This window comes from Marmota monax, unplaced genomic scaffold, assembly GCF_021218885.2.
Source record: "Marmota monax isolate L192 unplaced genomic scaffold, Marmota_monax_Labrador192_F-V1.1 WCK01_AAM20220418_F8-fsc00014, whole genome shotgun sequence".
Taxonomy (NCBI): Eukaryota; Metazoa; Chordata; class Mammalia; order Rodentia; family Sciuridae; genus Marmota; species Marmota monax.
In genome coordinates this window covers 28777585-28921763 of record NW_026695222.1, presented here as the reverse complement: position 1 = coordinate 28921763, position 144179 = coordinate 28777585, and the positions used below count along the sequence as shown (strand labels likewise).

The following is a 144179-nucleotide window of genomic DNA, read 5'->3' as shown; positions in this document are numbered from 1 at the left end:
TGAGGGCAGGTGTGTAGCCTTCGGCCAGCTCAGGATTTTTGGTTTGGATCAAAATCTTAACACTTAAATGGATATTCTGACTATTGGAGACTTCAGGGGAAAAAAAAAAGAAAAACAGACCCAGTAAGATCTTGTGAAGTGTGTAACTCTGTTTTTGAAATAATTTCATTTATTATCTAAAGAGAATTTAAGGCTGGGAGGAAAAGAGGTTGGGAATAAAATTGGAAAGCTAAAAGTAAACTTTTTGTGTGTGTTTTAGTAAGCTCCAAGAAATTCTGTTAATGCTGTTTATATTAACCCAGGTGTGCTTCTCATCTCTCTGTCGTTATAACAAAATGCCTGAGATAATGAACTTGAAGAGAGAAGAGGTTCATTTTGGTGCATAGATTGGGAGATTCCCCATGATCAATTGGACTCATTGATTTGGGCCTGTGGGGAGGCAGAACATCATGGTGGGGGTGTGTAGCAGAGCAAAACGGTCCATCTCATGGTTAGGGAGAAAAGATGGTGAGAGAGGAGAAAGAGCCCATCATCCTCGTAAAGGGCTCAGCTCCAATGACCTAAAGACCTTTCCTCAGGCCCCACCTCTTAAAGGCTCCACCACCTTCCCATAGTCCCACCCTGGGGCCCAAGCCTTTAACACATGGACATTTGGGTCACATTTAATCTATTGTGATTTATTAAGATGCAGCATTCATGCCAGGAAACCTCCTTCTACAGGAAGAAGAGGTGGAGTATAAAGGTCATTTTGACTTCTTTCCTGGCCCAGAGCTCTGTCTACTGGCACACCCACGTGACAGGCCTCCTCCTGGAGAAAGTCTCCCTTGCCCACCAACCTTACAGGTTCAGGGGTGAAGTGCTAGGTGGGAATATACTCCATCCACCAGGTGAAGCTGGCTGATTCCGGCATTAGTGGAGTGACAGGTGGGACTTGGAGCTCACTCCAGCCTCCCCTTGCTTCTCCCTCTCACAACCTGCCCACCAATGCTGAGGAGATGGCCCCTGAGTGTGTCACTCCAGCTCCGTGATCTCACCCTTGGCCAGACGTGGTGGTAGCAGAGAGAAATAACAACATTGGTGACGTTGGCGATGGGACCTGCCGATTCACTCCTATATGCATGTCCCAGGGAGCCCAGGTATAATCAGGCACCACTTCCCAGGGCTGCCCACTAAGGTCTTCCAATTGCATTCGAATGGCTATTTGTAGCTTAACCTGAGCAGGCATTACTGTTCCTCCCTCAGGATCCCTCTTGCTCCTGAGCGTGTAAGCACTGTTTACAAATTCAGAGTCACCTCTGTGCTCCACAACAACCTCACGGGAAGGCCCAAGGAGGCCTGAAAGGAAAGGCCATGGTGGGTGGTGCATAATGGTGAAAAATGGCCTACCTGGGGAATGGCCAGAGAAGGGGCCAGGGGTTCTGGGCTGGGGCTGTGCTCCACAGCAGGGCAGGTGCTTGCCTGGGAGTGTGGTTAGAGTGACGGGGACAAGCAGGTGATTGCTTGGCATTCCCAAGGGAGAGCCTACTTAGAAATCACGCTAACGTGGAGAAGAGGGGCGCGCAGAAGTGGAGAGGGACATGGTCCTGATCACCCTGTGCACTACCCATACCTAGCTGCGCCGAAGTGAGCGGTCAAGTGGACACTTCTGCTGGACGAAGAGATAAATTCCTTGTTATTTTTTTCCGGTGCTGGGATGGAACCCATGACCTGTGCGGCTGAGCCAGTGCCCCACTGAGCCGCTCCCCGCCCTCCTTTTTATTCTCAATCCAGATCAAGAGATGCTGCTGTCACTCACGATTTAAGTGTTCTCACTGTCACATTCCCCTCCTTCTGATCTGGACTCCAAGGTATAGGTAAGGACTTCTTTTGGTGAATGACTGGACTCTTTTTTTTGAGAGAAAAAATCCACTAATCCAAGGATCTAATGCTGAGGCTCACCCATCTCAAGGTTGGATCCACATGAAGGAACCCGCCTTCCCTCTCAATTTGCCCAAGGTCTTCCAGTTGCATTCGAATAGCTATTTGTAGCTTAACCCGGATTAGTCAACACTTCATATGTCGGTATCTGTGACGAGCCTGAGGATTTCTTTAACCATCTTTTCTTCATAACAGAAGTGCACACTCACGCCTGAGTCACTGCTTGGCTAATAGTTCTCTTCCCCTCTCTCGGCTCTTCACCCACATTTGGAGTTCATGACAACACACTCCTAAATATCCGTCCTTAAGTAGTCTCTGTGTCATGCTCTGGCACGTGGGATGTCGCCCTGTCATTCGGGGGCCCAGGTATAACCAGGCACCACTTCCCAGGGCCGCCCGCTGAGTGAGTGGCGATTTCGCCATCAGAGGCATAGGCCTTTGACTTGTTTTTCCTGCAGAGATGTTTCATGCCAAGTCATCCATAGAACAGCACGCAACCGGGCCAAGCTGTCTAGAGATGCAAAATAAAATTTTGTAAGCCCGTTGCATAACCATCATGTCCTGTTAGAGCGCGCCTCAGAAGTTCTCTTCCAGCTCTCCAGAGAGCTGGAGCCCCGGGAAGCAAGGACCATGGGGATCCATCTCCAGGAAGGCAGACACCAAACAGGTGTGGGGACTGGAGAGGTCCAGGCCACACCCACTCCTGAGGCTCCTGGTGGCTCCACAGGAAAAAATAAAGAGATGCCAAAACAAGGGTTACCCCAAATTAGGGAGTGTTTAAACTGAACAGAATAAGAGCTGACTACACATGGGCACCTGAGTCACTGTCTGTTGGAGCACCGTTGTGCTGAATGCAGGAGCGTGGGATTTATAAAATAGTGCCTTAGGATGGGCCTGAGGCAGCTGGGGCTGTGCAGCAGCCATAGGGTAAAGCTGTCCCGTTCTGCATCTCTGTGAATGTGCGCCATCCTCTTGGAGATGACATCAGAAGACCAACTGAAGGCTTAGGCCAGATGCCCCCCTAACTCCTCACTACCACCAATTACATGTCAATAAATTTTTAAAAAATTAAACATTAAGACATGATTCGACTGAGCCTTATGCCTCTTGTCTCTTTAGGCCTGAAAGGGAAGGGCAATGTGTCGGAAGGACCCATCACTTACTTGGTGGGGACTCAAGGGAATTCAATATTTGCTTTGTGGCTTTGCCCCAGCTTGCTGTGTGAATTTGGGGAAGTAACTGGCCCTCTGTGAATTTCCTCTTTCATGAAATGTCATGTTGGATGAAGGCCTCGTAAGTTCCTTCTAAAACTTTGTGATTACACCAGTTGCATGTGAATGGTGTAGGTGCTAGGGGCACAGAGATGAACCCACCCCAGCCCAATCCAGACCTTGGTGCAGGGAACTTACATCCTATGCACAGGTGAGACCCAGGACAGGAAGTGGGGGTGTCCATGCGTACATTGATAAAAGCATCAGCTGTGCACTGTCAGAGAGGGTAAGTGCTACAAAGACAGCACAGCAATGAAAGGAGACAGCGTGGTCAGCAGAGGCCTCTGGCCTGGTTCCTGCACTCTTCAAGACACTAATAAGGCGTGTTCCATAGAGAGGCTGGAGGACCCCGTGAGCAGAAGGGCCACTGAAGGACTAATGGATACAGGAAGTGACCCCTGGTGAGTCAAGACTGGGAGAAGAGATCCCCGGAGCACCTGTGAGCAGGCAGGTCTGGATGGAACCTCCACCTGCTGTGTGGCCTCGGGTCCCACCTCCTCTCTGACCCTCAAGCTCTTCATCTGTAGAAAGGGCCTAAGAAGCAGCTCTGTTGTATAAGGGAGGAATGGAACAATGTCACCTGAGAGCCTGGAACAGACTGGCACAGGAATAAAGCCCCTTCCAGGATCAGGCTAGAGCTTGTGTTCGTCGCCCTTTCTATACACGGCCGCCTTCCCCTTCCCCTGACGCACCTCTGGGGCAGACTCTGTTATGATACCATTTGGTGAGTCAGGAAAGTGGTTTCGTCACGGCTTTGGTGTTATTCACCATGATTACCTCCTCTGGCAGCGCCAGGGGAGGGTCAGGTGACCCCAATGCTTAGCAAGGCCGTCCCCTGAGACCCAGCTGCTGAGTGGCGGGTTGCTCTGGAGGAGGAAATGGAGAGGCATCGTGTTGGACAGAAGTGACCCGACCCACTCCAGGCCTGCACTCCGTGGAGGGGCACGGACGCTGCCCACGCTGTGCCAACGCACATCTTGTTGGAGTTCCAATGCACGTGTGGGCAGTTAACTGTCACCACACCAAGGCGGCCGCTGGATTGCAGTCTGTCCTTATCATTTGTCTTTTCTAGGTTTCCCGCGGTGGCATCAACCCTCCTCCCACAGAACAGGAGGCTCCTGAGACTCCCGCGGGTTCTGGTCCTAGTGGGCCTTCCTGTCCTCAGGCTGCCCACAACACTCCGTCCTGGAGCTGGGCCACCACTGAGCTAGTCACTCACTGGCTGAGGGACATTTGGGCTCTTTTTAGTCATTGGCTATAAATAAAACTGCTGTGAATGTTGGAGAGAAAAGTTTTGTGAGGGCGTATTTTTTCCCCCGGAAAATACCTGGGAGTGGGCTTGCTGGGTCATATGCTAAATGTGGATTTCTCTTTAGGGAACCCCAAACTGTTTGACAAAAGCCACCTTGCATTCCCATCAGCACTGAAGGAAAGTTTCCAATCGTTCCCCTCTTCATCAATGCCTGGTATTATCAATCTTTTAAAAATTAGCTATTCTAGTGTGTGCATGCAAATAGCTCATTATGGATTTTAATCTGCACTTCCCCAATGACTAGCGATTTTGAGTTCCTGTGCATATACTTATTTGATATCCTAATAACTGCTTTCATAGAACTGTATGTTCAAGCATTTTGCTCATTAAAAAATTGTATTCTTGGTAGATGTGGTGGTGCATACCTGTAATCCCAGTGACTTGGGAGGCTGAGGCAGGAGGATTGCAAGTTTGAGGCCAGCCTCAGTAACTCAGTGAGGCACTAAGTAACTTACCAGGATCTGGTCTCAAAGTGAAAAATAAAAAGGGCTGGAAGTGTGGGTCAATGTCAAACACCCCTGAATTCAATCCCTAGTATCCCAGAAAATTGTCTTTTTATTGCATTGTAAAGAGTTCTTTATAGGTATCTTATGCAAAGTCTTTTGCTTGGCAAGTATTTTTCTCTAGTCCATGGTTTGCCTTTTCATTTTCTTAATAATGCCTTCTTAAAATATTAGAGCTTTCTAGGGGGCTGGGGATGTGGCTCAAGCGGTAGCGCGCTTGCCTGGCATGCATGCGGCCCGGGTTCGATTCTCAGCACCACATATAAACAAAGATGTTGTGTCTGCTGAGAACTAAAAAATAAATATTAAAATTATCTCTCTCTCTCTTTAAAAAAATATTAGAGCTTTCTAGGTATACATAGTAGCTGGGCTCATCCCGACACACTCATGCATGCGTGGAATTTGATTTCAGTTCATGACCCCCTTATTCTTTCCCCTCTCCCATTCTCCTCCCTCCCCTCCTCCCTCCTCTCCCTCCTCTCTTCCTCCTCCTCCTTCCCCTCTCCCCCCTCCCCTCTCCCTCCTCCCCCTCCCCTCTCCCTCCTCCCCCTCCCCTCTCCCCCCTCCTCCCTCCCCTCTCCCTCCTCCTCCCTCCTCTCTCCCTCCTCCTCCCTCCCCTCTCCCATTCTCCTTCCTCTGCTCCACTAGGCTTCCTTTAGCTCATCTATTCATTTGCATTTGATGGTTCTTTCTACCTCTGTGTAAAGGTGAAGCTCCCTGTGGCCTATTTGCAGATGCACAGAACATGATCTTTTAAGAATTCACCCTGCACGGCCGCCCCTTCCCTTCCCTTCACTCTGCCCCTTGATCTCCTCCTTCTACATTGCCCATCACGTTATCCAATCCTTCTCTCCACCTTTCCTTTATTTTACTCTAGCCTCTGCATATGAAAGAAAACATTTGACCTTTGAGTTTCTGAGTTTTGCTTATTTCACTTAGCGCAATAGTCTCCATTTCCATTCATTAACGGGGAAATGCCATAATTTCGTTCTTTTTTATGCCTGAGTGGAACCCCATTGTACATATATACCATAATTTCTTAATCTATTCATCTATTAATGGGCACCTGGGTTGATTGCATAATTTAGCTATTAGAAATTATGCTGCTGTGAACATTGAGGTGACTGTATCGCTGTAGTATTCCAATTTTAAATCTTTGAGGAAAGACCAAGGAGTAGTTTAGCTGGGTCATAAGGTGTCTCCATCTTCATACTGATTTCCAGAGTAGTTGTGCTGGTCTGCAGTCCCACCAACAATGTACAAGTGTTCTTTTCTCTCTGTAACCAGTATTTATTATTATTTGCATTCTTGATCATTGCCACTCTGACTGGAGTGAGATAAAGTCTTAGTGTAGTTTTAATTAACATTTCCCCAATTATGATACAAGTTTGGTTCAAAATACGGAAATCAATAAACATAATAACATCAACAGACTTAAAGACAAGAATCACATGATTAGCTCAATAGATGCAGAAAAAGCATTTGACAAAATACAGCATCTATTTATGTTCAAAACACCAGAAAAACTAGGAATAGTAGGAACATATCTCAACATTGTAAAAGCTATATATGCTAAACCCAAGGTCAACATCATTCTAAATGGAGAAAATTGAAAGCATTCCCTCTAAAAACTGGAACAAGATAGGATGCCCTCTTTCACCACTTCTATTCAATATAGTCCTGGACACTCTAGCCACAGCAATTAGACAGATGAAAAAAATTAAAGTGATATAAATAGGAAAAGAAGCTATCCATTTTTGCCGATGACATGATTCTATTTTAGAAGACCCAAGAAAATTACACCAGAAAACTTCTAGAACTCATAAATGAATTCAGCAAAGTAACAGGATATAAAATTAACACCCATAATTTAATTGTGTTCCTATACATAGTGGTGAATAAACTGAAGAGAAATTAGGAAAACTGTCCAATTCACAATAGCCTCAAAAATAAATAAATAAAATATTTGGAAGTCAATCTATCAAAAGAGGTGAAAAACCTCTACAATGAAAACCACAGAACACTAAAGAAAGAAATTGAAAAAGACTTTAGAAATTGAAAAGATCTCCTGTGTTCTTGGACAGGCAGAATTAATATTGTCAAAATGGCCATACTCCCAAAAGCACTCTACAGATTTAATGCAATTCCTATTAAAAGTCCAGTGATGTTCTTTGTGGAAATAAAAAAAGCAGTCATAGGGGCTGGCACATGTGAGGCACTGGGTTCAATCCTCAGCACCACATAAAAATAAATAAGCAAAATAAAGGTGTTGTGTCCATTTACAACTTAAAAAAAAAAAGCAGTCATGAAATTCATTTGGAAGAATAAGAGACCCAGAATAGCCAAAGCAATCCTCAGCAAGAAGAGTGAAGCAGGAGGCATCACAATACCCCACCTTAAATTATAATACATAGCTATAGTAACAAAATGACATGGTATTGGCACCAAAACAGACATGAAGACCAATGGTACAGAATAGAGGACACAAAGACAAACCCACATAAATACAGTTGTCTCAAACAAGACAAAGGCACCAAAAACATACATTAGAGAAAAGATAGACTCTTCAACAAAGGTGCTGGGAAAACTGGAAATCCATATCTAGCAAAATGAGATTAAACCCTACCTCTCATCCTGCACAAAACTACACTCAAAGTGGATAAAGGACCTAGGCATAGATCAGAGACCCTGTGCCTACAAGAAGAAAAAGTAGGACCAACTCTCTGTCGTGTCGGTTTAGGATCTGACTTCCTCAACAGAGTCTTAAAGGGCAAGAAGTAAAATCCAGAATCAATAAATGGGGTGGTGTCAAACTAAAACGCTTCTTCACAACAAAGAAAACAATCAAGAACGAGAACAGAGAGCCTACAGAATGGGAGACAGTCTTTGCCACCAGCACCTCAGAGAGAGCATGAATCTCCAGGCTATACAACCTACTAAAAAAACTGACCACCAACAAAACAAAACAATACAAAACAATTAACAAATGGGCAAAAGAACTGAGCAGATACTTCACACAAGAAGAAATATGGCTGGTCAACATATATACTAAAACATGTTTAACATCTCTAGCCATTAGAGACATGTAAATTAAAACTCCATGAGATCTCATCTCACTCCAGTTAGAATGGCAACTATCAAGTATATAAGTAACAATAAATGTTGGTGAGGATGTGGGGGAAAGGTATACTCATACCTGGTGGGAATGCAAACTGGTGCAACTCCTCTGGAAAGCAGTATGGAGATTCCTCAGAAAAATTGGAATGGAACTACCATTTGATTCGTTATCCCACTCTACAGTATATACTCAGAGGACTTAAAATCAGCATACTACAGTGATGCAGCCACATCAATGTTTATAGCAGCTTAATTCACAATAGCTAAGCTATGAAACCAACCTAGGTACTCTTCAATGGATGAACAAATCAAGAAAATGTGATACACACACACACATACACAATGGAATATTACGCAACCATAAAGAAGAATGAAATTACGACATTTGCTGGTAAATGGATGGAATTGAAGACTATGGTGCTAAGTGAAATAAGCTAATCCCCCCCAAACCAAAGGCTGAATGTTCTCTCTGAGGTGTGGATGCTAACACACAATAAGGGAAGGTGGTAGTTCATTGGGTTAAACAAAGGGGAATGAAGGGAAGGGAGAGGTGATGGGAACTGGAAAGACAATAGAGTGAATGGGACATCACTTCCTATGTTTATATATGAATACACTACCTGTGTAACTCCACATCATGTACGACCACAGGAATGGGTAGTTGTACTCCATGTATGTATAATATGTCAAATTACATTCTACTGTCATGTATAACTAAAAAGAACAAATTAAAAACAAAACATTTCCACAGTTGCTAGAGATGTTGAACACTTTTTCATACATTTGTTGGCCATTGGTGTTTCTTCTTTTGAGAAGTTTCTGTTTAGTTCTTTTCCCCATTTATTGACTGGTTTATTTGTCTTTTTGGTATTAAGTTTTTTTGAGTTCTGGATATTATATTTGTATATTCTGGATATTAATTCCCTAGTGGAGGGGTAGGTGGCCAAGATTTTCTCCCATTCTGCAGGCTCTCTTCATGCTCTGAATTATTTCCTTTGCAGTGCAGGAGATTTTTAGTTTGATGACATCCCATTATTGATTCTTGGTTTATTTCTTGCGCTTTGGGGGGTCTTGTTAAAGAAGTGAGTGTAGCACCCTTAATAGTGACATTTGAAGATGAAGGGTTCTAATTTTTATGGGGACCAACCTTCCAGTGTTTTATGATTAACAAGAATCTTGTTGTCCTAAGAAATATTTGCCTGATCTAATTTCACAGAGATTTTTCTCCTATGGTTTCTTCTAAGAGTTTTATAAATTTATCTTCCACATTTAAGCCTGTTAGTGCTATAATACATTTCAGGCTAATGTTGTACTTTAGGGGTTGAGTTTCGTTATTTTTGCAGACAGATTTCCAACTTTTACAGCATCATTTGTTGAAAAGACTCCATTGACCATTTTTTTTATTATTAAATTAACTTGGTGCCTTTTTATAAAATCAATGGACTGTATTTGTGTGAGTGTATTTCTGGATGTTCCATTGATCTGTGCATCTCTCCTTGTGCCAATGACAGACATTCTTGTCTACTGCAGAATCACACCAAATCTTGAACTTGTTAGTTAAAAATCTTCTGATTTGGTTCTCCATTCCATGACATTTATGGAATGTACGTATCCAGCTCTGCTCATTTATTCAGTGATTCATTAAGGAAGTATGGAGCATGTCGATGTGCCAGGCTTGGCTCCGGGGGCTGGAAGACACTCTTGGCCCTCCTGAGAGTTTTCCAGAGCTGAAGGGGGAGGGGGGTTGGCTGAAGGGGGAGGGGGGTTGGCTGAAGGGGGAGGGGGTTGGATAATCAGAAATATATATGTATATGTCTGTTTGTCAGATAAGCACTCTGCGTGTGTGGTCAGGTAGTCATCAGTGCCATGAAGACAGACCAACAGACAGAAGGGAGGTCAGGCAGGGACACGCCGAGGAGGTGACTGGAGCCTAAGCCCAGGGAAGAGGGCGTGAGCCACGCAGCCCCACGGGGAACGTGTTCCTGCAGCCCAGGAACTGTTCACTCTGGTTCCTGCCCTGAGGGAGCCCATATTTGTGTGGAAGGAATAAAAAAAACCCGCTTAGTTCTCATTTCTGTGGACAAAATAGAGTGGGGAGACAGCCCAGGAGCCCCAAGGGAGGAGACAGGCAGTTACCAAAGCCCAGGCAGCCCTGCCAGGGAGACCACAGGTGGACCGGCTCCAGGGCAGACAGGGCTTGGCCGGCTCAGGGATGAAAGGCCAGCGAGGACAGGAGTCCTCCAGGTGGAGTCCCACAGACGCACTGAGCCCCAGGCCACAGGGCTGGGCGCTGGGGTAAGGGCTGGATTTTATTCAGGGGCAGCGTGCAGCACCGAGGGGCTCAGGAGTGGTCTGTGCTTCTGAGCCGCTGCGTGTTACAGAATCAATTCTCTTATTTAGCTGCTTCCATGTAACTTAGAGGCCTGGATTTCAGAAACACCTAGAGCCTGGTTGCACCATTTGGAAACTTCCAGTGAGCTCCCAACCTGGGGTGATTCATGACAATGTCGGGAATAGACACACCTCACATTCCGGCTATTGCACTCACCTGGAGGCAGAGAGGACTCTTCACTTTACACCAGAAACAGCGAGCTGCTGAGTCAGGAAGTGCTCGCTGTCTTTCCACATTTCAACCAAGTGGACTTCTGTTTATTGTTTATGCTCTCTGTCCATCCCCAGCTACCAAAAATTTTTTATTTGAAAATAAGACCAAAGTTACCAAAGGAGTCACCAATATGGAAATACTATAGGGAATATCTGCACAGCCTTCCTTACCTGATCTAGTGGCCGTTGGTCGGATCATGTCTTCTGGAAGCTTTCTGTGTCTTTTATGATGGCGGCAGTTTGGGACAATATAGCTGCTCCGCTTCCCTCCCTCCACCCCGCCGCCCTCGTCACATGGGAGATTTCTTCATTTGGTGTGTGTGTGACCTTTCTTCGTGATTAGGTGCAGGCTGTGCATTCTTGGCTGGAAGGCGAGGCATAGACGGTGTTGGATGATTCCCTGTGCAGCACATCTGGAGGCTCCTGATGTCCACCTATCTGTCACTGGTGACAGTACACACCCCCAGGCCTTCACCCAGCGTGGAGATGGAGTACAGGATGGGAGGAAGGGCGTTGCACGGATAGGAAGACGGAACTGGCAGCAGTGCAAACCCAGAGTGAGGACCAAGCACACGCCACACACACACACACACACACACACACACACACACACACACACAAAACATGCCTCCACAGCGACACACACAAACACCCCCTGCAACACACATACCTGCCCCCCACATGCACACAACACACACAGCACACAGGCTCAGTTCCTCTTTGTAGTTTTCAGTTCTCAACGAGGTCCTGTTTTAGCACAGAGGCAGGTCATTGCAAGAAATATTTTGGAGAGATTTTTCAAATTCTGCATTTGAACTTTGCATGTGCTTCCTCCCCGCTTCTTGACTTGTTGGATTTTCCAGGCTTTGCTGCTATGGTTAGGAGGTCTGATTGCCAACGTGCGCCTTGGCATAAAGCAGTGGCATTTGGCCCTAGCAGGCTTTAAATTCTCCTGGGTGTTTGAAACACCCAGTGCTGCGCAGACCCCACCTGGGACCCACTGAACTGGGACTCTGAGGCAGGAGGAGCTGTAAGACCCCAGGGGTCCCGCTGCGTGAACAGCCGCCCACCAGCGTACTGTGTGACGCCCGTGGACTCCATCTTCGCTCTCTGGCCAAGTCCCGTGGCTGGCTGACATGCACTGAGCACTTGCTGGGGCAGGCCGGTGTCACAGGCATCTGAGGGTTTTGTCTTTGCAGCCTCCATTTTCCCTTTGGGTAAAAGCTTCCTGATTCCTCTTGGGCTGCCACCACCCCCACTTTCAGCTCATGTGGTTTTGGGGGCACGGACCTGCGACCTTGACTTTAGGAGTAGACATGGATCCCAGGCTTGGCAAATTGATCAACTTGTACCCAGGACTTTCACCGAGATGATTGGCAAAATGATGCTCTCTCTTATTTGGAGCTTCAAACTGAGAGGATGTAAATGTAAAATTGCCAGGGGCTACTACAGAGAAGACACCATCCCAAGGGTGAAACCAAAAAAGAAGACAGCAGGAAAAGAGATGAACCCTGGGGGATATGGATTGAGTCCCTAGATCCATCCATGCCTGAAGCTATCACTCCTGTATCTCTAAATTATAAGCCAATAAATTCCTATTTACTCAAGTCAGTTTGAGTGGAGGTTTTTGTCCATTACAACCAAAAGATTCGCTTCTAAAATATACTTAAAATTTAAAAAAAATTACAGTAAGTCTAGGAAGCAGCTCTTACTAGTATATTCATTTTACAGATGTTTTACAGATCTGAGGCTCAGGATGTTAAACTCTCCAGGTGATTCTTACGTATCCTTCCATTTGAGATCACTGATATAGGATGATATCACTTCACTAGAGAGATTTTTTTCCCCCTCTTTGATATACTTTTAATTTATTTTCTTCTCCTTTAAAAAGTGAGCCAAGAACTAACACAGGCTAGTTAAAGGGGCACTTAGAATTCGGGGTGGGGAGGTCTGCTAGCCCTGCACCTCAGCACATAGAGCTGTCCGTTCTCAGGTGGTTGTGGTCCTTGTAGGAAGAAGTGCCCAACACACTCCTCTGCCCTGGGCCATTCCTCGCCTCTGTTTGGCCAAGGCCCATGTCACCAACGGAAAGAGTTTTAAGCAGGACGAGGCAGCACGCTGTACGCTTTTAAACAACGCTGATTCTGCTCCGTGGAGAGCAGACCATGGGCATGAGGGCAGGCAGGGGTGCAGAGGGACCCATCACCCCTATGTGGGCCTTTCAGTAATTAAACCAGCATAGTCCCAGACACCAGGATGAGTCAATCACCCTAAAGCAGAAAGCTGACAGAGAAGCTCTCCAGCAGGCTTTGACCAGAGAGGTGTGACCAGCACCGACTCAGAACACTGGAGCAGTGATAAGGTGTGACACTCCGTGAAGGTAGCGATAACAGCAGCTACTGCTTTAAGAAGCAGGTAAGACTGCAGCCTGGTGTGACCTTCACGGCAGGTGGGGCTGATGTCATTTTTAGGAGCCTGCATAAAATTTGGTAAGGCCTTTGGGAAGCTGGTGGAGCAGGAGGTAGGAATATTTATAAAGGGAAGCCGTGCCTCCTTTGACCATGGCAGCACCCTCTCTGTTTGGGGCACATGTGAGCAGGACACAGTTGGAGGTCGGGGTTTCACTTGCAAAGTTGCTTTCTACACTCACTGCACCATCTTCCAAGTCCAGCGTAGGCAGGAGACGCGGCCCCTTTGCCTGGTGTTCTCTGCCCGAGCCCTCACCTGCCGCCCTGCTGCCACGTTGGTCTGTCATTGGCAGGTGGGGTCCTTTCAATTTGCAGGGCCATCTGAGAGGTCTGCATGTATTGTGAACATGACGGGGTCCTCTCCCCAGTCCCAAATTAGATTTAAAAGAAGAAAAAAAAACCCAATTCATAACATTTAATTAGACTTTTTGAAATGACTACAACTTGCCACGCTTGCTTATCTTTTCTCCAGGTGTTCTCGTTCTTTCTCGTGAGGAAGGCCAGCCCCTTCTGTGCTTAGCCTTAACTGTAACTCGTGGTGGGGTGAGAAATCCTGTGCCGACCGAGCACCCAGTCCAGTGCTCAAACTCCTGGTCCGTCAGCCCAGCACCCCCAGCAGGATGGGATTCCAGGTCACCCTCTCTCAATCTCCAGGGTGTCTTATCTAGATACCCATGTTTCTATCTATTTCTCCTCTTTTTAAACTATGTATCTATTTACCATCTTTCTCTCTCTTTTCTTTCTTTCTACCAAGGTATCTGTTATCTGTCTATATCTAGGTATCTAATCTACCCATACATGTGTGTATGTTTGTGTCTACCTATTATCTGTCTGGTCAATCTGCCCATCCATGCACCTATCCATCCATGTGTCTATCTATCCACCCACATATGTAGTATGTATGTAGTATGTATCTATCTATACATTGCCTGTCCATCCACTCGTGTCTATCTAGCCATCCACACATCTTTTTTCCCATGCATGCATTTACCTACTATCACCTACCACCCATGTATCTGTCCATCTCTGTCTATCTGTCTGGTCTCCCACGCCTGGCCCTACTACTTTGTCTTTCACCTTTGCCTAAGCTTCCCCAGGCCCCATGTTAGGTTTTCTGTAGGATGACCTTATGACTTTAGTCCCATGGAGGACACAGGACACTGGGTCAAGTACATGAGGTGTGGTTAACTCAGGCATAGACCAGGGCTGTCTAGATGCTGGGGTATGTGGTGGGGGTGGTTAGGTATGTAGTGGGCCCTGGCAAGAGCACCAAAGAGGTGCCTTGAGTGTGTTTTGCACACGGTCTGGGGAGTGGTGCGGAGAGGCCCTGTAGAGCAAAGTCTTACAACCTCACAGAGAGGAGGTCAAAGGTGAGGGCCAACCCTGTCCTAAGGAGTCTGGGGTTCAGTAGTGCAGAACTGCCTCGCGGGGCATCTGAACCAGCATGATGTTATTCCTTCCTTAAGGAAGGCCCGGTTATTACAGAAAAAGGAAAGCCGGTGCTGTGGTCAGACCCGCTGCCCACTGCCGCACACTACTGCGGGGATTAGCCACAGGCTGGGTTTCTTCTCCAGGGCGCCAGGAGCAGCTCTGGGCACTTTCCACCCAGCAGTCCCTTGGGAAGGTGTCCGGGCATCTTAAGTAGTTAACCTCTATTTAGAAAGGAACTTTTCAATCCGATAAATATGTCCAGTGCACCAAAACACACCCTCAGAACAACCCAGACTCTTAACTTCCCCCGCTACTTAGGAACTACTACTAGCTGCTTGGTACTGAGTTAGCAGCACCCGGGGCGGGAGGGTGCTGCAGGGAGCCGCGCAGGGGAACGGGGCGAGAGACAGGGCGCCACCAGTGCTGTGCATCTGGGGAGGGGACAACCCAAGCAAGGTGCCCAACGTCTCGGGCGCCTCCCCCTTGCCAGTCACCACCATTTTGTCGCCAGGCAGAAGTGGAGATGCGAGCCCGTTCGCAGCCCGCGCCAAGAGCCCTTGGTCCCGAGCGCGCTCGGTCCAGCCCGCGAGCGCAGCGGGCTGTCGCGGTGCCCCGGCGCGGAGCGCAGCCCGACCCCTTCCTAAGAGTTCTGCAAAATGGTGTCGTCCTTGTCACCGGTGCCGCCCCGCTGTTGCGCCCCCAGCGCGGCCCTAGGAGCTTCCTGGGGCCTGAGGTTAACTGCACTTCATGGCTCTGGTCCCCAGGTGACCAATATTTTCTGCCACCTACGGTAGCAGCTCACACAAAAAGTGTCCCTGGAAGGAAGAAAGAAAGAAAAAAAAAAAAAAAAAAAAAAAAAAACCCAAACCCGAGCGGTCGGGTGCACTCCTTGCTGGGAATCTTTGAACGCAGCTGCCCTCTGCTGGGGACACGCGAGGGCCGCGGCTCGCCAGGTCCCAGCCGATCCCGGCATCCTTCCTGGCAGGGGCCCGAGCTGTTTTAGGCCAGGGCTGGGGAGCTTGAAGAACGAAACCGAAAGTGCTGACAAGTCAGTCTCTTTTGGAGAACAGATAATGGGCTCACCTGGATCTTTTTTTTTTTCCCACCTATTATTGAATTGTTGGATTTTATAGGTGGGAATTAGGAAAAAGAGAGGAGGCTGCAGAACACCACCAACTTTTTCATGAAGACAAAGGGCCCTGGGTCTCAGGTTGCTCAATGGTTAGAGACAGTAGGACATACCATGACATTGTGAGAGTGGAAGAGAGCACATGAATGACGACCGCAGGAGTTTCCCCGCCAAATCAGACCATTCAATCCAGGGCTGTACAAAGAGGACTTTCCAGGATAAGAATGTTCTGTGTTGCTCCTGTCTAAGAGGGTAACCACCACCCACAAATAGCTGCTCAGTACTTGAAAAGAGGCTTATGAAATTGAAGAAACAAAATGTTTGCTTCATTTAATTTTTGTTTATCTGAATTTGTATTTAAATAGTTGCACATGTCTAGTGGCTTCATGTTCAGGTGTGGATCAGCAGCACTCAGGCCATAGTGTCTGTAGGAACTCACCAGAAGCCTCAGCCCAATGGTGGAGGCCCCAGACAGAGGCTTGCTGGGAGAGGCCCCAACATCAGCTTGTTGAGCAAATAAAAACTCAACAATCCAAAGTCACTGTGCCCGATTCCACAGTGGTGAGAATTCAGACCCATTCTCAGAGATGAGCAGGAACTTTGAGGAACACAGTTTTACTTGGGGAGTGCCAAGAGCCCGATAACATTTCTTGTGCTCTGTCCAAGGCTGGCCCTGATCTTGAGCAACGGCCCTCACCCGTGGCTCTGCATTGGCAGTAGGAAAGTTCATGTTAACTTACTTCCAGGGCTTTCCTGGTAGCATCCTGAATGGGGGCTGGTTTCACTAGCCACTTCAAAAATTTCTTTAATTGTCTCCTGGTGTTATAGATTTGGCATTTTTGTTTCTAATTATACATTCCTGGGTGATGTCATGAAATCCCCAAACACCCAGAGGGGCTGTACTGAATAGGGAAAGACAATATGCTAACAAGTTATCTGGAGGTGTCAGAAAGAAATGATGAGAAACAGTACACTGGGGGGAAATGTTTTCCAGCCTGCTCTCTGGTTTTAGCAACTGCTCTGGAAGAGATAAGACACACATGGCTCTTATAAGGAGGCACTAGGGTCTCCAGGGGACATGAGGCAGAAGAAAAGAACTGGGCTGAAAATGTGCAGTCGTCGCATATTCACGGAGAAAGAGATTGCAGTGTGGCCAGGGAGCTGCGGCAGGGACCTTTGGGGCAGAGATTCAGTGGGCTCTGGGACAACTTGACTTCAACTAGATGGTATTTGAATAATCTGCTAGAGAGAAAACAGATATGGCACACATTGTCACATTTAGCATTGAAACTCTCGGTTTGACTATGAGTAATGTGCAGCCATGCCCAGAGGTCAGGCTACACTCACTCAAAAACAAGTGGGGAATTGAAGCAATTATTCAGATAATCCATAGACATAGTGCTATGGCTGGTGCTGCATCCTTGATTTAGCCCAGAAACAGTAATGCTATTATAAACTGTTAGTGATTTGTGGAGCTATCTTGAATGTATTAAGGAAAGAAGATTACAGAAAAATCCAGAATGTCAATGGAGATGCATTTAGGTTGAGTCATACAAAGTGGGAAACTGAGGGCCTCCCACTCCCGAAAGGAACATCTTGCTTTCAGCCAAAATGGAAAAATTTAGGTTTGAATGTTGCAGATGGTCACAGACTTGGGGTCTCCAAGCCACTATTTTTGCACCTACAGTTGATAATTTTCACATTGGATTGTATTTGGCCCAACAGACAGAAAATGGTAAAATAGGTCATTAAGAATTGTGAGACACTATGGATAAAAATAATATTATTTACAACTGTCCCTTCATTACTACCTTCCTGCTGTTTTTAATGGGCTAATTAATGGGGAAAAGGTGTTTCTTTTTCCTTCTTCAGTTGTTCAAAGCCATTTACCTGCCTAAAATGGAAAACCCAAATTCAAGCAGCTAAGATTTATTTTTTCTATCCAATGTGAAATTCAGAGGTAGGTGACTGACAGCATTGTTGTCAGTACTAAGGCCAGACTTGTGGCCTTTTCCTGAGTCACACAGCATTTAGATAGCAGGAAGGGAGAGGTACAAATGGGATCACAGGCTGCACTCCTGCATGCCTCTACCTTTAAGGAACTGTTGGAAAGCCCCGCCTAGCGGCTGCTGACATCCCATTAGCCAGAAGTCTGTTAAGGCCATTCCTAGCTGCAAAGGAGGCTGGGAACTGTAGTTTTAAAAACCTCTCACGAAAGTCTGATACTCTTGTTAGTAAGAAAGAAGGAAGATTGGATAACAAACATCAAGTAGACCACCATGTCCAAGAACTTTGATACAAAAGGAACAAACAGAAAAACTGTACTTTTTACTAAGTTTTATAAAAATAAGCTTAACTCAATAACTCATTTCAGCAACTTTTATTTGTAACTAATTATCAGGGAATGAAACAATTATTGTGTATAATAATTAAATATGTATATCAAGGACAAGAGTCAAAGGGAGTGTGTGTGTGTATGTGCTAAGGGTATGAGTGGCTTTTTTGGGGGAGGTTTGGTTTAATTTTCTTTATAGAAATTATAGGTATTTAATAGGTTTGTGGTATTAATATCACTGATGATAACATCACTGAAAATTTCAGAGTTATAAATTATAGCTTTACAAAAATAAGTCAAATATATTAAAAGAATTTGATTTCTGGGGCTGGGGATGTGGCTCAAGCGGTAGCGCGCTCGCCTGGCATGCGTGCGGCCCGGGTTCGATCCTCAGCACCACATACAAACAAAGATGTTGTGTCCGCCGAGAACTAAAAAAAAAAAAAATATTAAAAAAAAAGAATTTGATTTCTGTTAAGATAAACATCTCTGGGCTAATATCATAAGCATCCAGAAATACTTCCTACCCAAACTCAGCCCGTATCCGCAGCATCACAGCATTGCCATTGTGGACATAACCGTGGAGTACCACCACCACAGCACCTGCCAGGGACAGCCATACCCTTTGTTATTTAACCAGGTTCCTCAAAACTGTCTTTTCCTTAAATGACACAAAATTTTGTCAGTTGGAACCAAAAGAGTTCTTTCTATCCTTCATATTTTAATAAGTTCTGAAAAATACCCTTATTTAAAATGTTGTCGGTAGAGCAAAATTTTTCATAATTCCTAGTAATATTCTCCAAGGTACGGAACTTGGCAATCATGGTTTCTTGCCTCAGAAGATCAAGATGGTCACGAATGTGGCCCTGTAGTAGCCTCCAGCCCACTTCCAGCCTCAGGTGAGGACGGGATGAGCCTCACCGCATTTCTCTGGGTGGGGGATGGACGAGGTGTGTCTTTACCACAGCAGCTCCTTGGAGTCTGAGCTGAGTGGGATATTCCTGAGCACTAAATAAAGAGCCTCAGCAGTAGATTCTTAAACCTGAAATGCACTGTCTACAGCAAGTTCAACTTCATTAGCAATTTGAGGAGTGATTTATTGAGTCAAAGGAAGACCTCTCTGAATGGAGCATGTCCACCTTGATTAAAGTGGCTCCAGCAGCCGTGGCGTTTGAGTGGTGGTTAGGTTCAGGTCTGAAACAATTTCTTTGTGAGTCAGCTCTTATTAGCGGGGGAAGAAAGGATGGAACAGAAGGAAGGCTGGGAGCAGAGGCTATGCTGGGGCAGAGGGGCCCGATCTCACGGGTCTGAGCTGTGGCCTGGAGCTGGAAGTTGCAACCTCCCTAGGTGCCAGGCACGGGTGAGGGAGCAGGGAAGGGGGAGCCACTGCTTGGCTCCTGCCAGATTTTTCAGGTAAAGTCCATTATCTGAACATCCAGAGGGAATCTGATTTGATAAAGTTGGATCCGATTTTATAATGCTGGATCGAATGTGGATTAAACGTGGCTACATTTGGCAATACTGCTTTTGGGCAACAAGGTGTTCATGAGGTTCTGTGCTGAAGAGGGACATGTACCTCCTCCTCCTGTCCGCCTCCTCTCACGTGAGGCTCCATCTGGCTGCCATGGTGAGGAGGCTTCTAGAAGAAGAGGGCAGCACAGGCAGCTGAGGGCAGCACAGGCAGACTATCAGCTGATGACAGGAAGGCCAGGTAGGATGTCGTGGTGAGTGGATGGGGTTTGGCAAGAACATTGAAGATGGACGGGTAGGCTGATTCTAGGACAGTGTCTCAGGTGGAATCACAGGAGGAGGGTCTGATTGGAAGGACACAAGTGAAGAAAGGAGGATTTGAGGAAAGGGAGTGAGTTGAGTTACAGTCTGGTGTCCTGGCAGCTCAATCTACCCTGCAGGTGTGTTCTGTTGACCACATGGAATTAACACTGCTAATTTTCATCTCTTATGAAACTGTGAGCTGTTACATTCAAATCTAGATTTGCAGTTTCTTTTGAAAAAAAGAAAAAGAAAACCTGAGAGCATTGGGCTTGGATCTCAATAAAGCCATAGCCGCAGGAGCTATGGATGGGGTTGAGCTTGGGCAACCGGGGACAGGTGCGTGGACTCCTGAGTATTTCTTTCACTGTTCTGGCTCCTACAGGTATTTGAGTCTATGACCCCTAAGGGGTCAGGTTGTGCAAGGTGTAGGAATAAATGCAATCACTCAGGCAGAGCAAGAAGTTAGGAATTCCAGGCAACAAGTGCATTTCAGGACAGAGGGAGCAGGGGAAGATGGCAAAGGGGATTTAGAGAAGATAATCTGAGAGAGAAGAAAACCAGGGGGAAGAAGTGGAATTAAAAAAAGAAAAGCTCAGTGCTGCTCAGCAGGTCAGTTGCACAAAGATGGAAATAAGTTGGCTGTGTCATTGTGTGCTGCCACTGAGGAGTGGGTGTCAAAGCGTAGTCACATAAAAGGAAAAGGTACACACTTGGATGGCCTGCAGGTGTAATTGTCTCTCTGCCCCAGAGAGAAATGAAATCCCACAGGAGTGCCCAGAAAGAGGGTGGTAAAGGATGCGCTTTGGTGCATTACTGTTTGTTACAGTGAAGAACTGGAAACAACCTTTTTACCAGCAGACTTATAGGTAAATAAGCCGTGGGTTAATTGTGCTGTGGAGGCCTGAAGAACAGTTAAAAAGATCAGACACACTGGAAAACTTCCAAAGAAAATAAACACTGCATGTACGCCCTGCTCCACTCATCCCAACAGAATGTCCGTCTCTCAAACTCTCCGTGTCCTTCTTAAAAGGGGAAAGTTTCCAAGATTGGGAGTAAGAGGCCAGAAGGGACTGTATTCGTCTTTATGTTTAAATTGTTAGTAATTATTTTAACGAGGAGAATGCATTTCTGTATCACTTGTGAAAGTGAACATTAGTCAGAGCATCGAACAATGAATTTGGCATTTTTGCAAGTGCTGTTTCTGCAGAACAGAGGGAGTGCAGAATAGATGACCACACGTTGAGGCGGAACTAGGAGACGAAGAAGCAGAAATCTAAGTTAAGGGGACAAGGAACGTAAGACTACAGAAAGGATGGGGTGGGGACCAAGAGAGTCTAGGGGATATCTTTGTTGGTCTGCTTGTAACAGGGATGACCCAAAAGCTCAACTCAAGGCGTTGGCCTCTCCTTGGAGGCTGTTGCTTCTTCAGAAGAGAAATGGACTTTGCTTCAGAGTTGGATCACACTTTACTGTGATTTGCATCCGAACTCTTCTGATGATCTTTGTGCAAGGGTTAAACATTTATATGGATAAAACATTGCCTGATGCAGAATGCATACGATGTCTGCCAGTAGAGGGATGATTAAATGCTACCCGTGGTGGTGTAGACCATTGCTCAGTTATTAAAATCCTGTTTTCCAAGTTTTCTTGTAAACATGGGGAATTTTAACCATTTAGAAAAGAAACCCATGCTACAAAAAAATCGTATGCAGTTGAGTCTAATTGTGCCAAGAAAGAAGTTGATGTGGGAAAAAAGAGGAGAAGCACTGAATGCTCACTGTGGTTCTCCCTGGACGACGGTGATTTTATTTTTTATGCATTTCTGTTGATGCAGCAATTTTCTACCAAAAACATTATTGCTTTTATAATTCCCCAAAGGAACTGTTTTTCAAACTGCAGTTTGAACATCGTTTATGAGGAAAGACAGCCAGGGAAGGGTTCCCGTTTGGCAGGGACTCAGGAGGCAGGCCCTCGGCGCCTGGCTTCCCTTTTGCCCAAATATCAAATGTCAGGCTCCCACATGGTTACAGAGGATCTAGAACGATCCACTTCCCCAAGGCTGGGAGACAAAAGTCAGCTCCTCCCTGTGCCCAATGCCAGTGGCTGTTGTGTGTGTTAAGTTTACAAGAGAAAATGGCCCTCAAGCCAGAAGCAGAACTGTGGCCTGGCTCCTCAGCTGATCCTAAAGGACAGAGAGAAAACGGCTCCTCTCTCTCACACCAAATCCCCCTGTGGCCCCCAAGATGGCGGCAGGCAATGACACCTCATGATTAACTCTGGAATCAGATGTGCCTGTGTGGAATCTTTGCTCTTTTTACCTACCATCTCTGTGGCTTCTGGAAAATTCTGTAACTTCTTTGAACCTCAGTTTCTCATGTGTAGAAAGGGAATGAAGATACCCCCCTCTTCCCAACCAACACTGGGTTTCTCTGAAGATTGAAGAGAATAAAATGTATGGAGTGGAACATGTAATGATCACTAAACCAGTGTTTCATGCTCAGGATCTCTAATTATATGTCTTCACACTCTATGTTATGTTCAGATCTGCAGATTTTCTGTGAAAGGCCAAGACTTCCAAATGCTAGGTCGTTCTCCATCTGGAGTCAGTGAACGCATCTGTTGACCATGGTTGCCTTCCATGTAGGGGGCTTCCGCCTCCTTCCAGGTAGACGACCAGAGTTCACAAGGATGATAGGATCCTTTCATGATGCACTGAAATAAATCCTGGTAGCAGCCAGTCCCACCACTCCTTGAGCAGTCACACAAACCCAGGTCACTACCTTTTCTTGCTCAGTGATAATGACCTTCCTATATTTACTCTTCCCACTTGTAGAGAACTTTGGGACCATATCAAGTAGGAGAAAAATAAATTTTTAGAGCTGGGCATTAGGCCCAAGGGTTTGGAGGTAAAGACTAATGATGTCCTGCTCACTAGGTGGCCAGTGACAGAGCTGTTTTTCCCACCCAGGGCTGCCTGGCTCTGGGGATCACTGCTCTGGGAAGTGAGCATAGACATGCAGCTGGCTGACCTGGCCTCTCACAGAGGGAAATACATGGTTCCTCTCTGCTTTCCCAGCTTCACGAGGGAGAAGCATATCCATCCAACATGTCCTAAGAGTTTGGAGGTTTGCTGCTTTAGAAAAGAACACATAGCTGGAAATATTCAGCTTGTTAAAGCCAATCTTAGAATGAGTTAAGTCTGCTGTGGGTTTTCTTCACTTATCTACTAAGAGTGAATTATTGATGCTTTTGCTATTGCGTACCTCAAAATGCTCAATCTTTAACTGAGCTGTGGTGTAAGAGAACAACTTACACCATGATTGCATGTAACAGTAAAAAGCAAGGTTTCAAAATGAAAATCTGATCACGACGTGATTTCATCATTTTGTGGATTTTGTTTTATTACTTCTTTTGGAAGGAATCCCAGTTTGGTTTAAGCTTTTTTAAGGTTCTCTTAGCAGATAACTTAAAAGGTTTAGCCTAAAATATTTATTTCCATAGTCTACAATTATCTTGGGGAAATTTGTAAAAATTGAAAAACAACAATAACAACTACAACAAAAACAACCCACAAGAGGATGCAGAAGTATTCATAGTGGTGTTATCTAATATGGGGTGGTCTACAGTAATTCCTTTTATAACCAAGCAGCCAAAGGGAACGCCTTCTTCAAGGCTTGACATTGACACAAGATACCTGTGGCCATACACCATAAACATGTAGCTTATGAAAAACACACAAGGGAAAGGTACACAATATAATTGTAGATACACAAAGCATAAAACCAACAAACAAAATGGCTTGCCTTCAACTGGGAGTCAGACGGACAGTGAGTACTTTGTTGAGTAAATAAGAGTTGAGAGTCTCCTACACGCTGAGGATGTTTATGACCACCCTGGGAGTCTGGGTGTCAGCTAGCTGGTCCCCTCGCTTTGAGCCCCCATAGGCTGAATCAGTGCATTAGTCAGGGTTGCCGGGCAGAGAGGAGGGCTGAGGGGACTATGGAAAGATAAGATTGTGTCCAAGGGGAAGGATTATGGTGGACCGTGTGCCATTTCCCCCATAAAATTTTGAAACATCTGGTTTAATAATTTTTAAAGAAACTAAAGGAATATCTGAAACAGCAAGGTGATAAAAATTACAAATGTTCATTTGTGCTAACTGCACCTCAGGTGCTGCTCTGAGCAGTTTGTGCCCTCATCTGATTTTCTTCTAGGATGACAGTATGGTCAACATCACGGCTCTTTACAGCCAGGAGGTGCATGGAGACAGGACACCTCCTATCAGACAGTATCTTTGAGTCTTTTGGGAGTGGAACTCCGGAAACCACATCCTCAGTTACTCCAAACACATCACCCAAGGGCACCGACAGCATCATGTGCCCAGGTCCCCCTTGGGTGGCCCCTCCCGCAGACTGCAGTGTTCTTTATTTTTCACTTCCGTGAATCCGGACTCACAGTGTGCACTGAATCAGCTGATGAATAAACCCTGTCAATTTCCTTCTCACGAAAGAGACGGGGAGGAGGGTTGGCCACTCATTTGTTCAGAGCGATCTGTGAGCTCCCTGGGAGGTTCCTAGAGTTTTTCTTCCAAACTGATGATGCCAGCTCACAAGACAAGCAAACACTCACACTGGGAAGGCAGTGATGAAAACAGGAAATTAGTTCATCCTGGGAAAATTCCGGAAACCAAGTTTGAATAATCGCTGCATGTTCAGGTGGACATAGGTTCACTCCCAGGCTGACTCACACATGTAAATGCTCCTGGCTACACTCTGACTGCAGTGCACACACACACACACACACACACACCTTGCTGAGCAGTGGCATGAATGAGTCACTCTGGATGTGGGAGCCCTGAGCCCTCCCCCATCAACCCTTGGTTCCTCTTCTGCTCTCCTACTCACATCCAGTCCAACAGCACCTGCCGCCCCTCCCTCTCAGTGTATCCAGAATCTCACCCTCTGCTCACGTTCCAATCATCTTAGAGCTGGAAGACAACTGTCATCTCCAAACCCCTCTCCTGGGTTCCTCCATCAGAAGGTTTGTGCAGATTGTAACATGACACATTTTGGAAGAATCTCTATCCCCTCACTTTCTAGGTGACTTTATAAGCTACAGTGGGAATGTGAGATCAGCAGGAGCTCTACCTGTCCTCCTCTCTCTGCTATAGCTACAGTCCAGCTCTGGACCACTCCCAGCACACAAAGGGTGCACTCACTGCCTAGTTGTCGAGTGAACACCTGTGAGTTCATTTTCTACTGTTGTGATGACTGCGCAGTCCACACCTTCCACTTGGAACCCTTCTCTGGGCTTCCAGCCTCCCGCCCACGGGCCAGCACAGCAACCTGACATTGCTCATCTAAAGGTTTCTTGAGCTCAGAGAGCATGACCCCTCCCACGTATGTCACTTTTCCAGTCCCTCCTGGTGGGTGCTTCTCCTTCCTGGTGGGGCTAAAGGCACCCACCTCCACCTGGTCAACCAACCACAGATGGGAGCCATGATTTTGGCCCTCTTTCTCTCTCTTTCTTCCCTAACAGCCTATCAGGTGGGGTTAGAAAATTGCCCTCTGAAAATCCTCCTGGAGTCCAGGCAGGCAGAGGGCTCATTTTGGGGGGAGTTCGCTCCTTCTTTGGAAAATAATATTAATGGAAATTTAATTACAGAATGAAAAGCCTGTTGGAAGGGAAGTGACAAATTAATCTCCTCGAAGAAGCAGAAGAAAAACACATCACATAGAACGATGGGACCCTGCCATTTCCCTGTTGAAATGTTCCAGCGCCTTCCTGTCAAAGCCAGGCTCTGTCTAGGTCTTGTCGTGGCTAGGAGGGCTTTGCGGTGCCTGATAGCCCCTCTGGCTTCGTCTCTGGGGCACAAGTCTCTTTCAGATGGGTCCTTTAAGCAATCACAGAGGGCTTCTTTGGTACCCCGTCCTTCAGTCTGGTGTGCTTTCCTGCTCACAATTTGCATGATTTGACTCCTGACTTCATGAAATGCTGGTCACATGTCACCTTAAAGAAGCCTTCCCTGGTCCCTCTCGTGAGTGCACCTGCCACTCTCTGTGTTACCTCTGTCCTTCACCGTGCGGTCCTCGTCCTCCTGTCTATCCTTGCTCTAGTCTTTTCTGGTTGCCAGTTTTTCTGCACTGACACAAACTCTTTGAAGGCAGGAACTTTGCTTCGCTTACTTCCTGTTCTAAGAAATTAGTACAGCCGCTTCCAGGCAGCAGAGAGATTCTAAGTTAGTATTGCTTGATTGATTGAATGAATGAATGAGTGGGCGAGTGCATGCAAGGATGGACGGACAGGTGGACGGTGGGGCTTTGGACCAGCAATGAGAAGCGCTGCATCTCTGCAGGGATGATTTAGTGTGTGTTTGTTTTCTTTTTCACAACTTTCTTCTTCCACGTTTTTTTTTTTTTTTGGTGCATTTTAGTTGTACACATGGCAGGATTCACTGGTACACATTCATACATGCTCACAATATAACAATATAATTTGACCGATATCATTCCCCAGCATGTCCCCCTCCCACCCTTTGGTCCCTTTCCTCTACTGACTCGCTTTGATTTCTGTGAGCTCCCCTCCCGTCTTTCTTAGTTTGACTTTAATTCTTCCCAGTAGATGCTGAGGAATGGTATGGCTTGGTTCCATGTCTAGTCTTTTGAGGAGCTTCCATACTGATCTCCATAGTGGTTGCACTAATTTACAGTCCCACAAACAGTGTGACAGTGTTCCTTTCTCTCCACATCCTCTCCAGCATTTATGTCATTTTTTATTCTTGATGACTGCAATTTTGACTGGTGCGAGATAAAATATCAGTGTAGTTTCGATTTGCATTTCCTTAATAGTAAATAATGTTGGACATTTTTTTCACATATTTGATGACCATTTGTATTTCTTCTTTTGAGAAGTGTCTAATTCACTTGCCTATTTATTAATTGGGCTATTTGATTTTTTGATATAAAGTTTTTTGAGTTCTTTGAATATTCTAGATATTAATACTCTGTCAGAAGAATAGCTAGCAAAGATTTTCTCTCATTCTGTAGGTTCTCTCTTTGTTTCCTTTGATGTGCAGAAGCTTTTCAACTTGATGCCATCTCATTTATTAACTCCTGCCATTATTTTCTAGGCTTCTTCATATAGAGGGCCAATTGTGCCAGCACCATTTGTTAAAAAGGCTGTCTTTTCTCCAGTGGATGTTTGGCCCCTTTGTCAAAGATCAGGTGACTGCAGATGTGTGGGTTTGTCTCTGTGTCTTCTATTCTGTATCATTTGTGTATGTTTTTAAGCCAGTGCCATGCAGTTTTGTTGCTGTAGCTCTGTAGTATAATTTGAAGTCAGCTATTGTAATGCTTCCAGCATTGCTTTCTTCACTTATAATTTATTTGTATATTCTGGGTCTTTTATTCTTCCAAATGTTTTAGGACTTTTTTTTGTTCCCTAGTTCTATGAAGAATGTCTTTGGTATGTTGACGGGAATGGCATTGAATCTGTATATTGCTTTTGGTGTTATGGCCATTTTTTGGTGGGGGCGGGGTACCAGGGATTGAACTCAAGGGCACTCAACCAGTGAGCCACATCCCCAGCCTAGTTTTGTATTTTATTAGAGACAGGGTCTCACTGAGTTGCTTAGTGCTTCATCATTGCTGAGCCTGGCTTTGAACTTGCAATCCTCCTGTCTTAGCCTCCCAAGGTGCTGGGATTACAGGCATGCACCACCGTCCCTGGCTAGTACGGCCATTTTAACAATATTAACTCTGCCAATCCATGAACATGGGAAGACTTGATATTATCTTTTGTTACTGATTCCTACCTAATTCCACTGTGGTCTGAAAATATGTATGGTTTCATCCTTTGCAGTTTATTGAGACCTGATCCACTGCCAGCATATGACCATTTCTGATAAGTGTGACATGTGTACTTAAGAACATGCACCATGCAGCTGCTGGCTATTCTGCTTCATAAATGACAGGGGGGTCACGCATGTGTGTGGTACTGGTCAACGTTTCTTCACCCTTACTGGTTACTGTCTTTGTTTATCAGCTACTAATGGAGGTACAGCCTATCTCTGTATGTGATTTCTTTACTTCTCCTTTTAGATCTGGCCGTTTCTGCTCTTTGCCTGCCGAGGCTGTGTTAGTAGGTACTTGTAGCAGAATTGCTTAATCTTTCCGGTGGGTAACTTTTTGCTGTCATAAAATGTCCCTCTTTGTTTATATTGTTTCTTGCCTTAGAATCTATTTCTCTTGATACTGGAAGAGCTGCACTGGCTTTCCTTTGTTTCCTTTAGTCCGTGTGAGCTTCCGTCTCTTATTTCATCCTTTCTGTGTGTTCATATTTAGAGATACAGTTGTTTTTTTTTTTTTCTTTTCATTCAGTGTGAAATTTTTTATTGGGCTATTTAGTTCCTTTATATTTAATGTAATTACTAATACATCACTAATATAGGTTATTGTCTGTTTTCAATAGTATCATCTGTTGTGAGCCCCCTCTTTCTCCTTTCTGACTTTTTAATTAAGAGAGGTGTTTCTTAGATATTCTATTTATCCTATCAGCTTGCTATTGCTACATTTTCTTCTTTTATTACCGTATGGGTTATCTTCAACTTCTCAGAGACTAATAAAATAAATTCGACCACAATTCCTCAGACATTACGGGAACTTGGGACATGTTTGTTGGCTTTCTCTGCATGCCTGCCTTTTGTGCTGTTGCTGCCTTGTCCAATTACACAATCTTTTAAACCCCACAAGACATTGTTTTTATCTTAACAGTTGATATTTATTTAGACTGACAATTTATTCTTCTGCTGCTACATTCTTTCCTACATTTTTATTCTCCCACCTGAGATCATTTTACTTCTCCCCAGAGGACTCCTTTTGGAATTTGTGTCTGTGTGTCTGTGTGTGTGTCTGTCTACTGGTAAAGAATTAACTCAGTTATCATTTTCCTTCGAGTATTTATTTCATCTTCAGTTCTGCTGGGCATTTCCTTCTGGATCTAGGGTTATAAGTTGGCAGTTATTTTCTTTCAGCCCCTTAATTCCTTCTTTCTTCCTTCTTTTTGTTCCTTTCTTTCTTCCTTGTACCTGTTTTATTCTCTGGCTTTCACAAGTTCTGCTGAAAAAAAAAATCAACTGTTGGTCTCATAGTTGTTTTTCACTGGGGCGGAACATTGCTGCATTGTCCCAGGTACCTTAAAAAATTCGTTTTTTTTTTTTTTTTTGGCTACTTTTGGCCATTGTATTCAGTAGTTGAGGTGAATTGAGAGAGTCAATGGCTTTGACTTTCCCTGGCTGTCGTTGGAGAGAGCAGGTGGAGAGGGAGGGAGTGAGAGGAGATCGGAGGGTGAGAGATAAAGACGGAGGAGTAACTAGTAGCTGACCCCAGAAGATCAGCAGCAGGTTGGGACCCAAGGAGACGGCAGGAGACAGAGGGACACCCTCCCGACAGAGAAGGCCCAGCACTCCTGCGACAGTGTTATCCAATCTGACATCTGGTATTTCTCTGCTGTGTTCTGCTTCCCTGAAAGCCCTCAGCGAGGAGGCAGCAGTGTTCTCCTCTGGGTCAGCACAGGAGAAGAGTTACAATGGTCATTTCTTGGACAAGGCCCAGTTTTCCAGAGCTGCTATCTTGGGCTGCTTGGCTGCTGAGGGATTAAAGAAAAACTGCCTCCCCCGCCACTCCAGAATTTCCTGTCCCGCCTTGTGTCTTGTGGTCGGCTGAGAACGTTTTCAACTCCCGCCTCCCATTTTCTCACCAGCTCTTCTTCATGGTTAGGGTGGTTAGAAATTTGCAAAGGAAATGATTTAGCAAATCCAGAGATCTTGGCCACGGGGCCTGATTTTTCAAGGCCCTCATTTTTGAGGGCTGAAGGATTTTGCACATGAGTGTTTTAGCCTCAGCCGGGGTTGGGGCTCTTCCTGTTTTTGTCTTCTCAAAACTGCTAAAGCTACTTGTGAGCAACTGGCCAGCAAGATAGGGAGGGGTGGGGGGTGCAAGAGAGAGGGCTGCGAGCCCAGCAGGGGGGAGGGGGCGCTCCCCCCAGCGCTGGCAGGACCTCTGTGACAGCGGAAAGATGTTTCTAAGACATCTAGGGGCAGACTGTAGCCCTGAAGTGGGGAGAGAAGAAGAAACGAGTCCTAGCAGGAGTGAGAATGGGCTGACAGATGCTCAAAGGGCAGCTGAATCTCAAACTGTTCCTGCAGCGGGAAGGCTTATCAGGCCCTGGTTATGGGGCACAGTGCCACACACCTGATGTGAAAGTGAGGCTTGGAGAAGTCGAGATCTTGCTCAAGGCCACAAGGCTAGTGAGCGCAGAACTGGGATTCCAGCCAAGGCCATTTGGTCCAGAGCTTGTGTTCCTAACCACTCCTCTGTTCTGAAGATGCAGAAGGTGACAGGTCTGTCACCGGGACCGTTGTAACACAATCTTCATTGATTTAGACCCAGGGTAGGAGCTGGGACCCTAACCATGGCTGCTCCCTGATTTTTTTCCCCTCTGACTGGGCTGGGCATTTGCCTGCATGCTCTCGGGTCTTCTTCCCAACGGCCCTTCAAACTGCAGTTTCCCAGGTTGCATTGCCAAGTGGCTCTGGTTGGGAGAGGCCAGTGGGGTTCCCCGGCTCCCATAGCAGATCCCCGGCTGGCCCAGCTCCCCTGGGCTTCTCAGCATCCTCCCCCCCCCCCCGCCCCATGCACTTGGCCTTCCACATCCTGGGGTGCTCACGGTCCCTGGATCTAGTACCTTTGCCTCTCCCTTGCCCTCTGTGTCTAAGAGAAGCCCTGGCCTCCGTATTTCTGCCTCTGCTGCCTCCTTGCCTTAGGACTCCTTCGGGCCTCCTCTAGCATGTCTAAGACTCGTGTCGTATTCACTTCCCTCCATCCCCATCCTTGGTAGGGGCTCAGTTTTCCTGAGAGGACCCTAAGTGAGATGCAGACGCTGAGACCAGCACGTGATGCACTTGTTTATTGGGGAGGGGACCCCAGGAAGCACAGAGCAGGGAGGGTGGGGTCAGGAGCACAATGCGACTGTGGGCGGCTGTGTCAGTCCTGCTGAGGACCCTGTGGGAAGGCCCAGAAGAACCTCAAGTGTGTCCCGCTGAGAGATGGGAACCTGATAAATCCTTGGGTCATCTCCCTTTCCTCTTTGGTTAAGGGTTGCCCCACGGGCATAAAATCTCAGATGTTTCCAGAAAGCCCTGCAGGTGGACTAAACAAGTGCCCACTGCCGCTGCAAAAAGCCACCAAAAAGGAACGAGAAGGCTGGGGGCGTTGAGCTGGGAAGCTGCCGGGGCTGCTGGGCGCTCAGCGGTGGGCTGAAGAGCCCTCGGGTGGGGCATCCGCGCCTTCTGCTGCCATGGCAACCCGGCTCCTGTTATCAGTAGGTCCAACAAGGAAAGCCAACTACCCTCCGGAGGTTTCTCTCTGCTTCAGCATGGGTTGAACCCTGGGGAAACTGGCGTCTTTCTTGGTCTTCTCTCCTTCCTCCTTTCTCTCTCTGCCAGGCAGCTAAAGACTCGGTGGCTTTTGGGCCCATGAAAGAGAGAACCTGTGTTCTCCCTGGACAGATGTCACCTGCACCCTCAGCAGGAATGCTTCCTGCGCACTTGTCAGCTGCCCGCTCTGGACTCTCCCTAAGAGGCTCCCATTTCCTGCCCTCAGCGGCCCGCTCGCTCAGAGAAGTGTCTTTATTATTCCCATTCTAGAGAAGGACAAACTAAGGCTCAGAGAGGCAAAGTTACTTGCTCACGACCTCACTGCCTTGGACCTCGGCTGTGGATCATCTGGGAGGATGGGTGGGCCAAATTCCAAGTCCACACTTATGACGCTTGGGAATGAACATTTATGTGTCCTTTTAAGAGCTAAAGCCACTTAGATGTTGATCTGAGCATTTGTTACAAACTTAACAGAATCTTAAAAGGAAAATGATTCACTTTATAATCAACATCTGGCAGATAGTTAGGCCACTGGATGAATATTACTTGAATGTCGTTGGGATTGGATCCTACCCACAGTCAAAATACAAACCTGACTTTGCTACTCTCCAGCTCAAGTCTCTTCCTAGGCTCCCTATTACCCTCCGCAGATAGCTTTTCTTCCTTTCTTTTTTTCCTTCCTTGTGCTGCTGGGGAGGGAACCCAGGGCCTCCTGCATGCTCAGCATGCCCTGGGCCACTGAGCGACATCCCGAGCCCCTAGACAGTTTAAACTTCTTACCCTGAACTCCTTCCTACATGTCCAGACGGATCTGGCTGGGCCGCTTCCCGCCTCTCTCCTCCCGCCCTGCTCTGACTTGCTGAGCTACTTGCCCTGCTCTCTCTGGACTCTGCTCTAGCCCTTGCTGCTCTTCTGGGGACTCTATCCTTTGTCAGTCAGGCTGTCACCATCTCAGGTGTGCCCTCCAGGTGGTCTTCTGCTGTGCTTTCCTCTGGGTCCCACGATGTCCCGTGGCATCACACCATAATCCTTTTGCCTGCCTGTCTCTTCCACGGGCACGAAAGTGGGCCTTTAGGACCTTAGGATGGGTTTCCACCTTGGGCAAAGTTGCTTTTTCTCTCTCAGCCTTAGTTTTTTCCATCTGTAAAATGACCAGTAAACAAGATTTGTGGGATGCACGATGCCTGGGACATGGCAAAGTTCAATGCCAGCTTTTATTATCTGTGCATGGTCAGGGCCAATGCTCACTGAAGTGGCAGCTCCTCTGAGACCAGTGGTTTTCAGAGTCTCTCCTACGTTAGAACCACGGGGAGGGCTCCGTAGGACAGAGACCAGGTCCTGCTCCGAGAGCTTTTGATCCTGTGGATCTGGAGTAGGGCTTGTAATCTGTATTCCTAACACTGTCTCAGGTAAGGTGGATCCTGCTGACCTGGAAGCGTACTTAGAGAACCACTGGGCTGGCCACGTGTGGAGGTGGATCTCTGATGAGAATGAGCAACACTTGGAGCTAAAACATGCTCATACAACAATATAAGGCAACCTGATTGAAGCAGGAAGTCTCTGTGGAATATTTATTTATCAATTTATCCATGCAGCCAGCACTTATTGAGCATCTACTACTCCAGGCATTGTGCTAGACACAGACCAGAACAGAGCAATCCATGAGATGAGCCAGAAGGCCCCCCATCCCTATACTTTGGAGGGAGGAGCTTCCTAATTACCCAAGGCCTATCAATCTGAATTTAAAAGGTGATTGGTTGGGAAATGGCTCACCTTAAAAATACTGGTATTGAGGACAGCGCGAGTTCACCAAAATGGTTAGTTGACACTGACAATATTGACCCCCAACTCCCCTTGCCTGGAACAGCAGCCGTCTCTCGGCCACTAGTTTGAGGATGAAGTCAACCCATACAACAAGGCAGAGTCTCAGAGAACCAGGGTCAGACTGTGACCTGACACCTGTTGCAGGTAATGTTGTGTCTCCTCATTGTTGCTATCAGCCAGCACAGAGTCTCAGATGGTCAAAGCCAAGGCTGTTACCAACGCCTATATGTGAAATAATCCAGATCTTCATTGTTATTATCGTGATTAGCTAATTTGACTTGGGGCTTTCTGTTAGTTGGCCCTAAAGCACCCTCTAATAGAGGTGCTCTCACTAAATGCTCCTTGCGTGCCCCCCAGTGTGCCTGTCAGCGTGCCCACCTCTGCACCAAGTGGCTGGAACCATCTCCCAGCTCACGACAACGACTCCGCCTGCAGGCCCTGTGGCTGTTCCACTGTCACATCACTTGCCCAGTGGTCAGGTGTGGAGGGCGGGAGGCAAGGTGGCTATGTGGGGCCTGATGGACCAGTAAGGGTGACTGAAATGTTTCACAGTCACACAGCCTTGGTCTTGCAGGATGGAGCACATAAGGATGGAGACACACTTGCCTTTGGAGGGTTGGGAATCATAGAAAGCAAATGACTTGCCTGTTTGGCCTTCTCGCCTGGTCGTCCTCATCAAACTTGACTGCTTTCTAGAAGCTGATCTGCAACACACTCCGGATACTGCTTTGGCCCAACTTCCTTGTTAGGCGACCTTGGGAAAAGGCCTAGAGATGGTAGGACCCCAGGTCCTGGAGTGCCCCCGTGTGGCTAGATTTGGGGACAGTCGGCGGGTAAGGAAAGACTTTCCCTGGCAATCATTAGCAGAGGTGCAGCTGGGGGCCATTTTGTCAAGAAGTGCTCATTTGAAAAACAACAACAAAACTCACACAGGCGCCTGCCAGTCACCCCCATGATGAAATGCAACCAAGGAAGCAATTAAATTCAATTAGGGGCATTTGGCTTTAAATTAGATAATGCATTCAGAAAACAGTCTGTAAACTGTAATGTGTTCCCCTTACTCCTGTGAAATTGCCTGGGCTGCTGCTTCTGCCTCTGCCAATTAGAGGCCTGGGGATGGAGAGCAAAGAGGGCAGCAGAGGCTAAAGAGTCACACTCCCCAGAAAAACCAATTTTTGCTAAGGGTTGGACCCTGACTGACGGAGCAGGGCGTTGGGCCTGGGCTGCAGAGCTGCCTTACCCATGTGCAGAATCTGCTGTTCATAATTTCTTTTCTTCCTAACGCAGCCTGTAATTTCCAGGGGACCAGTGCCTCTTCGTTTTCACTGATAGAACAAACAAAATCTTGACCACGGAGAAGCCTAATTCTACTCACCGTGCAAAATTGCCTTCTTAAAAGGCTTAAAGGGGGCACTTAGAGCATGGTGAAAGCCAAGCCCCCCAGCCGCACGTGGCTGCAAAGCGCCCCTCACCCGCCCCCAGTGTGAGCAAGTTAGACTGGCACATTTCCCTCAGGGCAGTAGGAGAGGTGACCTTGTGTTTTAAGGCTTCAGATGAAGCTGGGACTATTTGACAGAAGAAATGACCCTGTCAAATCCTGGCTGCACAGATCTGCTCTTTTGCTAGGTCTTTGAGAAGGATCCAGAGGGACATGTTCTGGCCTCTTGGAATCTAATTTAATGGGACCCCAGCACATCTGGACTCCTTGCAAACAGTAAGGGCAGGAGAGAGAGAGAGAGAGAGAGAGAGAGAGAGAAGGAGAGGGGGAGAGGGAGGGAGCCTGTGTGGGAGAGACAGACAGACAGACTGTGCTTAAATCCCTGACAACATGCTTGAAGAAAAGGGGTACAAACAACCAACTTCCCTGCTCTCTTTTCTCCCCTCCGCTGCAGTTCCTGGCGGGTTGCTTGTTCCCCAAGGTGGTGGATTCAAAGGGGCCTCCTGGGCTGCTGGGAACAGCTGCTTTTTTGAATAATTCTTCTATGGATATCAGTCAAAAGTCACCGTTAGCTGGAACTGGAAAGCAGAGCGAGTGTGTGTGTGTGTGTGTGTGTGTGTGTGCGCGCACGTATGTGTTTGTGCATGTGAGAGTGTGCGCATTCCTGTGGGTGTGCGCGCATGGTGGCAGCCATTTCAGGTCACCAGCGCCGTTCCTGGAAAGGCCACATCTTCTTGGCATGGGAGAAGATACACTTCCCTGTGCACCTAAAAATAAACCAGTACAGAAGTCAATGAATCACCCTCATCGAGAGGCACCTTTGCCCTCCCGCGGGCTGTGGCCCTGTTTCCCGGAGGGCAGGCTGCAGTGACAAGCTGTGGCCACTTGGGCTCTGCCTCTGTCCCCTTTGGGGATACAGCTGGGCTGGGCATTGGTGGAATCAGTCCTTCCCTGAATCCTAATCCTTCTGTGTCCTCAGGGTTCCCCTGAGCTCCCCTGCAGAATTTCTGCCCTTTTGTACCCTAGGAGTGGAGATTAGTGTTGTTGTAAATGCGGCAGGAATGGGGAGGCAACTGAAGACAAGAAGCGAGTGCGGGGAGCCAGAGACCAGGACAGGACACACACAACAGAGTGGAGTGGAAACTCGCTCTTTCCACAACAGCTGGATTTAGGGTCCCCCAGTAAGGCATTTTTTGAGTTCTCCGTGGTTTACATGTTCTTGCCTTAAAAAAAAATTTTTTTTTTTTCATTAAAAGATTTTTCTTTTCTTTGGCCCTGGAGGAGAGCACACCAGTTATAAAAAACAAAAAACAAAAACATCTGCCATGCTTCATGGAGTCTCGTCAAAGAATGCTTTTTTTTTTTCCCCTGTTTTGTTTTGTTTCTGGGAGGTATAGAGGGAGGGTCAGTCTGCATCAGTGACCCAGCCTGGCCACTCACTCTTCCCGTCCCCACCTCCTGCTGGGGACATTTCTCATCTAGGCAAAAAGCCTCCTGTGCCCAGCGAGGTGAAACTTGCAAATGATACTGTCACCTTCCTCAATGGACAGCCGCCAGCAGCTCACCAAAGGTCACAGCAGGCGAACCCCCAGGGGCTTGGGGACAAAGGAGCCGTCAGCTGCCTGATTTCCGGGATGCATCCCCTGTTCTCAGATGGCCACAGCAGAGGGACGTCTCCCCACAGGCTTCCCCGAGGGGTCCTTCCTGCTTTGTGCAAGCAGCACTGAGACTGGGGTGGCCTGAGAGCTATCAACAGCGTGAAGCGAGGACATCAGTCATCTCCAGGTCTGGTCAGGACCGAAGAAACCAATCCAGCTTGAAGCAGGCGGCCTCTGGTCTCTCCTTGCACCTAGAGTCTCCATAGGCGCTGGCAGGTCCCACAGCAAACCCTCCACTCAAGTTTGGGTGCTGGGAGAGATGTGACTTGGGGACATGTCTCAAGAAGCCAGCTTGCCAAAGGCCGTGGCCCCATGCGGTGGTCCATGTAGGGAGACTGTGTTCAAGGCTCAGTTCTGATCAGTGTGGGGTGGATCTGGAGAGCCAGGGAGTGCGCGTGGGTCTGCGTGCACCGCATATGCTCCACCCCTACACATTTCTGTTTGTAAACATGAGTGTGCAAGTGTACAGACGTGGGCATAAATACACTTCTGGCCATACATGTGTAACTGCGGTGGACACTGCCCACGCACACAACCTCCGGTTGCTTAGGGTCCCAAGCTCTCAGATGGATGGGAGCAGCTCGCTGACCCTGCCACCTCCCAGGACAGCTGTGGCTCACTTCCAGGGGCCCAGGGCTGGCCTCTTGCCTCAGGCTGGAATGAACCATGTAGTGCAATTCTCAGGCCAACAGAGACCCTCTTTCCCTCTGCCCACTCTCAATATATCACAAGCATTTGAACCCCTGTCTTGAGCTCTGCTCTCAGCATCCTGGCCTAAGACAGCACTGTATTAGCACTGTGCATATGCTAATACCAGGCACACACACGTGTGTGTGCGTGCGTGTGTGCTCTCCATGCGCACCCACACATGAGGAAATCCAGGAGGATCGGAGGGGAGAGAATTATCTTCCAAAGATTCCAAAAGGATCTTCCAAAAAGGAAGAGCATTGATTTTTTCACTGGGGAAGGTCAAGCCACGTCAAACAGAGTAGGAGCACCTTGCTTTAAAAGTTGAACATCAAAGGATACTTTAGAAATAAAAGAATTTTTTATTAAATCAGAAAAAGAAAGATACAGTATACATGACTGTCAGTCAATCCTATGCTGCTGTGAATTACATTGTAACAGACTCATCACCCTATTTAGTCCTCTCTACAAGGATTAAAAAAAAAAAAAACTTCAGGTATTTGAGTAACATTCTGTAAATTTTTATTAACTGGGGTTATGGGGAGGGTTTTATGAGAGAACATCCTGAGAACATTAGGAAATTACAGACAGACTTGAGATAAGCGTCAGACGGAACAGATGAAGCAAGCCCCCCAGCCATCTGAGAGACATTAATAATGTAAGCTTCGCGAGACCAGATCCTTGTTAGGGATGCGGGATGCAGAATAAAAAGGGGGAGACCTTGGCGCCCCCTTGTGTTGCAAGACAAACGTGCAACCTCCTGTATTGTATTTTTGTTTTCTGAAGCTGTGATCCTTTTCCTTGTCCCTGAGCCTAAAGAACAATTGTCCCAAATCATTTCAAGCCCTCTCCAGTCAATCGTTTCCCTCCTGTCAATAACTCTCAAGGGCCCTATTTGAAAACCTACTCTTATTCATTCCTTTCTCATACCCCACACATTCCATTTCAGGAAATTGGCAACCGCCCAACACAGAGCCCGTGCTCTCCCTCCTTCAAGTGTGAACTTAAACAAACGGATCTTCCCCCCTCCCCTCTTCAAACTTAGAGGAGGAGCATGCATTTGCTACAATGCCCTTTCCCCCGTCGCAGGCAATTTTCTTCTGCAACTTCCTTGTTATCCATCTTTCATAGCTTAACACAAATGCATCCCCCCACCTCCTTCCTCCCTGGCTCAGCAGTCAACTCTCTTGACCTAAGGATTCAATCTGCGGACCCATGCTTACAGTTATTTGCTAGGAAAGACTGGACCAGAGAGATAAATAATACACCTCAATATACAACAGCTCAGGCTTAATTTGTAGGCAAAATTTCATTTGATGGCCATGAGAAGAAAAAAATATATATACAGAGTGTGTTTAGGGAGGAGATAGAGTGGGGAGAAAACATCCTGGTGGTGGGAGACCCTGGTGGGGACTGTGGTGATGTTTACTTGGATTTGCCAACTGGTCCGATGGATACTGGGTCTGTCTGCACTTGAGCATCTGACATCCGCTTTGGTCCCTGGAAAAAAACACAAAGAAGGGGTAGCCCATTGAAGATGGGTAACAGCAACAGCAAAAATCACCTTTTGGTGAGCACTTACTCCATGCTAGGTGCCATGCTAAGTCAATGTATCTTAGTCCTGAGTGTTGGATAGGAGAACAGTCTCCAATCAGATGTCCAGATTCACTGCCCAGCTATATTACCTTCTACCTTTGCCAGATCTTGGACAAATTACAAATTTATCATTACAAATGATAAAACTATTCCTAGAGGCTTGTTCCCAACACAAAGCGAGTTTATATTTATAATGCAGTTAGAACAGTCCCTGGGGTGTACAATTCAGCTGTCCCTTTCGCAATCCCTGTCTTATTCGCTCATAAGCCAACCCGGTTTTATTTTATTGGAAGTGAGCTTCTCATCTGTCTTGTTAGACTCACACCTGCCTTCTGACAGGGTGCAAGCTCCGTGGATTCTGTCTGCTGTGTCCTCGGTGCTTTGAAAGGACCTGGCACACCGTGGCTGCTCCTGAAGGGTGAAGGCTGAAGGCTGAGGGCACCTGCCATTGCCACTGTGGTTATTGCTGTTCTATCTGTTCTGTCCAGTAGAACTTATGAAACTAGCCCTTTCTGTCTGTAATTCTATAAGCGTGGACCAACACGTGACCAGGTCACATTAGCACCACCCAAAACAACATATCGCATGGGTTCATTGCCCCCACCCCACCTTGTCCCCTTTACAGTTAGGCCTCCCCAGTCGAGACCGACACCAGACCCTGGCAACCACTGATCTGTTTCCTATTCCAGAGTTGTGCCTCTTCCAGAATGTCATGTCAAGGAACGGTGAAGTATGCAGCCTTTGAACCTGGCTTCTTTCACATGTCGTGATGGGTCTGAGGTTCACACAGGCTGGGCATGGTCAGAGGCACCAGCATTGCTGGTCCAGAGTAGAGCAGTAGGGTTGGTGGAGTATACTGGAGTGCAAGAGTGGTCAAGTATGTGGATAATAAGTACAGAATAGTGCAATGTGGCAAAGCATGCATGGTATACAGAGGTGGGGGCAGGTAGTGTAATGCCGGGACAGAGCAACATTGGTGGTTGGTATAGGTTATATAGTATATATGGAAGATATTTAGTATGCATAGAATATATACATAGTATAGCCTACTGTACTAAACATAATACAGCATAGTATTAGAGCACATTATATGAACTGCAGTATTGCCTTGTATATATACCATAGGGTAACATACATAGTGCAGGATAATGTTGGTTAGGGTAATAAAATATACATCCTTGGTGCACATGATATAGCCCGTGTGCACAGTGCCATGTGGTATAATGTGGTCTACATGGTATAACAGAGGATCGTATAAGTCATAGCACAGCATATATAATTCTAAGGACACTGTATGCCATCTCATTTCATTTTCATGCTGACCCTATGACGTCAGTACTATTAGCCTCATTAAAGAGGTACCTGACACTCGAGGTGCTGACTTGACCCTGGCTTCACAGCCACTGAGATGGAGAGCTAGGCTCAAACCCAGGAGTCAGCTGCACCCGGTGCACCTCCCTGGTGTCCTGGTGTGCACAGGCTTCTCTGACAATGCTTCCTCCTTGGGAGTCCCCTGACCTCAGTCCCAATGGGCTAAACACAGCAAACTCAGGTGGCCCAGTGGACTTTGACAAGCAAATGCTCTCTTATTCTAACATTAAATCTGACATTAAAAATCCAGTGCTTTCATATACATGGCTGCTGGTGGCACTCTGTTTAAATAGCACTTGCTCTTCAGGTTACGAAGACCCCCTCCTTCCCTGGGGCCCACTCCTTCCTGCACGGTCTCTTTTGCCGATTGGGGTCGGACTCTGGAGGTCAGAGTCACGTATGTGTTGCTTTGTGTATCAGGAGTGCGCTTCACAGTTAATAGTGCCCAAACCACTCTCTCTTCTGTCCTTTTACCAGTGTGGTGAGGTGGGCAGCGACCACTAACCCATTTTACAGATGAGGTAAGTGAAGCTCCAAGAAGACCCAGGACTGCACTGTGCCAGATGGTCGGGCCGCCCTGACCTGAAACCTGGGCTCACCCCTCCCCGGCCCCTTCCTGCTCACTCTCCACTCCTTCCAGCCCCCACCCCAAGCTCCTTTCGGTGCAGAGCTGATGGGCGTAAGCCTTAGGCCATGCCCAGTGGGAGACCGTCTTCCCTGGGCAAGTCGCCCGCTGTCCATCTGCTACACCTGCAGATCACAGAGCACACAGTTCCAGAGTTCTGGGGACCTGTGAGTAGGAGAAAGGTGAAGAGGACAGGAAGTTGGTGGGGCTTGGGGGGAAGTGGGACCCAATCTCCACCGGCCAGAGTAGCTCACTTTTATCAGGTGTGTGTGTGTGTGAGTGTGCTTGCGCGTCCCTTTGCATAAAAAGAAAAGAAAACCCAAGCAGAGGTGCCGTGTGAGCCCCACGGCTTCCTTCCAGGTCCTTCCTGACCTGTCAGCATCAGCTAGGCTGCTCTGGGTGGGAACCCCAGCAGCTGGAGGGGGAAGGAGGAGATGAGGACTGAGAGAGGTGGGTGGCCGCGGAGGGCCTGGCGGACACGCGGTCAGAGGCAGGAGCTCATTTCCTGTGGGCGATGGGTGCTGCAAGGCACCCTCCTGGTGCCAGTGCTGGCTGCCACCACTACCTTCTCGGGAAGGGGCTGGGCAACCACAGGAATGTGCCAGCTGGAAGTTCCTGGGGGTCCGATCTCTGGAGAGTATCTGAAACCCCTCCCTCCTGCCTCCACCGTGGCTGCAGGTCTCCTGGCAGTGGCCGGAAGCAGGACCCGGGGTCTGGGAGGCAGGAGCTGAGTCCCGCCTCCTTTCTGCCTCTAGATGCCGTGGGATGCCCAGGAGAGGACACCACTTCTGGCTGACTCATCCAAGACGTGGGAATAAGTACTCCCACCGGGAGGGCTTGCTGCGGTAACTGAGGAGATGATGTCCGTAAAAAGCTGGTCCCAGAGCAGGGACCAGTGACTGCAACTGTAATTAGTGTCTTAAACGCATCCACACCGTCACCTCTATGGGCATCAGGCTAAACCGTCACCAGCCTCCAGGCTCACAAGGACACGTTCTACCAGGGCCTCTATCTCTGTGGTTGCCCTTGACAGCCTCTTCTGGGCCTCGGCTGCGCAGCCTTTACAACGAGGACGGGGTCCCACTCCTCCTGCTCAACACTGTGACTAGCTTCCCAGTTTACCCAGGGCCCTGGCCACGTTCTCTCCCTGCCCAGGGCTCCTGTCTCACCTCCTGTTATCCACTGTGTCCCCAGCCACTCAGGCCTCTGTCTCCTCTTTAAACACCCTGGACTCCCGGAGCTCGACCCCTCCCTGGGGCCTTATGCCATGGCTGCTTCTCCAGGAAGAGCCCTGCTGGTCTGCTGTCTGACGCCTTGGCCCCTCTGCTATCACCTCAGACATTCTCTCTGCAGGGACATTTCTGCATCCAATTCAAAGTAGCAACCCCCCTCCCCACAGCCAGGCAAGCACTCCCACGCACCCTGCTCATTTCCCTCAGTGACCTCACACACTGATTCCTCCTCTTCTTTTTTTGATTGGGGCTTGAACCCAGGGGTGCTCTACCACTGAGCTACATCCCCAACCTTTTTATTTCTTATTTTAGGACAGGGCCTTGCTGAGTTGCTGAGGCTGGCCTTGACCTTGCCATCCTCTTGCTTCAGCCTCCGGAGCCGCTGACATTACAGGTATGTGTCACCACCTGGCTCACACTTACGTTCTTGTCTGCTAATTTAGTTTACCAATTTTGTTTGTTAATTTGTAGAACAATGATGGAAGAAGAAAGGAAGGGAGAGAGGGAATATCATCCACATCTAGAGATCTGTGGGCAGGGAGAGAAGGGGGCCAGGGCCCTGGGTAAACCGGGAAGCTAGTCACAGGGAGAAAGAAAGGAAGGAATCTGAATTATCTCAAAGGGTAAATCAGACCATGAAGAATACCTGGCCTCAGTTCTCCATCCAGAAGTGGACACTTTAAAGCATGCAAGTAGAAACCCCTAAGTGCGGCTGAAGTTGAGTACAACATTCCATTAAAGGGTAACAAATTCAAGTAACTTATTTGATTCTTGGGCACAATATTTTAACATCTATTATATTTTCTTCTTTCTGCTCGTCCCTCTGTTTACTGAGTGTGCGTTGTGTGCGTGGTCCTATTCTGGGTGAGTGGGAACCAGTCATGACCCAAAAAGATGACGCCCTACTGTTGAGATCTGAGGTCCGGTGGTGGAGGGGAGACTTCTATGTTGTGGGGAGATTGAAATAAGCAAATCTAATCTTCTCCCCAGTCTGCCTAAAATTGCAACCAGTACAAGGGAATTCTGTATCTGGCAGCCATTGCTCCCACAGTTGGGGAGACTCAACTGTGCATTTATTTCCTGTTAAATTAAATAAACAGGAGGCTTTTAGTTTGAGGCTATCTCTTTACTTTAAGTTCTATGTGACAAGCCACAACCTAGCTTACTTCAAGAACAAACCAATAAACCAATACCTACTCAGGAGTGTAATTTATAAATAACAAATACTTGGGTTTCTGGCAATCACAGCTGAGCATGGCCAATTGCAGGCTGCCAGCTAGTCAGACCCCACCCAAGGAAGGCCAGTGCCTCCTCAGGCCATGCTGACCAGGACATGGCATCCCTGTGGCCAACAGGCCAAAGGCGATGTCCCACTCTGTCCCTGGGCCAGGTCTGTGAGGTCACTGCTCACGCTGCAGGGTGGACCTCTCTGAACCTCTTCTGGTTCTGAATCCTGCCTGATTTGTGGATTGTTCTTTGCTCAAATCAACTCTCTTAAATTTAATTATATAGCTTTTCTATTAACACCCCCACAATGGTACAACGTAAATGGGGTAAGCTGATAATGCATTCATGCCCCATACATTCCTTCAATAAATATGTGCCTAGAGCATCGGCCACCTGCACGACATTGGCCCCTCCAGAGGATGAGCTGGAGGAGGAGGAAGGCTCCAATCTGCAACTTTGCTCATTTGACCCGTTGGTAGTTGGACCATTGGGTTTTGCAGTTCAAAACCCAGCACCATGGACCAAGGAACCCAGAGCGCGGAATTACATTTAGAATGTGGGAAGGGACTGGGCAGATGGCCTGGGGGAGGGAGTGAGCCCACACTGGATGTGGGCTTCAGGGAGCAGGGAGAAGGGAAGGGAGAAGGGATCCCCCTGTGGTGTCAGCTACTACTGACCTCCTGCTTCGTGCTGGGCACTGGACCCAGTGGTTTAAATAGTCATTCAGTTCCCACAGGAGCATCAAGACTGTGGCTGTAATCATGAGCTCAGTTTTACAGGTGGAGACCTGAGCCTCAGAGGGGGCAGGCAGTTAAACTGAGGTCACACGCAGGACCTAGGAGGAAAGGGCTTCAGCTAAGCGGCCAGCACTGACGTCCAGCACAGACTCTCAGCTGGTCCTTCTTCTGTTCACTGTCCTGTGCTATTGGGTCAGAACAGGGCTCCTCCACCTTGGCCCTGTGGACGCTCTGGGCTGGTCACTTCTTTGTTGTGGGGACTGTCCTGTGCCCTGTAGTTCACTTAGCCATACCCCTGTCTCTACTGACATCTCAAGAGGACTTACTCCCAGCTGTGACTGTCAAAAACTTGTTTCTGTACACTGCCAAATGTCCCCCGGAGGACAATATCATTCCTGGTTAAGGACCCTTGGATTAGCTCCCCTCCCCAGAGCCAGGGTAAGGAGAGAGCGCAGATTACATTTTGAATCTTTGGCCAAAGACACCAGGACCCACGGAGAAAGAGAGGAAGCAGGCTGTGGACTCAGAAACACCAGGGCCACCACCCCAGCAGACCATGCATACTCCACCCAATGCCACAGCACTGTAGTGACCAGTTCCACCAGAACCCTGCACAGAAAAAGGAGACGGTTTGGAAATCACTGAGAAAAGTGGGACTAGGGTTTGCACTTCTCCCTGAGGAGTGGGAGCCCAGAATGGAGACAAACTCTCCAACAGGACCACCCAGGGGCCAGCAATCTGCATGCAGTCCCTTTTTTGACAGATACCCTCTTTTCTTCAAGGGAAGGGCTTTTCTCCTGAGGAGCTGGGGGAGAGCTGGGCTCGCGGCCAGGCCTTCACATTGCCAAGCAGCCTCAAGTGTGAGTTCTTAAAAGTGCCTTCAACTGGGGTTCCACATATATACTGGAGGACACAGACGCGGGATAGCAAGACGATGACATTTACCACAGAACCTTAAACTTAGGGCCTGAGATCTGTGTTTCTAACAAGCTCCCCCGAGATGCTGCTGGGAGTCACACGCAGGGCAAGGGAGACAGAGTGCCCACTGACCTCGTCCCCAGAGCTCACTGATGCCCCCTGGTATCTATGGCTGAGCACCTGTGGATCCCTCCACCTAGAATATGCTGTGCCTTGGGCTCCCCAGGCCTGCTTTCCAGGCTAAGGTGAGGTCCTGCCTGAGAGGGAATCTGCTCTGCAAGGCCTCCCTGTCCCTCCTCTCAAACCCAAGGCCAGACTCAGCCCCATTCAGCCTTCCTTCACGAGCCTCCTTCCCCTCTCCCACCTCCCCCTACACTCAGCACCTGGCGACCCCCTCCATCCAGCACCTGACCATGAACTCAGAAATACCTATGGCCTTGTCTCTTTCCTGCTCCTGAAGCCCAGCCCCCCCCCCCCCCCCCCCCCTTCAGAGGTATGGAAACCACATCCCTTGCCTGAGAGCTCAGAAAGAAGAGGCGAAAAATCCACCTACCAGGCCCTTAAGGAAGCCCCCCAGGGACTGTCGCGGTTTCTCCAGTTTCTTTGGGGACTTGCCCCCGTTCTGCAGCGAGTTCGCGTCCACTGGGACCTGCTCCGTGGACGGGGCGGGTTCTTTGGCCTCCTGCTTGCTGTTCTTCTGCTTGGTGGTCTCGGCTGCGGGCCTCTTGTCCTTGGAGGAGGCCTCTGTGCCCTTCTGGGCCGCCCCCGCGGGCGCGGGCTCGGGCTCTGGTGGCGTGGCCGGCTTCTCCGTGGAGCTGGACGTCTGCGGCAATTTCAAACAAAGCCCATTTTTAGTGACTGCAAGGCAATTGCCAAAGGCAGGTGGGTGAATGTGTGGAAGCAGGGATGTTCAAATGAGGGGTGGCGTCTGCAGGTTCGTAAGTCTTGGGTGAAATGAGAAAAAATTATATGAGGTTACGCATGGCGCGGGACCTTTCTTATCCGTGAATCCTTGAGTGAATTCTATGTTTTTCCAGCAAGCGTTCTTCCTCCTTTGTTGGTACCAGAACTTGGACTGCTCTTTGGAAACCAGCCTTTCCCCTTACTCCATGGGGTCTAAGAAAACTAATTCTACCCTTGGGCAAGCACACGTGATGCGGGCCTGGCCAATCAGAACACTGTGTGGTGATTGGGCAGCTGTGATTGGTTCAGGAGAGCCAAATGTGCAAAAGCTGAGCTACTCTCAGAACTTACGAGGCATGGTCCCTCTCTATAGGATTTGAAGCTGTGAAAAGGTGAGCCTGGGGCTTTCAGAACCAACACCATTTTCAGGGTACACGTGCCTGGAAAGGAAGCCAACACAAGAAAGCAGAGCCGAGACAGGGAGAAAAAGACAAGGTGTTGATGGAATCATGTGAGACCACTTGATCTGGCTGTTCTTGAAGCCCCCTTTGTGCTTAAACCAGCTTAAAATCTACTTATAACCAGATGGACTTTTCCCCTTGGGCATACTCATTCTTTTCTTTGTGATTGAATCTACCTTAATTTTTGATATGAAACTGTCCTTTCACTTCATGAAATGGTGGCAAAAGAAGATGATTGGCTTATTTTGAGTTTCGATGTACATTCTTCTATGCCATGACAAGAAGCTTACGATTGCCGTTGGTTCCTACCATCTAGAGAGCTGAAGCTATGGAGTCTAGAAAATGGTGGCTAAATTCCAGATTTACAGATCAAAAAAAGGGAAAAAATGTTAGGAAATAGAGATCCTTTTCTCATAATTTTCTTAAACGCAAATGCCTACAAGGGCAAGACAGATAATGTGAATGCAAAAAAAAAAAAAAAAAAAAAAGAAAAAAAAAAAAAAAAAAGAAAAAGGAAAAAAGAAAAAGAAAAAAAGAAGCCAGGGGTAAGAATAGCCAGTTGGAGATCTTCTTTCCCCAGCGGTGCAAGCAACACAGGTCAAAGAAGTATTTCTCGAGTGTGAGAAAAACACCAGTTCAAGGAATGCTGGTTTGGTACTGGGGAGATAAGCTGAATCGGGGTCGGAGGGACTGCTCTGAACTGAAAGTCACATGCCCTGGCCAAAGAGATCCCAGCTGGGAGGCACCAGGTGGGCGTGCAGACTGCTGCTGTCAGATCGGCTGTATTTTCATTGGAACCTCAAAGCTAAATCTTCTAAAAATGAAAAAAATATGTCAACTTTAAAATACTGACTTCAAAAGTTTTCAAGCCGTGGTCACAACAAACAAGAGGAGCCAGTGAATACATGGTCACAACCTGATCCATTAAGGTATGTGCTGTCCCCAGGAAAGAAGTTCTCTGACAGAGTTGTAACTATGATTGAGAAGGCCACAAGCAAAGAGCGATCATTTTGAACCCAGTGAACCCAACGCACCACTTAGATAAGCCTCTTCAGCCCTGAAGGTGGCCTCAGGTGGCCGCTCTCCAGGGGGCAGAAGGCCTTGGAGAAAAAGCATGAGGGCCAGCACCAGAGAAGCCGAGCTGCGGCTACACACCCTCCACGCCCTGCCCCAGCCCAGCAGCCAAGTTGTAGCAGGTGCTAAGACGTCGATGTCCAAGTACCATGGACAGCCCGGAGCAGGCCTGGCCTCAGAATGACACAGAAAAGCCCACCTTGGTGCTCCACAGAGAGGTCAGAAGCCTGTGACCCATTTCTGTTGGGTGGAAGAGGTCAAGATCTAGTAAGGGCTAAAGGCTCAGGGTCCAGAGTCACAGGGCTCTGGTTTGGATCTAGTTCCATCACATCCTTGCTATGACCTGGAACAAACGGTTCTGTCTCTTGGTGTCCTTGTCTGTATGAATATGAAAAGACACCTCATGGGGTGGCCAGGATCAGACTAGCCAGGATGGAAGGCCTGCATGGCACAGCGTCTGGCCCAGGTGAAATGCCAGACACAGGGTGGCCAGTCACCTTTGTCCTAGAACAAGGAGGTTCCAGGATAGGGAACTGACAGCTTTACGACCAGGAGAGTCCCAGGCCAATGGGGACAGGTAGGTTACCCTGACTTAGTATCACCAGTAGCGACTCCTTAAAAAGAATGTGTGGCTCTTGACTGCCTGGTACAGAGGGGACACCAGTAAATAACTGTTGAGCATGACAAGACAGTGGTCCCCGTGCCTCTGCCCACTTGTCGCCTGTCCCTTGCCCCTCTAGTCCCTCTGCTCAGTCATAAGACCTGCTTTCCTCTTGGAACAGGGCTTCACATTTCCTCTAACTTATGTCCAGTCTGCCGCCATGGTTTCCCGCTGAGGCTCAGCTCTGATGGCATCTCCTGGGAGACATAGCCCCTGATCCCCTCTGGAGCACAGCGTTGCTTTCTTTATGCTTACAGGGACTCAGGACTTCTCTGTTCACTCAATAACATTTATATCTGGGGATTGAACACCCGGGGATTTATTCAGGTGCTGGGACAGAGTTGGTCTCCAGTGAAATATGTTGAATGAATGACCAGCAACTTACCCTCCAAATGCTTCCCAAGTCTTTACCTGTCTGAGTCACTGTGGGGCAGGAGGCGGGAAGCGCAAGGAACCAAGAAAGAGCTTTGGAGAGTTGAGGTCCATCCTCCACATGACCACCCCTTCCTGGCCAGGCTTAGAGCTCCTTTGCAATGACCTAGGTACTAACTTCTGAAGACGGTCATTGACAGTCTCCTTATCTATGGAGTCAGTTGAGAATCAAAACCGTGCAAGGATTGCTCTGTCACTAAACTGAAACCTTTACTTGGGTTTGATTCCATCTCCAAATGTACAAGCATCTTCTCATCTGAGCTCTCGGGAGCAACCTCTCCTGGAACCCAGCAGCTCTGGCAGGAAGAACAAGGCTGTCTCATGCAATTCCAACTCCAGAGGCCCAACTAGCAGGAGGGCCTGGGCTTCCATCCCTAGAAGCATCCACTAAGGGTTTTACAACCTTAAAGAGGAGAATTGCAAAGGAGCAGGGAATATCTACTCTTGTCCCCCCAAATTAAATAAGTATTTGTGACCTCCCAGGGAGTAAGCATCTCTCTTGCCTGGATTCAAGGTCCTGGAAGACCAAGTTCTCTGAGGGACTCTCAGGACCCTCACAGGCAAGTCCGAGTAGATTTCCACAGACTGCATTCCATTTCTGCATTTTTGCTTTGCCTTGTTTGGGGATGGGGGTAGAGGCCACACCCTGGGGCACACCAAGCACAAGTTCACCACTGAGCTACACTCCCAACCCCCGTTACAGTTTTAGAACCACCAGAAAAATTGGCATAGCGGTTTCACGGAAGATTCCAGACCAAATACACAATCACATTTAAGTTTTTTTCCCCCCTGCTTTTTGAATTAGGTAAGTTTATCATGTTTGCAATGTGGTAAGCTTGGAAGTTTTGGTTCTAAGACTGTACTTTGGGGGTGGGCGTAGACGTACATGAATAAAGGAAAAAAAAAACCAGTTTGAAGTATATGAAGAAGAAAACCCCGATTATTATAGAAATACTAAAAGCGCAATCATGCTGTGAGCACTGCAGGGTGGTAACTCCCAACCAGCAGCCCAGCAGTGAGAGAAGGAAACAGCAACTGCTGAAGACTGAATGTGCGCCCAGGTTCCTGGGCCAAAGCCCCAACTCCAGTGTGACTGTATTTGGATGAAGGAAGTAATTCAGGTTAAAAGAGGTCACAGGGTGGGCTCTGATTCTCAAGGATGAGTTAGGGTCAGAGTAAGAGGGCTCTCCCTCCCGGCCCTGCCCTCTGTCTTTCTGCAGTGTGAGGGCCAGGCTCCAGGGCAGCCACCTGCAAGCCAGGAAGGGAGCACTCAACAGGGACTGATCCCTGCGGGCACTTTGCCTTGGCCTTTCCAGTTTCCAGTGCTGTCACCTGAGCCCCCAGCCTACAGCATTTTGTTAGGGCAGCTGGGGGTGCCTCATACAGCAGCTAACATTCATGGAAGCTGTTGTGCCAGGAAGGATCTCGGTGCTCCGGGTGCATTGACTCATCTGAGTGTGACACCCTAGGGGGTCTTCTTTTCCTAGCTCCCTCATCAATGAGGAAAACGAGACGCTGGGAGATTTGGTAATTGGCCAGAAGTCACACTGCTAAAAAGTTGGCTGTGCCAGGATTGGCACCTGGGCAGTCTGAGTCCAAAGACTCAGCCTCTCGAGCATTTCCCTATCTTGCCCAAATTGAAAAAAGAGTATTGATGACATTTTTTTTCCAGAGGTACATTTTTTAAGCTAAAAGAAGAGTGCAGATTACAAAGTAGGATGGGCATGATCCCATTTTTTTTTAAAGAACACCTGAGGCTGTAAAAATGTCATAGCTCTGTTTTCTTAGAACAGAGAAATTATGGAAGCAAACTCTGTGACCCCATGTCTTTCACTCACACGATGTGCCAAGCACCCTGTGACGTGATGGGAAATAGAAATGAATGCTTCACAGATGTTCCCAGAGGGGTGACAGGGGCAGGTGGGACAGGCAGCTAATAGACGAGTGACTGCAATTCGTGACTGGTGGATGAAGCAAAAACATAAAGCGGGGTGACTGGCGGGCTTGAAAGGCTCTTTGAAGAGGTGACACTTGTGCTGACTTGAAGGACAGGAAGTGAGGAGGGAAGAGTGCCGTGGAAGGCCCGGAGCTAACTCCAGCAGGTCTGCAGAGCCCAGCAGGCGCCTAATATGCAGCTGATAACTGCAAATGCAGCTAGGAATTGCACTGCAGACCAGGTGGGAAGAAGAGCACACACTGCCAAGCCCACCACCAAACCAAGCTCAAGGTCACTTACATGGCAGCTGGAGTCTTTCCCGTTTATTTCTTCTGAGGGTGGGATCCCTTCATCCCCTTTCACTGACTAAAATAACAAACAGACAAGGGCCTTTCAGCTCCCATGGTATGCAAACCTGGAGAATGCAAGCAAGTTCTGGAATGATGACCCCTGCCACTCATTATTGAGATTCAGATCAAGACAAATGCAAGGCCCATCGGAAACCTACGAGTCTTGGGATACCTGGATTTCCTTCCACATGTGCAACCAGAGTCTGACGGAATCCGAGCCTTGGCCTCCAAAAAACACAACAGAAGTTCTCAAACCCAGGTTAGGTCATTCTGAGACAAGTAAATGGTGACAGTACTATCAGTGCCGCAACCAAACGGTGGTTGAACATGTTGCAAGAATGAATCTCCAAATGGGAAATCCAGCCATGTAACCCTCCGCTGGTACCATTTAGGTGGTGGGTGTAACTAGAGATTTAAGTTAGACTGAGCATTCGCTTTCTACCCTGTAGCCCCCCTATAGCACCCATAACAGGCCTGGCTGAGGCTGAGTTGGTTCCTTAAACCCCACACTCTGAGCTATTTTTTCTAGAAGTGTGGTTCTAACACCTGCAGCGTCAGCCTCACCTGGAGCTGTGTTAGAAATGCAAACTCCTGACGAGCACTCCAGATCTCCTGAATCAGAAATCCTGGGTCTGGGGCTCAGCCATCTAAGCAGCCCCCCAGTGATGCTGACTAGTGCTGGAATTGGAGCACCATCACTTTAAGCTATTTAGCCACAAATGAATTCAGACCAATCCTGGGGGTTGTAGTTTTAACCGTGCATTTAATAATGCCCTATTATTGATGCTCGATAAATCTGATGATGAATCACTCAGTCCATATCAACAATACTGACTCAGGTCTAATCCCTGAATTGGTCAGTGCTTAACATCTCCTCCCAGTTGGCAAGGGAGGGCACAGTGGGGCAAAGAAGACCTCAGATTGCACTCATGTCACCATGGCTGTGCTCTTAGTGGACAGCAGGAATCCACAACATATGCAAAAACAGTTAACAATGTGGAAGACACTCAGATGCATCGGGGCTGAGGAGCATCATATGCCTCCACTGAGCTATGGCACTCATGTCTTCACAGGTAATGGCAGGATTACGTTTGGAACCTAACTTTTGGCTGGTGCTAAGCACCAAGACACTGTGCTAAATGAGAGGACAACTTGCTAATTCATTCATCATATTAGAACCTTAAGAAAGAGGAGGAGGCATGATTATTTCCTTCCCTCAATATATGGGCAAAAAAAAGGAGTCTCTGAGACTGGGTCATGAAACTGGCAGGGTAGAGAGACTGAGTGCGTGCTCCATACTGGAAACCTTCCCGATATCACTGTGCACAAGGAGGCACCGCTCAATCAACAATGGTTCCTGAACATCTACTATGAAGTTGGTAACACTAGCTTCAGTGATTAGGGTTTGGGTGAGAGGGAGGTTGGTAAACCTCACAGAAGGGCATGCATGGGACCAGCCCTTTCCAAAGGTCAACAGTGCTCTCCTTGGGGTTGCTCTCCAGTTCAGAAGACTTGAACAGGACCGCCAAGGGCATAACAGTGAGTGGGATCCTGAGCCTTGACCCAAAACCCACACTGACAGATCTTGCACAGGGCAAAAGCCTGACATGCACCTCTGATTGGCTGGGATGGATGAAGTGGTGTCTGATGGCTCCCCATGCTTTCCCTAGGGACAGCACTGTGGCACTCCCCCAAGGTTTTCATCCCAAAGGTAAATAAGAATCAGCCTGTCCTCTACATAAAATTTGGATCTGTTAACACACAAAGTGGTTTTTCCTTCCCCTGGGTCTCCTGCGTTGTTCTGCTGAGGTCCAACCTGGCTTGAGAAGGTTTAGAAGAAGAATCTGCCTCTGTTGCCTTTGTCCTCAGTCTTCCCATCACACGTGAGGGTTAGACCTTGGGGATTTCATTCAGGCTCCTGGATTCAGGCTGCATCCTTAGGGCGCTTCCCACGTGGACACCTTCCGGGTGTCCTTAGGATACGCCTGCATGTCCACATTAGGTGGTATCTGGGAAATTTTGAATGGCAAAAAACAAATGAACACATAGTCCTTCAAGCCAAAAACAGAATGGACACCAGGAGTCAGGCATGGCCCTTCCCCCTCCTCTGGAAAATAAAGCTCTCTCTTTTGCCCCCGAAGAGGGAGGGGTTTTGAATTTCCTGTCAGTTGCTTCAATTTGGTATTCGTTAGGTACTCTGCCGGTTTTAAGGTTTCAATTTGCTCTCTTCCCCTCCCTTTCTTTGATGGTTCTTGGATGAGAATTGGGGTTGAATCTAAATCATGCTAGGTTGGCAGCAATGCAAACAGACCTTCAGGCTGTCGAGAAGATCACTGCGAAGTTTAGCCTCTTTACGGAAAAAAATAGGAGTGGCTACCTTCAGCATTTCCGTGATTTTTCTCTGTTGCTCATTTTGAGGCACAGAAAGCTCAAAGCGCACAAACCCGACTGATGGCAGGGTTGTGACTCAGGGTGTTATTTAGTGCATCTGAGGTCATTAACAGCTCTCCCTCGCACCCCTCCCTCTCCATCCCTCCTTCTTCACTCTTGGTAGAGCCTCCTTCAAAGACAACTCAGGATAACAAGGTTGGGCTCAGCCATTCCAAGGGCCAGAACCACACAAGCTTATTTTTTCCAGCTGTCAAAAATAGCATAGTTACTGTTTAAAGAGACGAAAAGTCCTTCAGAGACCATTTAGCACTTTGAAGAACAATTTGAAAGCTATTAAATCAGTTTCCAAAATTTTCCAATTTGACACTGAGCAACTTTTTTCTCGGGTTATTTTGTCCCTGAGAAGCCAAGGGGAAGCATCTCAGGGCACTTGGCCTGCAGTGTTGAGAGGGAATCTTGTTGTGGCACCCAAGCCTTGCATATTAATGAAGTCACTTTTTATTTCTTTCACTGTGTCCTGAATTCGGCTAGCTTGATAACGCTGAGGAACATCTGAACCATTTCCAATACATGGAGTTAGATATTCAAAATTCTAGCAGAAGCATTCAAAAAGGAATGGAAATGTATTTTGATGTCAACTTAATTCAACAAAAGCTGATATTTAGAAGAAGAAAAATTGGGTTGAAATTTTAATGTGCTATGAGAATATCCGCAATGCTGTTTACTAGATCAACCTCCACTACCACAAATGCAAGGAACTGGAGCTACTGGAAATTTCCAGGTTCCACAAAGGTAATGAGTCCAGACTCCGTGCTTTATCAAGATGCTCGTATAAAACAGATTTGGAATATTTTAGCCCAGTGGGGTAAATTTCCTTTTCATGACAGGCACATGCAGGAAACCTATGTCCGAGCTTTCCTCTTATGCCTTCCTGTACTTGCAGGTAAGAGCAGTATCCCAACACATAAGAAAGATCTTTCCTTAGAAATCACCACTGAAGGACACACCAAAAAATGGAACTGACAGTTGTCCTGCGCCCAGATAGCCTCATCTGCTGCAAAAGACCCAGAAGCAGCAGTGGCACTTGAGAACAAGGGGAACGTTAGGAACAACGAAAATGAGAAGAAAGCGCTGACCTCTGTCAGTGCCTGGTGCCCACGGAGGTGCTAAGCCCTGGGCTCCTCGGGTTTCTACCCTAAAGAGAGAGATGTGGAGCTGGGGTTGTGGCTCAGTGGTAGCACTTTGAAGAACAATTTGAAAGCTATTAAGTCAATTTCCAAAATTTTCCAATGTGAAAGTAAACTTGCCTAGCATGTGTGAGACACTGGGTTTGATTCTCAGCACCACATATAAATAAATAAAGAAAGATCCATCATCAACTAATAAAAATTTAAAAAAAAGAGAGAGATTGTGCAAGCAGCTCTAGCACAGCGCCGCCACGTGGTGGGTGCATGAAGGACAGGACTGTCGCTAGTAATCAAGGAGTGCCCAGCAACCTGCAGTGACCTGCCAGGGTAGACAAACCCTAGTCACTGGTGGAGACTGGAATTGCCCAATTAGACGCTTCTTTCAGAAACCTGCTTTCAAAGAGCAAATCAGTACCAACATTTTAATACTCAGGGGAAAATCTGAGAGCAAGAACATTGGCTAGAAAACACCTGTTTTTTTGAATTATAGTTACCACTGCAAACCATCTACTTTTCCCCTCCAGATAGTAAATTTCAACAGCTATCAGCTTCTTAGATGAAATGTAATCAACAAAGAGCTCTGATTCCTCGACTATTTTCTCATTTGACCCTTTAATTGGCCTGGTATTAAAGCTCATGGTCTTTCTCTGAGCCTGAGAATGTTAGTTTTTTTTCTTATAAAATGAATGGTCCCAAATTAAGAGCCAAGAGGTGGATTAAATGAAATAATGTATGTGAAAATAGTTTGGAGGAGGAACGCACTTTTCAAGTGCAAGGTGTTATTATATTGACAAATTATAAATCCCAAATCTATACATTTCTATCTGCCACCTTTGTGGTTTCAAACCTGCCTACCTGGTTTGTGGATACATGAATGCAGCACTCTGCCCACTCATTTTATAAAAATATACTAGCACTTCAGATATTCAATTTCTTGACATACAGCTGAATTAATATGTATAAGAATCTTTTTCTATTTAGGGCATGACAGATGTCTTAGATGTTCCTTGCAATTATTTTGAAATCCTGTAGGAGCTGATAGGATTTTTGCAAAGTGGTACATCTACATGCATTGAATGCAACGTTAGACTTCTATTACTGACTTCTTTTTACTTGAAATACAGTTATTTGGAAAAATGATATTCCATTTTTTATTTTCATGAGAGGTTAATTTCTGGAAAGTAAATGAATTGGGTAATGCCTTATTTTGAAAAAAAAAATCAACTGAGAGTCAATTTGTTATGGGATACTAAAATATGCTCTCAGAAACTAAAGAGAAGCAGAGTCCAGGAAGTGGAAAATCAATGATCTGATGAATGAAGAAATCGAACACAAAACAGAGGTTTTTGCAATTGAATTTTCTCTTCTATTAAATCTTTTTTTTTAAACCGTATCTTGTGCTCACAATATGTAAAATTAGTTTGGAATTTTCAATTATTTGGCTCAAAAACATTCTCCTGGAATCCTTAATAGGACGCCAGATACTGTCTTCATTTTTAAGCCCCTAGAGCAGGATTATTTTTTTTTCTTCTCTCCCTTTGCATAAACCCAAAGACTTTAATTTGGAAGCCACGAACATGTTGCCAGAAAGCCAACTTCCAGGAATCTACCCAATGGGAATATTAATATGTGTATAAAAGTGAGTGTCTTCCATTCTCAGGGAAGCACTGAGACTCTGTGTGTGAGGTGCTCGGGGCAAGTTCATGGTTGAGAGGATGAGGACAGAGTTAAAAATGTCCATTGTCTTCACTAAGCTTTTCTCCCCCTGAAGACAGATGCTGCACCTATTTATGCTCTCCCTTATGTCCCTAGTGCCCAGAAGAGAGTGGACACCAAATAATTCTTTGTCAAACGTCTTTTGTGCATTTGAATCGGTCAAAATGGCAATAAATTTTTCTAATGAAAACAAAACAGGAAAAAAAATGACAATAATTAGGAAGTCTGGGATTCTAGGGGAAGTTCCAACAATCCAAAAATATGCTATTTTCCCCCGCTGTAACTCCCAGCTCTATCCAGAAACAGGAAAGCTGATCACCCTCAATATTATGATGCACTATTTGAGGATCTCATTTGTCATGCAGAGGCGCTGCCAGAGACAGACTCAATGTTCTTTTCTTTCTTGGCATAATGTGAAAATCGGTTTAAGAATCTCAAATCTTGATCTTCCTTTTTAGTGCCAAGTTACAGAGCAAATGATCAGCAACAGAGATGGGGTTTCAGCCACACTCATGGATTGTCTACTGTGCATGCTGAGTTTCTTTTTTATTTTCCTCCAGAAGAATCCAGCAGGAAAATAAAATGATTCCTGCCAACAATTTCCAACAGAATTATTTCTAATATGCATCAACTTCCACTGACAAGAGTTTTGTTTTGTTTTATTTTTTTGTGGACCCAAAAGAATTCTTTTAACAGGCTGATCTCATGAAATTAGAGAACTACTTTCTCAAAGGATTAAACTTCCCAATACTCCCCAAAATAAAGGCACACTGTAATGAAATTCTCATTTTTCATTAAAAGAGAATTAAACCAATGACCTTTTACGTGGGTTTTTGATTTTTTTTTCTCCAACTGATTTGGGTTTTGTTGCATTATGTTATTTAAGTTCCTGACTATTTAGAGATTGAAAGTACGTGATTCTTCATAGGCACCAAAGATATCTGTCTACATTCTTTCCATTCTGTACATAGAGGGAAAAAAATGACAAATTTACCAGCTAAACTATAAATATACACTATGACAATATCATGCTATCATTTCCCTATTTGAATTCTCTATGTTAGCTTTGTCTAAATTTGAGTCACACACATGTCACCTTCAGAATTCTTGACCCCTCAATGTATAACTTGGACTATTTCGTATTTTATCCACATAAATGCCTCATGTTCTTGATGTAAATAAATGCATTTTCAAAGGAAACTCCATATTATTACCATGTTGTAAGCATCATTTGCCACCAATAGAAGGAAACTTGAAAAATAAATTAAATCAAATGCAAGCCATAATGTTAACTTTTAGGACGATGCTCATGTTTGCTAGAACTCAGGATCCAAACACAGCTCTTCCTTAATAAAAAAGAGAATCAGCCAGCATTAAAGAAGGTCAGCCATTCACCGAGGCTTCTCCGCGACTGAACCGGAGGAGGAGGGCATTCTCTCACTTGCTGGGCGTTCATATCCCATGCACATCCCCTGCCACCGAGCACTGCCCCTTACTTGAGGCAGCGGAGCTCGGTAGTGCACTGCTGTGCCGGAAGGAATTGGCTTACCATGTGTCTGAGCAATGCCATCAGGGAGGTCCTCCGCGGCTTGCTTGCTTCTCTTTTGAGTTTTACTTCCATGGGTTCGGGCTTAGCATCTTCTTCTTCAGTGAGATCCACTGTTTGTGAGGCTGACTCTACTTTCTCAAACTTTGTAATTTCTATTGGTGATTCACACACCACCTGGATAGTTTGCCAGGTATTAAGAAAGTGAAACAAAACAAAACAAAACAACAAAACAAAACATACATTTGCCCAAAGCATGTTTTATAAAGGGGCCGGGGCTGTCCCTGTCCACATGGTAGCTATAGATTTGCATCGATGACCATTTGTACCCAGGCACAACTTCGTGTTGTCCAAAGTGCTTTCCAACAGACAGTTTTTGAATCACTAACACACTGATGTGGACATGGCAAGTTCCCTCCCATGCGTCCACAGGACACAGAGGGATCCCTCTGGGGACCCTTCTTCTATTCCAGTGAGCCCACCTCTTTGGTCTGCTACAATGGCAAATCACACCTGGCCTGTGCAGAAATCAAGAATCATCACTTCCTCGAGTCCCACCCTAGAGGCAGTGGCTGTGACACCTGCCATTCCACAGCCTTTGTCCCTAGCAACTGTGGGGAAACTGTCCTCCTTGCAGGAAGGCAGAGAAGCCACTTGGTTTACTGGACTCCACCTCCTCAAGAACTCATTTCCCACCTCTCCAGTCACTTGCATTGGTACTCGACTGGAGTTGGGGCTTCCAGGAGAAAAATGAACTTGACCACAGAGCTACGGCTGTGTTGGTGATGGCGCCTGCGGAGTGCTCGTGGGCTAACGTCCTCTGACCACCTACTGGGGAGAAGGGTGGCCAGCGGTGGGCTCGCACGAACTCTCCCATGTACTAGCACACGGGCCCCAACTTGTGCTTTTGCACGGTCACATGCCATTTCTGTGGCCCCAGTCACATCTGGGACAGTTTCTGCGACTATAATGGTCCCTGCAGCAGGACGGAGTCCACTGGCCGGGAGGCATTTTTCCTTCCCTCGGTTTTCCAGGCAAGAGCTGGCAAAGGACCACCCACCCAGCCCTGTGCCTGTTTTACTTGGCCCCTGAGCTAAGGATGGTTTGTACGTGTCTAAAGGGTTGTAAACAACTATTAAAAGATGAAAATATTGGATGCAGACAAAAAATGGCCCGCCAATCCTAAAATATTGACTCTCTGGGCCCTTTCATCCCAGGTGTTCCATCCCCTGTCTCCAACAGAAGCACTGCCGAGCCAGGGGCCTCTCTGCGTTTGTCCCTGCGGAGCCAGACACCAGACTGCTCAGAGCCTTGTTCTCAGTGTCGGGGTCGGGGAGGGAGATGGAGTTGTCTCCAAAATACTGAATGCTTGTGGACAAGCTACCTCCCCTTCCTTCACGTAGTACACGCCACTGGTTTGCAGTGAGCCAATTTTTCCAAATAGAGAATTTTAATCTTTGTATTATCTCAACCAAGGCAGAGAGCTGCCAATCAACGAATCAACATGCAGAGCTGTTGGAATTTGGCAAGGGAATCAGAGTAGTCTGCCCGTGACTCGCATTTCTTAAAATATCGACATGATTTGTGGTATTTTCCCTTTGGAAAGGAAGGACTAAGCTCAGGTGTTAGGACTCAAAAGGCCTCAGTAGGCAAGGCAGAGGTGTCCCTGTGCATGGACCAGATAGAGAGAAAAGGTGTGGTCAGGACTACAGCCAAGGAATGTCCCATCTGAAGACATTCAAAGATAAAAACACTGGATGTGCTTGGGGGAAGCTGCTGCCACCGGCTGCTGGTTTCTGATCCCAGTCTGGCTTTAGACCAAGGAGAGTCTGGGATTGGTGTCTGAAGGGGGACGTGGTTTCCGCGTCTAGGCATGTTCCATTCAACTGCATTTCTGGAAAATGAGCATCAGCCACAAAAGCCCATGAGCTGGGCCTGGAACGTATCTGTCCCACAACGTGGGCAGAGAGCAGAGGCGCTGGGCAACCTGCTGGGCAGAACTCTGTCTCTACCCCTAAGTGGGCCTAATCCAAGGTCAGCATTTCATCTTCTCTGTTCTGGGTGGGGACACTGTACTCATCACAAAGCTGTTCTGAGGATTAAATCAGGCAATTCATGTCAGGCCATAATTAATACAGGGGTTGTGATTTGTGTCCGAGTTACACCTATTTATTCCATGAGCACAAATTGCCTGGAATCGCCACCACCCGCAAGTCCATTATTGAGGGGTGATTATTTTAATAACTACCTCTCACTGTGCCTGGAGTTGAGAAAGCCATGTTTTATACATAACCTCAGGAAATAGTCACAGAGACAGCCCAGGAAAGATAATGTTATCACCACTTTATAGATGAAGGACATGAATGATTGAATGACTTGGCTAAAGTCACAGTACAGAGGAGAGGACATTTCAAGGAGAAGAGCACTTTCTGCCAGTAATTGAATATATAATAGTGGATTAATTGATAAGGACATGGAAGAAGAAGTTTGAGAGCAAGTCATTCTGGAGCTGGTCCAGCAGCTCTGGGACTTCACTAAGGACTAAGCATCGTCTTATCCTGTGTCTCCACCACTCTTGTCACGCTGCATTTTCATTCTGTTATTTGTTACCTCATGGTCATGAAGTAGCTGTTATTGCTCCAGCATCACAACCTTATCTCAGTGTCCTGAGATGGAAGGAAGGTCCCCATAACAGACTTGCTCCATAAGAGACAACTCCAGACTGAACTTTGGAATGAACTTTGGAATTCAGATCCTTTAGTTCAGGGCACACAAATCTCACTGGTCATAACTAGGTCACTTCCTTATCCCTAGACTAATCATAGGTGAAGAGAATGGGTAAGAAGAAGATTAGCATGGCCCTAAAGTGGGTAATGAGCAGTTTGACTGACTGACGCTCGATTCTGAATTCTATTTGGCCTTTGAAACAGCATGTTCTTTTTTGTGTTCAAGGGCCTGGAAGGAAAGTCACTTCTGTAATAAAATGATAGATTGTATGACAATAACTTTGTAAACCACCCTTATTTGAGTGCCAATGGTTCCCTTGTGGGGTCTTTTCAAATGCTGAGAGGTGTCAGCTCATGAATCCTAGGCTGCAAGTCCATTCTCCAAAACACAACAATTTTAGTAGGCAAAACAAATGGGGCTTCTAGAGACTTCCATCAGCTTTGAAGTCAGGCCAAGAAGTTGGCTTTCAGTAGCCAAGGAAAATCCACCAACATCCGGTGTGGGAACCCAGCACAATTTGGACTAAGTAAGGATCCAATTTGCATATACAGACATGAGAATTCAATTTTCACTTGGATACTTCTCTGACTTCCTTTCAGGCTACAGCTTTGGAAAAAGTCATTCCCCATTTAGAATATATTAGTGCATCTGTACATTTTAATTTTAGGTTTTATAGATATAATTAAAATCAGACTTGTGCCATATTTTATTTTTGTGTGAGCTATAGTTTAGAATTGGATCTCCCTTGCTTAACTTCAACAGGGAAGGTGTATACATTGTATAGGATTGGCCAGTATGTTTAACTTGCAAAATATACCTTTCTGTAAAGGGTGTTACATATTACCTCAAATTTTATACCGTACTTATATTTTTTATTTTTAATTTATTGGTACCAGGGATTGAACTCAGGGGCACTCGACCAATGAGTTACATTCCTATCCCTGTTTTGTATTTTATTTAGAGACAGGGTCTCACTGTGTTGCTTAGCACCTTGCCATTGCTGAGGCTGGCTTTGAACTCATGATCCTCCTGTCTCAGCCTCTTGAGCCACTGGGATTACAGGCGTGTGCCTTTTGAAATTTTGTTTATACAGGTTTTCTTTCTTTTTTTTTATTAGAGCTGTGAGTTTTGGGAACTAATTTATAGCAAAACAGATATCCTCCACTTAAAACTTCAGCCACCACATAATAATATTGGTATTTAAGGGTTTTATTTTAGATTCTTTTTTTTATTGGATTTATAATGTGATTATTTGGTTACGGAGAATTAGAGATTTTCTTTCCTACCCAGTAACTCTTTTTTTTTCTCATCAGTTTATAGCAGCCAGTTTTGTTTTGGGGCAACCATCCTCCCTGACTGATTGAAAAAGTCTCAGCCAACCAACCTGGTCTAGCTCCGTGGCATGTTGGCTTAGGGAAGGCAGCATCAGGTGGGCAGAGTGTGTTATTTTTACAATTATTCACTCCATCTTCTTGGGAAAGAATCACACATCTGTGCCCCTTGCTGGGTGACCTGCTTTAGTGAATGGATACGAGTGGATATGACATAAGCCACATCTGAGCTGAGGCTTTAAGAGCCATTGTGGCTTCTCCATGGCGTTCTTCTCTCCCCACAGGTCCTTGTGGAGGGACCGCTTATTTATGCTAGATCTCAGCAGAAAGAGACCACGTGAAATAGCCGTGGTAAATATACAGCTGACTTATGGCATAAGTGGAAAAAAAAAAAAAGAGAGAGAAAGCTGTTGAAAGCCACTAAAATTTGGGATTTGGTTGTTACTGCAACAAAACCTGGCAAAAGCTGACTAACAGAGCACGTGAACACATCTGAGCCAATGAAGGAGACAATTCCAGGACCTGTGGGCTTGGACCTGGAGAGATCTCTCCTTTACTCAGGACTGGGTAATGTGATGTTGGAAAGCTGAGAAGGCACCCAGACCAAGAAGGCTGAGCCAAGGGAGAGCCCTGAGGGAACTTGAAATCAATTCTACTTTCCAATGATGACGCTCAATACATTCCTTTTTCTTTCTCATCCAGGTCGTGCTTGGGTTTCACTGGTGACTAAAAGTTCTCTTATTAAGAGGGAAACAGCATAAGTGTACTTTGCCTTGGGAAGGAAGTTGTTTTCGTTAGTTAGAACATTAACTCAGTCCATTAACAGCCCAACATTTCCAAATCACCACTGAAAGATTCAATAATTTCTACGGTTTATATAGATATCATTTCTGATAGGATAAAAAGCATACCCCAGGAAAAACAGTAAACTTTTTTTTTCTGATTAAATATGAATGGACCTTTCTGGTTGACAGATTGTTTTGGAAAGTTGGGCATAGAGAAATTTAAAAAAATAAACTCAATTCTATTTGACCCAGAAAAAGCCAGGAGTGAGAGCCCTCTTGTGACCTGACCAATCGCATCTGACTGCTCTTCAGCCAGGGTTCCGGGGCCACATATTGTTTTGACCGATGCCATCTCTCCCATTAAGTTTTTCCTTTTTACATATCCCTTCTCTTCATGGGGACGCCCATGTCATTTTACTAGGAAATTTAATCCTCATGACTGGGAAGAACTCAAAGATGACCTTGCAGCCTGGTCACTAACGATTACATTGGGGGTCACCCAGCTTTCTTGCAAAAGGTCCTGCCGCTAGCATGTCTCCCCAGCTCTGCTGCCCTAACAGCAAAGCAGCCACAGGTGACGTGGTAGGAGTGAGTCTGGCCGTGACCTAATAAAACATTATCAGCACACACTGAGATTTGAATTATAGTTTCCACACGTCATGAAATGTTATTCTTTCCATTTTTTTCAAACCATTCAAAAATGTAAAAGCCATTCTTGGCTCACTGGCTGTTCAAAACAGGTACTGGCCTGGACTTGCCCAGGAGCTATAGTTTGCTGATGCCTAAATTTCTGAGTGCTTCCTGAGATTTGGGTAGTGAGGGGAGCACAATACATGCCTTATCTCTCCTGATTCTTCCCCAAATCATGAAGTGCTGGTAATGTTCTTATCACCACCTGGAGATGATGGGGCCCAGATATGACAACTATTTACTTCACTCCCTCTGGGAGAGGGGCAGTTGATGAAATATTGAGCTTTAAAAATAGAAAAGTAAGTTCTAGGGCTAAGCACATTAAACACTCTTTTTGATGCTTCTTTGTTTTCTTAGGAAACTAATTTGCTTTTTTTCATATCTTGACCAACTTTTGTGCTGTCTTTTGGTATTCCGAATTTATGTTTTAATTCACATTTATATTACCATTTCAAGCTTCCTACTAGAAAATGAAACCAGATCAACTCTGCATTTTAGCATCTGAGCTACTGCAGACATCCCGAGGTGGGCAGCTACACTAAACATCCCCCACAGAAGTTTCTCTTCAGAAACTCAGAACCTCAGTGCTAACCAAGGCTCCAAATTCAACCTGAAACTTTAACATTTAAACTTCATGGGGAGAAGACCTGTGGGCTTCCTCGTTGCAGGTTCCTGAAGGTCTAGAGACTTTGACTCTCTAGGAAATAGCCAATAAATTCATGAGAACTTTCTGGAATCATGAGAAGCCTGAGCTTTGCTAAGCTCCTCAGTTTGGTTCAAGAAATAAAAGAAGGAAAGGATTGAGAAAGGGAGCGATACACAACAAAAACAAGCAGATTGAAAAGATTTTCTCCTCAAGAGAGTCATAACGGCCATTCTAATTTCCCTTCCATATCATGGATAGCATTTCTGGAATGTATTTGGATTCTCATCATCTGTTCAGTTCCAGTAACTAGATAAAAATGAAAATGCACACTATTCATGGCAGTGAACAGGAGACACCAGAAGGATCCAAACATCTTTTGCTTTGGCAAAATGAAGATGTTTTGTTTCTACCTTAAGGAGCTGTGGATTCACTTATCCTCACTTATAAGATTATCCAAAGACCGTGCTTCCTTCAGGAATGAGAGCAGCTCTCTTGGGCCTGAAACTCATGAGGCCCATTTATTAATCTCCCTGGAAAATGTTTTTTTTTTTTTTTTTTTTTTTTTTTTTTTAATAATACACACACACACACATACCCCACCACCACCACCGTGGCACTGCATGTGACACCATTTCTTTGGACATGAATGTACTATCTTGAAAATTTTGAGTATCTTTTGAGGCCAGGAGTATCTGACCTTGGTTAAAGGTAGAGCGTCCCCTGTCTGTCAGATGCAGACCCACGGAGTCCCCTCTCCAACTGAGACCAGCTTCTACAGCTGCAAGAGGTTCTCCTGCTTGAGGCAACGCCCGTCCTGGGTACCAACCCAAATTAGTAAGAATCAGGATCACCATGAAGATGAAGGTGAAGGAGCAGTGAAGGCAGAAGCAGAAGATGCAGCGTCATTATCCCTTATGGAAGTGCCAAGCCATTCCTACGTGCTGTAGACTCTTTCACCCCTAAATGATAACAAATGATGAAGCAGCATGCTTTCCTCCTGCAATTATTTTCCATCAATTCAATGGGAGTTACAAAAATTCATCCAGTGTTGTTCCCCTTTGGCCCCTAGACACAAGACAGGGTGAAAGAGTCCAGAGCGGATGATTATACCTGGAGCATGCCAGAACACAGGATCCCAGGGTTGAAAAAGCCCAATGGTCCAACATGCCCAAGCCGAGAGGGGGATGATTCTGTCATTGAATGCCTCACTTACATTTTCTTCTGCACCTGGGGCGACTGAATCCTCTTTAACTGACTAAAGGAAGATAAAAACAAATGTGAGAATCAAGATGTTACCACCCCACCCCACTCCCAAAAAATAAATTACACAAAAGCAAAGGGCTCTTTGGGCTGGCAGTTCTCTGATGTTGAAATGCTCATCTAGACCTTGTTCCCAAAAGAACTTGGAAGACAATGGCGAGTGCAAACAGTATAACAAGATAATACAAGTTGTGCATTTTAAAATGCAAACAACTTGCAGACACAGCCAGGCCCAAATGGAACACAGAGAGGGGCTGCCACGGAAGACAAAGCCACAAAGCCTTGCCTGGGGGAAAGCCACGCCTTGGCCTTCACGTTTTCTAGTAGCTGATGACAAGAGGGAACCATTATTAAATCTCTCAATCTATAGCCAGTGTTAGGTAAAAACAAACAAGCTGCTTGGGGAATATTCTAGCAGTAGGCTGAGAAGTGCACCCACGATCCTCAGGTTCTCATGACTGTCCTGTCATGAGTAGGTCCTCAGCCTTTTCCTGACCATGGCATTGGAGGCCACTTCTTACATCAGCCCTTGATCTGGGCCAGTGTCATCGTGCTGAAGTTCAAACACTCCCGGGAGAGCCAGAGGGCGGGGGTCTGACCCATGCAACTCCACAGAGTTGCACTCCCTGGAGTAATTCTGCATCTCCTGTGCTGTCCTAATATCTCAGCTCTATTCTGAAGCTCCAATGTCGATGTCATCTTTGCCTGTTTCCTTGGGTTGTCCTCAAACTTTTTTGGGGGAGAGTGTTAGTGGCTTCAGACCAATTCGATACTCAAATGAGTAGATCTGGACTCTCTTCCCATAAACAAAGTACTTTTTATATAACTGCAGGGTGTTCATAGACCTTCTGCACCTCTCCTCTTTATTCCAGGGCAAGAACTCTTCCTTGCATCTCTGCTGGTACAAGACCCGCCCTCCCCTGTAACAGGTGCAGTGTGAGCCACGCAAGGGAAGCGGTATTTACCGATGTCTTTCACAGTGGCATCTTGCTTCCAGTACCCCTCAAAGTGCCTCCAAAATAGCAAGTACTGAGGGCCCCTTTGCACAGTACTGCAAGAACAGCACAGAGGGGCAAAGTCACTTGTTCAGGCTAAACAGCTAAAAAAGGGGAAGCAGTGTTTCCAGAAGCTAAGTTTCTCTCTTGTCAACATGACTTTAAGGATGAAAATATGTACTTTTTTGTGTGTGTTTGCCTGGGTAAAAAAGGTGTCCATGAAAGGACTGTAACATTTCTGGAAGCTTCCGACTGTCAGAAAATGAGAGCACATGCAGAAGGAATTTGGGAGGAGCTCTGCTTTCTTGGAACTGTACCCTGATTGCGCGCTGTCGAACACGATGCACAGGTAAAGAATCAAATGCTATTTCAAAAGGGGAACCTCCTCAAGCCTGACCCACAGAAGTTTCAGGAATAAACAGACCATCTACGTTAGACTGAGAAAAACCCTCTTACTATCTAAAAATAGACCAGGGAGGGTTTCAACCCTCCTTCCTGTCCTATCCAGTTGTACTGAGACTTCTTTGTGTCTGTGGTTTCCTTGTCTGGAAAGTCCCTGGATTTTGATTTCTCACTGTGTTCTTGAAGACACTGGGAACCTGGAGCAGGTGACAGATGGGAATAGAAGGAGCTCGATCTGAACACTCAAGTTTCCTTGATCTTTGTTATGTTTTCAGACTGCCAAATCTTTCTGCTGTTTTGAAAACTGGCCTTACAAATATTGCCTGTTCCAAACAAATATTTTTAAAAGTTATACTACCAGCAAAAGTTCCTTATTTTGTGAATTTGTCTGCGTGAGCATCTACCAAGTGCAATAATTTTCATAGCATGTTCTAATCTTTGACTTGTTCTTGTGTCACCAGTTTATTTGATATTTTCTATACATTAACCATAGATTTGAAAAGAAAGTTTCATATTATAAAAGAAAGTTTCACAAATATATTTGAAAAGAAAGTTTCTTATTATTACAGTAAATGGTATCACATTAATATTACTGTTGCTTCTTGTATAGCTTCTTATTATTACAGTCAATGTGTACCATTGTGATAATAAGAAGCTAAACGGTAACACAAAAGAAATCATAAGAATCATAAGAAACTTTACGTAATCATAAGAAACTTTCTTTTTCAAATGTAATACCATTTACTATAATAATAATATGTATATAATACATATTAAAATAAATACAATGAATGAAGCAAACACTAATAAGGTTTAAGTCTCTGTAAAAAGGGAGCCCAGCAAGTGCTAACACAGTGGTAAATGCTTGTTAATATCAAGAAGGGACATTCTTCTTGACATCACCAGAAGGACAGGAATAGAATGGAAAAAGGAGATAACTGTACTGTGTAGCCAGCGAAATGTTTTCTAGGGCTCTCTCCAAGAACTGCCCCAAATTGTTTTGAACTTTTTGTACATTTGCAAATAGGGCTCCAGGTGCAGGCTGCATGTGAGCAGTGATTGACATGCGCAGTTCATGTAGAGAGAGTCCAGGTTCTGGTCACCGGTTAGCATGTGGCTGGTCTGAGGAAGTATGCTACATGGCGACTGGTACATGGCGACTGTAGAGTCAGGTCCAAGTTCAGAGTTTCAACTGTGTGACCTGGTTTTAGTAATCACTCCTCTCTGAGCTGATTATTAGCCTGTTAGTGGTCATGTGTTGTTTCAGGAATAAATCCCCAGCTCATTCAGGGGAAAGCCATGCAGAAACAGAGTGAGATGCTGGCTGGGTCCAGCCCACACAGTCCTCCTGGGCCTTACAAGAATACCCCGTTTACATGGGGCTAGAGAGTCTGGATGTTGTGTTGTACGGGTGGGGACTCGAGTAGTGTCTATAATTAAATGCTTGTTAATATCAGGTTTCTATAGACTCTTCTAGAAACCAGAGTATATGAAGTAGAACAGAAAGAAAAATTTCAAGAAATCAGCCCCAGAAGCAGAATTCACCTGTGGAAATCAGAACTGTAGGTGAACCCATCACCTCCAGGGCCGGGGCAGCTGGTGGCTGGTGGCCACTCAGTCCAGCTCAGCTCTTGTTGAGTTGTCTGGGAAGAGAGGGCCAAGGATGGATCTTCTACATGGTGTCACTCTGGGGCCTGAGTGGCTGCAGGGGGCTTTCCCCAGAGCTGAGCGGGAGCTGGGGGTGTGCTTTCTTCCTGCTACCTTGCAAATGGCAGGTGAACTGCTGGCTGGCTGCTGAGGCCCCACAGGGGTGATGGGGGTGGGGGAGAGTTGTCATGCATCTTTTCCTTGGTGTCTCTGATGGCAGTGGTGTGGCTGGGGGCAGAGACATATGGCAGCCCAGACTGACTCACAGTCATCTGTCTTGGATTCCTGCACAGGATGTGGGGCATGGTTTATTTATGAATCCTGAAGACTGCTGGTGTTTGTACATATGAAGCACTTAGCATAGTGAGTGCTTGCACATAGTATGGATTCAACTTATGGTAGCAATTGTTATGAATGCTGGGAAGAAGTGACATCAGCTAGGTTTGTTACACTTCCTTAAGACTTTTCTTGATTAATTCTATGTTGTTTTGGAAAGTCCTAAAGTCTGCTCAGGCCAGAAGTATGTTTGCTCCTGGAATCCTCATGAACAGATATTTTTTAACACTGCTTCAGGTTCTAGTTGGCATGGGGTAGGGAAGGATGTGGGTCTCAGTTACAATCTTGGTGACTCACTCTTTATAGTACAATGGCACATTGACCCGTATAAATAAAAAATGCCAGGTCACACTAACCGGAGCCCAATGTGGCAGTGTTTGGAGATCTTTACTGTGTATATTTTGGGCTGCCTTAATGAGCCCACCCAGCTGTAAACTTGAGCAGTGTGTTTTATGACATTGTCCAAATCACTGAAAAAAAGAAAAAAAAGTCAACAGGATTAAGAGCAGATTCCAGAGAGCTCTGTGCTGCGTTGTTTTCCTCCTTAATGGACCCCCTTCAGGGGCTTGCACCCCTGCACTGGATTAGCATACTTTAGACGCCACTGGAGAGAACGGAGGAAGACAGTCTTCTATTAACAAAGGTAATGATGGCAACCCACGCTCTTGGGCTAGGTGTCAATTAACTGTGGGTTCCGTGCTTCCCGTGTGCTCCAGGTCAGCAGTCAAGGTGGATGCAGACTGCCCTTCACCTCCAGGCTCTGTTCCAGCATCTAGAAGCTTTTGCTCCCACCCTAGCGTCTTCCTTCCCTGTTGAGGTCTCAGCTGCTTCTCTGCTTCTCCCGAAAGCTGACTCAGGCACCACTGCACCCCCATGGAGCTGGGTCTCTGAGCCAAGCCTGGATCTCCTGTTCTGCCTCTATTTGTCCCAGAGTGGCTTCCACGTTCAGTCCACGGTAACAAATGAAGGTCTGGGCGACGTCCTCTCCCCTTTCTCTGACAGGTCAGAGGAAGCCTATGGGGTGGGGGAGTCAGGAGAGCAGATTTCTATTCGTTATTTCCACTGCCAGTGAGCGCATGGAGGTGGGTAACCTCCGAAGAGGAGGAGAGAGGAGAGACGCTGTGCTAAGGAGACTCACTGTGCTAAGTTCTTTATATGTACAAAATAAACTTCAGCAGTCTTCAGGATTCTGCACTATGACTGGGTTTGGAAGGGAACTGCTGAGACAGGAAGAAGAACTGGACGTCAAGGAAGCAGCTCTCTGCAGTGTAAGCGAGAGAACAGAATGATTCCAGGTGAGGTCCAGGCTTTTAGATTGAGGGCATTTTTCAGGTCCTGGACCTCTCGGGGTGGACAAGAAGCACAGTGTAAGACTGATATTCAGGTGTCACAACAGAATCACTGTCAGTCTCCTTCAATGAACTGGCATCTGGCTATTGCCTGGGGAATCTATAGACAGCCCAGCTTCATTAGCAATAATAAAAGTTGCACTGTGCAATCTACAGGATCCTGCTTAGACACGTATGCTGCTAAGAAAGAGAAGCTAAATGGCGCATAACCTATGACCATGAACTTGAATGACAAGGACTCCTCTTCTTTGAAAGTGCATTCAGTTCTTAAAAGGAAGTTTCTTTAAAATACATTCGCGTGGTGGCACTAAGGTCAGCAGATCCTGCGCTGGTGGGTCTCCTCTAAGCATCCTTTCCATCATGTGACAGCTGTTCTGGGTCTGCTAGTTTCAAAGTGGGCTTGAGACTCTTCCTATAAAACCCAAAGTGTTCAGCCCTCCACGTAGGTGCTCCTGTGCCTCCCCAGCCACACACCCAGGCTTCCTAACCAGAATCCCCCAGGAAGGTTTACCGGTCTGCTTGAACACCTAGCCCAGGTGACTCAGAGCAGCGCCTGGGATCTCTAAGCTTACTTCAACCTGCACTGACTGCGCCCTTTGCCAGGCCCCAAGCTTTTGTACCCTGTTCACTGCAGTTTACCCTGGACTGCAAACTTCCCTGGGTGGAATGGAGCTATGCTCACAGAATCCCAGTCCCTTGGCCTCCCAGTGATTATGAGAGGTAGCTGACACTGATAGGGTCTGTGGTGGAGGAGTCCGAGGCCCTAGGAGGTCAGCCATCTGCCACTTTCAAGCAGCCAGGGGCCTGGGACTGAGATTCGAAAGTGTATCTGGGTGATTTTAGGACCCACATTACTGTTCCACTCCAGTATTTGCCCCCCAGGAGAAGGCAGGGGAGGGCTATTTTGAAGATATTCCAGACACTAATTACATGTGCAGATGTACACACAAATGTGTGTTTATCATGCTCCTCCAAATACATCGCACGTCTGAGTGACAGAGAGCCAACCATTCCTATGGTCACTATGCACTGAGGGTGGGAAGCCACATGGTCTCAGGTGCTGTGTGTGTACAGTTTCTGGTTTCTTATTACCACATTGCAAGATAAACTAAGTTCTCATTTTACAAATAAGAAAACAGGAGCTCAGGTCAAGTAATTTTTCCCAGGGCTGCACGGTCCATTTTTTTTCTGATTTGCTACATATAAGAGGTTCATAGGCTGGGGCTGTAGCTCATTGGCAGAGTGCTTGCCTAGTATGTGTGAGGCACTGGGTTTGATCCCTAGCACTGCATAAAACACTAAACAAATAAAGGCATGCTGTCCATCTTCAACTATAATTTTTTTTAAAAAAGAATTTCATGATTATTTATCTCAACCCTTTCATTCAACAGATGAGGAAAAGGAAAGCCAAAAAGTTTAAATAACTTGTAAGACCAGCCAGCTAGTGACAGCTCAGTTGACCCAGAGCAATCATGGGCATATTTAGTCCAGGTCACTGGATATTAAACAGTTTTTTTGAAAGTACAATTTAATTTAAAATTAATTTCATCAAAGGCTATTTTTGTTTTTTTTAAATTTTATATTAAGTACTTCTTCAGCAATCAGGACCACAAAATCAAAATGACTAATACTTTCATCCCTACAGCCTGTTCTGGAGAGAAAAAAATCTATTTCTGAAGTTCATGGCCACAGACTTGGAAACATATTTAAAAGCTTCTCAATTAAAAGCAAGAGAAGGAAGAGGGTAGGGTTGGCTATTAGTGAAAATGTGCAAGTTGTCTAGAGTTTTCCTTTGTGTTTTTCGAGATCTGCACAAGGCTGATTTTATCATGATGGCATTTCTAATTTAAAGAAGAGAAAGCAAAGGCCCTGGGTCTGATCCCTACAGGAATGGCCTTGTCCCACAGGAACAGGGCTCTGGGAGGGCCAGCGGCTTTTCTCACTGCAACTGTCTTCGCCTCGCCCTCCGTACCAGCTGGCACAAAAGCCCGGGCACGGGGGGGGGGGCATCTGAAAGGCTGTAGATAAGTGAAACTTCCCTCTTTTCCTCCCTTGCAGAACATTTCCATCTGACTGGGTCAGAGAAGGAAGTCAGGATAGCAGTGATTTGGTTTTAATTCCTCTTAAGTTCACAAGGTTTAATAATCCACTAAATAAAGGTGCCAAAGGCAGCCAGCATGATAAGGTCCTTGGCTGGGAGATGAATTCATGTTGTCCTGAGGATGGCTTCCGTGGGGAGACTGGTCGAGCAGGTACGCAGAGGGAGCTTAGCGGCTTCCCCACTGGGCATCACAGGATGGAGCTGTTGGCAGGTGGAGTTTCACCCTCCTGTGACATTGTGAAAGGCACAGACAGCGGCTGCCCTTAGCTGCTTCTGTGGCAGGCAGACTTGGGTTTGGCTGCAGCATGTCCTCTCGATTTATTTCTAAGATGTGGGTGCTGCTCTAATTTGCATTTCACAAGTAAGGGAAGCCGGAGAGGTGAACTGGCGCTCAAAGCCAGGTCTGTCCAAACGCATGACTCTTGGTCCTCGGTCCATCACCTGCGGCGTCTGCTGTCCAGCATGTGTGGTCTGTTGCACCACCAAGTGTGCTGCTCGGGCTCACACGCAGGGACAGCCTTGCCCTGGCACGACTGCAGCCCCCGCTGCTAAAGCCGAGCCGAGTTCCCCTGGTGGCTTCTGTCAGTGACGGAGTACGGTGGGGCACACTGAGCCATCTGGCTAGGGTGGACTCTCCATGTGGGCAGTCAGACTGTCGGATTCCTTGGTTGGGCCAAGATGCACCACCCTCCGTCCAGCCCTCTCTCTCCTTCCTTCTCATCCACCGCAGGTGTCAGCCCTCACCTGGGCTCAGCGCTCTCCAGCTCCCCTGCACCCTCCGCGAGCCATCACAGGCAATTTCCTTTAAGAAACCTCTAGGATGTTACTTCTGCCTTGGTGTGTGCTTCTTGAAGGGCCAGTACTTAATATAATTGCCATTATTATATAACACTTTCCTTTAATTGTTCCTTTTAAAACTAAATACATTTATTCTCGCCCTGAGCAAAAATGCATGTTAAATCCCAAGTTTAATCTGCTACCTTTATTTCCCCCATACACGTGTGTGTATGTACACATATACACATAGGTACACATGTACACACACAGATATGAATGGATAGATGATAATTATTTAATTAAATGTACAAACATGGGTCACTGAGGTCATCTCTCTCGTCCCTAATATATGCATTTAACACATCAGAAATTGTTCCCTACATTATGTTGCTAGTAAAAGACTTTTAAAAATAAGTAATGGTGATTAGGGAGAAAGAAGGATGGGAAACAGAAGGTCAGTTGACCTCTTCCAAGGTTTCCACGAATTATTGGACTCTGTGTTCTGAGAAGAACCTGAAAGGAAGATTTCTGTACAACAGGAAACAGACTGGAAAGACGCTCCGAAGTCCAGCTGGATTCTGGACAATAGGGTGAAACCGACGCCACAGTGACATCTGGATCTGTCGTCTGCTCTGCACAGTGTGCCAAGTGGCACAGACGTTTTAACGAAACTGCTAAGTTGGGGTTTCTCGGCTCTATGAATTTCCACCCCCCACCAACTTCTTGCTTATCTTTTGGCCGAATTTAAGCCAGGAAGGAGTGTCCTGGACATGTGTGGCAGCTGGGGCCTGCTGAGCACAGTGAGTCAGGAGTGGCTCTGGGGACTACTCAGCCCCACCCACCACTTCCTGGCAGAGCACATACCTCCCGCACGTTAATTTCAGAAGGGGAAACTATCAGATAGTGGTTTGACTTTTCCTGCCCCAGAAAACAGTCTGCGCTTGCACTGGTGGTGACCTGGTGGACACACTGGCTTTCTCAAAGGAGAGTGGCTCCTGATGACTGACTCTAGCTGAATGGGAAGGGATGACACGGAGGCCATTTATCCACCAGGACAGGCAGGATAACTCGACATCCCAGAAGGTTCACAAAACCATGGAAGACCACAACCCTTTCTCAGGAAGCCAAGTCATTCAAAGAATGAGAAATTCTACTTGTTCATTTCAGTTTCTTTCCCACGAAACACCTGTTCATAAACACGATAGGCATTTCATTCTTCCTGGGAGTACAGCAGGGTCCTTGGTTCAATGGCAAGTGGAGTCGCATTGGAGAGGAAAGCAGAAGGGAGGAGGAGGAGGAGGAGGAGGAGGAGGAGGAAGGTAGGAGAAGGGGAGGAAGAGGGGAGGAGGAGGAGAGGAGGAGGAGGGGAGGAGGAGGGGAGGAGGAGGGGAGGAGGAGGAGGAGAAGCTGCTATACTTGGTTGAGTACAGCAACTGGACCAATAGAAATAGATTCTCAAGTCATCTTAGCCCCAAGGACTCTGCAAACTTTTAAAATCCAACTTACCTTTTTCCAAAACAGTTTGCCCAGAGGCAGAGAGGTGGGTCCTGACTTCTCCTTGCTGCCTTCCTTGGAGGCTTCAGGCCTGGTCACGGACTGCACGGCACCTGAAGGGCTGCAGCCTTTAGGGCTCCTGGCTGTCCCTGGGGTCTCCTGGGGTGTGAAGTTGGTTTTGTCTGACTTGAGGTTGGCCGAAGTGGTGGGTGACTTCTCAGCATCCTGAAGAGTTTTAAAAAAGCGGGTGAGGATTCAAAAATGAAAGATCTCTTCTTTGTACCCCTGGGCTCAGGTGGTACATAATGGTAATATTTTTTTTTCTTTATAATTTTCTGTATTTTCCAAATTTCAACTGTGAATATGAATTTTTTAATTCATATTTTTAAATATGAATTAAAAATCTCGAAGAAATTTGATATATATATATTTTTCTTTTGGAAAACAACCAGAGGATCATTCATGTAGCTTCTGTGAGTGACTCTAGGGGTAGCGGGAAGGGACACTTTGCTGCTAGGATTTTGCGCTGGCTCCAAGTGCTTTTGATCATCTTCTCCTTGGGACACACTTCACACACCCCAGTGCACGCACATTTTTTGAGAAATATTCTATCATCATAAGTGGGTTTACTAATCCAAATGGAAAGTTAAGGAAGGGTGACGATAAATATAATTCAATAGAACCTCTGAAATTCCTTTCCCGCGCTCCACTTTGGAGATCACAATCCAGCTCTGAGGTATAAGGCAGCTGGATTGAGCTTGGTGAAGGGGTTTTGAACTGCATGTGTCCACGAAGGAATTCTCTGCTTTTAGGTCCAGCCCCGTGCTCCACAGTGGAAACATCTTCAATGTCACTCCTTTTGTCCCAACTCCCTCTCTCCCTCCCAACCTCTTCCCCTTCCCCTCATCTCTGGTTCTTTCCCTCCTCCCTCTCTCTCCCTTTCCCTCCTCCCTCCCTCTCCTCCCTCTCTCTCCCCTTTCCTCCTCCCTCCCCTTACTCTCTCCTCCTCCTCCTCCTCCTTCCTCCCACTCTGTCCTCTCTTCTTGCTCATCTTCCTCGCACCCTCCCGATCTCTCTCTTTCTCCCCACATGACTGTGTTAAAGTCTGGTCCTAAGATATCTGATATCTGCAGGGAGGTGCTATTAATTCCTATGCTCTGTCTCCCGTTGAGTCACTGGATAAAGAATGATGGTCACATTTTTTTTTTTCTGGACACGAATGAATACTGGCATTAAAAACTCTAATACCAGGTTGATCTGACCTGACTTCTCCACCCTAAGCAGCTTCACTTTATGATTTTGGATCTGGGGCGATTTGTGACTCAACCCTCTTAAATTCCCAGGGCTGTCGTATCTTCAACTACATTTTCTGACTAAAAGAAAAAATAGTCTGGTGTTGAAAATGGGGTGTGGACAAATACAGGAAGTTTCATAGTATTTTTGGTACTGGACCGAGTCTTAAAGTCCATCTGGCACAGTATTTAAATTTTCAGATAAGGAAAGCAAAGCCCGAGATCCACTGGACCAGGTGTGTAGCCCGGCCTCACGTCTGGACTGCTGACCTTGTCCCTGTGCTCACACACAGCACGTGGGCTCCCTGAAGGGTGTGTTCAGTAACACGAATCCACTATCTGGTGCAGGATGTGACATCTCGCCCAGGTTCTGAGTTGTTTACTGAGCAAACTCTAAGATCAAATCAAGACAAAGGAGTAGAGCGTAGAAATGGTACTAGGATAACCCAGTTCCATTCAAGATATGCAAAGTGCATAATGCTAGAATTTAAAATAACTTCTGCATTTTATAGAGAGTGAACTCGCGATTACGATTCAGCATTAAGAATGCTTCAAATGTGCTTGGGCCCCTGGTACTATTTTAGCCCTAACTGGCCATTAAATTCAAGGGGAAGCACCCACCCATCTCCTAAGCAGCTTGTTTTCTTTTTTCAGAAAAATATTAGGAAATATCATCTATTCATTGACAAACACATTCCGTGCTTTCCACGAGCCATGGCGTGTGCGGAGTACCAGGGCTACGCGTCCTCTTGGAGAGAACGACAGTGAATAAATAATTCCACAGGTATGAAATTTCAAGTGGGAAAAGTGCTGGAGGAGTAGGAGGATCGGTCCACCCAAAGACAAAAGAAAGCACTTCCAAACACTTAAAGCAAGAATTGCAGCCACATGTGACAACCAGGAGGGCTTTACTCAGGAAGGGATGGTTGCTTTGGCCTGGAGGTGGCTGGAAATCACAGGGAGGATCTGCCCTAGCCCCTCTGTCAAGGGGACCCCTTTTCTTGGGGGTGATCATCAAGATTGGACATTAACAGGGTCTGTGGCCATGCAAAGGGTCCCAGAACATAAGCGGATTCACAGTGTGTCTGTGGTATTAAATTCCACTGGGAGAAATGTGGTGAGGAGAGCTTGTCCAGAAACCTTCACGCAGGAGCTGACGATGGGAGGGTGGCTGAGCAACACGTCTACCCTGAGGGGCTTCCCTGGGAGGTGCCCCTCTCCTCCTGCTGGGTGCACCCAGAGACCATGGGCATGATAGTAACATGATAATTCTTTCTTTTTTTCTTTTTTGGTACCTAGAATTGAATCCAGGGGCTCTTAATCACTGAGCCACATCCCCAGCCCTTTTTAATTTTGAGACAGTGTCTTGCTAAATTGTTAGGGCCTCGCTAAAGTGCTGAGGTTGGCTTTGAACTTGTGATCCTCCTGCCTCAGCCTCCCAAGACACTGTGATTACAGGCGTGCACCACTGTATCCGGTTGTAACATAACGCCTCTAATGCACTTGTGTAACCGTTGGTTGACTCTGCATCTCCCCTGCTAGACTTTGAGCCCCTTGAGGGAGAGAGGGTCTTGATCTCTATGACACCCTAGCTCCACTTGGGACCAAATCCTGGCACAAAACTGATGTTTACTCACTGACTAACTAAATGAAAGAGGCCAGAGTGAGGTACTCACAGGATGCGGCTGTATCCAGCTTCCTGACTCTAATGTCCATTCATCTTTTCATCCCTGCCCACTCATTTCCTTATGTCCCAAAGAAGTTCCTCAAATGGTGTCCATCCAAATGTTCATTAGCCAAATTAATAGTCTTTGTTTGCATTATGGGAAAGGCTACAAAAACTCTAACCATGTTTTCAGAGGCAATCTCATGAATGGGGTTACCAGATTTAAAATGAAAATGAAAATATAGAATGCCCCATTAACTTTGAATTTCAGATCAGCAAAGAAAAAATTTCTAGCTTCAATATGTTCCCAATATCTTGCTGGACATATTTAAATTTATATAAAATGATTTCTTTTTTTTTTAATCTGAAATTTGAATTTAATGGGACACTGCATTTTATCTGGTGACTGTACCCAGGAAACTCTAATGGAGCAGATAGGAATATTACACAGAAGTGGCCTTACCTTCTGAGTAGGTTTTCATGTCATTCACACATGGAGTATGGGAGAGAGGAGGTGTTAGGAAAATGGAGACTTCACAAAAACCAATGAATGAGTGGCAGAGCTGACATCACCTGAGCCTGCTACCTCACTGAGGCGTCCCTGAGAAAGCCCAGGAGAGGGCCAGCGTTTCAGGCAGCACAAGAACATTTTAAAGCACACCTGCCTCGCATGCTTGGAGGACACAAGATGAAGTGCCACTCTGAGGCTTCCTATGCGACAAAGGCAAAAACAAAGACTCCGATTCAGCAAAGGAAAGCTGGTGCTTCGCTTTATTTTGGTTTAAAAGGAAAACCTTTGGTTTATGAATTCCAGCTTCCCCATTTTTTTTAACCAAGAAAATTCTTTTTTTTTTTTTTTTTTAGGAAGGAAAATTGCACTGGAGAAATGAACACAGAAGTCAACCAGATTTCTCACAGCAAAACTAGAAGGTAGCGCTTTCTCCTCTGATGCCTGGATTCCCCTTTTCTGCCTGAGGTCACTATCCCACCGAACCCCAGGGTACCGCTCCTCTGCTAATTATGCAATGGGAGTCATGGATAGGACCCAGTTGGTCATTTAAATAACACCGTTTTCTGTGTACAACTGAATAATCAAAAGATGTAAAGAAATAATCTGTCCTAGATAGAGGTAATAGCTGAACTGCTGCATAAATGAGATTTCAGAACATTTGGGAATAGTCCCCTTACTTTATTTCATATTTACATAAAGAACACACTGGAGGTACCTCCAGGAGAGACCTTGGAGTCTGCATGTCTGTATTATGGGATCCATATAAAGGATGTCCTCTACGTTTTCCCCAGGGTCCTGAATCCTGTCCTTCTCCCCACTGTACCTCGGGGCAGGATGCAAGGCCAATGACTTCAGGGAACCCTAGAAATAACAACATTGAACTTGGACAGTCCACATATGGATAGACAGAGATCTATACAGAGTGAAGGCAAACGAAGTGCAGATCTGGCGAGGGAGACACACACTTCCTAAGCTTTCCACGAGAGCGCCACATGGGAGCTAAACCAGGTTCCGTGGCATGAAGCCCATGATGTGTTTCACTGGCCATTACTAAGCTCTCACATGCCCAAGTGGCCCCACCACCCTAATGTTCCCTCCCTCATTGCAATATCTACTGCTGCCTCTCTTTCTTTCTTTACTGAACAAAATAAGTCTGTCTGGAGACTGAAGGGTGGCTTCATAATGTGTTGCTTATGCAAATATAGATTCAGCTACAAGAACTTTCTGTGGGGCTTTTATTTGCATACACAATCCTGGGACTATCATATCCAGCTGGGGAAGTTTTTTAATAAGTTCATTCAACTTGATGGAGAATGGTTGATATTTTAAAGAAATTTCCAAGCTTGAGGACCCAATTCAGAGATCTTTTTAATTGATGGTTTCAGGCACACACTGGCATATTCTTGGACATTAGAAGAGTAACATCTCTAAAACTGGCTTCATATTATCCTGATTCCACCCCACACCACACACATGGAGAAATAACTCGCTCTGCCTTCATTCATTGCTTTTGTTTTTTCTTGCTTGGGCTTTTATGTGAATTTAGTGTAAACTTTGTTAACACTGGAAATGGATGGAACAGACACACAAAGGTAAAATTGTTATCTTCAGGTTAGAAGAGTGTTTCCCAAAATGCAGGCAGCCTACCACTGCAGGGCTAGAGGTAATGTCAGGTTGCATGGAAATACGCTATTCAGTAGCATTCAAACAGTAAAATACTTTTCCAACTTTCATATCATCTAATAACAGTCCAGGGAAAGACAGGCTCAGCCTGGTACTGGTGTGGCCTTAATATTCTACACCACTGGCCAGTGGCTTTCTAGTAAAGCTAGCGAGGGCACTGTGCTAGAGCTTCATGCAAACGAGGTAGCATGAAGTCAGGATCCTTTAAGGAACCTTATTAAAGGTTACCCTGCTCTTAGGAGAAGATTCTGGTTCTCATGTATAATGGAAGTCAAAGTTTCTTTTTAAGATACATTTCATTGGACATGGTCAATTTCTATATAGAAATATCAAGTGATTAATATGACCTCCAACAAAAGTGGCCAACACAGTTTGCATGTGACTGGCGTTTGGGAAACACTGGGTGAGAGTAACTGCAGAACCCTGGTCCACTCTCAGAAAAACCCCCACCTTCGATGTTGAGAGCTATGGCAACTTGAAACCATTCACTGATGTTGAGTCATGTCATTTCCAATCTCCCTTTAATGATCTCAGCCACAGGAGGCTCTGTCTTCACTAAGGCACAGGTGGCGGGCACAGGGCCTGTGTGCCTGGCACGGTGAGGACCAGGGTTCTTCTTTCTGCTAGTTTAACGGGATACAGACCTTATGTCTAAGCAATTTCCTAAAGGCGAGGCCCAGCCGGGGGCTCTCCAGGTGCTTCTTCTTGCTGCCCTTCGCCTGGGTCTCAGATGTCTTCTGACCCACTTGCCCATCGCAGATGCTTTCTGCTTTGGAAGCCTTGCGGGCAACAGCATTCGCGGCTTAGAATTTTGCTTTTAAACAAAATCTAGTTTTCTGTTGTTTTGAGGTGCATGAATACACTGTGACAATTAGCTGCTGGCATGTTACTGCCATCTCCCACCCATACGACACGAGAACATTATCTTTTTAAGATGCTTTGGTAAAGAGCATATTCACAATTTCAGGCACACATTGCTTTTCAACAGAGTGACCTATTTAAATGACCCAGATTAACACATCTCAAAAAACCCTACAACCAAAACTAAACTACCCACTCCCCACCCTGTCCATATTCGCTAAAGACAGTAGTAGGGTAATTAGACTGTAAAATATCAAATGAAAAGTAAATAATTAAAAAAGATAACATAGTCTATTTAATAGTGTTAAATATCTAAATGCTATTGTCACATGGGAAGGACTAAAATAGTCCTGCTGAGCCACTGGACATGGTTGACTCCAGCTACAAGCAGTGTGAGAGTTTCTGTGAGTACTTAGTGTGCTGAGAATCACCCGGAACCAAATGGGACAAGGTTACACACCTTTCAAAGGCGCAAATTCAAGAACTAGACTAGAAAAAGATGTCCAAAGGGCAAGGTATGAGAACAGGGTTTTAGGAAAGAGGTCTAACTGTGGGTGTCAAGGACAACCTAGATGAAAGGCCCTCATCTGAGACCCAGGTGAGCAGCAGGGACCCCACAGCCTTCTGGGGAAGACCATAAGATCTGATCAGCCAGGCATGTTTGGTTGGGAGCACATCTGGGTCATGGAAGGGTCTTGGTACAAGAGCAGCTGAAGAGAATGAGTGTCCCAGGTCACTTGGGGAGCCACACAACACACCCACATTCCCCACTGTTTATGGCCACTGTGCTGACTATGTCTCTTCAAACAAAGCAAAACACAGAACCAAAAGAGAAACAATTGACCCAATCATTCATTGAACTTGACCCTAGCTGCCTTGTAGGAAATGAGTAATTTTAAGGAAAATGCATGTCGATGCCTTGGAAATCTACTTTTCAATGGGATAAGGAGGAACTCAATGAGTATAAATCAAAGGTAATCACGCCGTCCAACCTGGCTTGGATGTGACATGGAAGCAGGAGTCACCCACATTTGAATAGAGCTCTGCCCTATCACACCTTCTCTCAGTCCCGGGGGCTGGGAGAAAGTTTTACTGTCCCAGTTTTACATATGTGGAGACTTGATCCAGACAGGTCAGGATCACACCAGTATCTAGTTGCGAAATCTGAGCTCTAAGAGGTCTTCTGAGGCCAGACCTCGCACGCCTTGTCTCGGCTTAGCTCCTCGGGATATAAGCAACAGATGTAGCAGGGGGGCTAAGCCATTTATTTCGTCCCAGTATCTTTCAAAGGACACAAGACAGTTATCTGTTACCAAGTTAACCTTCCCTCGAGGTTCCTCATGAAATTTAAACCATGTGCTCCGCCAGAGGTGACCCGTCCTGTCAAGTGCAATGGGAAAACACCTCTAAGAAAATAGTGGCTCAAGTCACATTTATTTTGAGGAGAACTGGTTGAATTTCTAGGGAGAAAGTGGAAACTCCAGCCTCCCCACTCCTACTTACATGGCTTTCCACTTGGCCTATGTCCCGTGGCTACTATATTATTTCAAAATGGTCTTTGCAGTAGAGATTTATTTTTTTTGAAACAAAGAACACATTTTCTTTCTTTTTTTTTTTTTTTACAAAAAACAAAACTCTGCATCTTTCTCCTACTTTAATGGGGTCTTTTTAAACTATATTCCCTGGGTCTCTATACATAACAAAAAAGACTAAGATGATGGTATAATTTTTAGTATTCGTCTCTTATTCTACATAAGAAATCGGTTATTCCCGCCATTATGTACAACTCTAATGCACCAATAGAAATGTGGAAGAAGAAAGAAATTGGTTATTGTGATATTATTTAACAAAAATTGTAATATGACTTAAGTTACTCACTACATTTTCATTATAATACCATTAACCTAAATGATATATTTAAAAGACAATCCAACAGCACTAAGTTGCTAACTATTTATGTCCATATATGTGTCTGTACATATATATAACATATAAAGGACACGCACATCATACAGAAAACAAATAAGCAGACTCCCTCTAAATCCAATTCTGTGCACAAACCCATACTTCAAAGGACCTACCGTATCTTCTGGATCTTTTTTTGTTTCAGCTTTGTTAGGTGACACCTTAAAAGTTTGAGAAAATCAAATGTTAGAAATCATAGCTCTTTGGGGTGATTTTTATTTCATAATTACATCACTGTTTAGAGTGGTCCAGTTTACCACACTGGCAAAGCAAGAAATAAGAAGTACTTTTAATTCAGTAGAAACCCAAGGACCTCTGGATAATAAAAAGCTCACCAAATTATAATTTAATAATGAAATGCATCAGATTATTTTCATTTACCATAAGTTTGACCACTTTCAAAATTGTCTCCTGGAAGGCCCAGTTCCCAACGACTCCATCCACTATTACTCCACAAGCAGGGCAACCCTGTGGTGCTAGGGGCACATTCTGTTGACTTTTTCTTTCATTTTATCTTTTGAAGCTAGTCTTGATATCTGCAGATAGCCCAAACACTTTTGTGGCTGTTCTTTTCTTTGTATGCATCAAGCCATTCAGCTCTTCTTTGAGTGTCTGGCATATGTCAAGCTAGAGGGTTCTGCCCTGGGGTGGTCAGAAATGAGCAAGCAAAGCAAAGACATGGTCCGTGTCCCCATCTAATGAAATCGGGAAAGGTAGATGTCACAAGATGGACAGCAATTTCTACAGCGTTTTACTTGCCATTTGAGTGAGAAAATTACTTTGCTAGGCCAACAGCTCAAGGCAGTATTTCCCAATATTGTTTATGATCAATGACCATAAGACATTAAATTGCAATAGGATTCTATTACAGTACAGCTCATGTCACGTGGTCTGGGCACCTAGTGTCCATGTCATGGCTCCCAACTCCAAGGGCTCTCTCCCTGGAAGCCTGATGAACACGTTCCCACAGGAGGCACTTTCTCTCTGTTCTCTCATGTTCCAGCTGTGCCAGGATGGTAATCCATTCAGGACAGCAGCATTCAACTACTTACAAGTAGCACAACTTCTGGGCAATAGAAATGGGGAAAGAAAGGAAACTACTCACCAGAGTTTTGAAGAAACTCATGATGGAATTGTTACTCTCTGTTGTATTTGTTGCCTGGGAGTCGTCCTTTGCAATCTCCAGTCCTTCTGGGTCCCCAGGGACAGAGTAATTCAAAGTTTCAACCTCTTGTCCTTCTGTTTCCTTGCTGTCAACTAGGTCCTAGGAGCAAAACAGAGTTTTCACAGCTGCGACTTGTTGAATGTGGACTCTCAAAGCAATTCCTTTTCTCCCTTACCCCCAATTCCAGCCATACTTCTTCTGCCCACGGGCGTACAGAACAATCAGGAGCTTATGAGAGTCCCTCTTCCTTCCCTTCCCCCTCTTCCCAACATATTCAGCATTTGCAGTTGGTTGGAGGGACACTGTTTGGTGCCAGAGGGTAATGAACACAGCAGTGTATGGTGCATTCCAACAAAACCCCTTCACTCCCAGTTCTGCAAAGAGACTGTGTAAGATGCTAATGTTTTCCACCTTCCTGGTCACCTTGACTAATGATTTGTACATCAGCCCCAGAGATGGCTCTGTCTGACTTCCCACAACCTTTGCAGTAATGAATCATATCAACCAAAGGAAAGAAAAAAACAACCAACCCTGGTGTTTCAAAATAATTGTTCTGCCTTGCAGATCTGGGAGTTTATCGGGGCCAGGGATGTGACATGCAAATAAATTCTCTCCTCTGACTTGCTAGGGAGGAAGGATGCATTCTGAACCTGACTTCCTTGCCCCTTTGCACCTCCCCAACCCTGGGCAAGACCTGTCATCTCTCTGCCTTATGATTGCCAAGGCCCCCAGCCCTGTCTGCTTGGGCTCTGAGTGCCCTCAATCCATTCTACACATCCCAGGCCCCATCCTCCAGTCCTTCCCTGCTCCAGTGGCCTCCCCTGGCCTGGGAGTTGGCCCATACTCTGACACAGCCTCTCGGGCATCCTAAGGTATGGCGCACATCAGAGACCACCCCCCTCACTAGTTGCTGCTTTTCCCTCTCCATTTATTTTGAATGAATTCTCTTGGAGTTTCTTAAACATACTTGTCATGGTTAAGTTGAATTGTCAACTTGATTGGATTAAGAGATGCTGAAGATTAAGAGGCTTCTGGGCGTGTCGATGGAGGGTGTGTCTAGGAATGATTGGCATGTGGGATAGCGAACCGAAGTGGAGATCCTCCCTAAGTGTGGGCAGCACTGTCCAATAGGAAGGTGGCTTGGATGGAAAAAAAAGTTGGAAGATCAAGGAAGCAGCCGCAGATGCAAGCTCAGTTTTTCTTGAACAGGTTCTTGATTGCTCCTGTCATCACTTGAGGACATCAGACTTGCTCCTTCACTCTTCCAAAGCGGACTCTGCCAGGGATTTTCTAGAAGTCTTCAGTCTAGGACTAGGATAGCACTGTTGATTCTTCTTGTCTGAGACTTTAGCCTCTTGGACTGCACCGCTTCTAGTTCCTCCCTGTCTCCGGCCTGCAGATGGCCATTGTGGACTCTCCAGCTTCTGGACTGTAGGCCAATCTAATAAATTATTTTTTATAATCATACTTCCTGTTAATTCTGTTCCTCTAGAGAACCCTGACTAACACAATACTGCAAGCAATTTCCAACTTCACGGCTCTTTGTCTGGAACATTCTGTCCCTCTGTGTGCCTGTCAGTAATTCGCATTCATCCTTCAAGTCTTAAGTGTCTCCTTTTTCTGGGAGTCCACTCCTAAAGAGCCGTCTTAAGCTCTCCTTTGCTCACTGTCTTCTGCCTTCTCCACCTTTGCTGTTGGCATCATTGCTTACAAGATCAGCACCGCCCCATCCACCATATCATGCCAGAAGGGAGGTGCAACAGAGACAGGGATTTCTCAGGTATTGAAGACAGCAGGGCCCAGAGAAGTCATTTTATTAATATGTACTATTTGACTTCTGAATAAACAAATGGAAGAAATGGAAATTTTGCATAAATGAGAGGGGCTCTCATATCAACTTGCTTGTGTAATAACAGAACAGAGGCTATTGCATCCTTTCTTTCTTTCTTCTTCTTCTTTTTTTTTTGTGTGTGTGTGGTGCTGGGGATTGAACCCATGGCCTTGTGCATGTGAGGCAAGCACTCTACTAACTGAGCTATAGCCCCAGCCCCCATTGCCTCCTTCCTGTGTGCCTCCTGTGGTTTTCATTCCCTGGTTTGGTTGCACGGTAGCCTTATTGCTGGGCATTTTCAGGATTCACAGTTTCACATCTGGAGTATCAGAGGCTGCTACTATCGGCATCTTTCACTTTTAGTTTTAATCCCTCCTGTGTATCTTTTCTTTGAACAAATGGCCCAAAGTAAATTTCTGCATCCAGAGGCATGCAAATTTTATAACTTGATAAACACTCTTGTAAAAAATATCGTAAGATTTCACTAGGAAGATTTCCTACTTGTATGTGTCTGCATCTGATTATCTGTCTGGTGCACTAGTAGGGGTGGCAGTGATACCTCAAACATGTCCAGGGCAGGCGGGGCCACCCTGGGGGCTGTGGTCTGGCAGTGGAGCTTGGTCAGCAGGTGGGTGGAGTGAGGGAGGCCAACTCCATTCTTACCTGGCCTGAGCATCCTCTCCCTTCCACCCCGGTGCAGTCCTGTCCTTCATCCCAAGGCCTTGAGTTTCTGGCCTTCCCAAGCCATGCCACGCCCCCATTGCTGTTGGTTCCCTAATTTCCAGGAGAATGGAAGGGAAGCCCTTTGTTTCTACGTGGGGACTTCTAACAGTGCTCAGCGTGTGAGGTGAAAAGCCCATGGAAGACCTGACATCTCTGTCTATGTTGACTACTTCCTCCAACGGTGGAGAGCGGAGTGGGGCAGCTCTGCCCAGTATCCCAGTGTTATACTTCCTGGAAGATTCTGGAAACTCCGTGTAAGCTGATATGGTTGACTATCCAACCAGCAAAAACAATTAAATTCAAAGCAATTTCAAATTATGAAGCACTGCATGTGTCCTCTAGTTTCTGAGCTAATACGATTCAAATATGATTATCTAATCTTAATATATTATTATATGTTATAGAATGATATGTATTGTCAAATATTTTGCATTCACAACACCCACTGTACAAAATGCAAGCCACTGTACAAAAAATGCATTAAACACAAGTTATTTAAACTTTACAACTATTTTCTGAGATAAATGTTACAATTTACAGTTTTTCCAACAATGACATGAAGCTCAGAGAGGTTCAACAACTTGTCTGAGAGGAGAATGTGGGAATTCTGACTCAGGACTGCTGGAACTGGACGTCTGAAATATTACCATCCATCTTCCCCTGCATGCAAAATTTAAGTAGCAAAGCAGTCATCTTCAATGTCATGCTGGGAAACTGAGATCCTCATAAAGAGTGTATATAAGTATATACTAAATCCATAAATTCTCAGAAGATCTTTCAAAGCTTAAGTCTCCCAAGAAGTACAGCACTTAGAATTGTGCACACCCCATTGCCTGTATTTCTTGAACAGTGCTTCTTTATGAAGCATTCCAGAGTCTTAGTTATCAGGTGCCTTCTGGAATCTGCTACGTCCTTTAATCTCTGCAGAGACTGTGAAGAGCATTTCACAGATGAGGAAACTGGGGTCCAAAGAGGAGTAACAGCATGTCCAAGGCCACACTCCTAGCAGGTACAATTGGTGGGTGACTGTGGTCCTGCCTGTCCAGCACTCTTTACCCCTTGTGACTACAGGACCCTGCTCATCCCTAGGGAGTGGTCCCCATTCATCCCCATCCACACCTTTGCTGACCTGTGTTCTTCTCTGGTCACTCTACTGAGATGGCCTCAGCCTTCTCGCAGCTCTTCAAACACTACAAACAGGCTCCTGCCTCAGTGCCTTTGCATCTGAGCTTCCGCCTGCCCTGCATCTGAGCACTCCACCTCACGTCCTTCAAGTCCTTCCCAAATGTCACGTTTTTCTTGAGGACTCTCCTCACCTTCTACCTTAAATTAGCCACAGCTCCTTCCCAGAATGCCCTGTTGGTGCTCACTGTCTTATTTTTATTCTCCTGGCAAAGTTCACTTCTAATGGGTCACTGGTTCCCCTCCTCCAGGGGACATGTGGCAGTGTTGGAGATGTTGGTTGTCACAGCTGGAGGGTGCAGTGGCTGTACTGTATAAAATATTCACCTGCTTATTTTGGTTTTGGGGTTTTTTTCCAGAGTAGAAAAACAATGAAGGTGGGAGTTTTCTTCCTTTTCTCCCCTGTATTTCTCCTGCACCTGGCAGATGCTCAGTAATTAGAAATGGACGAATGATGCTAATGAAACTAGCTACCTTCAGCTTTTATCATTACATCTTCAGATATCCTGTCGTCTCCTTTCCCCTCTCCTTCAGGGACTCCAAGTGCGCACATTCTCGTCTCCGTGGAGTCACTGTCCAGCTAATTGATGTCTCTTTCTTCTTGGAATTCTTCTCCCCTGTTTGCTTGTGGACAGCGCCCACAGCTGCGTCTCTAACTCCTCTAATCTGCGTTCTCCCCTCTGCTGTGAGTCTCATCCATGGATTTCCACACTCTGTAGCTTTCATCTCTAGACGTCTGATTTTGTTTTTTAAAATATATCTTCTGTGCCTCTACTCAACGTTTTAAACACAAAGAATCCATTTATCCTTTTTTTCCAGTTCTAACACCTGAGCCAGTTCTTGGTTGGTTTCCACTGACTGTTTTCTCACATCACAAGACATTTTCCTGTTTCCCTGATATTTTTTGGTGGGTTCCAGACAATGAGCATCTCCCCTGACCAGGCTCTGAATGTTGTTGGTATTTCTATAAACATCTTGGGTTTTGTGCTAGATATAATTAAAATACTTGAAAAGAGCTGATTCTTTCAGTCCTTGCATTTCAGATCTGTCAGGCAGGACCAACGCCCCATGAGGTGTAGAGAGGGCATTTCCCTGGGTGAGGATGGGTTGCCCTGAGGACTCTGACCCTGGCCTGGCCCTGCACAGGAGCGGAGAGTGCACTTCCACTTGGGGCCTTTGCACCTGTGTTAGCTTCCTCATGTGAGCGTCATCCCAGGAACTACCAAGAGCTTGGTCTCAGGGGCTGGGCTCCTCTGGCAGTGAGTAGGGGTGGTCATGGCACACGTCTGGTTCCCCGTTTCCCAGAGATCACTGGCACCTGTTGCCTGATATCCAGTGTCTTGGAAGCTGTCGTTAGATTCCGGTTTCATCTGTTTCAGGCAGGAGGGTGAGTCCAGTTCCTGTCACTCCACCTTGGCCAATAGCTTCTGCTCTGCTGTTGTTAATAGTGACCCAGCTACTGACATTATTTATAAATGGATGAATGAAAACTGCCAATGATCAGTGCTTTGCTTTTTTCCCCAGGGACTGGGGTTGATCAAGTCATTTTGGAAACGAGAGTGCCGCCCCACGACCCCTCAGCATGTTACTACCACATGTTCTGGCCATTTTCCTCTCATCAGTAGCCAGCATGCTGAGCCACAGTTATCCATTTGCGAGCACTCCCGGCTGGACTGGGAGCTCTCTGAGGACAGGTACCATGTCTGAGCTCTTCACAGCAGGACCAAGAAGTTCACAGAAGCATCAGTACCCGGGTGGACTCATCACCTGGCCCCACTTCCTGCAAGTTGAGAGACCTCACGCAGCCAGAGTCTCAGCCTCTCTGGGACACAGTCTCCTTGTCTCACATGGGACTGATAATAAATCCTACCTCATTTAATTTGTTCTGAGTTTTCATGAGAAATAACGCATGTAAACTCCTTCCCATAATGCTCAGCCTAGAAGTATTGGATAAAAGCTAAAATGTCAACATGAAAACGCCATGTAATTTGTAAAGTTCCTGACACAAAACAGATCTGTGAGAAACCCTGTGGCTGGAGGCAAGGCGTTCCCTAGCCTTCCAACACCATGCTTCTCCACCAGCTTCCCTGGCTCCCCACACCTGGGCCCTGGGAGCGCATCCATCCTTTAGCCACGGCTCCGGCTCCCTCCCACTGAAGCCCTGTGGGTAGAGCTGCCCATAGCGATCTGTCTCCCTTCTGAATTGCCATCCACTGTCCCCCTCTGCGCCCATGTGGCACTCAGCTACCTACCTAGACCAGCCTGTTGCCGTCCACTGTCCCCCTCTGCGTTACAAAGAGGGCTTCAGAAGGATGGTACATAAAGCACATTTCTTTCTGTGAATATTTTTAAGGTGATCATGGTGTGTCTATTTCACACAGGCTCCATCCAGCTCCGAGATGTGTCCTAAATGGAGACGGACTTCTTACTTCTTGTGAAATGCCTCATAAAGAGTTGGAGCTTCGTAAAACTATAAGCAAGTATAAACTACGGCCTTGACAGTCTCATTAAATTTTCTGGTTAATTCCACGCAAGAAGCTTTTTGCTTTCGGGGAGAGGTGCTTTTACAAAACAGGTTCTAATAGGAGTTAGACTTTTTACAATTACAAGCCATAATTAGGACCCAACTTACTGGACGGTTGATCAGGAGGATGTTGAAACCTCTGTTAAGGGTTGTTGAGGGCCGGTGTGCCTCGTTTTATTTTGGTGGTACATGTACACATGAGGTTACTCTTCAAATGCATGCTATGGACTGGAGGTTTGCGTCGCTTTAAACTTTGCATGTTGAAATCCTTACCCCCACTGTGATGGCATTAGGAGGTGGGTTTTTTGGATGATGATCCATATTAAGAAGTAGAGCCCTCATGAATAAGATTAGGGTCCTTACACCCCAGAGACCTCTCTGCTTCTCTTTCTGCCTCTCAAGGATATGAGGAGAGTTCGGCAGTCTGCAAGCTGAGGGAGGGCCTCACCAGAGCCCTACCGTGCTGCACCCTGCTCTCAGACCTCCAGCCTGCAGCGTGGCAGAAATCCGTTTCTATTATTCATAAAGTATGGTACTTTGATGGCAGCCTGCACTAAGACAATGGGCATGAGAAAAATATTTGTAGCCTCAGACCTCTGGTAGTATGAATGTGTTTGCCTAAGTCAAGCTGAGTTAAGGTAAATTTTAAATAAAAATATCATGTATAATTAAACAGGTGTTTTGAAAATGAGCCATTATGAAAAGTGGGACAAGAAATAAATCTGGACTGAGAAACTCCCCACTGGGCCTAATTAGGGTGTCTCCTGGGAACGACGCCTCTTTTCCACCCGTTCCTTTATGCATCCTCATTCATCACCTGTGTAGGACACTGACCCTGTATGAGCTGTGCAGAGGATACACAGCCTCAGCAGGGACCTGTGTCCAGCTGGCCCGGACTCGACTCCTGGCTCCTGTGCGCTCCTGGCAAGTGTCCTGACACATGTCTCCTTTGCTCATTTGTAAAAGTGGGGAAATGAGTAGCACCTGACTGTCAAGAGCGCTGGTCTCATAAATGGGATAATCCACATCAAGGACTTAGAACAATGGGTGGCATACAGTAGGCACTCAATAGATGTTAGCTATTATGATTTTTTTAATCACCAGCACTGTTTGGAGCTCTGTGGGATTTACAGAGATGAGTCTGACGTTCCTCCCTTTTAGGTGCTTACAGTTCCTCCTCTTTATTAGCCCTTCCTCCCATCTCTTTGACCCTTACCTACAACCCCCAGGCCCCCGGGGGTGGGAAGTCCACCTGTGAATTTATCTCCCACTTCTATTCTTGGCCAAGAATAAAAGTCTCCCTCATTGCCTAATCGCTGCTCTGTTTTGCTCTTGGTTCCAAGAGGGAAAAAGGAGCCAGGCTTTGGAGTCAACAACGAGAAGCATGTCAGTGTGCACCAAGCCTGGGAATGACTGAACCAGACAGACGGACGAGGGAAAGCCTGAAGGTGGCACACCCTCCTGGGCCTTGGAGTGCCCTCCTGGGTCGTGCAGGGGTGGGTGGGGTACAGATGGGAGAAAGGCGTGAGGCAAAGGTGGGAAATATAGGCAGGCATGGCTCGGGGGCCGGGGGGCTTCAGGGCAGGTTCTTCGGGGCAGCTGAGCTTCGGGGTGTGAAGGCAAGGTGGCTGGAAGGACAACTGGGAGTCGGACTGAGCAAGCGCTGGGTGCCTGCTTGGGGGGGAGTCTGGGCCCAGGAGTGTGTGGCACAGGGTAGTTTGAGTGGGAGCACCTGTGCCCCAGAGACCCCACGCGGGTGAGCACCACAGAGCAAGGCCCAACAGCTAGGGGAGAGCATGGGCAAGGCAGGAAGACGTGGGCCTCCTCCCTCATCCATCTTCCCGGAGCCCCCAGGCCTGAGGGACAGGAGGGAAAGGGCAAGGACCTCCCTCCATGGGTCAGACCAGGGCTTGGTTCCAGAAGGAACTGGGAGGCATGTCAATATGTATGCAAGGGTGACATTTTGACATGGACGGGGTGGACTTTGGAATCACAGCAAGCGGATCTGTGATGGTACCAGGAAGGAGAAAAGGAGCTGTTTATGCAATATTGGCCCCGTTGGTCTAGGCACTGGGACAGGGGGTGACACAGGCTCCTGTGCTCAGGAGCTGAAATTCTAGTAAGGGAGGAAACCAAACCAGATTGAAATACAGATAAACCAGTAAGTGCAGCAGCGGCCCAGGTGGGAGGCCTGCTCAGGGAAAACCGAGGCAAAGGGACCTTGGGCTACTCGTGACAGTGGTGAGGACCTCCAGGAAGCTGAGGCTCATCTACAGCTCTGAGCCACTCTGCCCGGCTTCCCGGGCTCCCCACGGCCCGTCACTGAGAGTAGTAGGGGCTCATATGGGCTCCTCTCAGCTCCTGCCCAGACCCAGACCTTTCTAAGGATCCGAGAAGCAGGGATTCTTCTCTGTGATCCCAGGGCGGGGCACATGGGGAGAGTCACCAAACCTCCTGGGAGTAAAATGGGATGCTGTGAAGCTGACCAGAGGGGAATGACCAAAAGGGAATGGGCTGCGAGGCTGCCAGGCTCTGCACGGATGTAGACAGCCATCGGGAGGAAACTGCAGTGAGGGGCGCCGTCTGCCCAGGGGGACAATGTGAATCCCTCTTCACCCAGATAGAGATCCCTGACTGGAGACGACGTGGTGGACAGAGGCCCCAAGCTTCGTGTTCTGCCCTGTGCCATCTTCTGCAGACCCCTCTAAAGGTGTCCACGGCGCTTCCCTGATGCCCACCCACAGCCCTGGCTCACGGCTTGGACAGCAGCAGAGGACTTGCTGCAGTGCCAGCAGCTGCTCCGCCTTGGGATTTTCCTGGGTGAGAGTTTTGGGGCCTTTCAAATAGAAATTCTCAGCTTGAGCCCTTATTTTGCAGTAGTTTTTCCTGGACTTCCAGACTTGCACTGATGCCTTCTGGTGGAGGATAGCCACTTTCTCTTGCTCCTCCCACAAGGGACAATAAAAGATCCTAGAAATTATATAAAAACAAACAGAAGAACTCTGAAAGGTGTGGAAGAGAAGGCTGGCCAGCTGGGGACCTGAGGAGCAGCACAGGGGTGAGTCCCTGGGTCCCCTTTTGTCTTTATATATCCTGGACTTGGGGTGGAAGAAGCTGGCAACCTAGAAACACCAATGGGTGCTGGCTCCTCCAAATCCTCCCCCAGATCTGTTCTCTCTAAATAGAGGTCAGGGGTGCTCTAGTAAGAGAAAACACCCAGCACTTAAGAGCAATCCCGCAGAACAGAGAACCCAGGAGGAGACCCACACAAGTACGCCCAGCATCATAAAATCAACAAGGAAAGACTCTTCTCCACAGATGGTGCTAGAGTCACCCACGGAGGGAAAGGAAAAACCTAAACCCGGTTCACACCTGTGCAAAAACTAGCTCAAAACGGACCACTGACTTCCATGAACAATGACAAATACACAACTTTAGGAAAAAATAGGATTTCTGGGATTCTGTGGTCAGGCAAAGAGGTTTTAGATATTCTTCTGAAAGCACAACCCTTTTAAAAAAAAGGGAAATTCATGAGTTGGATTTCATCAAAAATAAGATTCTGTGCTGTGAAATATCCTGTTAAACAAAGGAAAAGACAATCTGGAGAGTGGAAGGGAATATTTGCAAACCATCTCTCTGGCAAGGCACTCGCACATGGAGTATGTAAAGAACTCTTAAAACTCAACAGCAGAACCAGAGACAAAAATCTAGTTAGGAAACAGGCAAGTGACAGGACATCACAGCAGGGGATGTATACAGATGGCAAACAAGTGCCTGGGACATGCTTTCCGGCTTCACTAGGGAAATGCAAAATAAAACCAAACCAGAGGTCACTGCACTCTTTTAGAATGACTAAAGTAAAGAATAACAGCAATACTGAAGGCTGATAATCATGCAGAGAAACTAGATTACCTGTAGATTGTTGGTAGAAAAGTGAGTGATACAGCCAGGACAGAAGTGATTTCAACAGTCTTTCTCTCTCTCTCTCTCTCTTAAAGCTAACCATGCAACAACAAGAAAACCAGCAATTGCACTCTGGGCATTTCTCCTAGAAAAATGGAAAGTTATATTCACACAAAACCACTAATGTTTATAACAGCTCTGTCTGCAATAGGCCCCACATGGGAACAACCAAATGCTTCTCAGTGGATGAAAGGTTATACTAACTGGCCGTCCTAGCATGGAATACCACTCAGCAATAGAACAGGAAGGAGGGAACAATATCTACTGATGAACTCAATGACCTGCACCAGTCCCAGAGAATTATGCTGACGGAAAAAAAAATGCCTCTTGAAGGAGTACGTTCTATTTATACACCTCCATGGAAGAGCGGGACTCTGGGAATGGGGGACATGTGTGCTGGGGGTTGCTGGGGCTCAGGAAGAGGACGGAGGTTGGGGGGAGTGGGTGTGCGTACAGCAGGCCTGCAGAAGCCCTAGTGGTGTTGGCAATGAGTGTCCACCTCAACGAGCTGGTCAGGATGCAGCACCACGGGTCTGCAGGATGTTACCACTGGGCGGCTGTGGACTAAGGGCTCTCTCTGCCCTCCTCACAAGGGCATGGGAATCTACAATAATGCTGAGATGACAGAGTTAAAAAGACCCTTCCCGGGACAGTGCTGGAGGAGTGACAGCTCCAGGAGTCTGGGTCTGGAGCGGTTGATGATTTAGCATGAGATGTCAACATGTAAAATCAACCTGCGTCCATGTGATGGGCCAGCTACGACTCGTTTGAAGAATGTGAAATGAGAGGGGAAAATGTCCAATAAAAACAACCAAACTATCTTTATGTTGGGCTCAACGCTAAGCGAGGTAAAAAGGATCCCATTCAGTATTTAGTTTTTTGTTTGTTTTGGGGTACTGGGATTGAACCCAGGAGTGCTTTACCATTGAGCCACATCCTCAACTCTTCTTATTTTCTATTTAGAGACAGGGTCTCACTGAGTTGCTTACAGCTAAGTTGCTGAGGTTGGCGTAGAACTTTCAATCCTCTTGCCTCAGTCTCCTGAAGTTGCTGAGGTTACAGGCATGCACCACACCACCGTGACTGGCCCCCATTTAGTTCTTCTTCTTTTTTTTTTTTTGGTACCAGGGATTGAACCCACTGAGCCACATCCCCAGCCCTTTTTTATATTTTATTTAGAGACAGGGACTCATTGAATTGCTTAGGGCTTTGCTAATCACTGAGGCTGGCTTTGAATTCGAAATCCTCCTGTCTCAGCCTCCTGAGCTACTGAGATTATAGGCGTGTGCCACTCTGTCTGGCCCCATTTAGTTCTTGATGAGTGAAAAAAATAACTTCTCGCCTGGGGTTGTAGAGCAGAGCTGGGATGAGGGCCCAGGCTCAGAGGTAAGAAGCTGGTGAGACCTGATCTGTGCTGAGCTCATTTCCCTTCTCTCCGGTACTTATTTGCCCATTATCTTCTTGCCAGGGGCTTTCCTACATTAAATTCCTGGCTTCCGTCCCTTTTCCCTGCTATATACTTTTCCACGTTGTTACCATGAACCTCGCAACCTATGTTACCCAGAATCACATGGGGATTTAGTAAGCAATAGAGATGGCACCTCGAAAGCTTTGAATGGAAGGACTTCTTAATCAAAATGTAGGGACAGCAGAGCAGCCGTCTGGGGGAAAAAATTAACTTGGTGTCACCAAGTTACACCAGGACAAAATCCAAACAAATGAAAATACTACAAGAAAACATGGTGAGTGTCTTATAATTTTGAATTGAGAAGGTTTTTGTAGCTATGACTCAGAATCTAAAAGTCATGAGAAGAAAGATGGAAAAGTCAAAAAGATCAAATGTTTACACAGAGATGCATTGGGCATTGGGTAGGTGGGGTGAAGAACACCCTGGGTACAGTGCTCTGTACAGATTAATTCAGTCCTGATGGAAGGCAGGTTGTCATTGCCTGCCAAATTTTTAAAGAGGATGCGTTCTTCTACCCAGCAATCCCACTGCTAAGAGTTGACTCTAAACCTAAATTCACATGTGTGAGATATCAGATGTCACAAATGAGGAAGTTCTTTATGTGCTGATATAGAAAGATTGTTAACTGGAAAAAAAAAAGCATAGACGAGAATGGAGTGCATATTATATTATCATTTGTGTAAAAAGAAGAAATAAGAATTGGTGGTTTATTTCCTTATTTATGCTCAGAGAAATCCTAGAAAGACATTTAAAAAAATATAAACTGATAATCTATTGGAGAAGTGTTCATGGATAAGGATCGTGCTTTCTAACTTCTTGTTTTGATCCAAGTGAATGTTCTACCTACTAAAATTAAAATCAAGACAGAATGTGCATGACTAGTTTAAAAATCTAAGAACATCCAGAGGCCCAAGCTAAACACAATTGGAAGGAGGACCCAGCCTTCCGGCTGCCAATCCAAGGTGGCACTTTGACAGTGTTATTTGTCCTTGATGGCAAATAATTTGTCTTTGCTACTCTCATCCGTCCTCAGATAATCATTCTCAGCAAACAAAACTCACATGAAGCAGAAACGCTCTTAAAGAAACACCTAGAAGCTCCTTTTAAGAAGGCAGGAGTTGTGGTGTCGATTTGTATTTCTTCTCTAAGAATCTCATGTGTTTTCTTTTACTTTCTGTTGGTTTCAAAGAGCAGACAGACAGGAACACCGGTTAAGTGATCACAACTTGTCATATTGAAAGATAACGCTGCCTTATCATAAGTTGATGGCTCTAATGAAGCCCTTAGGAACTCGAGCTGTGCATTGTCCACTGCACCTAGCTAGGTAGGCCAGACCTTGGCCAGCACCGTGCAAACCCAGGGCAAGGCTGGATCAGGGCTGAAGCTCCTGTTTGGAGCGCTGTGGAGGCACCTCATTGGATTTCTGCTCTGCACCGCTTTGCTTGGAACCTTCACCGAGGGCAGTGCCTCGAGCAGACCAAGAGGGGACCCAAAAGCAGAAGTGGGTCCCATCCCATCCTCCTCTTCACTCCTTCCCATCTGTTGGAAATTCGAGCCACATGCTGCCTGGGATGAAAGGAAAGAGGGATCTGTTTCCTCCCTCCCCGTGGGATGTCTAGGGTTGAACCTGCCAGGCGTCCAGCGGTCACTAAGGCTACACTTTACTCCTCCCCAGAGCACTGTCACAGACACAGCAAGAAAAAAATGGCCTGGTCAATTCTCCAAGCTAGAATTCCTCCTCCAGCTTATCTTCAAAGGAAGGTAGATTAGCAAGCAGGAGGGACACTAGGACCGCCGGCTAAAAGCGTTTTGTGGAATCTGAACATTTCCTAAACAGACTGAAGTTTCTCTCTCTCTCTCTCTCTCTCTCCCTCCCTCCCTCCCTCCCTCTCTCCTCTCAGCCACCTAAGGAGCGTCAATAAACGCATACCAAGATAGGAAGTGCTTACTTTTATTTTCCCCACTGTGCCTATCCAAGTCACATCAACTGATAAAAGTGCATCTGCATCTTTCAAGCCCATGGCGACAACAGGGACAAAACACAAATGGTGCCACCGTAGGAAATGCCGATTATGAAGGTGATTCCCCAGCTGCCCATTTGGCACAAAATCTCTCTCCGAGTTTCCTCTGGAGGTGGCTTCACATAGGCCATAAGCGTATTTTAAGAGGCTGTGTTATTCGTGAACAAGGACTTGCCACGCACAGTCCACACCGATTGCTCTGGGTGTTCGTGAGCGAAAAACAAGCTCCTTTTGGAGCCACTGTGACCAGGACCCCGCCCCCCAGCCCCCCACTCCCGCGCAGTTTCTGGAGCTCCGGGAGTTTTCGGCCTCACAGCGCCGCCTAGTGGAGGAGACGAGGAATTACCTAGACTGGAGCATTTTTCCTTTGCTTAACAGGGTTCACTACGCTACCCCTTTTACAGTAAAGAGACAATATTGATAAATAAAAAGTGGGAAAGAATATCCCTCATGCCATTATGGAAAAAATAAGTGCTATTATCAGTTTGCAAATTTTCATTCCACACTCCCCTTAGGTGAAGGCATGGATATAAATGTGGGCAGGCAGGTGGAAGTGGTTTCTACCCCAAAGAGGTCATTCTATTCTGTTCTGTGTGACTGCATCCACGGGTCAACCTCTGCCTCTTGGCCTGCCTTGTTTATGGGGTCGGACGCATGGTGCACCGTAACCCTCAGGAAAGCTCTCCTTGAGGGTCTTTCAGGCTTCTCAACTTTTCTTTTACAAATAATACTGGAGGGTGTTTTATTTTTTTTGTCTTGTGCATAACATTTTGCTCAACTTTTCAGTCACTTCCTTAGTGTAGACTGTCTCAGTGCAGTAGCATTTTTGCTTTTAAACTTTAAAATTTCGTATTGCTGAAGTATATGGTTGAAATGAGATTCCTAGAATGATCCAGGTATTAACTGGGAAATTATCAGAGACTTTGGGGAAAATTAAAATAAAAACATTCAAGTATAAAACCTAGATTTTCATTGCCTTCTGCGATGTTTTCTAAGAAGGGGATTTAAGCCTAGTACACGGGGTTTAAAAATTTCCATTTACCCATTTTTCTTCCTCTTTTGGGGGAAGAGAGACATTACATTGTTAATTTTAGCCTCTTACTAACTGAACCAAGACAGGCTGAAGGATCCAGAGAGGCTCTTCATTGTAGATCACATCACTGCTATTCCCCACTGGGTGGGTATCATTCAGCGCCCTGAAACTCATTCCTTAGAGCACTCATCTAGCATGTGCAAGGCCCTGGGTTCAAACCCTTGTACCACAAAACAAAACAAAACATCAACCTCATGTCATATCTTCTCAACAGAAGTCCAATACAGGGCTTTTACATGAACCCACAGCTGTTCTCACACAGATAGGTTCTATTTGTAGGATGAAATAAACCAGATGCTTGCATGGGCATAGGGGGAGGACAGACAGTTACCTAAGAAAGCAATTTGTACTCCTTATAAACGAGACTTTCCATTTTCTCCCTCAGCATCTCCTATTTGAGGGGCAAGTGACTTTTGTCAGCTAGACTTCCATTGGCCTGACTTACAACCACTTGAGAAAGTGGGTAGAGAACTTAGCCATGCAGTGTCCCTCTTGTACTCCTGTTTCGGCAGCAGCCATTACTTTGGGGGATATTCCTTTGATATGTGAGTCAGCACACGCTTAAACACAGTCCATTTAGGTATAATTTGAAATAGAAAAATACATTCGCTGCCGGCCAGGGGTGGGCCGAGAGTGATTCCTAGGATGGGCTCCACTGGAGAAAAGGGTTTGTAGGAGGTGCCTGTTTTCCAACAGGTGCGGCCTCTACACTGACGACGGCACTGCACCTTTATTAGAGGAAAAATACCCAACTTCAAAAAAGCTGCCTCAAAATGCAGAAGCTGATAGCCCATAGCTAGAACAGGTTCCCCGTCTCTTCACCCAACACTTCCCAGTACTGAGATAGCGGGTTTGAATGCTGCCTGAAGCCAGCTGCAGACGACCTTATAATTGTTTGGCATCATACAAAAGGAGAAAAAAATCTACCTGCACCTTTAGGTAACCTCTTTCCTGACCCTGCTCCACCAAATTTAGCTGACATTCTCCTCTTTTCTCCATGTCCGAGTTCAAAACTTTCTTTATTTTACTCACAGTCTTTTTCCTATCTTGGAATGGTTTGCTTGTTTCTTTTCTTTTTCTTTTTTTTTTAATTGTTGATCTTTCCACTAGGACGAAAGCGTCCATGGTGTGCTCTGTTCTACTCATGTTGGAATCTGGAATTCATATTTCTGACACAAAGAAGGCACTCGTGTGTGTTGAGTGACCAAGTGAAAGTACTCCCCCTCCTGTTTATTGTTGAACATCTGCTGACTGATGGATGCTCAGGCTGGAATGGCAGACGAGAAAGCAGACGCCCCCCAGGCAGCTTCAGCTTGAAGTCAGTGGTATGGGGAAATAGTTTGGGATGGCTGTATTTTACTTGACCCTCAACTCTACCACATGTGAGTGCTGTAATGAAAGACGGCTCAGTGGCTGCACTGTTAGGGGGCACTAGGGAGGGGTGGGGACTTGGGCGAGGTGGTGAGTAAATACGCCATTTCAAGAGACCGTCACCCCTCACTTTCCAGCCGGCTCTGAAAGCCTGGTTGGTGTTTGCTGGTACGGCTCCTCTGAAGGTCTGCTCTACTTGTCAGATGGCTCAGAGCCTAATTAAGTCTGAAAACACTTGGTGAAGGTTAAACAGATATACTTGCTGCAGGACTTCTCAGGACCTTTAGAAGGCTGGTGTCTGCTGAGTTTTCAGGAGGAAAGCAAATAGTATTTTCTGAAATGTTTTGGTGGTGGAGCCCTATTTCTTGGCCCATCTCGTTGGACAGATGTTCGGGGGAATCTAGACTTCAGAAAATTTAAAAGATATACGATATTTCAAGTTTCAAGGCATTTCCTCATTTTTGAACTTCCAAACACAGTGGTTAAGCATGTGGGGCCTGTAACGAACTCTAGCTCTGCCACTTGCTACCCAAATGATCTCCCTCAAGGCATTTCACCTTTCTGTGACTTCGTGGACTCTCTATTAGCTATTATTACAGGCTTTGAAGGAATGAGCTAGACAGGCTAACCCTGGAGGGAAAGATGAGTCAATTCACTAGATTTCAATTTGATCAACACCATAACAGGCTAAAGATCAAACAAAGAGTTCCAATGGGTGACGGCAGTTTATCCCAGGGAAAGCGTGCATACCACACATGCATTTTGAAATCACTTTCTATTTAAAGTTATGTGAGGCAAGACAGATAATATTCCCAACAGCACATCCTAATGGTCTCAAAAGGTAGTAATTTGAGGTGTACCATCTTGGCCATTTTCAGGTTCGCCAAAAGAGCACCTCTGCAGCCAGTGTGCACAGCCACCGGGAGCGCCAGCTGCACAAGGGACCATCACACCCCTTAAGATCACCATGCGGATATGTGCAAAGGGTCACTGTGATAGAACGGCCTTCTTCAAACTCTACTTTTTTTTTACCATTAGTGGACTGGAAAACGATTTGGTGAGTCAAAACCAGCATTATAAACCCAAACAGACTAAAATAGAAAAATTAGAAAATACTAGCCTGTGTCACATGCTATAAAAGTGGAATTACTTTGTGACCTTCAGTTTGTGCATGTGCATGTGTATTAGGTGAAGAATTGGCACCTGCTTCTTACTGTGGGGCCATGGTCAAGTTGGAAGCTAGCCTAGGGAGTGAACTGGAGTCGTTCCTGGAGAGGGTGCCTAGCAGCCTCCAGCTGCTCCACACACTAAAGGTACAAAGTTGGCACTGAATGTCTACCTTGCATTATTATAAGGCTCAAAGCAAAATGTTCACTGCTGCAATGAAATCTCATATCTAATGTTTCCTGGTGCTACCATGGAAAGTCGGTATGGAGGTTCCTCAAAAGACTAGGCATGGGACCACCATGTGACCCAGCTATACCACCCCTCGGTACTCATCCTAAGTCACCTTACTACAGTGAGACAGGCACACCCACGTTTACAGCAGCACAATTCACAACAGCCAAACTATGGAACCAGCCTAGGTGTCCATCGATAGAAGAATGGATTACAAAAATGTGTTACATATACACAATGGAGTTTTATTCAACCATAAAGAAAAATGAAATTTTCACTAAGTCGCTGAGGCCAGTTTGAGGCTGGCCTCAGCAACTTAGTGAGATCCTGCCTCAAAATTAAAAATGAAACGGGCTGAGGATGTGGCTCAGTGTGAAGCATCCCTGGGTTCAATTCTGGTATTTGAGTATATATACATGAAATTTTGTCATTTTCAGGAAAATGGATAGAACTTGAGACCATTATGTTAAGTAAAATAAGCCAAACTTAGAAGGTCAAGGGTCAAATGTTTTCTGTCTAATGTGGAAGTTAGAGAGGAAAAAGGAAAAGAAAGGGGGTGGATCTCTTGAAGATCAAAGGGAGATTTGTAGAGGAAAGGAACTGGGGGAAGGGAGGAGGAGATGGAGAAGGAGAGAGGGGACGTGCTGGCTAAATTATACTTTTATAATGTGTGCATGTGCGAATATGTAATAACAAATCCCACCAGTATGTACAGCTATAACGCACCAATGAAACTATGGGAAAAATGCTCCTTGATGCTAAATTCATCACAATTATAGAGTTATGCAGAAGGCCCTGCCTGCTCCTAACATGCCTAATTGAAGACGGACTTTTCCTTTTTCACTAATGAAGGCTTTAGGAGAGTAGTTCCCTTTACTCATCCAAATGTCACACCTGGTGGCCATAAGGTAAAAAGCAAAACAAATTAAAAAAAAAAAAAACCACAGTGAATAACTCACTTGGCCTTCTGATGTGGGAACTAGGTGACTCATTTTTTAATCTTTAAATTTGGGATTAACCTGGCATTTCCAATTTTGCATATATTAACTTTTTGAATCACACTTCCTCAAATTAAATATTATTCAATTTTGTATAAGTTGCAGCCTTATTGCACAAATTTCACGAATAATTAGTAAAAATATTAGTGTTGAGTGTTTAAGAATACAGATTTTTGCAAAGGCAGGAGGATTGCAAGTTTGAGGCTGGCCTCAGCAGGATGTGGCTCAGTGGTGAAGCATCCCTGGGTTCAATTCTGGAATGTGAGTATATATACATGTATATAAGTATATGTAAAGGAAGAAAGAAAAAAGCAGACAGACTTTGGACCTGGATGATTCTAGTTTTGCTTTAGCTGTGTGCCTTGGACTGAGTGACTTTGTTTCTCTGAATTTTTGATTTCTTCATCTGTAAAAAGGTGAAAATGAAGAAATCTTGTAAGTTTTGAAGGGGGTTCATGAGATGATCCCTTCAAAGTGATTTCATCACAGAGTTTGACTTAACACATAGCAGAAAGAAAGACAGTTGAGGACTTCATATTGTCAGAAACCACCTGGGAATGGGGGCATCTTGTCACTTCATGAAGAACTTGACACTTGAAGCTGAAGTTAATTTTTGATTAACAGGAAAAGACAGAGAAAGGTAGAGAGAATCCTGGGAAGCAGATGGCCACCACCCAAGTCATACGTTGGCCACAGTGACTGGAGAAATTCAAGAGGCCAGGGGAAAATACAGTTGGGGGAATGGGCACGGGAAAGGTTGTGGAAACACCTGACTGTCAGACTAAGGAATTGGGCCTGTGGGTATGGGCTTTAAGTCCCTAAATAACTTCACAACTTGTGCATCTTTCGCCAAGTTAGCCTCGTGCATTTCGTAACAGCTCTCAGATTAGATCCAATTGTGCTATCTCTGAGAGTTTGGGTTGAGAACTGCAGAAATGAAAGGTAGCAAGAATAAAATATGGAGTAGTCGGCGGGGAGGAAATCCATGATGCTAATAATAGCTAGCGTTTCTCCTTTTCAAAATGTAATTTCTCAGTGCTAAATATATAACTTCTCTCATTTAATGTTCACAAGTGTGAATCGTGAAAATGTGCTAAATACTATCATGATCCCTACTTTACCAATTAAAAAAAAAACAAAAAACCCTGAGGCTCAGAAAGGTTAAGTAGCTTGCCCAAGGTTGCAAAGCCAGGAGGTGACACAGGCAGAGAGAAAGCACAGACGATTTGACTTCAGTGTCTACATTTTAATTCAGTGCTAAATACCATGTGGAAAAGGACCCTGGGAACCTTGGCTCTTTGGTTCCAGGGATCAGTGGCAGGAGGCAGCTGCCATTGACTGAGACAAGCAAGGCTGTGGACCATGCCGAAGGCAAGCTGCTCTGGGTGGTGAATGAAGAGTTCAGCTGGGGACACGCTGTGGCGGAGGTGTGTGGTGAATATTCACAGGGAGGTGCGGAAATTCAAGCAGACCTGCAAAGAGGAAGCTGGACACTGAGGTCCGACTTCAGGGGTAGATCTTGTCAGCAGGTCACTACATTCAGACATGAGGGACCTGGGGGATTTTCAAACAAGTACGTGTATTTAGAGAAGACACCCAAGAACAGGACCATGGGGAGCTCTGACAATTGGGTGATAAGATGAGCAAGGACACCAGGAGCAGTGGCCAGGGAGGTGGAGGACCTGGAAACCAAATGAGGAGGATGCTTCAAGAAGGAAGGTGTGGCCTGCCGCACAGATTCAACTGAGATCAGATCCTCTGGGATAAGTGCTGAGACTTTTGGTATTTGGCAGCTGTGGGGAGGGCAGGGGGCAGGCACAGCATCATGGCAGCCTTAACCAAAGGTTGAATGGAGTGTGTTCAAGGGAGAAAAAAACAAAAAACAGGAAGCAGGAACATTGAGCATTGTACTTAATATCCGTAGCCTGAGCAAATTTAAGGTTCAATGTACTTATCATGATATCACTATAAAGATCATTTTTCTTATTAGGTTATATGCTCCTCAAAGAACTAGAAATGTGATTTATCTTTCATGCTTTGCACAAGGTAGGTGTTTACATAATAATGGCAGAATTTAACTAAAATTTTAAAAGAAACATTCTCTTTGTCCCACAGTACATGTAACACTTTATGCACCCCCCACCTGGCACTTCCCGGCACAGACACCTCTGGGGAGGACCATGTGGAAAAGAAGAAACTTAGTGTGTTTTTCTTTTTTTAAAAAAACCAATAAAGGTCAAATTTCCATTGCATGATCACTTTGTGCATGCGTGATGAATCTCTTAAATGCTTATCTTAGAACTTGGGTTCAGGAGGGGGAAGAGGGGAAAAACCTCAGCCCTGCCAACACGTTGGTTTGTGTGAATCACAGCTCAGTGGAACCTTTCAGGCATATAATTTATCTTTTCTTTGGCCTGTGTAGTAAAGGCTTCATTTGTTCGTGAATTCTTGCCTTGTTTTAATGATGTGATGCTCTGAATGTAGTTTTATGAGGCACAAAAATAAGATTGTCATTCTGAAAACAAAGAAGATTTGTGTGCTTCCCCCAGAATGAAATGGTGGCATCTCTTTCCCAATTCACAGTTCTGTGGCTTTGTGGCTGGAATTCCAATCTACTGAGGAGCAAGTGGTGAAAGTTGGGGGGGGGGGAGGGTTGGGGGAGGGGGAGGGGGACAGCTGATGAGCCCAGAGCATAATTTACCCTAAGAATTCTGAATCAATACATTGCATCCTGTCTATGCATAGGACATTTTCTGGTGGTGTCCCCACCCAGAAGTTTTATTCTGGGAAGTTTTATTCTTACTTTCTGAGGGCTGTGTTCTCTCATGGCACTTACAGAACAATTGGTCCCCCCTCTAAATACAGGACTGTGTAGCCAGGGATCTGCTGAGAAACCTTAACAAATCAGAAGCCCATTTTGGGGGTTAAAAATTCTTCAAGTCGTGTGCATTTGAAAATCACACAAGTTCCCAGGTTGACGAAGAAATGCCTATTTCTTCACTTTTTTTCATGTTTTATGTGTACATCATGCAGATTGAGCACTGAATATTTCAAATTACCACCAACCCAAGATGCAAATTCGCAGCATATTGTAACAAAATCTAATGTAGATTTCATTGGTAAATTGGAGGGCACTAGCTCACTTATCCAGAAAGGAAAGCAGGTTATAGTTTTTGGGTAACCTGAGAGATTACTGTAATTTCACAATATCACTCCTGGGTTTGCTGTGCTAGATAACTCCCAGGGTTCCAACACAAGCCCCCACCTTTGGGCTCAGATCTCACCTTGAACTCCATTCTACAAATAGAGTTGCCATCCCTGAGAGGGTTTTTTCAATAAAGGAAGCTGAGATAATAAAGCACAACTCTGAGCCAGGTGTGGTGGTGGCACACATCTGTAATCCCAGCAACTCAGGAGGCTGAGTTGAACTTTCATAAGTTCAAGGTCAGCCTCAGCAACTTAGCACGATCCTGTCTAAAAATAAACTAAAAAGAGTTGGGAATGTAGTCAGTGGTAAAGTGCCCCTGGATTCAATCCCCAGTATTGCAAAGCAAAAACAAACAAACAAACAAACAAAATGAAACAAGAAAGAAATCAAAACCCAGAACTTTTCTTAGATGAACAGTGAGTTGAAAGGGCTGGAGTTTTATGGTCACATACATTCAGGATCAGATGCAGAACTGGCTTACTAAGATGGGGATTTGGATGAGTCACCAGGCAATCGGGCAAAGATGGGTAAAATAGCCCTTCATTCCTATCCCAAATAACTCAGTCTTTTCCTGACTCAGGCAATGGATGGGCTTTGATGCCTACACTCCAGAAATACCCGACTATCAAAAAAATGGCAACCTCAGAATAGCTTTGGAAGCCATGGCCAAATGACAACTCCACAGTGCTTCTCTGCTCAGGCAAAGGAAGCAAGCAGTCTCTCTAATGCTCATGAGAACCAAACAGCAGTTGACAGCCCCAGACCAGGGGCTCTTAGGCTCCTGGTGTGTCCATCTGATCCACTGCTCCCTGGCTTGGGGGGTGGATCCTCCTGAGTCTGGCCACCCCCCAGCATTGCTTCCTCAGCACAGCACTGAGCACTCTGAACAGCACTGAGCACCCTGGACAGCCATCACAGGTTTATTTATTCGTGTTTTCTTACTGGACACCGAACTCCTTAGAGTAAACACCCTAACCCTGTCCACCACAGTAGCTCTGTGCCTCAGGCTGCTCCTGGGTACATCTGAAGACTCACTTTTTATTAATACAAAAGCTATTCAATTGACTCCTTGAACTGGTACAGCTTGGGAAGTGGGCATTTCAAGGGACTTTTCTTTTTTAACTTCTGAAAAAAAATTTGAAAATACTTTCAGTCAAAATTTATAGGACTGGGCATGGGGGTGCATGCCTGACACCCCAGGCAGGAGGCTGAGGCAGAAGGATTGCAAGTTTGAGACCAGTCTCAGCAACTAAGGCTCCAAGTAACTTAGAGAGATCCTGTCTCAAAATAAAAAATAAAAAGGGATGGGGATGTGGCTCAGTGGTTAAGGGTCCTGGGTTCAATCCACAATACCACGCCCCTCCCTGCAAATTTATAGGGACAGCAGAATACTGCCGGTAAAAGTCTTGACATGTGAGCCTTACTATGTTTTCCCAATTTCAAATGTCCAGAATATTTGGCTGGTGTCTAATAGTCTCCATATGATGCTTTACAGCACCCCAGATGCATTAAAACCATTGATTAATGTGATACTCATTTTCTTTAAGAAAAACAATATATGCACAGTGCTTAGAACACAGCCTTGAATATTATAAGGACTCAAAAGATGAAAGCTAGTGTTATTAGCATCTTAGCTGTACATCATTACGTTGTCATTAAGACAAATATATTGACAGTGGTGATATTTAACCATGTCATAAAACCTGAGCCCATCTGATTTTTTTCTTTGTTCTATATTTAACTAGAAGCTCGAACTTTATGCCTACGTTTTGAAAAAATATTGTTATTGAAAATGTCTGTTAACCAAGAAAAGGAGTGCTTCAAAAATACCATGTATTGACTTCTATTTCCTTCCACATTCAAGGAGTTATTTTCCTGCTCAGAATACAAACAAACTCTTTCAAGGTTAAATGCTCTCTTTACTGTCAAAAGAGCTTGGCTTTCTTTGCTCAAGATTCAGGATATCACCTTAAAAAAAATCTATATTTTTACAAAAGTATTAATTTAGCTTGTTGGAAAGTAACCAATACATAAAGTAGTCTGTGGAGCTGTAAACGACACCTTCCTGCAAGAGATAGTTAAAGATCAATCCAGGTTCTTCTGAGCAAAGCATGAAATGTGTCCCAGCTAATGCCTGAAACCACACCGTATGTCAAACACGCTGCTGAGACCAGGCAGGGGATTTAAGTCTTTTAGGAACCATTTTTATTCCACTAATGCCTTTCTGTCCTGACTCCAGTGATCACAAATGCGACCTGTCTGCCTGGCCTCTGATAAATGGAAGGACGGGTTCATCTGCATGTAACTCACCTTCTCTTTTTTTTACATAAAACAGATGTCCCGGCTGTTATTGTTCTCCAAACAGATGTTTCTGCCCAAAGAAACAACCCTCTGCTATTTGTCCTAGAGGGGTGCACGGCTTGACCCCTGTCTAGGACCCCGAGTGACTGTAGGGTGATGCACGTGCCCCTGTCTTGGGTCTTGGCCCATCAGCGCCTGCAGCGCACCCTGGGCGCCCCGGGTCCTGGCACGCGCTCTTACCTTCCCTGCAGGGACCGCATCGCCCTGCCCGGGGCCTCCGGGGGCCTCCTCCGCCTGGTCCTCGCTCTCTGCCCTCCTGGCCTCCTCCTGGATGTCAACTGCTGCCTTGTCCCGTCCTTTGTCCAGTTTGAATAATTTGTCAAAAAAGCTGGTGTCCTTGGTGGGGGCCGCCCCTGACTCGGGTGCCCCGGGGGCAGAGAGGGCCTGGTCCGGGGCAGGGGTCCGCACCGGGGTTTTATCCGTGGCCCTGCCCGGTGCAGCTGCGCCCGGAAGCGCGGGCTCCTCACTCGGGTCTTTGTTCCCCGGAGCGTTATTGGAGCTGACATCAAGCTTCGCGGGTCCGCTGGATGAATCCGTGCCTTGGTCTCCGGTACGTCCTGGTACAGGCCGAGAGAGAGTCAAGAAAAAACGAGATTTAGCAGCTGGTGCCTCGGGTTTGGCCTCTTTCCCAAGATTCTTTCCGTTGGCATCGGCCACAGCGCCCATCTCCATTGTCTTGGGGGAAGAAGTGGTCACATTATCCTCCTGCATGCTTATTCCCAGATCCACTGTAAACACAAACATAAACAGAGGTCATTCAACGAGCCAGGAAATTCCAGGATGAATAATGGACTCCAAACTGTTGATACACAAAGGCCGCGATGCAAACGGGGACCTTGCTTTCTCCAGCTGCTCCGCAAAGCAGAAGTTAGCCATCCAGATGTCCAGTGACCTGCTCTTCCCAGGAGGGGCACGGCAGGTTGGCCGGAGGGCAATCCCTAGGGGCCAGGCACTGCCTGAGTGACACCCAGCCACAGTTGTCTTCTATCTCCACAGGAAGATGGGAGAAGCATTTATCGGACAGTGGTTAGGAGCCTGGATCTCCGGAAATAGATTAAGGTCTTTGGAACTCCCCAGTGTTAACTTTTGGGATCAATCATTCTTTATTATGGAGATCTCTGGCCTGGTACTATTGGGTGGATGCTAGTAGCATTCCCTTCTTGTGACCACCAAACACATCTCCAGATTTTGCCCAATGTCCCTCAAGGAGACACTCATGTTTAAGAACCACTGAGTTAGACTCTATTTGAATCCAAGTTATTTATTTTTTCTCTGCTTCAATTTTCTAGCAAAATAAGGCAAATAATAGAACCTGCCTCATAATTTTGTTAGGAAGATTACACGAGTTGATATTGTTAAAGTACAAAGGAGGGGGTCAGTACTATAATAAGTGCTCCACAAATGTAGTGAATCTTAGCCAATACCATTACTCAGGAGTGAGAAGCTGATATCCAGAGAGGTTGATCTACCTTCTCAGGGCTGCCCAGCAAGCTGGGAGGTAGCTGAGCCTGGCACAGGTAGAACCCAACTCTTAACTTCATTGCTTTCTCATGTTAGCATGAACAGTTAAAAGTGTTGCAGATTGCTGGGCGCTGTGGTGCATACCTGTGATCCTAGCATCTTGGGATGCTGAGGCAGGAGGATCACGAGTTCAAAGCCAGCCTCAGCAAAGGTGAGGGTCTAAGCAACTCAGCAAGACCCTGTCTTTAAATAAAATATAAAATAGGGCTGGGGAGGTGGTTCAGTGGTCGAGTGCCCCCGAGTTCAATCCCTGGCACCGCCCCCATCACCACCAAGAAAAAGTTTTGCAGATTGATACAAGTAATACTGGCAAAGTTTGCACTTTGAAGACCAGCTAAGCAGATGTCTGCCCAGGAAGGCTAGTTGGACCTCAGACCCCAGTAGAACTAGACCTCTTCCCTGGAGGAGCACTTTCCCAACATCCGCCTGTTTGTGCTTTGCCCTCTGCCTCAACTTAATTGAGCTGCTTTTCCCTTTAAGCAGTGTGTTTTGGGGAAGTGGGGTGGCGGAGGATAGCAAGAATTTGGGAATCACCATTAAAGATCTTCTGGACCCTCCCCTGATGAACCGTGTGGTCTTGAGCAAGTCTCTAAAATTCTCAGCATTTCCTCATTTGTAAAACGGGAACATTTGCGGCTTCCTCGCAGGCTTGTCATGACTGACGCACAAAGGACTTGGCACAATGCCTTTACCACGGCGTGCACCTCATAAAGTGACAGGCCCCTGGTTACTTTTAAGACTCCTCCCCTGCCTTTGATAACACGGCATTGTGTTTGATACACTTGGTCAGGAGATGCTTCTTAATATGTTGGTAGGAAGACAGACAAGGATAAAGGGAAAGGGAAGGCTCCCTTGCTTATGTTGTACATTAATATATGGCAATCACCCCCCCCCCATTGGTAATTGTTTTTTGCCAAACTCTAGTATCTCATAGTGTCTAAAGTCAGGAGCAAACACACAGGAGAGAGGGTGCTGGATTCTTGCTTAGCAGGCAGCCTCCTCCATCAACACGGAGGGGCAGGGAAGTGGTAGAAGACCAGGCCAGAGGCTGGTGAGTGCTGGGGTTCCTCCTACACCCCGACCTCAAGGCCCCTGGCTCTGGCTGCTGGCTGTTCTCCACCTTTTACCTGTGGCCCAGGAATTGGTACTGGAGGTAGGTGCTGCAGGAGAGAGAAGGACAGAGGGAGAAGTGACAGATGGAGCAGGGCACCTGGTGAGCCCAGGAGGCAGCTCTGACACATTCAGAGAGGATATAAATGACTTGTGGGCATGGGCCACACCAGGAGCAGAGGAAACAGTTGACAAAAAGGGAGAGGCTGGGGGCAGAACAAGGAAGGGACTTTCAAAATGCCAAGAGCATCAACTGGCTCCTTTCAGTCTGCTTTCTCTGCTCCTCACTCCCTGGCTGGGAACCACAGAACTGGTTGTGAGAGTGTCAATGCCAGAGACATTTCTTTCTGTGGAAAAGAAGCCCAACGTCCCATGGATAGACTTTTTAAAAAAGTACCAGAATTTTGCTTTGCTAAAGGGCGAATCCCATGTATATTAACAGATGTAAACAATAGCTCTTGGTTTTCTTCAATATAAGGAGGCTGATTCATAGTAGGGTAGGAGGGGGAGCATGGGAGGAATAGATGAACTCTAGAGAGGGCAGAGGGTTAGGAGGGGAAGGGAGGGGGCATGGGGTTAGAAATGATGGTGGAATGTGATGATCATTATTATCCAAAGTACATGTATGGAGACACAAATTGGTGTGAATATACTTTGTATACAACCAGAGATATGAAAAATTGTGCTGTATATGTATAATAAGAATTGTAATGCATTTTGCTGTCATAAATAAATAAATAAATAAAACAATAGCTCTTGGTATCGAGAATCAGCAAGGTGTTTTCAATGACTTAATAAGAACTCAGTGTCCTTAGATGGTACATTCCATGACCACTGAAGCTCCAACTCCAATCCCCGGTCTATCACCTGGGTTTCCATTTTCCTTGCTAAGATGCTCAAGTCCCAGGTGGGCACATGATCTAAGCTTAATTAATAAAAAATAAGTCCTGGGTCTTTTGCTAAACCTACCAGAAGAGAATTGTGCCCTTTATGCTGGGGTTGGCAATCCACCAGGTCATACATCTAGAGGTGGTGCTGGCTTTGGCTACAACATTGGGGTAGTGACCAACAGATGAAGGCAGAGCCAGGAAATCCAGAATGTAGACTCCCAATGATATCATTTGGACATCTGGATCCAGCTGTGCCTGAAATTGGATTTTAGTGTCACATGAGCCAATATTACCTCCCCGCCTCCTTGCTAGTTTAAATTGAGCACATACTCAGTGATTCCAGAGAGAATTTCTGGGAATTGGCCAGTATCTGTTTCTCTTGTTATTTAGTAGGAATCAACTCTCCCCTAAGGGAGCGGTCTCTAAGCTCTTCAAATGTGTCCAAAGAACCAGTGAGCTCTGGGAAGTTGGGGGTACATGAAATGCATTCTCTAACATTTCATCTTAACAAAAAGGGAGAAAATCCATAGGGGAAAGAGAGATTACAGTCATCTGAGACCTTGGATACCAACTCTTAAAACAGATAAAATATGTTCTAAAACACACACACACACACACACACACACTCACACAACAACAAATCTGTGTGAATTGAGTTGGGAGAAATGCCGTTGGAGTTACAAGTTTTGTCCTCTTGCAAAGATAGGGCATATTTACATGCTTCTCCACATTATCATGGAAGAAGTACGTTCCTTCTAGAAGACTGGAACTGAACTTTCAGTTCCTATGAAAAATCTTGGGGGAAACCCATCTTGAATCTGGTTTCAATAAAAAAATGTTCTTGGAAAGCAGACTGATGACATAGCAGAGATTTTACTTTTCATGGAAGAGAAAAAAGTCTATTAGAGTTTAAAGAAGATAAAAGGAAATCAAGTAAGAATATTTGCAAATGGCAGCTCCCAAATACTTAGAAGGTGAAGCTGAAAAGTTTGACCTCTTTCATGCAGAAAAGGTAGTTTATACTGTGCATGTGTTCTTTTAAAGGAAGTGGATTTATCTAGATGTGTGATTGGAAACAATCCCAGGAACATCTGCGGGTAACTGTAAAGAACTTAGATTGTGGATCAGAGGGACCCAGTTTTGACTTGCAATCTCTCAGTCACTAATTGGGTGGCTGGTAAGTTACATGGAATCTTTGTGCCTCAGTTTTCTTATAAAACGGTCACGAAAGTAACAGAGCCTTCCTCAAAGGCCAATTGTGAGGATTAATCAAATTATTCCCTATAAAGTGCCTGACACACGCTGGTGGGTGGGTGATGTTCAGGAATCAGTAGTTAGTTGTCTTTGTTCTATTTTTATCCTATTACTATGATTATTTTTTTCTATTTTTAAATCTAGGCCAGAAGGGGAGGAATGATTCAAGTGGCTTTACCTGCAAACTCGAGTGCTCTGGAAAGGCTTTTAAGAGCAAGAAGCCAGGGGCTTCTAGAATATCCTCATCATCTGCCAAGCACCAGGTCTTCTTAGTCTATACAGGGGGCTTCATCAGAGTTCTGAGGGTGCATGTACACCTGCGTTGGTATTGCAGTATTCAGAACTTCCAAGGAAGGCTTATCGGCTGTTGCTGCTGTTTTTCAAGTGTCAGAGCTGAAATTTTCACTTGGTGCAACACTCCCACGTTCTGGGAGTGTTCCAGGAGCCAGGCAGCCGGGAGTATGTGCCGTGTGAAGAGGTGATTCATGAAGGCACCTTGACATCGCCACAGGCTGGGTGCTGTGGCACCCCCACTGTACAGGTGGGGAAACTGAGGTCGGAGGAGAGAAGTTTCTAACACTGTCCAACTCATAAGGGGTGGAGTCAGGGTTAGACCCATGTTTGCCTGATTCCAACGTTTCAACTCATAATGACACAGGGTAACAGGAAAGGAAGGAGAACGGGAAAGGAGGGGAGAAGAATGGGTTAATAGCATGGACGGATCTCCAAGAAAAACTACACACAGATGTGGGGGGTGGGGGGGTGGTATACATTCTCACATCTAGGAAACACTGGGATATGATTTTTGTTTTAAACAGAAATTAGGTGATATCATTTTCCTGAAAAAAAAAGAAAACATACAAAGAAGGCCTCACCCTGACTAAAATCCAGTCCCGACACGACCCTGGGCCGGAGCCCCTAGAACCCCAGGTCACACTGTGCTCTTCCTCACACACTCAGTGTACGAACCGTTCCCACCTGAAGCTGTTCATGTGCTACCTGTTCTTTCCAGCTGTGAACGTTTCCCTCCAAGATCTTCCCATGGCTCCCTCTGAATCGTTCAGGCCTCAAGTTGGTGGAGGCTTCCTTGACCACCCTATCTGAGGGAAGTCCACCTGCTCACCCTCCTTCACTCTCTGGAGTACATACAGCATCTGCTGCTCTCTGGATTGATTTCAGAGCAGTAGTTCCCCCATGTCTGTAATTTTGATTATCGTGGTTTCAGGAACTTGTGGTCAACTGCAGTCCCAAAACACGATTACAGCATAGTGCGATGAGAAATTAAAATAGTTTGGGAGAGACCACATTGACATAACTTTTATGAGAGTACAGCATGCTGTTATTCTTGTTTTATTAGTTATTGTTACTCTCTTACTGTGCCCGGTTACAAATTAAACTTCATCAGAGGTATGCATGTATCGGAAACAACCTAGTCTTGATAGGTTTGGTGCTATGGGAGGTTTCAGGCACCCGCTGGTGAAGGAGCACGTCCCGGGGCTACTGGAATTCCTCCTTTTCTGCTTCCTCCCCACTAGCATGGATGCCCCAAGTGAACAAAGCCTGGGTGCCTCTTGATTACAGCCCAGTGCCTCCGGCAGTGCTTGGCAGTAGGGTGAAGTCAGGTAAGGTAGTGAGGCAGCAAGCAGAGAGCCTAGGGAGTAGGAAGGCACCTGGCCACGGACCACAGTGGTGACAGAGGCAGAAACAGCCACCTTTGTAACCGGATGGCTGCTGGAAACGGATTTCTTTTTGTCTGAGAACTTATTGTCCAAATCCTCCTGGTTCTGAAGGTAAAAGAGGATAGCAGACACTGATAATTTTATTTGCAAAAAAAGGTGTCTACTTATGAAAAGTATTTCCCAAACGTCCTCTTCTATGCTATGCTGTCCTGTGTGTCACTATACATGGATGGATCAGGATAAAGGATCGAGTGGCCCTACAATGCAACACTCACTGCAAGGGGAAATTGTAAATCTTGCAAAAGACACAGGAGTTTGTAGAATCATGTGAATTCGCATTGGCGAGCTGCTGGGATCAAATATGGAACTGTTGTTGGGCAAGATCTGGCAATGTGAGCGGTCTGTCCAAGACCAGGGGAAAGTCATGATGAACTCTTCAAAAGAGAATTCTATTTGAATTTGATATTTGAATATCAAAGGATTCTGATAGGTCCTTGGGGAGACTGATGAAGACCTCAAAGGGTTTGCAAACTGACCCTTCTGCGGTCATGTTGCAAGAGTCAAATGACACTTCAGACAGCTGTGGCTTTCTGTGTTGTGCAAATGCATCTGCTGTTTTAAGTCTTCAACTCAGGACTCAAGTGGGAGATACTCATCGCTTGGAGGAAGGCGTTAGATTTGAACGTTTCATTGAATGATCACATTTCATGCTTTTCATCTCAGTATTAAAAAGCCAGGTTGTCTTTGCCAAGAAATTCTAGCATAAATGAAAGAAGGGAATTGGTTTGGGGCATGGAGGAAGAATTCCTGACTATCAGCTTGATCCAACATGTCTGGATACTCAGGGACGAAAACGCTGAATCCAAATAGAACGTGAGTGAAAGATAACCACTAACCCACTGTGTCCAGAGAGACCCTCTGAGGTGGCAGATTATCAGCCACTGTGGGGGCAAGAATGTGAAAGCAACATGCATGGACCCCACTCTCCTCTTGGCTTGAGCATCAAGCCACTATCATTCATGTGGCTACAGAATCTGGAATGTACAAAGCTAATGCAAAACCAGCCTCTGCTCCAGCACAAGCAGAGATTGTCAAAGACACAGCAGATGTTTGAATTGGTCTTGTGGGTTTTCCTTTTAATAAATTGGAGGATAATACACATGTAACATGTGCTTACTGCGGGAAGTGATTAATCTCTCTTAACCTTTTCCTTCCCTGCCTCTACCTTCCGCTCTTCTTTCAATAACAAACATCAGCAACCTGAAGTGCCTCATCAAACTTTGATGTGCAAACACATATAAGGGTCTGAGATATTCATCTATGGTGGTTGTATTTGTCATTGTGCGTTTTTATAAAAATTGGATCATGTTAGAAATATATTCAATTGCTTTTTTTCACATCATAGTTTCTCCTCATGGCCAACATACCAAATCCATCTTTCTTTTTTAAGAGCTGCATAATATTCCTGATCTACCAGAAGACATTTAGATCATCGCCTAATCCGTGGATACTCTGTTCTTTACACGGTTCCTTCCATGTTTACTATAAACAGTGCTGGACTGAGCTTCCATGTTCATAAATCCTAAACTGGTATTTTCCTCCTATAAACTAGAGGCACAAATATAGAATTGCTATAGCAATGAGCAGATAATTAAAAGCAAACAAACAAAAACAGCCAGATTTAATCTCACGAAAGGGTCCAGAGATTCCCATTTCCAGAGGGTGTGACAGTGTATCTTTCCCCATTGATACAGCATGAAGCACCCTCAGATGGTAAGCAGTTCAGTATCAGAGCTCCCAGCTGCAGACAAAGGCAGGCTTTGATGATGGGGGGCCTGGTGAAGATGGAGTCATGACACAAGAAGACAGACTCTGGGAACATGAGCCAGGAGACAGAACCAGCAAGGGCTCTGGGGAGAAGGGAGCAGAAGTAGCCATATCAGGATGGCCTTGCTCTCCCACAGAAAAAGGACAAAACAGTCAATGGACACATAGAAAGGGGCCTAGCAGTGTCAGAGAAAACCACCACGGAGTGCCAGGTCACATCCACGAGGCTGGGCCAAACCAAACAGGCAGACAGCCACCTGGAGAAACCGCACCTCCACACAGTGCCCGTGGGAACGTGAAGGGCTCAGTCGCTCTGATCCTTAGAAAGTCAAACACAGAGGCACCGCGGAAGCCAGCATTTCCACTCTTAGGCACAGCCCAGAGAATGAAGACGCATGCTCATGGAAAACGGCGCCCGAATGTTCAGCGTAGAATTATTCGTAACAGCTCATGGAAACCACCCCCATCTCCATCCCCTTGTGAATGAGTAAGCAAAACGAGGCCCGCTGAATAGAGGAGTATTTACCCATCAAGGGCGTGAAGCCCTGGCACAGGCTGCCGCGTGGATGAATCTCCCAAGCGCTGCCCTCCGTATGAGAAGCCAGACAGGCTAAGTAAGCAAGGGCATGTGGGGGGAGGCTGGGGGCGTCGGAGCTGGAGTCCGTGGTGCAGAGTGTTCACTGTGCCTATGCCCCACTGCATCTCATGGCATGAAACAATGTCCCAATAATGTAAAGAAAAAAAGTAACAGGAAAGATTTCCAGAAAAGACAGAGGGGGATCCAAAGCAGAGGGAAGGATCAGTTGACTCATCTCCTGTTTTTCGAGGTGGGCTTGCAACAGCGGCCACTCTTAGTAATCTCTCATCCGGGGTCTCCAGGCCATGTGGGCCTTGCATCCTAGAGTGAGAGCAATAGCCATGGGGGACATCTCCATATTCTGGTGTCTAATCTCTTGCTTGGAAAATTCAGAAATTTGAATGGTTTAAGTTGCTTGGAGCAATGCACACCCCCCCCCCCAGGCCATTTTAAAAAGGCTGACACATGAGCCCTGCAGGCAGCTTATTGGTATAGGATGAGACCACAGTGCTATGAGGTGAAGGGCCCCTGGCAGTGTCCACCACCGTCCCTCTCCGTGGAAACATTGATGGGGAGCACACACAATGGGCAGGATGCCCAGTGAGCCCAGCAACCAAGCCAGCACACTTGGAGTTGGGTCTGGGACTTCAGGGCTTAGTTCCTTCCAGATGGGAATGATATTTTTTTAAAGCTGTCTTTGTTGACAGGTATAAAGTAGGGGGAGGATCAAGACAACACAAGAGGTGGCCAACTATGAGATCTGCTTACGTCAGAGCACCGTGTGTGGCCAGCACAGTGTGGAGGTTTCTCAGAATTGGGGAATTTCAAGTCAACTCTTAAAATCAGACTGTCACTGAAAAGCCTCATTATCTGTGAAGGGATCCCCACAGAGAGCTACCCCTGAAGCTGAGTGGAGACAGGGAGCATCTCCCGTTCCCTGCAATCTCCACGATGTGCAGAGGTAAGCCTTCCTTGCTGCTCTTCAGTACCCTTGAGAGCAACGGAATCTCCTGGGGATTCCAGGAAATAGAGCCATCCAAAGCCCTGGTATATCTGATACCCTTTGCTAAGTTCTGTGTCCACTACAACAAAAGGTTGCAAGCACTGCTTTTATTTGAGTTGTGGAAACAGTTTTGTGTGTGTGTGTGTGTGTGTGTTTTAAAGAGCAGCCAGGCATGGTGGCACACGCCTGTAATCCCAGTTACTAGGGAGGCTGCAGCAGGAGTATACCTAGTCCAAGACGAGCATCTTCAGCATAGAGAGGCTCCATCTCAACAACAGCAAGGACAGGAGACCAATTAGGGGAAACAGCAGATACTGAGAGAGCACATATTTGTACCCATCCAGGCCAGGGACGTTGCCCCCTAGTTTTCTCTATCTAGGTAGCTATGATTTATGATGTTTGGTCTCCCATGACACTTTTCTCAAATGGTAATTGCGTCTATTCACCCTCCCTGCTTATTATATCATAAGCAGGAGCACTTTGCTCAAGTAAGAATTTTTAATTAAAAAATCTCCGTATATGTACGTAGTATGTATGTATATATACGTACATGCACATATTTACGTATATATATATGTAATCTTTAAAAGCAAATTTAGGGGGTTCTTTTCAGAAACAATTGACTGTGAACAAAAGGGAAGATTTTAATTTAGAGGCTCCTTATCCAAGTGAAACAGAGACATTCTTCTGCTTCTGAAAAACGATGTGTCCTGGCAGATAAATGGCACGTTCCTCCCTGCCATCCATTAGCAATGAGGACCGGGCAATTTTTTTTTTTTTTAAGGAGGGGACTAATGTGATGGGCTTGCTAGAAAAGGACCAGAGAAAGAGAAAACGGAGGCATTTTCATTTTCGTAAAGATCTGTGAAGTTTTAGGCATCAATGCTCCCGTGGGGAATCTGGCTGGTGATAAGCTGGGGACTTCTGAGCAGAGGGCAGGTGTGACGGCAGACTGCTTGCAGTGGCCCTGACTCCTTTATGTCGTCACCATGGCCCTGTGCAGCTGCTGTCCTCAGAGCTCCCTTATGAGGTCAATGTCATGATTCCCGTTTCCAGATGGCTCTCGATGGTATTAAACACCTTGCCCAGGTTACAGTGGTAGTGAGTGGCAGAGCCAGGACCTGTGCCCGGGTCTGGGAGACTCCAGGACTTCCGTGTGCTGCTGTATCTTCCCACAGATGTTGTGCCTTACAGAGAAGTTACCCCACAGTTCTGAAGGTCATGAGTAAGAGATGCGTCAGCTTCTAGAAACTCAAGGCAAAAGCCTGCCTCCTGTCTTTCCCAGCCTCCGAGGCCACCTGCGTTCCCTGGCCTGGCGTCCCCTCCTCCACCTTCAAGGCCAGCCCTTCAGCATCTCGAAGTCCCTGTGTGACATCTGCTCCTTTACTACACCTTCTCCTACTACGTCCCTCCTGCTTCACTCCTTGTAAGACCCCAGTGAGGACACTGGGCCCTACCAGGTAACCCAGGTTCATCCCCACCTCAAGATCCTTAATCCCTTCTGCAAAGTCCGCTTTTACTATGTAAGGTGACACAGTCACAGGTTCTGCAGCTCAGATGTGGTCATCTGAGAGGAGGAGTGGCATTGCTGTAGGTCCCTCCCTTATCTATCACATTCTGAGGCCTCATAAATACAGAAATTATACAAATAAACTGCGTTCCCTAGTGTATGTACTCAGCCGGGGGCTGGTGATCCCAAGGGGGCCAAAACTGGTTCTGCCGTGAGAATGGAGGGTTGTATTCTTCCTGTGTGCAGAGCGCAGGTGCCGGGCGCGCAGGTACATGGCACACGTGCGCCCCCATCACTGTGGCCAGCCGGGTTCTCTGGGCTCTCAAATGCTGCAGGCCTCCTGTGAGAAGGTGACTCCAGTTCTCTCAATTGGCCATTTTTTGTTGCTGAAAACGTTGGCTTTATCTGCTCACTCAGAGTTGGATTTGATGCTAATCCTTGCCATACTGCTCTTTGGGGGGGGGGTGCATGGCAACTTTTGTAAAAACATAAGTTGGAGAACAATTATCTTCCAGAAGGTTGAAGCCTGTTGGGGCATTTCCTCCCTGGAACATCCAGGCTTGGTCTTTATCTCTTCCTTTTAGCTTTAGGTAAGTAGCTGTCATCTCAGACGGGGCCAGGAAATGATTGCTGAATGTCACCAGGGGCTGTGGCATCTCCCGGCTCATGGCTTTCTAAATGGAACACTGTGTTCTCTTTGTAGGATGATTAATCGGGTCTGGCCTGGAGGAGGGGGAAGAGATGGCATATTTCGTGGCTTCTAACTCTGGGATTTCTGGGCCGTCAGAGATTTTGCTTTTCCTTCGGAGTTCCCAGAGTCCGCAGGTGAGCACACTCGGGGAGCCCGGCATCGGGGCAGCGGGGGAGGTGGGTCCCCTCCAAGATGGTCTGAGTGACCAAGATGCAATAGCTTCTCGTGTCATACGTGTGAAATGACATGTTCCATGTCACACATTTGGAGCGGGGATCCTGACCGAGGGCTTCTGATCCAAAGTCAAACCCCTCTGCTGCCTTATCTACTGTAATCCTGGTCTCTCCCGGCTTTCAGTCACATCTCCTCAGAAGAGATGAGGAAGGTTCTGGGTTGAATTGTACCCCCCACCCTCAAAGATATGGCAGTCCTAACCCTGTGAAAGTGACCTTATTTGGAAACAGCATCTTTGCAGATGGTCAAGTTAAGATCAGGCCAATCAGGGTGGGTCCTGGTCTAATGACTCTTTCCTTATTAAAAAGGGAAATTTAGACTCAGAGACAGAAGTGTTCAAAGGGAGGGAGGGTGCGGTGAAGGTGCAGGGAGAAGATGTATCCACAAGCCCAGGGGACAGGCCTGGGACAGCCCCCACCCCGCCCTTGGAAGGAGCCCATCCTGCCAGTGTCTCAGTTCTAACTTCTGGCCTGTGCACAGTGAGACAATACATTTCTGTTGTGTGTGGCAATTTGTTATAGCAGCTCCAGGAAACGAATTTGGGTGAACTTTCCAAGGAGTTTGGAAAGTTTGCTATGAACAGGAATGAGATGGACCAGAGAGCAGCAGCCCGCCCAGCATGGTACTGACCTTCATCGTAGTGCTGAACAGTATGGGTGGATATCATCACTGGGATCCCATTCTGATCACACACGCTGTTGGATGCCTGAAACACAACAGGTGGCTGTTACTGGGCAAGTCTTCAGGGAAAATTGGAAGAACTCCGGGAATAGCCTGAAGATCACTTCACAGAATTAAACTTCATTTACAGGCTGTTTCTAGTCACTCCTGAGCTTTCTATCATACCTCAGAGTAATGAAATAACCTCTTCAGGGCCTGGATTCTGCCCCCGCCCCCCCAATGCACTCTCTGGTTTATGCCTGTCTTAGTGAGTGTCACAGTCAGGCAGGCACCTGCCCTGGGGCACTGAGGCTCCTGGGCTCTTTCCTAATCAGGATGGAGCAAAAATTTAACATGCTGATTCCCAAACCTGGGGGTTAGCTCACTCCACCACCTGGCACACACCAACACAACCATCAGCCAGGATGCTGGTCAACAAGCCTGTCAGATTCAGGAGGTGCAGTGTTGTGTGCGTGTGTTGTGTGTGTGTGTGTTTTGTGTACTCTTCTTCATACTCCCTCTCTTTATCTTCATTGTTGTAAACACTTTATAATTTCAGGGCACTGCCCTGATTATTTTCCTCTTCTGTTACTTAGTATAGATACTTTCAAAGATTATAAAGACACATATACACACAAACGTTCATACTCACATGGGAAGAAAAACAGTTGCACAAGAGTATGTCATATAATGCCGTTTTGTGATCCAATAATGTAATTATACTCCTAATCATATATCAATCGAATCTAAATTATGTTAAGTATTTAACATACTATCTTGTTTTGATACTACTATTAATAGTAAGAACATGTACTAATAAATACAGAAGATAAAAAACTAAAGGCCAGCTCCTAAAGGTGGGACTCTCCTCCTGTGGAGGGAGGAGAGAGAAGGCTTCCCTTTGTGTTTTGTAATGGTCATAATTGTTTAAAATAAGTCTGTGTTCTCAAATCTACAAACACCATACCAAGAAAACATCAGACCACATGGCTCAGACGATGCTACCAGCTCTCCCGGGGGTCAATATTTATATAAATTTGATGTATTGAGTAAATAGACTATCTTAAATATTTCAGAATCAATTGCCTTTTTTAAAAAAATTGGGGGCTGGAGATGTGACTCAAGCGGTAGCGCGCTCGCCTGGCATGCGTGGGGCGCTAGGTTCGATCCTCAGCACCACATAAAAATAAAATAAAGATGTTGTGTCCACCGAAAACTGAAAAATAAATATTAAAAAATTCTCTCTCTTAAAAAAAATTGGCAGATTTCATTACCACTGTTTACTAATTCCTAATGAACAACAAGAATCTGAGAATGCCAGCCATCCTGGTGAGTGCGTTGGCGGGGGCTATGGCCTTCCTGGTGGTGCGAGTTGGCTGGGCCCACCGATGGGCTGCTGGCCTCCAGTTCTCTGCCTGCATTGCCTGGCTCCTGGAGGCCTGAGCTAAGCAGGCTTATCTGGACTTGGAACCATCTGGGGATTTGGGAAACCTGCAGTGCCCACCCCACGACCAGAGGTTATGATTTTAGGAGGTCTCAGGTGGGGCCTGGCATCGGGAGTTTCCAGAGCATCCCAGGTCATGCTAATATACACGCAGGTTGAGGCCCAAGCTGTGAGCATTCTCCTTCCCAGGCTTTCTTCAAACCCAGTCTTCTGTTCTGAGTAGGAAGCCCCTCTCCTCTGTGATCAACTTGCACGCATAGGTGTTTTTCCTGTCCGGATTTCCTCATTTAGCAAGGCTCCCAGCGTTAGGCTGAATTGATATAAAAGTACTGATGGTAGAAATTTAGTTTGCTTCTGGAAGTAGAAGGTCCAAGAAGAAACAAGAGTGTCCCTGGCCTCAGCTCTTGAATCAGCATGGGAGAGGGACCCCTCGTTAGCAAGACTGCATACTCCAACAGCAGGGAGCTTTGAAAACCCCCAGCCTGCTTAGCTCCCCCACAGTTTCTGGCTGAACTGGTGTAGAGGGCAACGCAGGCATCGCCAGACAGTGGTGTCTAAAGTGCAGCTGAGATCTGGAACCATGGATGCAAACCTGGGTTCTCACCCTCAGCCCTGTGTACATGTTGGGGCAGATAATGGTTTAGTTATGGAGTGGAACCACCTGTGTATTACAGCATGTGCAGCAGCAGCCCTGGTCTCTGTGCCTTAGACACCAGAAACACCCCTCCTGGGATGTGACTATCAAAAATATCCCCAGACATTGATAGGTGTCCCTGCAAGGATCGGCTGACAAGATGCTACAGTTGAGAGCCCATCTGGGAGTAGGTGACGAACTGGCTTCCTAGGGACCAACCACCTGTGTTCCAGAGGTGCCCATCTCTGCAATTTCTCATCGAGACTGAAGCAGAGCCCCAGAACCTGCATTTTTAAGCAGCTCCTTGATGGACCCCAGAGGTCTGAGAAGCCAAACAGCAATGAGGACAGGAGTCCTTCTCCAGCATGGCTGTGACGAGCACTGGGCAGTCATTGCAGCTTCTGTCTGTGACCACTACCAGCAGCCAGTTCCCCGTGTCCGCAGTGGCCCTACCTTGTAAGCCTCCGTTTCCGATTCTTTCTCTTGGTCTTCAACTCTTTGTGGAACGCTCATTTGGTTGCCCATTGTTCCTGCATTAGACAAAGAAAGAGACAGGGGGAGAGAAAGGAATGAAACCCAAGCCAAACCAAAGTCTTCAATTGACACTTGCAGCCAAGCAGCAGACCCCCAACAGGTGGCTCTTGGATGTTATCACGGGCCCAGGTTAGAACAGGGTGCTTATGTTCGCTTTGGGGGATGAGGGGGAGATTTTGGATCCTCACACACAACAGTCAAATGGCAGCTTTCAGTAGCATGTCATTGCTGGGGAAAAATATTTATCAACGTGAAAAGGGTATTGAGGGCAAAAGATGTTTTCTTCCACTTTTAGTGGGATTCCCAGCTATTCTATCAAGGAGACCTTAGAATAAGAGTAATTGGAATAATACTTAGGATTTTACTTTCTTCTGATCCTCACTAAATTAATCCCATTAAAGCCTCTCATAGTGCTGGCATCTCTTTTTTACATTACATGATAGAGGACAGGGTGGCAGTGTGGGTAGGAGGGTTCTGGATGACCACTGACATGGTCACTGTCCCAGACTTGGAGTGTCCCCAGGCCAGGGCCGAGTCTGCCTTCTCCAGCATTTTATCTCCTATTTCTAGTAGTGTGTCTGCATTTATTAGGAGCTTAGGGGTTATGTGTGAGTTGACTGGAGGGAAGAACCATTAGTAACTGTCTCCTGTGTCAGACCCTGACCCAGGCAATGCCACACCATCTTTTCTCTCAGAGCCTTGGTGTGTCATAGTGATGATGTGACCCATTGGCCCGATAGGGACCCCAACCATGGTTTCCAGGCACTTGGCCCACATGGACTCATTCCTCCCTGCAGTGCCTCAGAGCTCTGGCAGGCAGACGGACAAGCACATAGAAAATGAGGCCAATAAATACCTGCAAAACAGGTATTACTGCCATCTCATTCTTGACATGAGGAAGTTGAAGCCCAAGGAGGTTAAAATGCTTCTCACAGTTAATGGGGTAGAGGCAAGAGATGGGCACCGTCTGCTCCAGAATGTTCTGCATATTATTACCTCCCCTTGGAAAGAAGGGAATCGAGGCTCCAAAGGTCACCAAGGACACAGCCACAACATGGCACAGTGGGGGCTGGATGCCGAGTATGTCTGATCCTAGAACTAGAGCCCTTTCCCCCACTCCAAAGACCCGCCGTCTCACTACCCCACATTCTTTTTCCAGTTAGCCCTTCTCCAAAGTCGGGCCACTGGTTCATGTGCTCCAGTGGCTTTCAGAATAAAAACTAGGAGTTTTGGTTTCTGGCTGACAGCAGTCAATGTGTCTGCAAGGATTCCTGTGGGCTTCTCACCCTGGATGTGAGTTTTTAATTCCCAGTAAAAGATACGTGGAGAAATCAGAATTTAGGGAGGCTAAGAAAGGGCCATGGCTCCCACCACCTGCTCTCTCAGAGGAATTTGGTACCTGATCACATCCGGGGACTTTGTGTGTCTTCTGATCACACGGTGTCACAAAGCTGAGCACTATTGAAACCCACAGCACACTTGTTATTCTGCAACATTTCACGATGTGCATGCTTATAATGGGCCATCACTTCCATCTATAAATGGGACATTATGAATATAATGCAAGATCCTCAAGTCCAGGTCAGTAAACAAAGCTGTGGCCAAATTCAGCTCACGGCCTGTTCCAGTACCGCCCTTGAGCTAAGGATGGGCTTCATATTTATAAACAGTTGAAAGAATTCAGATAAAGAATCATGAGGTGCGATACATGAGCATCATATGAAGGTCAAATTTCAGCATCCGTGGTTGGAGTTTCTTTGGAAGACAGCCCTGCCCATTTACTGATACATTGTCTAGAATGCTTTTATGCTACAATGTCAGAGTCGAGTTGTGACAGAAAACATGGTCTCTACAGCTTAAGATAGTTACTATTGGGCCCTCTCCAAAAAGGTCACTGACCCCGCTCAGGATCGACCTTGGGGAATGAGGCATCTGAGAGATTAAACGCTGCCCCTGGTAAGACTGGCCAGGATTGCAACGTACTGTACACAAAAGTGATACGAAAACTCTAGTAAGCACAGTCATGATAAAGCAATAATAGTAACATCATTTAGTTAGAGTGCTCCATGTGTCAAGATGAGGTTCTAAGAGCTTCACTTGTTGTGAAGCTAATTTACTCCTTGTAACACATCAGCAAGGCAGTGGAATTATCATTCTAGATTTTCAGACGAGGAAAATGAGGTATATAGGTTAAATGTTTTGGCCACGGTCATACATAAACAAGAGCATACGTATATACACATGCAAGAATATATTTACTCACCAAATTTCTCCATCTATATTTAGCTTTTAACAGGTTTAACATTATTATTTAATGATGGGCCTACAAACATTGTAAGTATTCATTTGAATTTGATCCTTTTGGGGAGCTACTTTCAATAAGTGCTTAAGGTTATGATGTATCTGGGGCTGGGAGGTGGGGGATATCTGCAGGCAGAAGAGAACTTCTCCCCCCACGGAGCTGGGGTTACATGATCCTGATCACTGTGCATTTTAAGTGGCCTCTTGGCAGCTTCAGGGCCAAGGGGACTGAAAGGAGAATCCAGCCACACATCTTCTGCAGGGATCACCTGGAATCAGGTAACACCCCTTCTCATCAGCTGTTAGAGCTTGTGAAACTGCTCCTGCCTGCCTGACCTTCAGTTTGTAAAGAGCAGGATTTATATGGAACAAAAGCAAAAGGCTGCTGCTGCCACCTATTGGCGGATACACGAATTTACCCCACCTGCAGGCTAGGTCAGAGTGAGTGGGTGGGGAAGGTTTGATGATTGGCAGTTACTCCTCTGCTAACCCTTGGCAAGAGGACTACAAGTCCTCCGATGCCAAAAGGTAATTTAACTAATAAAGTAGTAATGATCACCACAGCTGAGGGGCATGGGGAGCCCCACCACGGGCTAGCCCTGTGTCCACCGCCCTGGATATAGCACAGCGTGACTCAAAGATAGGGATCTGGGCTCTGGCGTTTGGGACCCCTACTGACCACATGCTGAAGGAGTGGTGTGGGTGCGTTTCTGAGCCTCCCTGGGCCTCAGTTTCCTCCTCTGTAAACTGAGATAGTAATAGGCCTCATCTCAAGGGGTTGTTATAATAATTAAGCCCCAAACAGGGCCTGTAAGTGCTGGTCATGAATAGCATTATTGTTGTTATTATCACTGCTGTTCACAGTCAGATTGCCCCGAAGTTCCCTGATAGAACCCACTGAGGAATTTGGCAGCATCTCTGATCCCCAAGACCCTCTCACCCAAGTCAGGTTGGGGTCCTGGAAGCTGTACTTGTAGCAATTGCTGCAGTGATTCTTGTTATCAGTTACCTATAGAAAATACTAGAATGGTGACTGTATTCGAGGTTGTCCCAGGAAGGAGGACCTTCTGGGATTGCAGGACTTTCATGTTAGAGCCACAAAGTCCTGGGAAACCAGAATGACTTGGGGACCACATGAGCCGCTCAGGACTCTGAGGCAGGGACCCTTTATGCCTGTAACTAGACGCGAGGCAGCTCAGACAGTGATCCTATCTGTGATGAAGTTGTCTCCAGTCGTCCCCAACATGAGAAAAATCAACCAGATAGGGAGTTTTTCCTGATAAACTAATTCAATCAGAAGAGCTGGCTTTGTTTTGAAGAGAGAGAGTGGGGCGGGGGGAGAGTAAATTAAGTGTAGGTGTGGTGTTTAAACACCCTTTCTTCATGAAGCATTGATACTCTTTGTTTTGCTTTTACAGTCTGATTCAACATTAAGCCCTGTAAGCTACCTGAGGGCAGGATTTTGTTTTTGAAACTGGATCCATGTTTGAGGCCCCACCACTTGGCAAGTGTGGGTTGGGGCTACTGTTGGGGTTCAGGGGAAAATGCTTCTTTGCTTCCCCCTCCTGCCTCAGGTCTTGGGACCGGTCCTCAGACTGGGTAGTGCGTAGTATCCCCTGCATATGGCATTTTGAGGCCTCTGTGCCCAGGCCTCAGCCAGGCTGAGTGCAGGGATTCTTAGCTGGGGTTCCACACCATGAGCTTCAAGCTTTCCAGTTGGGTGTCTGGGGTTGACCACCGCTGCTGTGGACATGTTGGGGGTAAGCAGGCAATCATCCTCCTGGGCTAGAACTCTTTCCTGAATGCTGCCTATCCTGACATAGAAAGCCAGGCTTAGGGATTCTCAAGTGGAAAATAATGACCTTGGCCTTCAAGGGCAACAAATTGCGGCTGGCCTGGGCTTCTTCAAACATCCACTACCTTCTAGTGTACTGTGTTGCTAGCTACGGTCTTGTCAGCCTATAAACCCAGAGGAACATCCTGCCTCCGCTTTCCTCCACCCAGGGTGTGTGTGTGTGTGTGTGTGTGTGTGTGTGTGTGTGTGTGTGGTCATGCCTGCTGCTAAGCCTCTTCCCTTCCAGATGGAGGTGCAGAAGTGGGGACAGGCCCTGTGAAAGGAAGTGAGGCTGCCTGAGTCCAGCAACTGTGCTCTGCTCCTTCACCAGGGGAGAATGAATGCAGTGAGACAGGCCTCGCTAATGTCCCCAGATCATGAGCTCTAGCAGGGCACCTGATCCTTCTGACCACATCTTCCTTGTGGAAAATGGCAGTGACAGTAGTAGCAGCTGTGGACTTTTCTGTGTGCATGCAGTTCTGATTGCCAGGTTTGGCTTCTCTTGGTTCTCCAGGTAACCTTCTGTGTTACTTTATTTCACCAATTTTCTGATGAGAAATTGAGGCGGGAAAGGTTTCAGTACTTACTGTACTGTCTTCAGACATCATGGTATTTTAGGGAGGGTTAGATGAGACAGGCATGTGCCTAACCCCCATGCATTTGGAGGGAGAGCCTATAACCAATCAATCAAGGTTAAATGAAGTTATAAGGGTGGGGCCCCCCTCCAACAGGATTAGTGTCCCTAGGAGATGAGACACCAAAAGACTCCCTTTCACTTACTCTTTGACATGAGAATGCGTAGCTAGAAGGTAGCTATCCCAAGTCAGGAAGGGGCCTCTGTCCAGAACCTATTGACCCAAGCTTTGATCTTGGATTCCTAGCCTCCAGGACTTTGGGAAAGTAAATGTCTATAGTTCAAACCACCCCTTGTCCATCCCCGACCTATGGTATTTTTGTTATTGCAGCCCAAGTAGACTAACACTGACCATCTGCTATTAAGTGGGAGAATCAAGACCTAAATTTTGGAACAGGGTCCCAGACTTTTAGCTTTCACTGTCATACTTTCTCCTATCTCTCCTGCATGCAAATTATGCTATAATAATGTTAAATACTTACATGTAATATGGTAGAACATAGAATATAAAGTGTTTGTAGCATTTCCATTTTTTGTGATAAGAAAATTATAACTAATCAAGGAGCATGGTATGATCTAAAGTGAGGAATGCGAAATGAAAAGTTCCCTGGTAATCACAATGTTGAACACAGGGCTTGGCAGGAGACAGATGTGCAAACGTTAGCTACCACTAACATTTACTTATTTCTCTTGGTAGCCTTATGATCAGATCTTGGTGTCCCGATTCATGAGTCAACCTGCCGCTCTGGAAGTCACCTGGAGCCCCGTCTTCCACACCAGTGGGGGTGCCTCTGACCCCTCAGGTACAGATTGGCAACGAGCCCTCCTGGGAGCAAGCCAACCCCAGCACCATTCAAGCCAGTGGAGAAAGATGTTTCTGAGGCTCCTCACCAGTGAGTGGTGTTGAGCGACTGTGGAGTGGAAGGGGAGGTCCCTGAAGGGTGGAATGGTGACAGAATGAGTCACCGAGTAAACAGGAAACACCTTCCATCAACTCAATGGAATGTAGGCACACAGTGGGCCCTCCCAGCTGAGCCTAGGCCAACATGGTGAGGCTGGCACACCCTGCAGATCAGCTGTGGCCCCAGCCCCCAACCCCAGGGCAAGGTCAATATGTGAATGAGTAAAGAGAACAGATCCACCCTGCCAGGTCCTACATCCTGCACCTGTGGCCCTCCGAGCCCCAACATAAAGCCAGGAATGCGGTGGCGATTATCAAGCGTGCCTTGTACAGAGGTGCAGGCTGCTTTCTGCTCCCTGAGGTGCAGAGGACTAAAATGCAGCCCTCAGTGGGCCTCCCAACCCAGAGCCCTGGGGTGGGATGTCCTGAGCCCAGGGAAAGGGGTACTTTCATTGGAGTCTGCTGAGCGCTCCGGAATGCTTGCTGATGAATTTGTTGCTCGATTGTGTTTGCGTAAGTGGTAGATGATCCTAGGAGGCACAGCGCTCTCCGTCTGATTCTTAGTATTGCACCAAACATCTTTAAGCTAATAATAACAGAGGGGCACTAATTGAAGGCTTGCTATGTGCCTGGCAGGGCCAGGTTTGGTGAGCAGAATGCCAAGTGCAAGATCCCTCTCAGGCGGGGAAGGAGCAGAATCAGCCCTGAAGAGTGAGTGCCTCTCTGCATCTTCCCTGGCTTCACCCTTGTCCTGGCCCTGGTGCCAGGCATGCCCGTGCTGGGTCTCCTTTTCCCTTACAGAAGCCCATTAGCCCCCATTCCCTAGATGGAGAAACTGAGGCCCTGAGGGCAGTGCCTTGCCTGTGCACAGGAGTCAAGCCCCATTTGTTGGTTCAATGGATAAAGAAGAAGAACAGGCAGAAAGCTACGGAGACTTAGTGCCACGGGACTTGGGCACTGATCCTTAACACCCCACAGCACAGCAGTCGGCTGAGACAAGAGAAGCTGCCGTCACTGAGATCGGTCGTCGTCACACACTGACAAGCAGCAGGACAGGGGAGCCCAAACAGGGAGTCGGCCTTCCAAAAGCCTGTGCCTCCCTCTCACAGTGCATCTTGTCATACATCAGCCAGGAAGGAAGGGTGCACAGGCCCACTCTTTTGTTGCAAAGCACAGACCCTTTTTCTAAAAAGAAAATGATCCTGGGGTCTCAGAACTCTTTGGAAAAAAGAATCCTCTGTGATTTAGGACATTTGTCCATCTCTCCCACTCTTTCTTACATTGGAAAGCACTCTAGGATGTGCCTCTCTTGTCTTTTATCTAGGGGGAAGGTGGGGTATACATACGCACCAGGGCTTTCAGCCAGCTGGGGCACAGCATGCTGGGATTGGGTGAGGCCCTGAAGGAGTGCGCTGAGCCTCAGTTATCAAGAAGGGTGCTATTTTAACACAGTTGTTGCAAGCCAAAATTAATGTTGTCACTGATCTTATTTTTGCTGAGTGGGTGAAGGTTTTGTTCATCACGGCTAGCTTGACATTGACGTTTACTTTTTAGATTTGTCGTAGAATTGATCTTGATGGCTGGGTTTCTCGGTGGCCCTTCAGTTTGGCCCACTCACTTCCTCTTTCCCACCAGCCTTGACTGGATCCCACAGCTTCCTGTCTGAGAGACCCTGGGAACAGTCCCTCCCCGCCCCAGCAAACTTGCTTCTTTGGACTGTAAGATGGAGCCGAGGGGTGAGGCAGGAGCCAAAGCGGCAGCTGGAGTTACTAGGGCAGAGGTGTCTGGGCATTAGTCCTCTCGGTCCTTTGATGTCAGTGCGGTTACATCCATTGTACGGATGAGGAAGCTGAGCCCCAGAGGGCTGAAGGAGGTTGCCTCAGGCACCTGGCCAGCTGTGGTGGGTCTGAGCTTGGCATCCTGAGGTCTGCCTCCTGGGCACCCGGGTTCTCCTCCCTCTGGCTTTTCCAGGCAGGAAAGTGGCTCAGAGGCTGATGCAAACACCCATGGTCACGCAGAGGGGGTTGGAATCCAGCTCCTGCCTCACAGAGTGATCTTGAAGGCAACTATGATAATTTGCAGGAAGAACCAGATTGACAGAAGACACTGAGTCCTTTTTCATCTCCTCTGGCTCTTAAATAGGTGCAGACTCAAAATCTGCTTCCTTCCAGGGAATGCTTACCCTGACAGAGGCCCCCAAATTACACAGCATGCCCTTTTGACGGCCGCCCTGCCCTGTGTCCTGCAGTGACCCTCAGTGGTTCCATGCAAATAGGAGCAGTTTCCGTAGCCATGGGCCCGACTCTGCTCCCACGGCCGCTAAGTCCTTGTAAAACTAAAACGTTTAGGAAGTGCTACCTTTGAATCCATTTCACAGAGGGCCAAACAGAGGCTCTCAGACGCATACCCAAGATGCACAGTAGATAAGCAACAGAGCAGGGGTCAAACTCAGCCCTCCAGCCTGCACCTCTCCATTCCACCACCAACCACAACCAGGTCCCCGGCTCTGAAATGGTTACCTGTGGGATCCCCGGTGGGAGTAGCTTTGGTCTCTGGGAGTCCCCTGCCGCTTCTCCTGCTCTGGGTTCTGAGTCTCCAGCTAGTGCTGCCCAATACCAGGCTAGCAGTTGAGCCCTCTGCTTCCTGGTCTGCTGGGGCCTGCTGCTGAATACACAGCGCAGGGCAAACACAAGCCTGGGTGGAGTCCTGCCCTCCCCTCGGGTCCTATAGAAGCAGGTGCTCTTCCTGGACTCGGCTTCCTTCACCTCTCCAAGAACAACAAGGCACCTGAATTCTCACACACTGACGCCTCCCTGGCACTCCAAACATCTTGTCCAGAGCCCCTCGCCCGCCGGATGCCAAGGTGGCCTTGGGCAGCCAGTCCCCTTCCCTAGTAGCTATGGGTCCTGGTCAGAGCAGGGAAAACGAGGACCGTGAGCTCTGGCAGTTCTGCCCGCCTCCCACCCTCCTGTCTCCCAGGCCTGACCCCCAAGTGGAAGGAAATCACGTCCTGCTGAACACCAGGCCTGGAATCCTTGTCCCTAGAGGGCTTTGGACGTGTGAGGCAGGTGACCTAAAGGGTGGCCTTCTGAAGGCAGAACATAACATTGGAAAAGGCGTTCTTTTCCTCTGCAGGCCAGAAATTCAAGACAGGTTACTTAATTAGTTTTATCTCAGTAAGGATGTTTATTCAAGGCTCTTGTGAGAACATACGGAACACATTAGGAGAACATAAATTAAAACACGGAAAGAGAAACCGGGGTGCAGTGGCGAATGCCTGTAATCCCAGCTGTTCAGAAGGCCGAGGCAGGAGGATCGCGAATGTGAGGCCAGTCTGGATGACTTAGTGAGACCCTGCCTCAAAATAAAAAATAAAAAGTGCTGGGGGTGTAGCTCAGTGGTAAAGCACTAGCATTCACAGGACCCTAGGAGTCCCCATACCAACCACATTCAAGGCAAAAAAAAAAAGAGAGACGCAAGGTGAGGACATCAAATGGGAACAGGATCAAAAATAAACTGCATGTTGAGTCACAGTCTTTCTCTGGAGGGTACACAAGCGTGACTTGAGCTTCCTAGTAGCCAAAGCAAAAGGAAAACATGCTCAGTTACACTGCTCAGGGCTCTTGAGGAAACACTGGGGAGAGACGCAACTAGTAATTATGGTGGCTTCACGCCACACTGTGCTCGGGCCAGCACTCATCCCGAGGACACCAGGCTACAGATAGGCCGGGGCTGAGAGAAGTGGATCAGGGAGGCCCTGTGGCCACCCTCCCTGGGCTCATTGTCATAGAACGTGAAGGAAGAATCACAAAGCACTGTCCTCATGGTGAAGGAAGAGCCCCGTGGTCCAGGTGCACACAGAGGGAGCCGGGAGGGTATTTCAGAAGCTGATTTTAAGGGGTAAAACACTAGTTCCATGATGGGAGCTGTCAGGACCAGGCGCCATAATTAGGGCAACAAATGTGACTCTAGCTCAGCGCTGTGCACTCAAAGCTGGGACATAACAAACCCAATTATTAGGCAGCTGCTGTGTACACACAATGTGCCAGCGTAAGCCCCGGAGGCAGCCTGGCCTGGCCCTGGGCTCGGATCCTGATTCCGTAGACCAGCTGTGTGGTTCTGAGCAGGTCGCATTAACTCCCAGCTCTCCAACAGCCCCGGGGCTGTGAGTTCCTTCGTGTTTGTTCTGCACCTGTTTTTGTGTCTCCCACTCACTATAAACCGAGCATGGTGACCTGTCTGTGGTGGAGCAGGTCTCTGCGCCACTGGCTGTTCACTCTCAAGTTACACATGACAAGAGCTACCACGTGGGTGGCCTGTTACTCTTTGCAAAGCTTCGGAATCCATCCGTCCATCTATCCATCCATCCATCCGTCCATCCATTCACCTCATTTATGTGTAGATCAGATTGGGATTTTCTTGCATCCATTTTATAGAATATGAGGTTCAGGGCTTTAATGATTAGGTAGTGAAAGAAAACCATCCGGCAGGGCCTGAGCCGTGTGTCAGGCAGACGGCAGACCGTCCCAGGTGCTGCCCACAGGAGTCAGAGCAGTGGCGGAGGCTGGCCAGGCTACTCAATCTGTATGACCCAGTGCAAAATCAAAACGACACGCCCCTTCTTCTGAACGCAGGGGAAGGTACTACTAACAGATTTAAAACGGTTTTCTCCTTTATTCCACGTTCTTGCCCTCTGTACTTTTCACATATCTGCTATTCTAAGTCATTCCAAGTAAAGAAAAAGTAAAAACTTAAACTATCACTATGAAATTTCTCGTTTGCCTTTAGGTTGTGCAGGGCTGCTTTGAAACGCCCTGAACTCCCGTGCAGAATCGCCACAGTCACACGGGGGCCTCCAGCTGGTGCACACAGGCGTATTTCGCTCTTACAAAACAGTGTAAGCGCTGCACAAAACCACCCGGCTGTTCCTACCTCCCTTCTCCCCGTCCTGCCTTCCACCGACACGGCCACCCTGGGCTTCCTGACGAGTGAGGGGGCTGGATGGAAGCAGCCTCCGGGTTTCTGGTCTCTTTCTTTCAAAGTCACAGTGGTCAGCAGAAGTGGGCAGCGTGACAAAGGAAGGATGAGCCAGCTCCTGGGGGACATTGCCCTCATCCAGGCTGGGGACAATTTCTGATTTGAAGGGAAAGTGTGGGTTCCCAGGACTGTTGGTGCCCAACACACTCATTTGTTAATGTCACACTTGTACCTTTCACCTGCCTTCGGGCTTGCTCACACCCCACGTGGAGAGCCCCTGGAATTGTGTCTTGGTGGCATCATGACTGCTGAGTGTGGACGGTGGCAAGGATCAGCAGGCCTGTGTGCTGTGTGCCTCTGTGCCCTGGTCTATTGTCGGTCAGATGTTCTTGTATCACCCAAGTTCAAAGAGAGCACTATTAAGAATTTCAAGATGGCGGCCACAGAGTGGTAGGCCGCGACCAGGGCCCTTGGAGAGTGCAGACGTGGTGGGAGACTTGCCTCCTGGTATGGACTTGGCAGTGGGGTCTCAGTGGAGCTCCCTCGAACACCTGCTTCATGTGCTCACCCTCACGCCCTGACTTGGTTCACCTCCTAATCGTCTCGCCTTACCATCTCCACCCCTCTTCAAATATTGACAAGCTCATGAAGTTGTCAGCTGCTGTTATCAAACTGCTTTCCCCAGCATCTGGTTGGGGCTGTTTGTTGAGTGGAAGGAGTCGTGGAATTCTGAAGTCTCCCTGGTGGGCCTTTCCAGGCCAGGCCCTGGGCAGCTCTGCTTATGATCCAATCTCCTCCACCTAGACCTTGCTCACTGAGCTAACCTCAACCATGTTTTCCATCAGGGAGCCCAAGGGGCACCACTCAGAGGTTAAAGGTGGTCATGCACACGTGGCCTGTGGATGAGAGTCTGGAAGCCCACCCTGCTGCAGCTGAGAGAGTAAACCTGACATGGACCTTTGTCTTTTCGTGTCTGTTCATCCTTGGCATTTTTCAGATTACTTTCCTGCACTTTATCTGATGTACTCATTATTATTATCCTATGACTTTAGTGTCCATTTGAGTGAAGAGGAAACAAAAGTTCAAAGAAGATCAATGACTTATTCATTTTAAACCATGGGCTTGAATCAGACATCTCAAGGAGAAACCCAGGGCTCACTCTTGGGTAGAAACCCAAATCTATAGTCACTCAGCCCAAGAAAGAATTCTGGCCTCGATGCAGATTAGTTGTGTGACCTTGGGCAGATTGCTTGCCCTCTCTGTGCTTTGGTTTTATCATATATAAAATGGGAATACTGGCAGAAGTGAAACCACAAAGTTGCTGTGGCAGTTAAATGAGAAAACGCTTGACGTGGTGCCGGGGTCACAGCCTGAGTGGTTAGCCACAGCCACGAAGGGATGGAGCTGGGATTTAAACATGTGCCATCGGCTTCAGAACTGATGCTCTTTACAACAAAGCTTTCAGTATGCACATACAAAAATACAAAGGATATAGACACACATGAGCAGATAAACACACCAGTAAACAGTTAAAGGAGGATGAAAAGTGGAATCCGCACTTGGACCTCCTAGTGTCGGTGACTTGATCGTGCTTATCTGTTTGAAATCTCTGAGCTTTGCACTGTATTTTTAACTTAATATTTCAGGAACTACCTTGATGCTCCTGCACACCCCATGGTGTGCAGCTCACACTGGGCTGTGAGAACACTGTGCAAGGACAGGTCAGAGATACTTCTGTTGAGAGCAGCCTCCCCCAGCACTGGAGAGGGGGGTCTGCTGCCGTAACTTCCCCTCCTCCTGCACCATGCTGTCCATCACGGGTGCTGCCTAGGAGGGCAGGGTAGCAAGAGGGTGCAAAGCAGGGCCTGGAACCAGAGGCCTCTATACAGCCTCATTTACCTTTGGGCTGTGGAGCTGAGTGACAACCATGGTCACACAATGTTAAACACGGACTTAACTTTAAGTCCCCATGTGGACTTAAAAGCCATTGAAGTGGTAAATTTTATGTTATGCCTATTTTATTACAATGCAAGATGCCTCATTGTTGGGTTCCTCGAGACAAAAAACACTCAGGGTCACTCCAGGGGAACTGGGCTGCATGAAATGACCACACAAGTGACAGAGATACCTTTTTCTTTGGGAGTCCTGGACGGCTCCTCTGACCTTAAGGGTCTGCAGAAAGAGAGCGAGTGAGCGCATACTGAACCCTTTTATTGAGGAGAAGCCATTCAAATGAGGCAAGGGGTCAGGTTTTGGGGGGTTGAGTCTAACTTTGTGATGTCTGCTGTCAGCAGGTTGACTGTCATCTAGAAGGCCACACCCAAAGGCAGAGCAAGAGAAGGGGACACACAAAGGGCGTTTCCATGGAACATTCTATTCCAAACAGGGCAAAGGTGTAATATCACAAAGGAAGAGGTAAGTGTAACTCAATCCATGGGGCCACACGCCTATGTCTGAAGACACATTCTGCTACTTCGAGGATCAGGGCAATATCCAGGTCACTATGAAAGTGACCCACAGAACCTCTCTGATCACGGGAAGGAGTATGTGAAATCATTCAGACTGGCTGCCCACACCTCATTAAAATTTGAATACCTGATAAAATAATGATTACTTTTTTCCATGATTCCAAATTCTGCATCAGAACAGCCTGAGTGTATCCCAGGCACTGTTTCAGATAAGGTAGTTTTAATAAGGCAGGTGGTGATTCTAAAGTGTCAGGGTAAAGAGTCGCTCATTAAGCAAATCACGATTCTTTTCTTGGAGCAAACTCATGGCTGAAGGAACAAGTCCAGGTTCTTTTCGCATGGACAGTGGGAAATGGCTGATGGTGACCAACATTGTCTGCCCTGTGGACAACTCACCTAGATGGCCATTCATTCATCCCTAGATGTTCTCAGAGCACCTGGTATTAGCCAGGCCTTGGGTGAGGCCTTCGGGCTCAGCTTGTGCATGGTCTCTGTCTTCAAAGAGGGGGGGCGTGGACAGGTTAGCAGGTGACCAAGCTATCCAGAGGAGGGAAATTAAACTTAAAAGAAGGGGGTTGGGGGAAAAGGAGTAGCAGAACGATGCTTTGGAAAGAGAACAGAGAAGGTGTGCTCACTGGAAAGAGAGGAGCACACCGTGAGATTTCTTTTCTTTTTTTTAGTTATAGATGGACGCAGATTTCTTTCCTTTTTTTATTTTTGGTACCAGGGAACCCAGGGATGCTTAACCACTGAGCCAGATCCCCAGTCCTTTTTATTTTTTTATTTGGAGACAGGGTCTTGGTAAGTTGCTTAGGGCTTTGCTATGTTGTTGAGACTGATCCTTGAACTTGGGATCCTTCTGCCTCCTGAGCTGCTGGGATTACAGACATGTGCCACAGCACCCAGCATCTTATGAGATTTCTAACTTGGAAGCCTGATGGCCAGGAAAAATGCAGCCGCCTTCTCCTATAAAATGGGGCATGACATAGAATTGCCTCACATCACTGTCGTGATGGTTAAATTAGTTCACATATGCAAAGCGCTTAAGTCAGTCTTAATAAATAAATAAATAACGTTTGATGTATGTATTGGCTGGCTGCTTTTACATATCTGACACTATTTGATTTAGAATCCCTATCATTTTTGGGTTCTGGGTTGGAAAAGAAGGGACCTCATGAGCTTTAACTGTCAGAGAAAGATCTTGACCTCCTGGGTCCCAGCCTAGATTTGGGGACACTAAATTTTTCAAGCTTGGACAAGATACAGGGACTCTCCTAAGTGAATACACTTGAGTTTGCAAGGCCAGCTCCACTGCCAGCTTCAAGGGAAAGTCTGTCGCGCTGTCTTTATACAGAATCTGGAGGGAGAGAAGCTCACAGCAGTGACCGCTCAGCCCTCGCTGAGCAGGGATGAGTAAGGGAATCTATTTTCTTCCATTTTCCTTGCTGGTCCTAAGACTTCATTTTGGAGAACATAGGGTAAAATAAACCTGCATAAATACTGCAATGTGGTCCATGTTCTCTGCTCCAGGGAGACTCATCAGAAAGCTGTTTTACATTAGAAGCATCTGCAAATACTTCTTCAAATGCAATTGGAAATACAGTCCGATGAGGTGCTAATAACTTTTGCTCATCTTGTGAATCCTCATCATGTTTTTATTCTGGGATGAATAGAATAAGAGAGAAAATACAAACTCCAGGGATGACAAGGGTTTGTTCCATTTTCCTTTCCTGTTTGTAGGAAGTTGCACAGAGACCGCTGACCAGTTCTTCCCCCAGATGTGAGCACACACTGGGCACAGATGCCTTTTGGAGAGTTCTGCATGTGGAAGTAAAGGTTATCGCGTCAGAGAGATGGGACAGCCTCTGCATTCACAGTGGGCCCTGTGGGTGTAAGAGACCTTGTGCCCCCATTTTGTATGATGGCTGTGGGCATTTTGAAGTCAAATGCATCACTTTTTCACATTAGCTTCAAATCTAAGATGCTTTTCCAAAGCACCATTTCTGTAGTCCCTTCTCCTTCTGGGTCACTTGGCTTGTTCTCCTTCCACTTTCTCAGGACACAGCCCAGAGAACACAGAGTGAATTGCTGTGAGCAGTGATGGTCTTTGCAATATCGAGTGGCTGTTCTCAGCCAGAGGAACAGGGACAAGGCTTGGCTGTCTTCACGTGGGGCTGAAGTGTGCCCACATAGGCCTGATCCAGTGTGATTGCCTGCACAGTGCCCCTATGAACAGAGGTGGCATCAATGACAAGAGCCATCAAAAAGTGTCTTCTTGGAGGCTTCAGGGCCAGAGGGATGAGGCTCCAGTCCCAGCTCCTGCACTGATTAGCCCGTGACTGCTGGGGTGCTAGGGTGCCACCGGTCAGCCCCCCTGGATGGAGTGCTCAGTCCCCGCTTCCAGAAGTGTTGATTGTGGACGGCCTCTCTCCCCAAACTTGGCCCTAGCCTGGAGCCTTCTCCCAAGTTCAAGTCCCTTCCCAACATCTGATGACTAATAAAACAGAGAGAAGGGGCCCTGGTCCCTGCTGCTGTGGGTATGACTCTGAAGGTGGATGACTCTAGAGCTCCCTGTGGGACTGGCAGAGGCCTCGGTGGTGGTGACCACAGCCATCCTGTCCCTCTGCCCTGGCTGCTTGCTCCACTTTTTGCATGGCTGGTTTCCCAGATGAACCTCCGACAGGCAAATCTCCTTCTTCGCGTTCTACCTTCATGGAACCAGTCTACCACAGTCCTAGGAAAAGCTTTCCATTTTTTTAATTAAAATGCATGTAGGATGATATGAAATAGACAACTGAAAGGTCATCCCAACAAAACGCACCAAGAATTATGGAGCCCCCACTCCATCTCTCCTAGGCTACATCCCCCGAGCGCCATGCTTTCTTTTTCTTCTTCAAATTGGAACATTATAATCATACATAGTAGTGGGATTCATGATGTCATCTTCATATATGCACATGACTTAATCTGACTGGTCTCCTTCCCCAGAACCTGCCCTTTGCTTTCCCATCCACCTGCTCTGTCCTGCTCATTTCCCTTCTGTTGTTGGGATTTTAATGAGTGCATTAGGATTGTACTTAAAAGTGGGATAGTTTGGTAGATTTCATTTCCCAGTAGCTCTCCATGTCCTCCCCTCCTGCCTCCTTCTACTCTATTGGTATCCTTCAATTTTCCTGAGATTCTTTTTTTTTTTTGGTCTTTCTCTCTCTTGAGCTTCCACATAGGAGACAGAACATTCAACCCCCGGACTTTCTGAGCCTGGCTTATTTTACTTATCATGATGTTCTCCAGTTCCATCCATTTATCAGCAAATGCCACAATTTCATTCTTCTTCATGCCCGAGTAGCACTCCATTGTGTCTATATGCCACAACTTCTTTATCCATTTGTCTGTTGACAGACACTAGGCTGCTCTATAACATGGCTCTCGTGAACTGTGCTGCTACAAACCTTGGTCTGCATGTGTCACTATGATTTTTAGATCTTTGGGATAAATACCAAGGAGTAGGGTGCTGCAGTCCGGCTGCAGCAAAATAACCGGGGGGTGACGAGCAACTTGTGTACATTGATACAGCAGGAGTGGGAGCTGTTTATTGTAGGACCGGAGGGGTATATATACATTACACACAGCTTATCTTAATTAACATAAACTAGATATAGCAGTCAACCAATAAGGAATCTCCACACTTAATGGCTCTCTGGCGTTACTTCACAAACCACTCCCTCTGGCAATGCCAGGCGCCATCTTGACTTGTTTACAGACTCTAACAGTAGGGCAGCTGGGTCATAAGGTGGTTCCATTCCTAGTCTTTTGAGACTGATTTCCAAAGTGGTTGTGCTAATTTACAGTGCCACCAATGATATATAAGTGTAAATTTTCCCCAACATCCTTAACTACGTTTATTGTTATTTGTATTCTTGATAGTTGCTGTTCTGATTGATGTGAAATGAAATCTCAGCGTAGCTTTGATCTGCATTTCCCTGATTGACAGCTCCATATTTGCTTGTGAATAGTTTAAGACAGACATGCTCAAAGAGTGGTCCAGAGGTCCCTGGATGTCCTTGACCTTTTAGGGGGCTCATGGGTGCATCAATCTTTGCTGTCACCCTCTGGTGTTACCTGCCCTTTCCAGGCTCTGCTGGGATTTCAGATTCCACATGGCAGCTGACTACAAGGATATTGCTTGTCAAATTTCCATGTAGTGTCAGGAAAACTACCCACAGTTATATGAAAAGGCCATTAAAACACTTCTCCCCTTTCCAACTACGCACCTGTCTGAACCTGCTGCATCTTCTTCATGTGCTTTACCAGCACACTACATGACAACAGGGAGGAGAGTCCAGCTGTCCTCCGATAAGGCCGTCATTCAGGAGATTCGCAAAGATGCAAATCTGGGCCCATATTTTGGCCTCCCCCCATTTTTCCTGTTTTCGGGACAAAACAAATAGTTGTATTGGAAAACCATTGGAAAAATAGTTATGTTTCATAAAATATTATTTCTGCTAATAAGATATGGATTCTTATTCTTTGGGAGTGAATTTAATTTGTAAATATGAATTAAAAATTCTTGTTGTAATTTCCCACATGGTGAATATCTATAGCTCTACTCTATATAAGCAAAAGCTCTCTGGGTCCTCAGTAACTTATAATGGTATAACTAAAGGTCTCCAGCGGGAAAAAAAAATCTAACTACTTTTTTATCCCTTGTTACAGAAGGAATAGGTGTTCATTAGAAAATGTACAGAGAGGCAGAAATTATGAGAAGAATGATAATCCATAACCCTGTAATGGAGAAACACTCTCTTTAATATTTCTTTCCTTCTGTGTCAAAATAAGACACAATTATTCATACCAAAATACTGTTTTAAGACAAGAACATCTTTTTTCTTCTGTTATGTATGTGCCAAATATGTCCTTTGTAATAGGGGTTGGGAGCTCCTTTAAGCTCCCCTGATGAACTAGCTACCTAGCTCTGTGGGACTTCTGCTTGACATGCTCTGACTTTTTATCTGAAGTTCCACAATCACGTCAGAGACCAGCACCCTTGCAGCAATGTTTTGGAAGTCATTTCCTGGCCTCTTTCTCTGGGAAGATGTTACTGTGTTGGGCCAAAGAGGAGGCGTGCTTTAGAAGCATTGGGTGCATGTGGCCAAATTCTGCTAGAGTCTGTAAACAAGTCAAGATGGCGCCTGGCATTTTGCAGAGGGAGTGGTTTGTGAAGTAACGCCAGCGAGCCATTAAGTGTGGAGATTCCTTATTGGTTGACTGCTGTATCTAGTTTATGTTAATTAAGATAAGCTGTGTGTAATGTATATATACCGCTCCTGTCCTACAATAAAGGGCTCCCACTCCTGCTGGTATCAATCTACACAAGTTGTTCATTACCCCCCGGTTATTTTGCTGCAGCCGGACTGCGGCAAAATTCCTCTCCTTCTGATTGGCTTCCACAAGGTCAGAGGCTGGGTCTCTGTTAGGCTTATGTTCTGTGCTTCCATGAATAGCTGATGGATGGATGGACGGTTGGATGAATGTGTGTTTCTTTCTTCTCAAGTTAACATTGAGTAGTAGTAAAAAAAATTGTTTTTCATTTGCTTAATTTAAAAAAGGTCTCCCATTGAGATTCCTGTAGTCATTTATATTTCTTTGGTGACCAGGAGGTTGAAAATGTCATCACGTGTTTATTGGTTATTTATCTCTATTTGGGTGTCAATTGCCAAAGCAACGGAGTCTTGACACCCAAACCCTGTTCTCTCAGACCTCGGCCTCTTTACTGATCAGTTTTCATTACTGGGCTAAACCAAAGATAAACATAGGGCAGAAAGGGCCAGATGTCTGTGACTAATCTTTTATGATGTTGCTTAGGGAAAGAGTGTTCTTTCAAGGACGGATTAATGGCCAATATTTAGTAATTAGGACACCTCATATAAAAAGTCAGAGTTCTAACTCCTCATTAAGAAGGAAAAGGGTTTGGCAATATTATCCCACCACAGTCAACTGGAACTGGGAACTGGCTTATCCTTAAGCGACACTGTTTCCCAGTTCACCTTGGCCCCCTGGCCCTCCCTGCCGTATCAAGTCCCCTTATCAGTTATCCTTTGGCCTCATCATTTTGCTATCAACTTTTTAGGGGTAAATTTATAAGCAGCATCTTCAATGACTTCTTATCAAAAGTATGAAAGCTTCTATCAAATGTATAAAAAAAAGGTTCCATGTCTCTGCGAAGATACAAAAGTGTCCTCGTAGCTGGGTGCAGTCAGTGGGGCATGCATGTAATAGCAGTGGCTCAAGCGGCTGAGGCAGAAGGATTTTGAGTTCAAAGTCAGCCTTAGCAACTCAACCGAGACCCTTCCCCTAAATTAAAAAAAAGGGCTGGGGAAGCCGCTCAGTGTTTGAGTGCCGTGGGTTCAATCTTCAGTACCAAAAAAAAAGTGTTCTCAGAAAACTACATCTATTATACACACTACATATTGAATACAATACAATAATTATACTCTTTAATATAAAGGTAGTTGTATATACTTGGAATTCAATACAGGAAGCATGGCTTTTTCATCCAATACATTTCTATTATTATGATTTTAAAATAAATTTTAAAAACATGCCTAGGGAGCCAGGTCTTTTGGTTGGAAAGTCAGAGCTGAGGTCTCCTTCATGTGCCCTGCACCTTCCTGATCCCTAGACAGACGTATGAGTTTGTGAGTCCTGACAAGGCTGCCCACCCACGTCCAATCATCCTCCTGGAGTCCTTGCGTCTGAGTTTTAGGCTGGCTTTGCAGTGTGCTTGCTTCCCGTGGGAGAAGGAGATGCTCCTGTTTGGGTGCCTGGGTTATCTTAGTCTCTCTCTCGAGAGCTGTAGCGGAGAAGGCAAAGGATCAGAAATAACCCACGCTGCTCCCACAGACTGGAACTTGGACAGACTGGAACTTGGTGGATTTGAACATCATCAACATCCTGGTCCCTGTATTTTGTGGAGATCTCCTGGTATCTCTCACGGCAGCTGCCCAAACTTCACTTCTTGGCTTATCCTCTTAGCACGCCCCCTGCCGCTCAGGCCATGACTTTCCGCAACTCGGCTCACAATTCTATTTTGTGTATTTTAAGAATTGGATGCGACTTCCATAGACGGAAAACTGGTATTCTTTCCCACAGATAAAAAGTGATATTAAAATACAAACCTGCCAAGGAGGCAGAGGGAAGCTCTCACACTCCTGCTAGATTCTGCTGCCTGCCCAAGAGCCAGAGGCCAGCTCACTCCAGTACACGATGTTCAAGGAATTCTGGCATCAAACTAAGAATTCGTCTTAAACACAGTCAGAAACATGGGTTGACAACTGAAAGGAACTGGCAGAGGGATGCACGATCCCCCTTTCGCTGGGTGATTCACTGTCATTCCTAGTCATTCTACGGACCATGCGGAATCTCCTCCATGGCTGTTGGAAAATATCTCAGGACACGTGAAATGCCATCCTCGAGTGCTGCTGAGCTTTGTTGACTAAATTGAAAATATCTGCATCACCACTTGGTTATTTCACCAAGCAGGGGCTGTGCCAGTCTCTCATTGACGGAGAAATGACTACATGGTGCTATTTTTCTTGCACCTCAACATAACTTTTTGAGCTATTCCAACTATTTTCACTTATCCTTCTCTCCATTTTATAAATGAAGAAATCAAGGCTTAGAGAAGTTCTCAAAAGACTTAGCTAAGTTTCCACAACTAGTAACTGATAGATTTAAAACTCAAGCTAAGATGTGACCTTATTTGTAATAGCTCAACCTCACTGAGGTCTTGCCCCTCTGGCCCTAGCCCCCAGAGCTTAAGAAACAGTTGGGACTTCGGTGCTTTCTTCTGGCAGAGAACTAGCATAGGATTTATTTTTCCCTAGCAATCAGGGGAGGTGTGGTTCCAGATTCAGTATCAACCACAGATGGGATGTGCACGGAACTACAGAGGAATTTGGTTCATTAGCAACAGGAGTATCTTGATGAGAACAAGATGCCTGAAATACGACAACTTGCATTCTGAATAAGGAGAAGTGTGGTTCAGGCCTTATTCTACAACAATGGATTTACAGACTTATGTGGATCAATGATAGGTGGCGAAGCCTGGGTTTCTTTGAATTTCAGAATATGGACGCTCCTGTCACCTTTTCAACTGCCTCCTAGAAGCATCTCTCTATCTGTCCATCAATCCATTTGACCATCCACTCAACCATCCATTCATCTACCTACCAATCCATCCATTCAGGTACCCAACAACCCAGTCACCCACCTACCCACTCATTCTTTCATCCATCCATCCATCCATCCATCCACCCAATCACTCATCCATACACCCACCCACCCAATCATCCACACACCCACTCACCCCTCCACTCATCCATACACCTGCCCACTCACTGCTCCACTTA

The 144179-nt window shown here is 46.4% G+C and overlaps 1 protein-coding gene across 11 annotated transcripts; it reads right to left on the bottom strand.

The window, feature by feature from the left end:
* Positions 1 to 33763: 33763 nt before the first annotated feature.
* On the bottom strand, positions 33764 to 130990 carry Bcas1 (brain enriched myelin associated protein 1). Of its 11 annotated transcripts, none has more exons than XM_058575465.1 (14): positions 130846 to 130990; positions 122576 to 122652; positions 120015 to 120090; positions 107269 to 107816; positions 82888 to 83046; positions 81899 to 81943; positions 79601 to 79735; positions 73817 to 74029; positions 64657 to 64698; positions 57268 to 57441; positions 50375 to 50440; positions 45161 to 45430; positions 38331 to 38401; positions 33764 to 35323 (listed from the first exon to the last, which is right to left on the bottom strand). In XM_058575465.1, exons 2-14 carry the CDS (start codon positions 122645 to 122647, stop codon positions 35257 to 35259), a joined length of 1938 nt encoding a protein of 645 aa, XP_058431448.1. In that variant the 5' UTR covers positions 122648 to 122652; positions 130846 to 130990; the 3' UTR covers positions 33764 to 35256. The 11 variants fall into 11 exon arrangements, with proteins under 11 accessions (XP_058431448.1, XP_058431450.1, XP_058431449.1 ...); XM_058575467.1 differs by having other exon boundaries at positions 107269 to 107645; XM_058575466.1 differs by lacking the exon at positions 50375 to 50440.
* Between the last annotated feature and the right edge of the window lie 13189 nt (positions 130991 to 144179).

Excerpts from the sequence above, each read along its gene's own strand:
- Bcas1 (XM_058575465.1), bottom strand. The coding sequence starts at position 122,647 with ATGGGCAACCAAATGAGCGTTCCACAAAGAGTTGAAGACCAAGAGAAA. Across the intron at positions 83,047-107,268 it reads ATGCGGTCCCTGCAGGGAAG|GACCTAGTTGACAGCAAGGA; the intron begins GTAAGAGCGCGT and ends TTTTGCTCCTAG. Across the intron at positions 81,944-82,887 it reads TGAGTTTCTTCAAAACTCTG|GTGTCACCTAACAAAGCTGA; the intron begins GTGAGTAGTTTC and ends CAAACTTTTAAG.